The following is a 144179-nucleotide window of genomic DNA, read 5'->3' as shown; positions in this document are numbered from 1 at the left end:
TAATCTTTTTGCTGGTAGAGGGTCTTGCCTCAGTGCTGATGACCACTACCTGGTTACAGTGGTGGGTGTTGAAGGCTGAACTGGTCGTGGCAACTTCTCAAAATAAGAACAACGAAGTTTCCAGATCAACTGACTCTTCGTTTCACGAACATTTTCTCTGTAGCATGTGATGCCGTTCGAAAGCATTTTACCCACAGAACTTATGAAAATTGGCTTCGATCCTCTCTAACCCTGGCGCTACTTCATCAATCAACTAAGTGCATGTGATACTCCAAATCCTTGTTGACATTTCAACAATCTGCACAGCATCTTCACCAGTAGATTCCATCTCAGGAAACTAGTCTTCACTCATCCATAAAAAGCAACTCCTAACCCATTGAAGTTTTGTCATGAGATTGCAGCAATTCAGTCACATCTTCAGGCTCCACTATTAATTCTAGTTCTCTTGCTACTTCCACAGCTGGAGTTACTTCTTCCATTGAAGAATCGAACCCCTCAAAGTCATTCACAAGAGTTGGAATCAACTTCTCCCAAATTCCTGTTATGTGACATTTTGACCTCTTCCCATGAATCTTGTTCTTAATAGCATCTAGAATTGTGACTCCTTTCCAGGTTTATAATGAACTTTGCCCAGACCCAGCAGAGGAATCACTATCTATGGCAGCTATCGCCTCACAAAATGCATTTCTTTCTTTTTTTTGAAATCCTTACACGAGGACATTGTTTTTTAGAGAGTGAGAAAGGGGGAGAGAGAGAGAATCATCAATGTCAGAGAGTGAAACATCCATTTGGTGCCTTCTGGTATACGTCCGACTGGGAATCGAACCCACAACGTAGGCATGAGCCCTGACTGAGAATCAAACCCACCACCTTTCTGTCTATGGTATGATGCTCCAACTGAGCCACTAGCCAGGGCACAAAATGTATTTCTTAAACAATAAGGCTTGAAAGTCAAAATTACTCCTTAAGCTGCAGAATGGATGTTATGTTAACAGGCATAAAAACAGTATCAATCTGTTACATTCTCATCAGAGCTCGAGTGACCAGAGGCATTGTCAGTGACCAGTAATATTCTGATAGGAATCCTTTTTTCTGAGCAGTCGGTCTCAACAGTAGGCTTAAAATATTCAACAAACCACGTTGTAAACAGACATGCTGTCATCCAGGCTTCGTCATTCCACTTACGGAGCACAGGCAGAGTAGACTTAGCAGAATTATTAATGGTCCCAGGGTTTTCTGAATGGTACATGAGCTCTGACTTCAACTTAGGCACCAGCTGCATCAGCCCCTGACGAGAGAGCCAGCCTGTCCTTTGAAGCTTTGAAGCAAGGCATGCATTTTTCCTCTCCAGCCATGAAAGGCTTAGGTGGCATCATCTTCCAATGTGAGGAAGGTTGTTTAGGCTACACTGCAAACCTCTTGTTTACTGCAGCCACCTTCTTTATCCCAGCCAGTCCTTCTGGATAACTTGCTGTAGCTTCTACATCAACACTTGTTGCTTCACCGTGCACTTTCATGTTATGGAGATGGCTTCTTCCCTTAAACATCATAAACCAACATCTACTAGCTTCAAACTTCTTTTAAAGCAACTTCCTCACCTGTCTCAGACTTCAGAGAATTGAAGAGTTAGAAACTTCCCCTGGATTAGGCTTTGGCTTAAGAGACTAAGCCCAAGTCTCTTGACTTTGTTGAGAGTCTCTTGACTCTTGTTGTGGCTAGTTTGTTCTTTAATATACAGACCACTAAAACTTTCTGCACATCAGCAACAGACTGTTTTACTTTCTTATCATTTGTGTTTACCGGAGTAGCACTTTTAATTTCCTTCCAGAACTTTTCCTTTGCATTCACAACTTGATTAACTGTTGGCACAAAAAGCCTAGCTTTTGGCCTGTCTCAGCTTTTGACATGCATTCTTCACTAAGCTTGATCATTTCTAGTTTTTGATTTAAAGTGAGAGGTATGCGACTCTTCCTTTCACTTGAACACTAAGAGGCCATTGCAGGGTTATTAAATAACCTAATTTCCATATTCATGTGTTTCAAGGTCTGGGAGAGATGGGGGAAGAGCCAATTGGTGGAGCAGTCAGAACACACCCAGCAGTTAGTGATTAAGTCAATCATTTTATAAGAATGTGGCTCGTGGTGCCCCAAAACAATGATAATAGCAACATCAAAAATCACAGATCACCATAATAAATATATTGTAGTAATAATGAAAAAGTCTGAAGTAGTTTGAGAATTATTGAAATCTGATACAAAGACACAAAGTGGGCAAATGTTGTTGGAAAATGGCACTGAGAACTTGACTTGACCCAGGGTTGCCAAAAACGTTCATTTTGTAAAAACACACAGTATCTGCAGAGTGCAATAAAGTGAATCACAATAAAACAAAGTATGTCTGTAACTGTCTGTTTGTCTTGGTCTTTGGAATTTTCTGTATCTCCCCCATGACTGTAAGTTCCACAAGAATGGTCAGTTTCACAGTCACAGCTGTGTATTCCTGAACTTGTACGGTGCCTGGCGTTCTGGGTACAAATATACTTATTAAATTAATAAATGTATTAAGAATGTCTTCAAACTTAAAATATTTAACAAAACAAATTATCCTTGGTGTCTCTAGTCCCTGGGTAACCAACTTCCTTTAGTGGTTTCCCATAACATTTCCTGTATTTCTTAGAATAGTCCGTTCATTAAAATCAATTCAAAATCTTGGTTGAATATTTCTGTTTCCTGCCTGGGCCCTGACTGATGGTTTAGGAACACAAATAGAAATAGCAGATTAGTGGTTTCTTAGGATTTTAAGTTAACTGTTGATGTTTTACCCTTTCAAACATTCTATTTTCTATCAATTTTTTAAAAATATAGCACTTAATTTCTTTTCCAATCTGTTTCATCTTTATATTCTTTAAACTTATATCCTTTAAATTCAAGGTTTACAATTAAGTAACTGATTATATTTGTGATTATAACTACATCTTTGGTTGTAAGAAAATGTACTTGAACAAACAAAATTTAACTTAAAAAAAAAAAAGTCCTCCCAGTACAAAAGAAAAGTTTCCAGTGATGAATATATGTCAAAATTGCTCCATGGTTTAAAAAGCTGAAGGCCAGAAAGAAAACCAAGTATATATACATTGAAATGTTTGGTACTCAACTGAATAATTACCTATAATTTTAAAATTATTCTAATACATATTCTAAATTTAATATAGTTTAATTTCATCAGGAGCGAATACAGGTATTGTGGAACCTAAAGCTTATACAATGGGGGGAGGCGAAACCTCTTTGTGAAGAGGGAAAAAAAGAAAACTAAGAACAAGACTATTCACATAATATTAGGTCAGGAAGGACCCTAAGCAAGTACGGGCCCTGAAGCTTAAGTTTCATGAGCTTTATTAAAATCCACTTCTGGTATCAAAACAAAGTCCATTTTTTCTTTCATTAAATTATAGGCAGAATGCTCAATACTGACACTTATTGTTTACATTAATAAAAAAAAATTTTAAACTTAGAAATGAAACTCTGAACTCTTACTTGACGTCAGATCTCAGTGATGTGTCTGCCCCTTTACAGTGACACCCGTACAGCTGTGTGACCGTGTGACCGTGCTAGCGCCGAGTGAAGGGAGGGTGTCATTGGCTGTTAATAACAACAGGATTCTGACAAGACTGATAGCTTTTTAATTTTCTTAAAGAAGTAGCTGTACTCCAGATTAGAATTCAAAGAAAACAACTTTATAACTATATTAGATGAAGAATAAAATGCAATTCCTAGTAAGATATCCCAGAAATGACCAATCACTTCAACAATCAGAATTTAGTTAAAAGTAAAAATCAGTTTTGAACAAACTGATTTACATTCATTACAATTAATTTATTCCAAAACAAAATCTTTGCATTAAAACATTCATTCAGAAACAAAATTGGGAGATCTATTAAATTACAATCACCATGTTAATTATTAAGAAAATAATTATCTTAAAATAAATACCTCTGTCAAATAAAAATAGGTTCTAAAACAAGGAAACTGTAAAAGCCTTTCTTATTTTGGCATTCAATCCCGAGTGGTCTTAGCTAACGTCACTGTTACGGATCGCACTCCTCCCCATGGGAGGGGGTGGGGAAAAGAAGAAAGAGGAAGAAATCGTGGCTTCAACCAAGACATTCAGACTGTGCGGAGATGCACAACAGAAGTGGGTGTCATGATGAGCCATGCTGTGCTGGGGACTGTGCTGCATGCTGCTGGACCTCTGGGAGGGTGTGTGAGACCTGGGCACTCGCTGGGAGCTCACAAAACCCCCTCCGCTCCCCAGGAACTTAGTTAAAATAGGGTAAACACTGGCTGGCCCGTTGTATAGAAGGGCAATAAGCTTATTTGTTACAGTGGCTCTGAAACAACAGCTGAGTATACAACAGGCACAGGCTGTCAGACATCCATGAACTTGACTGAAAGAAATCAAGCTGAGAGGAAGAATGTCCCCTCTGGGATTCTGACACCTTAGAAAACTGGGACAGAATCTTTTCCTTCTTTTCTCATTATGACAATGAATGGGGCAGGAAATGATGGCCCCTTCTCTTCAAAGCAAAGCCTTTACCTCCATGACCTTACAGCAGTTATAAAAATGATTCGTAAATGTATATCAGGGTGGCTGATGATAAAATCTCCCCAGACAGTACTAAACTGTGGCTGAAATCCTCTTTAAAAAACACATTTGTGCCAACCAAGTCTCACCCTCCCTTCCCCAAAGATGTGAGTTAAACCAAAAGAAGGGCAGCCATGCAAAATTTCTCTACATTTTTAATGTAGTGAATTTCTGATGTTAAAATGGAGTAGCATAAAAGTGATAACCAAAAAAGCAGCTCTTGCAGTCTAACGTCTTAAAATCCACACCCTTTCACCTTGCATGTGTGGAAGAAGAAAGAGCAGAAGATAAAATCACTTCCACCTGGACCACTGCTTTTCTTTATCTGTTAAAGGCACGTATATCACTCCCATCAGCGGTTTCATCTTGACACTGCCATCTTGTAGCTTGTCATACTGCTCCAGCATCTGATTTCCACCTGCAGGACCGACGGGCAGTATCAATCTTCCGCCAGGCTTTAACTGGTCTATTAACTAAAAGAAAAAAAAACCACATACACACCAAGTTACAGACTTTACATTAATAGTCATTCTATATCTCCATAAACAGCCTTCAGTGTCCATGGGCAGGAAGTACAAATGTACTGTATTTGGCACACATGTACTTGGATTGTTAAAGATATCACTCAGTGCCCACTCACTTACTTATCTGCCTCTCCTACTAAACTGCAGGTCCTTTGATGACAGGGACGGTGTATTTACACAGCCTGGTACAACTGCAATATTCAATTGTTTGAGCTGAACACACACTATAGAATTATCCTATTGGGAAGGTCAAAGGCAAAGCCGAGAGTTCCGATGCCTACAGGCTTGTTTTGAATCTTTGTGGTTTAGAGGGGAAGTGTAGAAATTCTGCAGGGAATCCATATCATCGTAGAACTTAGGGCATTACTTAACCAAAGCTAAGAGAACCTTGGTTTTACAATGGAATTTAGGATCACTGGCACCATGATGAAGGACGGCAGGGCTGGAACCCAGAGGCATTAGAATGAGGACACCGCTGTCCATGAAGAACCAAAACCTCTCAATGAAAGCCCCGCTGGTCAGTTTTAAAATCTTATGTTACCATCTGCCTGTAGCTTTACAAGTCACCACTAATCAAAAACAATGAGAAAGAAACCTTACTTTGAATAGTATTGCCACCAAAAGGGTGTCTCAATTAAAATTTTGGTTGTCAGCAAGTTGGGGTTTTTTTTTGCCATTTTAATTTTTATAAAGTAATATTGGCAAGGATTGAGTTGTTTTTTTTAAATGTCAGGATCTATAATGAAGAACAGCAGGCTGCTTCCCTCCAATCTTGCTTCTTAAATCCAGTCATTTTATTCCTTTTAGCTGTGTCTTCATTGGTTACTTTTTTATTTGAAAGTGCTTACTTCTAAAGCACATCTTTTATTTTTCTCAATTGAGATATAACTGACATATAATATTGTATTAGTTTTAGGCATACAACATAAGGACTTGATAAGTGTATTATATTGCAAAGTGATTACAACATTTTAAGTTCAATTGACATCCACCACCACACAGTTACAATTTTTTCTTGTGATGAGAATTTTTAAGATCTACTCTTAGCAACTTTCAAATATACAATCTAAAATTACCTATAGTTACCATGCTATACAATATTTAATTTTATTGCAAATTATATACTAAATCAGGACTGAGCTCTCTTACATATATTCTTCTCCTTTCCCCCAGTCCAACCCAATACCTTAGTTTCTTATTGAAATGACTTTCAGTTGTGACTGTGTAAATATAATTTGCACCTGAGCCAACAGGTATTCGACGGTTATTTCCTATCTTATACTGTATAATAGTTGTTTCTCTGCAGTTAAAAACTGAAGCCTTTTCTCTTTTCACTCAATTTCCTTTGTAACTGTTTCTAAACCTTCGTACATTCCAACAACTTCACAAACATACCAAATTGGTGCCCTGTCCTTTTTTGGTAGACTCTCCTGCGGCCTTCTTCTGGCTGCTCCAAATCTGGGCTGAGACTTCTCTTTGCAATAATTCTGGGAACTCTCATCACCTCTCTCCTAAAAAAGATGTCCTACCTTCCTAGATATTGTGGCTTCCTTGTTTGGGTTTTACCTACTGTCTCTCTCCTCCCTCATTTTTGGCTGTAATATTAAAGTAATTCCTCCAGAAGTATCTGTGAAACAGTGCACAAACTACTGTAACAGAGAGCAGCTGAGATTTGTAAGTCTAAAACTATTCTACCTATTTGGCGACATGGGTGGGTACAGAATTCCAGGTTGGCAATCATTGTCAGTTCAGAACTGTGATGGTGTGATTCTAATGTTGCTATTCTACAGTCGGATGCCTTTCTGATTATAAATCCTTAACGAATTACCTCTTTTGCTTTCCTGGAAACTTTTAGGATCTTCTCTGTATATTTAGCATTCTTAAATTTCATGGTAATATTGTGGCTTTTCTTTTTTCTTTTTAAAAAATTCATCATATTGGACACTCAATAGATCTTTTCCTACTACAGAATCATATCCTTCAGTTCTTGGAAATTTTCTTACTTAGAACTTAAGGCTTAATTGTTCCTTATAAAAATTTCAAGCCGCAGCCCCTCTTTTCAGACCCAGGACTCATCTCTGATTTCCCAAGTCCTGATGCCACTAATTTCTCAGCCATTTCAGAGGTCTGCAGCGCAAACTACTTCTGCATTGATAGTGCCTTCTGGGTCTCTCGGGTTTGGTTTCCTCCATCCTCCTGAGTCAATTATCACTCCAGCTGCTTTCTGTCTTCACACACTATGAAGTTCAAGACTGCAAGTATAATCTCCTAGACAGTTGAACACAGTTTGTGTTTCTGTTTCTTATTTTTCCAGTTGTTTGGTCTGACATCCAAGATGGGCATAAATATTTTTACTCATTACCTTAAAACTGGAAAGTCCCTTCAGCATGTATACAAGACCCTTAGAATATACAAGTGCTGCTATGTTTAAAATCATATTGAGTTAAAGCTATAAATGTCCTTCAAAATCATCTTGGGGTCTTGGTGAAAACAATGAGTCCTGCATCCAAGCCCCTTCACTTAAACACTGTTTTATTTCAGATTTTAATTGTTTGTATCAGGCTGCCAATATGTGTTTTAGTCAAAACACAAAGCAAAACAAAAAACCTACTGATCATGTGTTCATATAAGATAACTCTTTGAGCTATATATGATTTGTATGCCTTTCCATACCATCTTAATACTTCAATTAAAATGTGTTAAAAGCAGCCCTGGCTGAGTGGCTCAGTTGGTTGGAGCACATCCTGTACAGCAGAAGGCTGTGGGTTCCATTCCCTGTCAGGACACATACCTAGGTTGCGGGTTCAATCCCTGGTCGTGGCATGTATGGGAGGCACCTGATGGATGCTTCTCTCTCACACTGATGTTTCTCTCTCTTACCACTCCCCTTCCTCTCTCTCTTAAATCTATAAACATGTCCTTGGGTGAGGACTTTTCAAAAAAATGTGTTAAAGCCACTGGTTTAGTAAAACAAAAACAAAACAAAACAAAACAAAACACAGATAATGGAGCCAGACAGAGTGATTTTCCCACAGTCATTTAGCCAGTGAGTAGCAAGTCAATGATCACAACAAATTCCCCAACTTTCACCTTCTCATACCTGATCGAAAGATACAATAAGAACCCCTTCTAGGCTGGGGAGTGGATCAGACGAGGCAGAAAATGCCACTAGTCAACAACTATGTAAAACTTGTATATAATAGAAACCTCCGACGTCAATAAACTCAACCAAGAATTATTAAGAGCTGACATAAGCTTATCAGAGTGTTACACAATGAAAAATCAATTTTGTACTTCAGTAGTTCCTTGACCATAATATTCAATACTGAAATATCCTTTCCTCAAATGGGAAGAATGCAAATTCTCTTATTCTGAAGATCAGTTCGAGTTTCATTCCTGTATGAATTCTCCTTATCACTCTATGAAAAATTCTTTTGTTACCTTGAACTCATACAGGATTTTCATTTCATTCAATATGTATCATATGCTAATAATGTGATGTCACATCACTAATTTCCCTGATAGATATATGACACACCTCCTCTGGCATATGAACTTTGTGAGGGTAAAAAGTACAACAAATACTTCCTGGTCTCTCCCAGGCACCTAATAGTTGTATATATTCCGGTATTAGATAAATCAAGTGATTATCAGATCATGAACTCTAGAGGGATTTTCCCAATTCCACTGGCAGACTAGTTCTTTGCTGGTTCAAATATTTCTTCCAAAGACAGCCAAGAGCTGGGGTTTAGTAATCTAGATGTCACTTATACAACTATTTGCATACGGAAACAATAATTACCTACTAACTATAACTACAATGCACAACATGAGAGTGTAATTATATTTTGAACACCATCTAGAAGTCATTCTCCTGTAAATCTTTGAGAGTTTTAGCTGAAAGCACACACACACGGAACAAACACAACTCACTGCTTGGGGCACAACCGGGGCTGCAGCGCCTACGTGAATAGCGTCGTAAGGGGCTTCTTCGGCATAGCCCATTCTCCCGTCCCCCACTGAAAGAAAATGCACACTTTCAGTACCTGTCCAGATAGAACTACTTAGTGTGAAAATTTTAAAGCAGGAAAAGGATAGTTTTGTTTGCTTATTTGTTTGTTTTAAATAATGATAATGGGACAACTGAATCTGCATATGAAAAAATATACACTTGGGCCCTTGACCTCAGATATACACCAAAGTCAATGTCAGGAAGATCAAAGACCTAAATGTGGAAAGCTAAAGAATAAAGTTTCTGAGAAATAATATAGAGAAATACCTTTATGCCTTCAGAGTAGCCTATAGCAGGACACAGAAAGCACTGGAAAAAACTGGTAAGTCTACCTACATTAAAACTAAGAATTTCTACTTATCAGAAAGGACCTATGTGAGAGTGAAAAGGCATGCCACAGGGTGGGAGGAGAGATCTATAATATTCATAAACAGACAAAGGGCTAGTCTCTAGAGGTCCTACAAATCTAAGAAAAATATAAACACTCTGCATCTGAATAAGCATTTCACATAAGAGGAAACTAAATGGCCACACATACGAAAAAGTGTTCATATGGAACACTTTTCAGTGGTTCATAGGAAAATACAAAATTAAAATCACAAAGAAACACTGTTATACATTCACTAAGTGGGCTAAAAGAAAAATCTAATAATACCAAATACTGGTAGAGATGTAAAGTAACAGGAACCCTGACACATTGCTGCTGGGAATGTACATCGGTTCGATCACTTTAAAGACAGTGTGCAATGTCTACGGTAACCCCGAGAGCCTACAGTAACGCTCCCAGAGAAATGAGTGCTTGCATGATGAGTGAATATGTATGAATCTGTACTTACGGACACATATGTTCATAGCAGCATGAATATCCACAAATTAGAAATAACTCAAAATACCAAGCTACAGTAGAATTAACAATTTTGGTGGTGTTCTTACAATGGAATGCTGTACAACAATAAAAATGTATGCAAAAAGTGGGTGAATCTCACAAACATAAGATGGAGTGAAAGAACTCATTCATCACAGAATGATCACAGAACGTATACTGCATGCTTCCATTTATCTAAAGTTCAAAATTAAATTAAACATTACTTTTGGCAGTGCAATTAGGCATTAAATGTGCAGAAGTAATGACACTGTTACCACTAGGGCAAAGGACGGGAGCTGTGATGAGGGAAAAGGAAGCTGAGAACTTTCCAGGTACCGATAACATCCCATTTCTTGATCAGTGTGGTGATTAAATGGGTATTTTATTAAGCTTCACATTTATATTTTTCGCATTTTTTAATGTTTTCTTATTTTTCACAATACAAAATGTGCTCCTATGGAAACAGTGCCATTGTATATTGCTGAGTGGAAAAAAGCAAACTACAAGACAATATGTATAGTGTGAGTTAACCTCTGTGTGTGTGCAATTTATTCATACACGTACTTGTATTTAGAAAACTTAAAAGGGAAAAGGAGAGGCTGTCTTTTCTACCTTACATACCTGTATTGTTTACATTTTTTATAATGAATACCTGTTACTTTGGTATTATTTATATGTGGAATCTAATGAACAAAATAAACTAACAAACAAAATAGAAACAGACTCATAGATACAGACCAGACCGACAGCTGTCAGAGGAGAGGGGTGTTGGTGGAGTGAGAGAAAAAGTTGAAGGGATTAAGCAAAGAAAAAAAAAACCTACGACACAGACAACAGTGTGGCGGTTACAGGAGGGAATGGGGTGGGGGAGGTAGCAGTGAGTGAAGGAGGGTTAAATGGTGATAGAAGGAAATTTGACTCGGGGTGGTGGACACACAAAACAGTATACAATTGGTGTATTATAAAATTGTACACCTGAATCCTATACAATTTTATTAACTAATTTTACCCCAATAGTTTTTTTTAAAGAGTAATAAAGAAAGAACTCAACATGGGCACTTTCTGAAACAGTTAATAGTTATGTCACCCAAGGTCCCAAAGTCAAAGTAGAACTAGCGTTACATTTTCAAGTAATTAGTTTCTTATTTTGTACTTAAAAGTGAATGTTTGAAAAATGCAGTAATTAATTAGTTCTGAGTATTATTTAGTCGCATGGGGATCTTTTGAAAAAAAAAAATTCTCCGGAGAGGAAAATTTTAAGTTTTCTGATACTTACCAACCAGTTGCACTCTCCCTGAAGACAAAAGCATTGGGTCATCCTTTCTGACATTATTTATTGAGTCATCTACTAGCTCTTTAATGTGGTCAATTCCTACGACTCTTCCACTAGCTCCAACCTGGAAATGAGAATAATTCAATAGCTCACTGGTCTAAATTTGTCTTTCTGAAGTGTCATTTAAGTACCTCCTTATGTAAAGTCATATTCTCAAGTGAGAAATAAAGACAAACAGCGAAAGATTCTAATTAGATTGTTAATGTTTATTAGAAATTATTTACCAAATACAACTTTCTCAACTATAACCCTCAAATGAATAATTATATTTAAGTAATTAAAAAGCTAGAATAAGCCCTGGCTGGGTGGCTCAGTGGGTTGTAACACTGTCCCGTGCACCAAAAGGGTTGGATCCCCAGTTGTGCATACCGGAGGCAAACAATCCAAGTTTCTTTCTCACATCAATGTTTTTCTCTCTCCCCACCTTCCTCTCTAAAAGGAACAAAAACATATCTTTGGGTGAGGATTAAGAAAAACTAGGTTATAAAAACTTGTAATATGAAAAAAAATGCTATCATTCTTTAATTTAGAATTTTTAAATCCAGGACCATTATGGAGAATTTAACTGCCAATATTAAATGGTAGTTAATGCAATCTTTTTTGGGGGGGCACAAATTAAATCTAGAAATGTGACTTTAAATATTAAAACATTACATAACAATAAAGATTTAAATAATTTTATAGGGGTTCCCATACCTGATTCTACTGCCATTTTGTGAAAAGTATAAAATACATAAAAATATAAAATAGCCCCAAATATAAATGTTAAGTGTAAAAAAATTTTATACAATAAAAACTTTGATGTCAGTCTAGCTGGGTTCACATCTAAGTTTCATTACTACTTACAATGGTATAACCTTGGCAAGCTATTCGATGAATCACATTGCTCATCTGTAAAATGAGGACTAAAAGGTATATACCTCATAAATGACATGAAGATTAGATAAGCGAATACATGAAAAGCATTCAGAACACTGACTAGCATGTGCTAAATGTGTGCAAATATTAAATGAAATTACCCTCATTTAAAAAAAAACTCAGAATTTAGTGATTTTTTTAAAAACAAAATTTTCTCTGTAACCATCAAGTATAAAAAAATAACCTCATTAAGTATTATTTCTAAGCTTTGGGAAAAAAAAGCCCTGACATCCCATCAGTGAGGCCTTACCTTCTACAAAATAAGTAAAAAATATTGAACAGAACGATCTCAATGCTTGTCATGTGCCGGACACTGTTCTGGATGCTTAAGAAATGTTGAGAAAAAAATCAGACAAAACTCCCACCTCCCTGGAACTTAACACGCTACTGGTCCGCTGATTATACTTCGATAGCAAGTTAAATGGATTCCAGTCCAAGATAGAAGCATAAATCCCAACTTAACTGAAGAGAACCTTCCAACCTGGCCTCCAGGGACAAGATTTTCCATAACTGACTTGATTTGCTTATCTGAGCACAGACACACCTTTCTTCCAGGTGCCTGAGTAGGCCTCCAGACTTATTCCCTGCTAGTCATTTACCAAACTAGCCTCTGGTGATGATAAGCTGAAGTACTCGCAAGGCATTTTTTTAAGAGCACTTTTCTTAAAGTAAAGGATTCTCTACCCTCATTCCTAATAAGCCTGCAGGAGGATTCAGATATCAGACTGTTATTTTCTGCCAGATGAGAACTTGGAAGCATACAGTCTGGGAGCTACTGTCTCCCATCTTGTGATCAGAAGAGAAGAGCCTGCGTGATAATGAGGCCAACTTGTGGAGGTTAGCAAAGCCAAACCAAAGCCACAGAGAAACCCATCGTCAATAACACCCGATCTTCTGAACCCTGCCACACAAGAAGCCAGCTACACTTTAGATGTTTCCACTGTATAAACCAAATAAATTCCTCTTTAGCTCTGCCAGTTTAGACGAAGTGTTCTGCCACCTACAAGAACAATAAAAAATCCTAGTGATATGTACTCCAACTGCCTCCTTGGTAGAATTAAAAAAAAAAACAAAAAACCTTTGGTAACTTTTAAGGAAAAAAATATACAGCCAAATCGTACATAGGACATGTAGAACTATGCTTCTGTTAGTGCCAGAATGAAAAAACAAAATAAAGGTCTTACCATACGTGCAAAACATGCAGTAAGGATTCCACTTCCAGATCCTACATCAAGAGCTTTAGCTCCTTCATGCAATTGATCAAATAGAAGTTCTAGTGCATATGCATGCTGCCAAAAGAAAACAAAGCATATATTCTTTTTTTTCAATATACAACATGGCATATAAAGAAAGTTGCCAAGTTCATACCAATGTTACTACTATTATCATCTGCCAAGACAACGAAAACATATTACACAGTACTTAGGTCTACACAGGAATTACATAAGAAAATTCTCATTGTTTGATTATATTCACACATTTAATTTAAATGTTTCAGTAATTTTTATCTCCGGTGTGTGAATTTTTTAAATTTAATTAATCTGAAGTCAAAAGTCACAAAGGATTCACGGTGAAAAGGCTCCTTCCCACCCCTGTCCCAACCATCCCATAGGCAACCAGTATTACCAGCTTCTTACGATGCCTTCCAAGTGTACCCATTCTGTGTATACACAAGCAAGTGCATATGTGTCTTTTCATTTATTATATCCTAAAGAAACTTCATCAATATTTAAACAGCCTGGTCCTTTTTTTAATGACTGAGGAGCATATTTTTGTATGAACATATTATAGAACAAATACCTCTAATGAGAGATATTTAAGTTAGCTCCAATCTCCTATAACAAAAGAGATGAAATAATCTTAAAAGGTATATCTGTAGAATAATATAATAATCTTATAAAGTATATCTATAGGATAACTTTCTAAGAGTGGAATTGAGAGGACCAAAGGATGTATTTTTATATTTAAAGTACATATAAATTATAAATTAAATAAAATCATAATGGTTATGCTTTGGATTAAACCAAGAAATAAAGCTTTCACACTTTATTTTCTTTATAAACTTACATTTCAGTGCTTTTCTAAAACATGAGGTTAGAACTAATAAATGTTATCATACGAACTGTCCCAGTATGTTCATTAAAAATCATCAAATCCTATAGCAATAAAACGTTTGCTACCAGAATTTAGTTGATAAAAATACACACCCATGACCTGGCCAGGTGGCTCAGTTGGCTGGAGCATCATCCCATGCACCTTTTGGTGAGTGCATTTCTTAGTCAAGGGCACATACCTAGACTGTGGGTTTGCTCCCCAGTCAGGGTGCATAGGGGTACATATAGTAGGCAACCCATCAAATTTTATCTCTCACATAAATTTTTTTCCTTTTCTTTTCTCTCTCTCTCTCATCAGTAAAACATGTCCTTGGGTGAGGGTTTAAAATTTTTTTAAATTATACATTCATGAATCCATAGTGATAATGTGTAATACATATATATATCTACACATATATAAATAGAGAATAAGGGGAAATTGTTCCCAATTAACAAACATGGGTGAAATGATAAACTTAGAAAATCACCATTTGGCAACCATTTTAAGTAACAAATGAGTCAGGCAAAAATTGTAAGTGAATGCTAAAACCAGTGAATTATAATTTGAGGAATAACAGGATATTTACATAATCTTAAAGTGTTTGCCCAAGACACTTACTACAAAAGGAAAAACTACAATTTTACAGTGGAGTTCAGAAAAAAAATTCTCAGTGAAGAAACCTAGTTGACACTACCTTAATCAGATGATAAAGTTAACATCATCAGTGGAACACAATGAAATCTTCACATGACACTAGCTAAAATATATTATTTCTGGAATATTCCAGGCAAAAATGCATAGCCCTATCTAATCACTAGAACACAGCAGATAAACCTAAATTAAGAGACACTCTTTAAAATAACTGGCTTGCATTCATAAAAATCTTCAAGACCATAAAAGAAAAGACCGAGGGACTGTTCCAGATTCAAGAAGACTGAAGACATGACAATTGACTAGAACTCGGTCTGCATCTTCCTTTTCCAATAAAGGACATTACTACAGCAACTAATGAAATCTAAATAAGGTCTGTGAATTGGCTAACAGTGTTGTAGTAATGTTAATTTCATGATTTTGATAATTTTACTCTGATTATTTAAGAGAATGTCCTACTTCTAACGGTAAAAAGCATTCTGCTTACAAATTACTCTCTAAGTTTATAAAGAAATATATGTTATTTCATATATATATTTGTATATGTGTGCATATACGTGTGTAGAAAGAGGGAGAGGACAGGGAGAAAGAAATAAAGAAAGTGATAAAGCAAATACAGTAAAATGAGAAGATTCAGGGAATATGAGTAAATGGTATAGGAAAATTATTTGTATTCTTACATTTCTGCAAGTCTAAAATTCTGTTAAAATTTTTAAAAAATCATCGGAAAGAGTTAATGTGTTCCAAACAGAGGACAGACTGGAAACTCTGTATTTGGAAAACGAATTTAGGTGACAGAAGCCAGAATACTGGTTACTCTGAGGATAGAAGCTGTAGGAAAGGGCAAGAGGGAACCTTGTAGGGTGCGGGAAACGTTCTCTATCTTGATCTGGGTCGTGTTTACGAATATGTACACATGTAAACATTCATCAAGTTGTATACTTACAATTGATGCACTTTACTGTGTCTGTATTATAACTTAAAAAAAGTTAAATATCACTAGGAAACAACCACGTTCAGAATGTGGGAGATTCTACAGGATAAATGAGTTTTGTCAATAAATAAATGGCATTTTTAAAAGACTACAAAGATGCAATGTATGGACCTTGTTCAGATCCTGAAAAAGCAAATCAACTGTAAAAAAACGTTTTTTGAAACACCTGGAAAAGTTTGAACATGGGTAAGATATAAGATAATATTAAGAAATACTGTTTGGCATGTTAGGGTATTGTAGTTGTGTTTTTGAAGTCTTCAGTTTTACACTAAAGTATTTAGGGGTATAATATTATGTTCAAAATTTGCTTTAAAATGGTTCAACAAAAGGAAATCATATAGATTCTTTTGCAAAGAGACTCTTGTCTAAAGAGTGAAAACCACCAATACTATAAAAAAAAGTTTTGGATTAAAGACCAAAAGTCCTGGCTTCTACCTGTTCTAAATTTATTAGCCCCGTGACATTGGATATTATTTATAGTTCATTGTTCCTCAGTTTTCATGTCATTACTATGGAGAGAAAAACAGTTGTTCCTATCCTGCTTTCTCCTCAGAAGTATTGTTGCGATTAATAGTATTGATGTATTTAAGAAAAAAGTCAATGAGTACAGCACAATGACTTGCTGCTGCTTCTCTTTAAGGTACTTCAAAGTCATTTATAGAGCTAAAATTAATGATTATTGATCTTTTATTTCTAGGTAGTGTGTTTCTGGTAACCTTTCTCTTAGGAAGTCTTGTGTATGATTGTAAATCAGTAGACTCCCTCTTTCGCTTGATTCAAGAATGAAATGACTTGGTTAGTGAACATAATCTGGTTAAGGCCCTCCTTTCCCTTTTTCTCATGCTACCCTGTCCTATCCCTTCCATTTCTGAACAGGTCATTCCTAAAGCCATTAAGATGGGCTGAACAAGGCAGCTGCCCATACCCAGGGGCCAAGAGGGCAGCTTCAATGCCCAGTTACAAGTGTCAGAGCCCAAGCAGGTTCAGGGGGCATCTGTGTCCACACGGGGGGAATGGACTGAACCAAGAGTCAGGCCCCAGCTAGATGAGGGTTTCTGCATACAACAGTGGGTCATGCAGGTGTCGGAGCATAAATGGTGGGTGGGGGGAGACAGGCAGAGCAGTGGGAAATTGGTTACAAACAAGAGGATCAATCAAATAAATACACATATTACGGAAAACTGAACCAGTTTTCTCACTGCTGGAAAAGGAAGTTAAATATGGAAAGGGAGAGAACAGGAAACCACAAAAACATACTGGTATAAATAAATAAGGAACAGACATTTATGATCTCAAAGTAAACCCTCACAAGATAATTATTAATTGCGAAGGCCAGTAAGAGTAACTCTACAGTGGAGAAGACTGGCAGACGCCACCTTAATCGAGTGAGTATCACATCTTCAGAAGTGGGCCGAATCAAAATTGTTCTGTCTGATAGGACTGTGATGAGTACCCAGCATCACTTGTGGCATCCCGCCGAAGTGGCACGGCCCGAATCTGGTCATGAGGAAAGATGAGACAGCCCAAACTGAAGGACATCAGCAAAATAATTGGCCTGAAATCTTGAAATGACTCAGGCGATGAAAGTCACAGAAACCTAAGGAACTGGTCCAGACTGAGGGAGACTGAAAGAGGAGCGATTTTGTGGGATCCTTTATTACATCGAGGACATAGTAGGGACAAGTGGAAAAACTGGAAAGGAGACTGATGAATAAATGGTAGTAACAAACCGATGTTCCTGTCCTAGTTCTGGTGGTTATATAGGTTATGCTGCGCACTCCTTGTTTGAAGGAAATACACACGGAAGTATTCAGGGGCGATGGGGCATCATTTCACCCACTTGCTCTCAAGGAGGAAAGTTTCTTGATGTGGTTCATGTGGTACTTGCAACCTTTCTGTAAGTTTGAGATTGTTTCAAATTTTTTAAAAATTTAACTTTATCATGCTGGTCAGGTAGCTCAGTTGGTTAGAACATCATTCAAATACACTGGTTGTGGGTTCGATGCCCAGTCAGGGCACATATAAGAATCAAGCAATGAATGTATCAGTAAGTGAAACAAATTGATGTTTTCTCTCTCTCTCATCAATAAAAAAAATATATTAATTAAAAAATTTCTTTACCTTTCATTGTTATTTCAAAATGATATTGTGGGATACTATCTCCAAATAATCAACCAGTTGGTTAATTAATGAGATTTCTAAGAGACACATTGGATTAATTAACTGTTACTGAGGAAATTGCTGGAGATATTTTACCGAATTAAAGTGGTTTTTAGATAAGAGGCTTAACGCCAAAGATGGACTTCCTAAGGAAAAAGAGTTTGTGTTTGTTTCCAGGATAAGATCTGTAGTTTGCATTAGACTCTTAAAACAATCATTATTCCCTGAAAGTTAATAATTCCCATTAATAAGGAAACAAATCTCACACCATTAGGAAATAAAATAATTTTAAAAAACACAAAATAACTCCTGTAATACCTGACTTTCTTGAATCCAGAAATCAAAGGACTACAAGGGACTTCTTTAAGGTACCAATCCCCAATCTATAGGCAGTACTGTCTGACTTAATTCCAAAAAAATTCAAAAATTTTTTTCAGTACTATGTTTGTGTAAGATTTGTTTTTTTAAAAAGGGGTATATACTAAGTTATTAAAGTCTCATTCAGATTTAAAATGTTGGGGCTGCCCTGGCTAGTGGCTCAGTGGATTGAGTGCCAACCTGTGAACCAAAGGGTCACAAGGTCGATTCCCAGTCAGGGCACATGCCTGTGTTGTGGGCCCGGTCCCCCAGTGGGGGGTGCTCGGGGAGCAACCACACATTGATGTTTCTCTTTCTCTCCCTTCTTTCTGATCTCTAAAAATAAATAAATAAAATAAAATAAAAATAAAATGCCAAGGCCTTCAATCATAATTACTAGTTTTTTTCATGTTTTTATCACTCTAGGTATTTTCCTCGAAAACCCACGCTCATCTCTAAATCTAAAAATTAACAGTTTTTTAAAGTTTATGTTTATAATTATAAAAATTTTCAAACCCATAAAAACCCTCGAAATACAATGAACACTATATTCTCTTCATACACGAAGCCACCAACTATTTATATAGTGATTAAATAGCTCAAACCATCTAAAAACAGCCTGTGGATGTGATACTTCACTCCTAAAAACTTCAGCATGCATCTGCCAAAAAAAAAAATACAACCCTAGGACATCTTCCTTTGCAACCACATCGCCACTATTATCAAGCTCAAGAAAATCATCAATTTAGTATTATCCAACATGTGCTCCATACTCAAATTTCCCTTTTTGTCGTCAAAATGAGTCCTTCATAGCTGTTTTTTCCCCAATCCATTCAAAGTTCAGGCACTACATTTGCCAATCTGGCACATCTTCCCTACCAACTCTCTTCCATGTACTACTTCTCTCTGTTCTTCAGAATACTGACTCCTTTAAGGAGACCACATAATACCCCATATTCTAGACATATCAGTTTCCTCCTGGTTAGACTCAGGCCAAAGACCTCTAGCAAGAGCACCACTCAGGGCTCAGTGGGTACCTCCCACTGCATCACTCCAGGAAGCACACAACGTTGGGCAATCCCACTACCCACCTGCCAAGCTCAGCCCCTCAGTAAACGTGGTGATCACTAGGTCACCTTCTTTTCAAGGCCTATTTTTCTCTTGTGATTGACAAGTAACATGCACAGTAATAATTTGAGACTACATGGCTATTTTTGTTCCCCAACAACCTTCCTTTTAATAGTTTTAGATTAATTGATGATTATGAAACAGTGATTTTTAATAACTCTATTATTCTTTTCACATTTAGTTTTAATCCTCACCTGAGGATACATTTGATTTTTTTTTTTTTTTGAGAGACAGAGAGAGAGAGGAAGGGAGCGAGAGAGAGAAACATCAATCAGCTGCCTCCTGTAGGTGCCCCTACTGGGATAGAACCCACACCCTCAGCGTGTGCCCTGACCAGATATCATACACGCAACCTTCTGGTGTTCAGGATGACGCGCCAATCAACTGAGCAACCTGGCCAAGGCCCCTTTCACATTTATTAATGGGCATTCTTTTGTCTTTCTTTTTTTTCCCTGTCTTGCTTTTTTTTTTTTTAATCTCTGTGGATTTATGGATTTTGTTTCTTAATTCACTGTGTTAAATCCACTGTCTTCATTACCTATCACTTTTTGATTCTCAAATTGTCTCCAATGTGGCCTCTGGGAGTCTCTTTAAACGTGTTCCTATGTCCTTCAGACACTACTCCATTAGCCTTTGAGTTCTTCCTCACTTTCCAACACTCAGTCACTTCCCCAAGGAGCTCTAACCTCTTTAGAGAGAAATGGTGTTTAGGACTCAATATCTGGGTACTGAGTGTGCTCACAACTACCAGGATGCCACTTTAACAGGCTGTTTTTCATCTCTTGCCCACTGTATATATCACAATTCTAATTAAGACTCTGAAAAATATCCCTGGGCTATAGTTACTTCCAAGCCTGTGATTTTAAGTTCATTAAACATGGATATTACTTCTCTTTGCCTCTCATTTTCTGTTTCTCTTTTAATACTTTTAAGGTCTACACAATAAATGACAGAAGATCACAACCGCTTGTCCATATAATACAATTAATACCATTTTATTATACTAACATCCTTCTTTAGCAAGCACCAAAGGACACAATGTTTGTTGTTTGTATATGCTTACATACATATAGACTACAAACAAACACATTTGCTTTCTTTTTTTATCCTCGCCTAAGGACATTTTTCATTACTTCTAGAGAGAGAGGAAGAGACAGAAGAAGAGAGAGAAACATCCATGAGAGATGCATCAGCAGGTCGCCTCCTGTACACATCTGGACATTTTGTCCAAAGGAGATATTTCATGTTTTCGATAAACACATGAAAAGATTCTCAACATTATTATCATTAGGAAAATGCAAATCAAAACCAAATGAAATACCACTTCACAGCTACAGGGATGGATAAAGTGAAAAAAACATACAACAGCAAGTGTTGACAAGAAGGTGAAGAAATTGGAACCCTCCTACACTGTTGATGGGATTGTAAAATGGTGCAGCAACCTTGGAAAACACTTTGGCAGCTCCTTAAAATGTTGAATGTAGAATTACCATGTTCCATACCATATTCCAAGTACACAGGTATCCCAAAAGAATTGAAAATATAATGTACACACACCAACCTGTACATTAATGTTCACACTTTCTAACTACTACAATTAATTAATGTTGCTTTGAACATCAATGTTTTATACCCATAAAATGTAATAATATTCAGCAATAAAAAATTAAGTATGTTTGCTACAACATAGATAAACCTTGCGAATACTGTGCAAAATATAAAAACCCAGTCACAAAATGCTATATATTGCATAAGTCTATTTATGTGAACTGTCTGGAATAGACAAAGAAACAAAAGGTAGTTGCCAGGACCTGGGCAGAATGAGGGATGAGAACGGACTGCTACTGGGTTCCTTCATGAGGTGATGAAACTGTTCTGATATTAGATAGCAGTGATGTTTGCACAACTCTCGAATAGACTAAAAAGCCATAGAACTGCATACTTTAAATGGGTGGATTTGACAGTATGTGAATTACATATTAATAAAGCCATTATTAATAACTCATGCAGTATTTCCCTTAACATCTAAAAACATACTCCTCTGGTCAATTTCCCAAACGGGCTGCATACTGATTCTTCAAAAACACTTTTAGGATTAAGTGAATGTTTCTATGTAAATTCTTCATTTTACGTAGTAGTTCAAACTACCTGCAGGAATTTTAAGACTATAACATTTTTTTAATCATTAATTTGTTTGAATAGGTAAAAAAGCCATTCCTATTCCATGATTAAAAAAGAGAAAGAGAGAAACTGATAACGTGTACAGGGTATAAGCAGATCTCACGTCCACTCCCAGCACCCCCCTGTAACATGTCATCTAACTCCCTATCTTAGAAGAAATCTTCTCTGGTTTTTATGCCTACAGGAAGACGCACGTGTGTCCCTTTGATTTTTTGTATATTAAAGAATACTCTAAATACACTTCTGCACTCTACTTTTATACTTAATGTTTCCTGAAGATCCTGCTGTATTCACACGCACAGAGCTTCCTCACTGAAAAGTTTCACAGTGTCACTGTATGGATATACTATAATTTATGAACCATCCACTACTAGTGGATGATTACTGATTATTGTTACTTTTTATTATTATAAGTCACGTGCTAATGACTATGTTTAAGTCATTCTGTACTTGCTCAAATATAGTATGGTAGTATGAATATCTTGAAATAAAACTAGAGCACCTAAGGTATATTTCCCGTTTAACAGATATTGCCCAGTTGCTTTCCGGAACTATCAATGTACTCTCCCACCACAAAAAGCATGTGACCATCAGTTCCCCGTTCCAGTATAAGGTATCAAACTTAAAAAAAATTTTTCATTGTTCAATTACAGTTGACATTCAATATTATATTAGTTCCATGTGTAGAGCACAGTGGTTAGATATTTTGTAACTTACTAGGTTATCCCCAGCATTATTACATGGTATCAAACTTCTTAAATCTCTAATGATCTACCTGGTAGTTGGAAAATGGTACTTCACTGTAGCATTTACTTGCAATTTACTAAATATAAGTGGAAATGCCATCTTTTCATTCGTTTAAATGCCAATCTCATTTTCTTGCACTTTACTCATTTGCTTTTGGCCTTACTGGTGTTTTACTTCTTACTTTGCAGGATACGCACATATATGTATACATGACTAAGAACCACAAAATTACATACTTTGAGTGGGTGGATTTTTTGGAATGTATACATGTATACATGGGAATTTGTGTTATGCTGTCGTATGTATTATAAATATTTCCCTCAGTTTTTTTCTTTTGTTTATAACATATTTTCCTGCAGAAATCCCCAATTTTTATGTTGCAAAATCCATCGGGTTTTTTATGTCAATTTTTTAATGGCTTCTTAGTCTTTTTTCATGTTTTAAAGTAATTTCTATTCAATGTTTATAAATAATTTTCCTATATTTTCTTCTAGTATAATTATCAGTTCACTATGAATGTATATGTAGAATTTATTTTAGTATAAAGAGAGCTGTAAGTTTAAATAAGAGTTTCTCCAACCTGAAACACTTGCAGAGAATCAGAAAAGCTATTTTTCTTGTCACCAAAACCCAATAGACTACTCATTCAAATAACTGACAATTAAACCCCAAGAAAACTTCCAGCAAATTGAAAGTACTACATGACTTAAAATAGGTCCTTGTGAAAGTTATATAGCTACAGAATTGCTATACTTGAGTAGCCCCTAATCAATTTTCCAAATAAAATCTGAAATTAATATTCAAACTGAGGTTTCTATATATGTCCATTATTTGAAATATTCTCTGCCTTAATTAAGTCATCACTAAATAACCTTTTATATCCAGTTTTTACATGAATTAGAATACTAATGGCAACCACCCAAAACTTTGCTGACAGTTTCTGTGAAGAACAGTTCCCTTTCCTTTAAACCATTTTTACCAAAGAAAATGATCTTAAAGGACAAATGTGACCCTGTGGCCCACCAGTACCAAAGCGACCCAAGTTCACTTACCATGTGTGGAGCGCTGATTGTCGCTTGGAAACCTGTGAAAGAAGAAGAGAACACTGACACATTCAGCCGTAAAAACACACCAAGCACTCCATGTAATTCCTTCTCTAACACCCATAAGTTACTTTTCATCGTATTTTCCAATTTTATTACTTCAGGAGATAAAACCTGTCATTTGTACTTTAGAGTAATATCATGCAGTAGTTGAAACTGGGAAAGCCAATTGAGCCAAAGCTACTGTGCTCATATACCACAACAGGCCCGCTAGTTTCCAAGATTTCTTCTCCTGCACAGTTGGCTAAGAAAGGAAGAATTTCAATAAGTGGGTAAACTTATGACTTGTTTTCACTTCAGATTTATGAAAAGAAAAGCTTCCATATATAATAGGTATGCAAAATCTTTGCAAAATTAAACTGCTTCACATGTCTCGCACCTAGAGCAACCATCAATCAGAGCAGCTTAACAGACAAACTACTTCAATTTACCCTTTATACTAACACCTGACATACATTCACACTATCTATTCTTAGTTTTTAGCTTTTAATTTTTTTCTTCCAAGGTTGTTGTCTCGAAACTTATTTACCTGCTTCTGCATCTGAAGCAATTTTCACTGAGCGGTGGTAGCAGGTGCCTTCGGGGTTCAGAAGCCCCCAGGATCTTCCCTGCTGGCTGTCACAGTGCTTCACAAGAAGAAAGCATGGCCGCTGGCCGACAGAGTCCTGAGGCACTTCTGAGCCTCAAAGGCGCCCACTGCCAAGGCTCAGCAGTTCAGCAAAAAACCTGCTTCAGGAGAAGGAGTTAAATACGGACTTTCTAAAATCAAGCACAAGTCAACACGTTCAGGGCAAGTGAAGCAGAAAGTCAGTAAAAACTTAAATACATTTATTTCCTTTAGTATTGATCTTTAAAATTGAGGCTAATGAAAAAAACCAACCTTAGTCAACATTAAGACTCCTAAAGAAAACTCAGCACTCAGTTTAAACTATAAATTTTATTAAAAGTATATTTTATTTAAAAAATTTTAAGTTATACATTAGAGAAAATAGAAAATATATTCTAACACATAACATTTTATTAAAAAGACATACAAATTCAAACCAGCAAGGTAATAATAAATATCTGTGTCCCAATTTTTACTTACAAAAAATATAGAGTAAACGAGTAAAAGAAAAGTGACATTTTCACAAATCTAAAGCTTACCTATTGATTGTGGAGAATCCATATAAGGGTTACATTTTGCATAGTGGGAGCGGTCGGTAGCCAGCATTACTTCAAATACTTTATCTGTCTTGATGATTCCATTTTCTGAAATGAATGAAGCAAATATTTTAAGCTAGGAGTAAAATGATCAGATGTATTTTAGAATAATTACTTTGGCTGCACTGTGGAGACTGGCTTGGGAGAGAACAAGATTGGAAGTTGTTGCAATGGCCCAGGTGATCGCAATCGGATCTTCAAAAGTAGGAGGATTTGAGGCATATTTGGTAGGTAATATGGTGGAGCAAAAGTAGGTGTCTAGTTGTTCATGTGGAAAATAATACAATAATTAATAAATAATAATGCAAGAATAAACTCTGAGCCCTGGCTGGTATGGCTCATTGGATTGAGCACTAGCCTGCAAACCAAAAGGCCACAGGCTTGATTCTCAGTCAGAGCACAAGCCTGGATTTCATGCCAGGTCCCCAGAAGGGGGCATGCAAGAAGCAACCATTCAATGTTTCTCTCACACTTCAATGTCTCTCTCCCTCTCTTACTCTCTCCCTTCCCCTCTAAAAAAAGAAAGAAAGAAAGAATAAACTGTTTCCCTTATTCATTAATCCTGCTTTTGCCCCACCCTGTATATACCTGACTGACTAGATTTGGAAAAGAGGGAAGGAATGGTTGGGATGCTGATGTCATATATTAATTTGAGAAATACCGGAGAAGGATCACAGTCAAGGAGGAAAAGGATAACTAGTTTATTCAGTTAGGGGCTATGGACCACACAAACAGAGATATTCAATAGTTAGCTGAATGGGGCTCAGGAAAGAGATCCAGGATAGAGATGCAGAGCTCTAGTTACATGGATGGCAACTGAAGCAATGCAAGTGAACTCAAGTGGCCAGAAGAGATCACACAGAGAAGAAAACCAAACATAAACATTCAAGAAATATGCACAGGAAATAGAGCCTTCAAAGATTATGGCAAGGAACAACCACAGAGTTGGATGAATATCAAGCAGATAAACTGACAGAGTTCAAGAGAAACAAATTTTTCAATAATTAAAGCAAGGTTAATAGTGTATATATTTGGTTCCCCAACTATCAATTCTTTTAGATTGAATATAGTATGTTAAACTTCAATATAACCCTCATGGTACCATGCATATAGCTAATTTTTCAGTAAAGCCTTTATCAATTCAATATATTTTGACCGTCTAATACATATATATCCGACACACTGCTACATGCTCAAGATTATATAAACAAGATAGAATAGTTCCTGTACTCACAGACATAAGATCTGCAAGATTAAATGTATCAACTTGACTTTAACAATGCAGAAATAAATTTTTTAACCAAAACAGACTTTACTAAAAGCCACTGAATTTTACAATATATTCGAATGAATGATATGGTATAGAATTATACCTTAGAAAATCTATTTTTTTAAAAAAATAGTGGGACTAGAGGCAGCAACCAAGAGAAGCACTATTTCTAGGGCACAATCAGATAAATAGGGAAAGGACTTCAACTTTCTGGCTGAAGTGACGATTAAGTGAAAGAAGGAAGAAAATTAAGGATGCTGCAGAAACAAAAAAAGGGCAACGAAATATGCCAACGCCTCTTCTTTTCCCACCACTACCATCATCCATTAAAGTGCAAGTCACCATACTGACAAAAGCTTTTGAACCGTGAAAATAGGGAAAAGGGGAGAAAAATTCAGTTCAAAACTCCTGGAAACAAAAGGCAAATACAAACATTTCAGCTGTTTAAAAAGAATCTAATATTTAAAACAATATTCTAAGAAAACTTAGCAGGAAGTAAATATTAAATAAAAGTATTTCCAGCCCTGGCTGGTGTGGCTCAGTGGGTTGAGTGCTGGCCTGTGAACCAAAAGGTTGCTGGTTCAATTCCTAGTCAGGGCACATGCCTGGGTTGCAGGCCAGGTCCCCAGTTGCAGGCGTGTGAGAGGCAACCAACCAATCAATGTATCTCTCGCACACTGATGTTTCTCTCCCTCTCTTTCTCCCTTCCTTCCCCTCTAAAATAAATAAAAATCTTTTTAAAAAAAGTATTTCTAGTACAATCACCTTTAAGACACCCACTAATAAAACAATCAGACTTTAAGGGCAAAAAACACACCTCTTCAGGGCCTCAAGGCAAAAGATTAAATTACCCAATGGGGGTAAAAAAAATAATTAGGCATTCAGGTTTCTTATGGTTTCAACAATCAACAATCAAAGAAAAGCAAGAATGAAGATGCATTTTCAAGAAATTTGGGGAACGTGCAAGTCATCAATAAAAGAAATAAACTATGGATACACCCGACAACATGGATGAATCTCAAGAGCACTGATCTCAGCAACAGAAGCCAGATAAGAAGACTACACATCATATGATTCTATTTAGATCAAATTTTAGAAAAGTCAAAACTGTAGTGGCAGAAGGCTGATCTGTGGTTGCTAGGGGCAGAGGATGAAAACGGACATTAATTACAAAGGGGTGTGAGGGAACTCCTGGGTGAAAGAAATGTTCCTATCAGATATCAGCAAACATTTGCAAAGGTCCAGATAGTAAACAGCTTAGACTTTGCAGGCCATACAGTCTCCACGGCAACTACTCAACTCTGCCAATGTGCTCCAAGAGCAGCCACAGATGAAGCTGTATGAAAGGATGTGGCTTTGTTAAAATGAATCTTTATTTCCAAAGGAGGCAGCAGGTCAGGTTTGATCCTTGTCCTATTATCATGAGGGCGGTAGTTAAGACTATATTCGTTCATCAAATTTTTCAAATTGTAGCCTTAAAATCTGGTGATTTTCATGTAAATTCTACCTCAATAAAGCTGATTTCTTTAAACTATAAGCCAAGGATTTTATATCTAGCCAAGCTGTCCCTCAAATGTCAAGGTTATAGAAAAAAACAACAACACACTTTGCATGTGCAAGAGCTCAGGGAACGTGGCACACACGAGCCCTTCCTGACGACTCTTCTAGAGGATGCGCTTCGTCTAACCACGAGATAACTGGAGACGCATCAGCAGAGACCACACAGACAACTGTACGGCAAAGACCAAAATAAGGGAGGAGACACAGGTGAAATGATAATACTTAATTACATGTTATATGCTCTGAAGTAGAAAGAATGAAACTAAAAACAGTGGGAGGAGAAAGGGCAAAAGCAGAATCAGAGCACTGTCAAACCGGTCTTAGGAAGAATCAAAGGACACCGTTCTATACTGACTGACTAGATGGTAAACAGTTAAGAAAAAGGTGGGTTAAAGACACCATAAAAGATATAAATACAAACCCTCCAAATAACAGGGTATTTTTAAAAATCAGCAAACAAGGCAGGCACACCAAATAGAGAAACACTGAAAATAGTCATAGACTGGCAAAGATAAACTTCTATCCTGTTTCCATTTTAAAACATTACAAGTTTTAGATAAAGAGACTCAAATAGAAAATACTTTTGGGTTGGTCAAAAAGTATGTGTGGTTTTTACCATAAAATAAAAGACATTTTTTATTGATTTGGATATTCTGAGTATGTTGGCTATCTCTCATATGGTAAGACGTTGACTATTCTCAATTAATATCTCAATTTGATTGACACCAACTCCGACTGGTCTACTGGATCAGGGAGCATCGTCCAGTGAGAAATCTCCAGCACATAATTTTGCAAACCACTTTTGACACATTCGATCAGTCACAACACTTTCTCCTTACACTGCAACAAATATTTTTTGGTGTTTCAGTTGCATTTTTACCTTTCTTGAAATAATAAAGCATAACATGCCAGAAATGTTGCATATTTCCTTCCATCTTCAATATTAAAATGGCTACACAAAAATTCACCAATTTTAATGTTTTAAAATGCACATTGATATGACAGCTGTCACAATACAATCTACCAAAACTGTTTCAAATGAAGTTAAAGACAACTAGGCACTACTAGAGTCATCTTGTGGGGGAAAAAATTAAACAATTTTTGGCCAACCCAATATTTCTGCACAAAACAAGCTTAAGAAACCTACGTGAAAAGGTTATTAAAATAAAACAGCGAAAGCATTTTTTTAAATTTTAAATCAGAGTAGTAATAAATATCATTTATTGAATATTTACCATGTGCCAGACAAAATCCTAAACACATTACATACACTATCTCTTTTAAATTTATATGGACTGTAAACTACGAAATAACCTTACACTGTCTCTAACAATGCTATAAAGTAAGCACTATTATTACTACTACATTTTACAGATGATGAAATTGAGTTTAGGTAAGAGACTTAAGTTATTCAAAGTGACAGAGCAAATAACGGGTAAGGGCCATTTCAAAATGAGAGACTAGATTCCTATTGACTGCTTCACTGCACTGCTGCTGACATAGTCAAAGAGCTGGGTGACTTCTGCTAATTCATTTCCCAAAATAAACCTTGAGTGGTTCATTAGCCCTGAACCCAATTCAAATTCCAGAGAGGTGATTCACAGACTCTCCAGGTCACAGGGGCCTTAGAAGCCACCAAGTCTAACTTCATGAATCAGCGCCAGGATCTCTACTTGCAGTGTTCCGCGGTCATCTGAACACTTCGCTGTACTGAGATGAAATCTCCCTCTTTATTATTTACATGAACCCTCAGTGCTGCTCTCTTTCTGAAGCCACAAAGAACACATGGAATTTTCTATCTAGCCAACTTTTTTTACACATCTAAAGATATATCACGATCGCTTCAAGCTTTATCTTTTTCAGGTTAAGCAGCCTCACTCAGTAATTCCAAATATTCATTTATTCATTCTTGTCTAGAGGGACACTTGAAGTATGATATCTAAAGTCAAACCTATTGATCCAGGCATATTCTAAAATTCAAAGTAAATTATAGAGATCACTTCCCTTAAGCTAGGTAATATTCTTCTATCAAATTCATATGAGTTTCTTCGGCCGCTTTCTTGATCTGTAGAGGTATATGGAATTTACTAAAAACCCTATAGTTTTTTTAAAGCACGTCACTAGTCACAGATCAAAAAGCTTTTATTAAAAAGCTGAACACCTCAAGACTTAGAATAAGCTTTATTAGGCCATTATTGGGTATTTTCCAAGATTTTTACCAAAATGTTGTTATTTATTTTTGCCCATGACTCCATATTTTGAAAGATGCCCAAAGCAAGCTACATTTGCTAAGTTATTAAATAATTCTCCCATTTTTGGTAATCTGACATATACAACTGCCAGTGCCCTGAAATATTTCTGGCAGACAGGAAACTAATTTTATGTTTCACTGTGTGTAGAGTCTTAATTATGAGTAAACGTGCAATTATCATTAGGCTTTCTGAAACAGTGAGCAGCTTTAGTACCACCCATACCCAGTCTTCCTGTGCCCTAGAGACCAAGGACCCTAATTAAATAATTATAATAATGGCTAGTGTTGGCCCAAATATGCAATTGATCCAAATAAGAACTTCGTAGGAGTCAAAGGAGACTGCAATAGCATGCACGCTGTAAGCCACATATAAAACACCTAAAAAAAATTAGAGCGTGTTACGGTATCTGTTTATTTTATCCTGAGGGCAGAGAAAGGATACAGAGGAAAATAAATTCCAAGAAAAAATTACTACACAGGAATCATGAATTAGATATGAAGAAAATGAAAACACGGCACAATTTCAAGCAACTGATGAAGTGTAAAAACAGGAAAAACTCTGACTGCTCCTCTTCAACAACAGATGGGTCACTAATATAGACAATGGCAGGGAATGAGCGTACTACAAGTTTATCGCTCAGCAAAGTGTTGACACAGTCATATAACTGATGGTGGTTACTGATTTTCAACAACGTGCAAGATTTACTTACTGCTCAGAATGAAATGCAAATGTTAACTTTGACAAAGTAAACCTGCTAATTAGTTGGAAAATGAGGGGGAGAGCTTCTTAATATCCTTTCTTACAAAGTGGAGGGGTTAAGAGGTAGTGTCAGCTTACAAAATATGTAACAAGAATTGAGGTTAAAATATATTATTCAAAGTTACAAAGGTAACCACAAAAGAAGAAGCAAAAATTATGATACGAGCACAACTAGCACAACTACACGGGGAGGGTATACTCATCCGTCTTAGCAGGGGGTCAACAGATGATGTCTAAAGTTGATAAAGCAAAAAGTAGCAGTTTAAGTATATGGTTTAGAGACATAAAGATGATCACAAGAACCAAAAACACAGTTAAAAATGGTTCATGCAGTGTCTGGGGGTGGGAAAGAACACAGCTTGTAATCATTATTTTTCATCATAAGCCCTTCTGTACTATTTTATCTTTTAACTGTGTACACACATTACTTAACTAAAAATTAATCTTTTAAATTATCCTAACCTTGTTATCATAGATAGTGTGTAACTATACAGATGCCACAATGTTCCTGCGTGTACATGTGTGATTATCCTCTAATTATTAGCAACATGTACCTCTGGCAGGGACTCCTCTGTCTTTCACTGTGGTAGAATTTTAATTGGTGTATGTAGTTGTATGTGGTCTTACAGCGAAGTTCTGGTCAATCTAACAGATGCAGAAGTTAGGTACACAACGTCCACATCCCACCCTTAAAAGACATGGAGGTTCTTCCTTTTCCCCATTTTTTATCTCTCCCAGCTGGAATATGGAAATGACAGAACTAGACCATCTTCAACCTTGCAGATGAGGGAAGGACTTTAGGAAGTGCAACAAGAGGAGCAGCCCAGGTCCTTGACACCATGGAACCATCATATTGGCCCTGAACTGCTTACACTTGGATTGTTACAGGAGGCAGAAACTGATTTTGTTTAAGCTATTGTTATTTTTTTAATTGATTTGAGAGACAGACAGAGAGAGACTGATTTGTTGTTCCAATTATTTATGGATTCACTGGTGTATGTGCCCTGACAGGATACTGAACCCACAATTTTGGCTTTTGAGACAATGCTCTAACCAACTGAGCTACCTGGCCAGGGCAAGCTTTAGCTTTTTTGGGTTTAGTTCTAGCAGCCAAAGAGGCCCCCTAATGTACAAAGTGCAGGAAGAGAAAAACAAAACCAGTCTGAAGACCAGCACTAGAGTTGCAGCATGGTGATAGGTTGTATAAGTCCCTAAAGAGGCCTGAGAGCTCCAGCCAAGATGGAGGCATAGGTAGATACACTTTGCTTCTTCGCACAACCAAAAGAAGGACATAGCAAATTTAAAAACAAAAAATAATCAGAACTGCCAGAAAATTGAACTGTATGTAAGTCAGACAACGAAGGAGTTAAAGAAGAAACATTCATTTAGACTGGCAGGAGGAGCAGAGACAGGCAGCCGGGGCAGAGAGGATGCACAGTGAGGCAGCAGCTGATGGACCATTTATCCACATTTGCATGTGGAGAAACCAGAAGGAACAATTGAGGAGACACACAGAGGGGAAATAAAGCCCCAAAACCTCTGGCTGTAAATATCTGTGGGGGTTGCAGTGGTGGGAAACTCCCAGCTGCACAGGAGATTTCACTAGAGAGACCCATGGGATCCTAGAAATTACACAAACCCACCCATCCTGGAATTAGCACCAGAAAAGCCCGATCTGCTTGTAGGTAGGTGGGAAATAACTGAAAGACAAGCCAGCAGCATTGTTCCATCTCTGACCCCGCCCACAAACAGCACCACAACACAGCAAGGTGGTTTGCCCTGCCCTGACAAATACTTAAGGATCCACACCTTACCACTAACAGGCATGTGACACAAAAAAATATGGCCCAAATGCAAGAATAGATCAAAGCTCCAAAAATAGAACTAATCAATAAAGAGATAGTCAACCTATCAGATGCAGAGTTCAAAACATTGGTAATCAGGATGCTCACAGAAATGGTTTAGTATGGTCACAAAATAGAGGAAGAAGTGAAGGCTATACAAAGTGAAATAAAGAAAAATATACAGGGGACAGTAAAGGGAAGGAAACTGGGACTCAAACTAATGATTTGGAGCAGGAGGAAGAAATAAACCTTTAATCAGAATAGAATAAAGAAATAAGAATTCAAAAAAAAAAATGAGGAGAGACATAGGAACCTCCAGGACCACTTTAAACATTCCAACAACCAAATCATAAGGGTGCCAGAAGGAGAAAAGGAAGAACAAGAAATTGAAAACTTATTTGAAAAAATAATGAAGGAAAACTTCCCCAATGTGGCAAAGGAAATAGACTTCCAGGAAGTCCAGGAAGCTTAAAGAATCCCAAAAAAGTTAGACTTAAGGAAGCATATATGAAGGCACATAATTACATTACCCAAGATTAAAGATAAGAAGAGAATCTTAAAAGCAGCAAGAGAAAATGAGACAGTTATTTCCAAAGGAGTTCCCATAAGACCATCAGCTGATTTCTCAAAAGAAACCTTACAGGCAAGAAGGGGTTGAAAAGAAATATTGGAAGTCATGAAAGGCAAGGACCTACATCCAAAATTACTCTATCCAGCAAAGCTATCATTTACAATGGAAGGGCAGATAACATGCTTCCCTGATAAGGTCAAGTTAAAGGAGTTCATGGTCACCAAGCCCTTATTATATGAAATGTTAGAGGGACTTATCGAAGAAAAAGAAGATCAAAACTATGAACAGTAAAATGACAACAAACTCACAACTATCAACAACTGAACCTAAAAAAAAACCAAAAACAAACTAAGCAAAGAACTAGAACAGGAACAGAATCACAGAAATGAAGATCACATGGAGGGTTATCAGTGGGGAGGGAGGAGGAGAATGGGGGTAAAGGTATGGGAAATAAGAAGCCTAAATGATAGGTACAAAATAGGGGGAGGTTAAGAATAGTATAGGAAATGGAGAAGCCACAGAACTTATAGGTATGACCCATGGACATGAACCAAGGGGGAAGAATGCTGGTGGGAGAGGGAGTGCAGGGTGGAGGGAAATGAAAGGGAGAAAAAAGTGGGAAAACTTAATAGCATAATCAATAAAACATATATTTTTTAAAAAGGCCTGAAAGCTAAGCAAGAGGTGTTTACAAGTTAATCAATCAGTGACAAGAAACCTGGGCAGAAAAGTGACATGGTAGAAAGTAGTACATTAAGAAAATCGGTATAATGTGTAGAAAGGATCTGAGGGGACGAGGGCTGAAGGTGTGATGACCAGTCAGACACTTGGAGGTATATCACAAAGAAACTAGTCTAGGAGAGTATCAGTGAAAATACAGTGAAAGAGATGGCTATGAAAGGCTATCTATAAGAACTATAACAGTTCCTTGAATAGTGTCATTTCATTAAACATCATTTCACTGTAACACTGATGAGAAGAAAAAAGTCAATTCCCAGCTGAGGCCATTCTGTGTGTGGAATTTGCATGTTCTCCCTATGTCTGCATGGGTTTTCTCTGGGTTTCCACCAACATCCCAAACATGTGCACATCAGGTCCACTGGCACGCCCACATTGTCCCAGTGCTTGTGAGTAGGCACCCTGTGATGGAAGGGTGTCGTGTCCAGAGTGGTGCTCTGCCTGGCTCCCTGAGCTGCCAGGGGAGGCTCTAGCCACCCAGGACCTTGAACTGGAAGTGGGTTATAAAATAATGCTCTTACTTGTTTTTATTAATCTTTCTTAAATACATGTATAGTTTGCATTTACCTCAGTGTTTAATAGAGAAGTGTTTTGCGTCTTTATTTAGAAGTTTGGTGATGTTTTTGTGAGCAGGATTATACCATAGGAACTAATTCACGTTTATATCAATTAGTCTATGGTAAAGTTGGTTTCATTACATATTGTTTTACTTAAAGTTGCAGTTTCCAAGAACCTGTAGATGATGTGAAGTGAGGAGTTACTGTACTTAGTTAATTTGGTGACAGTCTGAAAGAACCAATGAGTGCTCCAGAATTTGTGATCTGGGAAAATAGAAGAGTGGAAGCAACGCTGGCAGAAGTGAAGACAAGGGCCTGCGCTGGTATGAAACACTAAAAACACAGGAGCAGAAACGTCCTCTAAGCTTGATTCGGAGTTACATCCCAATAAAAAAATGTGACCTTACTATATTTATTTATACGACTTGAACAGTTGTTAATCATCTAGTCTATATTTCTTCTCAACTATAAATGTGCAAGAAAAACAGTAAGTGAACAAAAGTTATCTTTACTTCCCATCTAGAACCATTAGGTGGAGCTTGAGACACTTAATACAGGAAGTCTGAAAGGCATTAATCTGAAATTCACAGTATAATCAGAGAAAAATTTTATGTAATGGCAAGTTATGATAAAGCATACCATCTAAGTACCAGAGATTATTTTTTTAAATGCATCTTTCTCTGAATTGTTATAACTCTTAATATAAAATTGAATATAAAGTTAACTATTTTGATATTATTTCCAAAGAATGTCCCTTGGACTCCTCACAAACTAAAATATGTGAAACCCTACAATACAGACCAGACTTCTGGTCAAGATGGCAGTGTAGGCAGTCCTGGACTACCTCTTCCCACAACCTCATCAAAATTACAACTAAAACATAGAACAACCATTTCTCAGAACTATCATAAATCAAGTTGAATGGCAGTCTGACAATTATGAAATTAACAAAACCACATCCACCCAGACTGGCAGGACAGGCACAGACATGGAATGGGCTGGTCCCACACCCACATGTGGCAGATAAAAATTCAGGAGGGACATCTCAGGAGTGAGGAGTCCCAGCCCCACATCAGCACCCTCCAGCCCAGGGTTCCAGTGCCAGGAAGAAAGTCCTCACAACTGGCTGCAAAAACCAGTGGAGACTGAGTAAGTGGAAGAAACCTGTGGAGCCCCAAGCAGTTCCTCTGAAAGAACCCACACACAGACTCACCTGCTCAGACTCACTCCCTATAAGTTCCAGCACCAGGGTAGCGGCTTGAAAGGTACCAGTAGTATATAAAGGAGAAACTGAAGGGTCTGGAATCAAGGGGAGCAGAGGCCATCATCCCTTTTCTGAACCTTCCCCCCACAAAGCCACAGAGCTGACAGGCTGGTGCCATATCTGAGACCCCATCAACCTGGCTAACACTGTTTGACCCACCTTGGAGATCCCCAGAGTCTCCCCCCACCCAACTTACAGGCTCACCCAAACTGCTTTTCCATATGAATGGCTGGTCTTGTCTCATGCTTCACTACTTCCTAAATCCCATCAAATAAGCAACGGCTGGCCTCAGTGAGCCCCAGGCTTGGCACAAGTAGCCATCAGCTTAGATTCACAGCTTGGCTTCGCCTGGGAATCTCCAAGCCCAGCACAGGTAGCAGCCTTCTTAGATTGCTTTACAGCTCAGGAAGGTGGCCTCAGGAAAAAACACAGTTTTGTAGTAAAAAAAGGATACACTAAATAGAATAAACAACAATTTACAGGGAAACAACATTTGAGTGGATAAAGCCAAGATTCAAATCAATGATATGGAAAATAGGGAAGCAAAGAGCAACCCATCAGAACAACAAGAAAAAGAGTCCAAAAAAAATGAGAACAGTATAAGCAGACTCTGGAAGAATTGAAAGAGGTCCAACGTTCACATCATAGAGGTGCCAGAAGGAGAAGAGAAAGCAAGAAATTTGGAAATCTATTTGAAAAAATAATGAAAGAAAACTTCCCTAATTTGGTTAAGGAAAGAGACATGCAAGTCCAGGAAGCACAGAGAGTCCCAAACAAGATGGATGCAAAGAGGCCCATCTAAGACACATCATAATTAAAATGCCAAAGGATAAAGATGGCAAGCAAAAAAAAAATAGTTACCTACAGTGAGTTCCCATAAGACTTGCAGCTGATTTCTCAAAAGAAACTTTGCAGGCTAGAAGGGCTTGGCAAGCAATATTCAAAGTCATGAAAAGCAGGGACCTACAGCCAAGATTGCTCTACCCAGCAAAGATACCACTTAGAATTGAATGGCAAATAAAGAGATTCCCAGGCAAGAAAAAACTAAAGGAGTTCATTATCACCAAACTATTATTATATGAAATGTTAAAGGGACCTATTTATAAAATAGAAGATCAAAATTCTGAACAATAAAATGGCAAAAAATACAAATCAACAATTGAATCTAAAAAACAAACTAAGAAAACAAGAAGAACAGAGAGAATCAGAGATACAGAGAGCATTTTGTAGTTTTCTAGATGAGAAGGGGGTATGGGAGAATGGGGAAGAGGTGAGGGATTAAAAAGTACAAACAGGTAGTTATAGAATAGCCTCAAGGATGTAAAGGAAATGGAGCAGCCAAAGAACTTGTGTACACAAGACCCAAGGTCATGAACAATGGTGGGAGGATTGCCTGAGGGCATGGGGGTTGCTGGGTGGAGGGGGAGGCAAAGGGGGGAAAATCAGGTGAACTGAAATCGCATCGCATAATCAATAAAATAAAATTAAAAAATAAAATAATAACTTAAAAAATAAAATATAGATTAACAAATGTTAACTTCTGTGGCTCTTTCCTAATACACACACACCCTACACAGGTGATTTTATACAGTCTGTGACAGGATTAAAGTCACAGAATCTTGGATTTGGAAGCATCCTTAGATCTGGTGTATAATCAAAGCTGATGACAAATCTCCTCCTCAATATCCCTTACAGTGGAATTGTCAACCCTTCTTCGCTTTAAGATATCCAGTAACAGAAAACACTATTTTTCAAAGCCAGCTCTTTGATTGTGAGGATAGCTTTGTAACTACTTTCAGAGTGAGCCAAAATCTGCCTCCTATTTGTCCTGGTTTGACCCTCTAGTACCTGACATTTCTTCAAATATTTAAACACTAGTGCTCTCTTGAGCTTTCTCGTTGCTAAATGAAACAACACAATCCTATCAAATCATTATATAAAATGTTGATACCCCTGTCATCTTCATCACCCTTGTCTGATAATCTTTGGTATTTAACTGCTAGTCTTAGTGCACACTGGCCAGAGCTAAATGCAATACTAACAAAAACAGGTGAAACGGCACAATGGAACTAACATCACATTAAAGAGACTGTCATACAAGCCAGTACCCAGCTCTAGTGCTGTCCAACAGCACTTCCTATGATGATGGAAGTGTCGACATCTGCACTGTTCAACAGACTAGCCACAAGCCTCATGTGGCTGCTGAGCTCTTGAAATGTGGTTAGTGTGACTCTTTTAAATTTTATTTAATTTTAATTAATTTAAATTTAAGCACACGCTGGTACTAACCCCCCCCAATCATATAAATTAAATTTTTATTCAGTGCACTATGAGTTTACTTGTAGGTATCTGTAAAATGAGGAGGTGTTTTCTGGATTTTAAATGAGGCCCCAATTCCTAAAAACAGCGCCTTAGAATTGTATGAGCTGGTTATATTTGGCCCTTGGATGTACATAATAAAATAGAATATTCTCTTTTCCATAGGTATGCTACTAGTGGCTAGCAAATGACACTCTAAATAAAAATTTAAAAAATTTCAATTTATTTGCAGAAATAAATAAGAACACAAATTATAATAATTCTTATATATATTGAAGTACCTACTAAAGGTATCCACTTAAATGTCTTGGAAGAACCTCAAGCCTAACATTCCCTCAAAACAAACTGCTCTCCCACACTTCCTTGCACACACTCCACTCTCCCCACAGGCACACCAAAAATCCCTGTTGCTCACTTATTTATTATTTCCAATTCAGAAAATGGCTAACCACTCCAAGTTGCCCAGGCCTAAAACACTGGTGTCATATCCTTGACTCCAATCTTTCCCCCACACCCCAAATCCAAACCTAGCATTTGCTACTTTCGCTGCCTGGAATGCTCATCTCCCAGCTCTATCTGCTTGGTTAGAATTTCTTCCTCTCTACCAAATCTTTGCTCAAATGACACCTTAGGGAGGCCTCCCCTACAACTGCAAACTCAATACCCAACACTCCCTATCCTTCCTTTATCACTTATCACGTGACATATATTTTATTTGCTTCCATTAGAAGTAAGCTACGAGAGAGAATGGATGTTTGATTTGCTCACTGCTGCATCCCTAGTGCCTGGCATATAGCAGACAGTTAGATAGCAGTTGATCAGTAGACTGAATGGTCAATTCTATGTACATTATATGCACAAAATGACATAGTCAAGGATGCAAAGAAAGTATGCGTAGAAATAACTGATGTGTTAGGGCAGTGGATTGAATTTTTTAGGTAAAAGAACAATCGTTAGCATTGTTTTAAGTGGCCATTAAAGCATGTGAAGTCTGTTACTCGAAAGTCACTCTTCCACAAATACCTGGTTTGTATACCCGTGCGTTAGGAGACCACCTGTCTCAACCTCATCCACTCCTGCCCCCTCTTTTTCCTCAGTTTTACCACAGCATGAAATTATCCCCATAAAAATAGAAAATAAATCTAACATAAACATTAAATTGTCACATTCCCTAACTTAAGCAGGCTCATAGTTGTTTTACATTATTTTGTTTCATGAGCACATTATTCACCCATAATTATAAAATAACCATATTTTTCATTTCTATAGACTTATACTAATATGGTAACCATTATCTACCTGTGACCGTTTAATTAATTTAAATAGCAAAATCCAGTTATTCAGCTGTACTGACCCCATTTCCAATGCTCAACGCCACATGTAGCTGGCAGCTACCACAGTGGACAGCAGATACAGACATCGCAGAGATTCCTGCTGGGCAGGACTGCTATAAACTTTTTTTCTAAAATGTTATTTTAAGACATAAAATTGAGTCTGCTAAAATACTGGCAGAGTTTAATCTTATAATTTTCAATTCTCTACGCCAGTGATTCTCAAAGTCTGGTCCCTGGGCCAGCAGCAGAATTACTTAGGAACTCGTGAGAAATATAGCTGACCCTTCAACAGTGTGGCAGTTAGGGGTACTAGTATGACCCCCACAGCTGAAAATCTGTGCATAGTTTTTGACTCCCCTAAAACTTAACAACAGCTGCCCCTCAGTATCCATGAGAGATTAATTCCAGAATCCACTTCAGATATAAAAATCCAGGGATACTTTGCTCAAAGGGAGCAGGGATCCTTACATATTTTAAAATAGCATAGAATAATGCATACAATCAGCCTTTGGCATCCTTGGATTCTCAGCTGTGGATGGGAAATACTGCTTTCAATCAGAGATCTGCAGATGCCAAATCAGAGATATGATGGACTGCTTGTATGTTTATTAGAAAAATCCATTTATAAGTTGACACATGAAGTTCAAATCTATGTTGTCCAAGGGTCAACAGTAATCTGTCCTAATCAGTTTTTAAGGAGCTCTCCAGGTGATGCAGGAGACTTTGAAGCAGGCTTCAGTTCTAGATCTCTGTTCTAAGTTACTTAGAAGCAGTTGTCACACAACAGAACTTCTGAGATATCACGGGAAATATCTTTACAACCTAAAATAACCCATGAATGGTATATCATTAGAAACTCATACACAATCATGTTTCTAGTATGCTTTATAAAAGAAAAACTCAGTATTTTCAATGATTATAACATTCGAAACCAGTCATGGCACTGACTGGGTGGCTTAGTTGGTTGGAGTGCCATCCATACACGAAAAGGTTGCAGACAGAGCAGGAAGATGAGCATTCCAGTCAGTGCACGTAACTAGACTGCCCAGTCTCCCCAGTTGGAGTGCATACGGGAGGCAACAGTTAGATGTTTCTCTTGCATATCAACGCCTGCCTGCCTGCCTGCCTTCCTCTCTCTCTCTCCCTTCCCCTCTGACTCCCTTCCTCCTCCCTCCACTCTTCCCCTCTTGCTCTAAAAATATCAATTAAAACATATCCTCAGGTAAGAATTTTTAAAAATCATGAATTTCATTTCTTAAAAAAAACAACACTGTAATTTGCTTCCTCTTCCAGTTGGCAGATCCCTTTTCACTTCCTATTGACACAATCACATTTTAATCTTTTTCTCAAGATTTAATTAGAAGCCTTTAGGTTAGGAAGAATACACAGCAGTGGACTAATTAGGAAAAGGGAGAAATTTTCAAATTTTGTGCCAACTGGAATTTTTACATGAACAAATAGTACTTTTATAATAAGGCAACATATAAAAATGATATCTACTAGCTGGAATTACTGCAGCAAGAAGTTGAAACTAAAGTTGCACAAGTGTTACAAAAAAGCATCAGCTGTTACAGAATTCTAATTTCCTCTTACCATAGATTTAATATAAGCTAAACATTTGCAATTTCAACATGCATGCTAAATACTTATCAAATTCGCTGACAGTAAAACATCCTCAGAAATTTCAGCTAAGAACAGTAATGCAATACATTAAAGTGACTATAAACCCACTGGGAAAAGATCTTTAGTCTTGGCGAACTACAAATTTGGCTCAAAAAGGAGAGACGTTTAAGAGCCTGATTGATTACAAATTTCTGCCACAGCCAAGTGACTACCAGATAACCTACTGGTGGAAAATTACTTAACCACAATCTGTACACAGAATGTTTCAGGTGTGTATATTGCAATAGCAAGCAGATCATTTAAAGAAATTTTACAAAAACATTTACAATACATGAGCTTAGGTGCAATCCACAGGGAACTTAAATCACCCTTAATGCTGCCTCAGCATATAAATACCCACTTCTAACCAGACAGCCTTCCATAAAGGGAATACTGACAATGCTTGATCAAATTTTAAAATCCAAGCATTCTTCACTACTAAACACTAAGGCCACAATTTCCAAGTTTTAAATATTATTTTTTAAAAGTCAAATAACTATTAAATACTTACTGTGTGCCAGATAGTGTTACTTATTTCTCTCATTCATCCTGGTATTTCTAACACACATCAAAGCGCATACTGAACATTTAATTGGAATTTATGAGGAAAAAAAAAGGAATAAGTATTAAGTTTGTTGACTGGATTCAGATGTGTTTTTTTTTAATCCCAGAGGTTACAAATTGAATTAGGAAACATGACAAATACACAAAAAGTAACTTACTACAATTAAAAATACAATGTGTCTAAATTGTAAACTAAGTCCACTTAAGACCAATTGTTTGAGCCGCCTTTATCTAGCCAATTTATCTTTATCTCTTCCCTTCCACCTATATTCCTTGAAGTCCTTCTTTATTAATATGTTGTCTGTTCATTTATCATTTCAGTTGTAGGTATTCTACAAGATACAAAGTAGAATTAAACAGTGATTCTACTTTCAAATTGTCTGTAATCACATAGTAAAGATATAATGCCTGCATTTATAATTAAAATCTGAGAGATTAAGTAGTATGTGGTTAAAGAAACAAAAACTAAAAACTCCTTCAGGATTTAAATAACCTAGAAGGAAAGGCAAAGGCCTACAGTCCCCTTTCCTAATTACTGTACTATTTATTAGATTAGGGCAATAATGGGCAGTGGAAAGTGGGAAGTATGTGGACTTTGGAGCCGGCAGACGTGAATTCATTGCCTAGAGCAGAGCCCAGGTAGAGGAACTTGCCTCAAATTTTGCAACTAACTTCCTTGACTGCATACTGGAAATATCATATCTTCTTTTTAGGCTGTTATGGAGATGAAAAGAAATACTCCTTGAAAAATATCTATCACCATAAATAATGCATGCCCTTTACATTGTGCTGCCTCCCCTGACAGAACTGTGGTCTAAAGTTCAGTGAACTCGTTGCAGTGAACACAACCCATCAATGAAAAATAGTTCACTGAAATGCACCATGAGAGCTATGTATCTTACGTCGTTTGTTACAAATGGAAATTGTATCTTTTTAAAAAGGTATTAAATGTCACTTGAAACTTAAATTAAAGAAAACACCATATGTCAAAATGTGATTATCTGCAAAATCTGTGCCAAAGAAAGTAAAATAAATTCTGACTAGTATGAGCATATTACAGACTGCAGTTCTCCTGGTATCCCAACCAGACAACAACACCGTATTTCAATTAAAAAAAAAAAAGAAAGTGACACAGCACTCATCCCACCCTAAAATTACCATCAGAGGAAGGACTATCATGACTAAAGAGAATGACATAAGGAAACTTCCATACAAGCCTTGTAAAGCATACGACAGTCCTGAAAGAAGTTAGAACATTACACTTACACACACACACACACACACACACGATAGTTCGTGTATCCCAGGATCTCTAAAGGCTCGTGAAAGACCTGAGAAGGAACAGCATCCCCTGCTTATTTCTTCCTCTACCTCCCTCCCCACGAAGCTTTCCACTGGACAGCCGCCCCAGAAATTTCTCCCAGCATCCGCAATGACAGTCCTCTCATCTTCCCCTCCCTCCCCTCGCCGGTATCAGACGGTGGCATCTCCCTCCAGAGGAAAAAACGGAGGGCGGGGGAGGAAAGACAGAAGAGCGCGCTTGCATCGAGGTCGATTGTGGAGGAGGAAGGTGAGAAGTGAGGGGCCAGGGTGCAGTTTCCTCAGGTCCAGCCCAGTGTCTAGGAGGCCTGGCAAACATTTCCCCACCCCGAGTGCACGCCCCTCGCCCTCCCGACCCGACCGAGCGGCCGGCCGACTCCAGTGACAGCCCCACTACCTGTGCCGCACTCCCATTCCCCCGGGCCCCCGGGGAGACGCCTGCCCCTGCCCCACGGGCAGCGAGCTCTTTCTCTCCCCTTCCAGTCCGAGTCGCCGGTGAGTGACAGGTCCCGGGGGACGCGATCTCAAGCGCATGCGGTTCGGGACTGCTGGTGCACCCGGCGCCGAAGCCCTTCAGCAGGCACGGGGGTGTAGACAGAACGTTCCGGTTGGCCCGGGGGGACCCGGTCCAGGCCTGGCCTGCCCTAGTTGCCCCACACCCGGCGGGGGTGGCACTTACTGCGGAGATTGTGGATTAGCTCCGAGTGGCTGGCGCCGCCGGATTTCCAGGCCATCGCTAAGCACACCCGGAGCAGGTACAGAACCACCTTCAGCGCGGCGACGGTGCCTAGCAGCTTCGCCAAGAGTGAGACCACCTCCCACACGGTCACCGCCCCGCTCGCCTCCCCACTGTTGCCGCCGCTGTGACTGCCGTCGCCACCGCTGCCGCCACTGCGCGCTCCCGGCATCCCCCGCGGCACGCATGCGCTTTGTGACACCGCGCGGCCCCGGGTGCGGCTGGGTGGGGCCGGAGGCGGGGGTGGCTTGGAGCCTGGCCGCCCGCGCCGGTTGCTGCGGTGGCTGCTGGGGAGCAGCGGGGAGGCGAGGCACGGTCAGCAGCGGCTCCGCTGCTTGTCCATTTATGAAGACTCGGGCTGCACACCGCCTCCTTGCTGGGTTCGTTCTGCGGCCAGACGGTGTGCGACCCGGCGCGTTCGGTCGTGTGCCTGGCTGCGATTCTGGTCACCCAGCGCGGTGGCGGGAAGGTTCCTCCGCTGCCGGTGGCCCCGCAGTCACCGATGGGTCAGCTGTTGCAAGCGGCGGGTTTGCTCCTATAGCTGTCCAGATTGTTAGATGGTGGGCTTCCTCCGTTCTGCCTCACCCAACCCTGTTGGCTAATACTTAGGTTGGTTAGAGTCAGAACTCCCTGTGGTGGAGCCTGTATAATCTTCATTTAAGCACGGGAGGGCAGAGGCCTTCTCTACCCCGAGTGCTCCAGCCTCTGGTTTTGTGACAAGTACATCAGTGTTTCGTTAGCAGACTGTTGAAACCCTGGTTTGTTCTCAATTCTAAAGCACAAATTCAAGAGAGTGGAAGAATACCATGACATGGGAGGAGGAGGGGCGCGTGGGGAATGTTTTACTTGCTAGAGCAAGGCAAATGGTTAAAAATAACACAGTATCCTACGCCGGATAACTCTTGTGTTATTCTTCCAACACAAGAGTGCGTTTTCAGCAAATTAAACCTCACAAATTCTACCGTTAGACTGGACACCGACTTTATTGCTGTCAGCTGTGCCAGACAGTGATGGAGAAGCAGAGAACATACCCGTCACATCCAATTTACTGCCTGCTAATCAGAATTGAGACAAACAGGATCCAGTCACCCTTTAGTCCAATAAACTTTAAGGTAGAAAACAAAGCTCTGTCAACACATCTATGCTACTGCGTCAGCAGCAATTTTAAAATTGTTCTCATGAGATTTTGTTATGTGTAATATTCAGCCTACTACGTCTAATCCAAAATATAGATTACCTATTTCCTGAGATTCTATGACCATAAATGAAATCACACTCAAAACAGTGTTCTTCAATATTAGGAATAAAATAGTCAGTTTGGGACTAATAGTTTCCCATTTAATCTCTGCAGTTTCCTGATGGCCTTCCATTTAAAACAAAAACAGTCTCAGTCCTCAGCAAGACGTGATTTCTCCCTAAAGCTGACAACCAACACACCATTATAAATATTGATAAAGGAGATTTGTTTTTTACAGACGAGTAAGTCATATCTCTTTTATGCAGTAGGATTTACATTCTAATTGAGGATCTGCATCAAAAGTAGCAACAGAGGGCAAAATTTAAGCTCTATTAGTGTTCTAAATATCAAGTGCTATAGTAATTTAGATTATGGGCTACAGTAATCAGGAAAAGACTGGGAAGGAACTGGTCCTGGAAAGATGGGTAGGATTCTGAGAAGAGAGGAATAAAAGGGTGTTTTAGGTGTAGTCAAAAGCACAGAAAGAACGTACAGCCCGGATTCCTAGGCTGTCAACGTTAAATATCACACTCATTCTTAATTATTTATAAATGAATTGAGGAAAGTTACACAACTCGTCGTCAAAATTAGAGCTGGATCTTCAAAATTCCAACTCCAGGCTCTGGCAGTGTGTTTCAACAACTTTGAAGCAGAGGATTTGTTTGGGAGACAGAGAGAGGTTTAAAATAATATGCTGGAGCGTTAAAGAGCTGTACTTCCGTGAGAATTTAAAGATTTGGACTCTGCGCCGTGAAATGCAAAACTGAAAGCTTAGGAGGCTACCTAGTGGTTTTTCTTGTATTTATTTTGTTTTGATTTTGCTCTTGAGTTTGTCTTACATTAGACAATTATTGCACAAATGCATGTGTCGGTGTTTCTATACTGATTTTGCAGATTAGGAGCAGATTGTACAGTACAAAGACACCGTTGCCTCTGTTCACACACTGCTCAGGGACGAAATGCATTCCGTCTTCCTCCTCTTGGGACTGGCGGAGCCCCCACTGCTGACGGAAGAGAATTGGCTCTCCGCAGCCACTGTCGGCCGGGTACGGTCGGTCCAATCAAGGCTCCGCGGGAAGGGGCGGGACTGAGAGGCGCGCGCTCTGGCTTCTTTCGGTGTGTCTACAGGGAACAATTTCGGCATGGAGGAAATTTATGCTAAGTTCGTGTCTCAGAAAATCAGCAAAACCCGCTGGCGACCGGTACCTTCGGGGAGTCTGCAAACCGCGGAGACCTTCGCTACGGGCTCTTGGGACAATGAGGTACCTGGGCCGGGGAGTTCTTCCCCCCGGGACCCGTGACTCCGGCCCCCGCGCGCTAATTCTCTTGGCTTCTAAATCTGCTCGCCCTCCTGCGTCCCCTTCCCGCCCAAAGCCCCCCCGCCACGAGATTCCGTATCCGTCTCGGTCGACAAGTATCGAGTCATCGATGCTGTGTGCACCCAAGCCTCGAATCTCACCATTTTTCTGAGATGCTTTTAAAGCAAGGTAGCTTGAAGGCAAATACAAGTTTTAATTTTCGGGAGTTTAACGTATGTATCAACTCAAGATAAAACTTTTTGCTTTACAGGAAAATTACGTTTCACTGTGGTCTATCGGAGATTTGGGGAACTTGGACTCTGATGGAGGATTTGAAGGAGACCATCAGTTACTGTGCGGTACCAGGCACTATGGCGATGTTATGGATTTACAAGTACGTCTGTATATCCAGAAGCTAACTGGTTAAAAACGGAGAGTAGCACATTTAGAGCTGCAAAAGACCATAAAGTATGTCTAGTCTCACCCCAGATTTACAGGAAACTGAATTTTCTATAGGTTATGATTTTCGAACTTATTAGCCACTTAATGGCAGAATCAGGATTGGGGCAATGGATTTAATCTTAGTTATAATTTTTAAAGATTTTATTTATTTTTAGAAAGAGGGGAAAGGAGGGAGAAAGATGGGTAGAGAAACATCAATGTGTGGTCATCTCTTGGGCACCCCTCACCAGGGACCTGACCTACAACCGACGCACATGCCCAGACTGGGAATCAGACCAGTGATGCTTTGGTTCCCAGGCCCACACACAATCCACTGAGCTACACAGCCAAGGTTTAATCTTAATTTTTTAATCTTAGGTGGTTTTTTTTAAATTTATTTAATTGTTTTCCAAGTACAGTTTTCTAATCTTAGGTGTTTTTAATTAATTGACTGTCATAATGCCAAGCACTGTTTTGTGAACTTGGCATAAGTTAATTTAATTCTCATTGCAGCTAGTGAACCAAATCTTGTTATCTCGCTTATCAGTGAGAAAATTGATAGTAAGATCTTTTGAGCACGTTCTATGGGAGGAGTAATTGAAAGGGGATTTACATGGGGTTTTTTTGTTTGTTTGTTTTTTTGACTTCTCACAACCTTCTAAGTAGTAATTAGTTTTCTCCTTGTAAAGGTTTACCTAGGCTTGGGCAGTTTAACGTAGCTAAGGTCTCAAAGCCACTAGTAAGTGATGGGAATAAAATTAGGTTTTCAAATCTGGCGTATGACTTAAGTAAGAGTCCTTGCCTTTTCTTTCTCTAGAAAGTTGCCTCACCGTGGGAATGATGCTTTTCTGAAGCTTTATGGTAGCAGTCCCAAATTAATTAAATCAGTTATAGATGTGTGAGTTTAGAGAAAAAATACTGAGTTTTTTCTTCACAAAAATACTTTTATTTGTATAGGAATTTTGACTTTCAGATCTATCATCACATTTCACTTGCTTAGCACTTACAGGCTTTTTTAAAAAAGATTTTATTCATTTATCTTTAGAGGGGAAGGAAGGGAGAGAGGGAGAGAAACATCAATGTATGGTTGCCTCTTGTGCGTCCCCTTGCTGGGAACTGGCCTGCAACCCAGGTATGTGCCCTGACTGGGAATCAAACTGCGATTGTCTGGTTTGAAGGCCCGTGCTCAATCCACTGAGCTACACCAGCCAGGGCGCAGCACTTAGAGGCTTGTAAAAAATTATTACTGCTAATTAAGTTAAACAAATGAGCTTCCTCCATACTGATATTTCTGAATCTATAATAAGCAGGAATTTTCTGTTTAGTTTTTTGATCAGGAAAGAATTGTAGCTGCTTCATCAACAGGATGTGTAACAGTGTTCCTTCACCATCCAAATAACCAGGTAAAGAAATTTTATTGAAAAATTGAATTTGTATTTTATTATTTATAGAAAGGCTTAAAGAAGACTACTTAATGGCACAAGTAATTAAATTTTTTTATAATCTCAAAACATGGAGGGAGAAAATATTGTTATATTACCCATCTTTTAATAGATTAATTCTACAACCATGTTTGTTTGAACTTTTATTGAAATTGGATACATCATAAGTTCTGTTAGTTTAGACCTAACAATATACTCTTCCGGCCAGTAATTTTCCTGTAATTCTCTCTTTTAATTCCTATTCTGGTCTTTGAAGAAAGAGCACCTTCTAGCTCAAGTATCATGAGAAAGAACAGGAATGGCTACTTTGCATCTGTGGCTAGAACCTGGGTTTTAATGAAAAGACAGGATACTCTGTATGAAGATTTGACTTTTTGTTTTCCTTTTTTAAGTTTATTGGGATGACATCACTTAATAAAATGATATAGGTGTCAGGTAGTTTCTGTAATACATTATCTGTACATTGTATCGTGTTCTCCATCCCACATCAGATCTCTGTCCATCACCACTGTCATGTTTACAGTGCCTTTCTTGTGTGCTGCAGCCCGGAGTGCTGACCTGCACGGCATAGTAGTGAGGCAGTCCTTTCCAGTAGCCCCATTCGTAATAGTTTGCAGTTGCTGGAAGAGAGTCCTTACTTAGGTGTTGGGATTAATGAAGGTTACCTTGCTTATAAGCATGCCTAGTAACCATAAGACCAAAATCTTATTGTTTTTAATGGAGTCATTTATAAAGTGGCCTAAAGATTTATTTATTTTTTAACTTTTTTTAAAAGATTTTATTTATTTTTAGAGAGAGGGGAAAGGAGAGAGAAAGAGAAACATCAATGTGTGCAAGAGAGACAGCAAAGATTGCCTCTCACAAACCCCCAACTGGGGACATGGCCCAAGGCATGACTGGGAGTCAGTGAGTGACCTTTTGGTTCACAGGCTAGCACACAATCCACTGAGCCACACCAGCCAGAGTGAGATTTCTTTCTTAGTTGTAGGCTAATTTCCTTAAGAATTTAAAGTTGCTTTTGACCACACAACTGCCTGATATCTAAAAACAATTTCTTTAATTTGAGACATGTTTGGAATAGTTTTGAACAGTGTTCCTTTAGAATCTAATCTAGTGTATACAGAGCTTTCATTGAAGTAGGTTCTAGACTTATATTTGGAAATATACAAAGGAAAAAGGAGAGAGTTGTTCTTTTTTCTAGAAGAGTATGGGACAGAATTTTATTAAAACATTGTTTTTTTTTAAATATTTATTTATTTTTAGAGACAGGGTAAGGGAGGGAGAAAGATCAGTTCGTTGCTTCTTCCATACCCCCCACCGGGGACTTGGCTCGCAACCCAGGCATGTGCCCTGACTGGCAATTGAAACCATGACCTTTCGACTCACAAGCCGGCACTCAATCTATTGAGCCACACCAGCCAGGGCTTAAAACATTCTTTAACTGGAGAAAAGTGCTACATTTTTACAGCTTTGCTTTGATTAATTATATCGTCATTTCTGACACCTAGACGCTGACAGCCAGCCAGCAGTGGGCCACAGCTCACTACCACACGGGGCCGGGCAGCCCTTCCTGGAGCTGTGCGCCGTGCACGGGGCTGGTGTGCAACAACCCAGAGATCGTCACAGTCGGAGAAGATGGTCGCATAAATCTCTTCAGAGTTGATCACAAAGAAGCTGTGAGAACTATAGGTAAGAAAAGCCATGTTTTTTCCATCTGTCACATAGTGATTGAGCATCTGCCATGTGCTGAGTAGATACAATGCAAGGTGTCTGAAGGATATAGAAATATACAAAGTAGAATCCCTTTATCCAGACAGTATGTTGATAAGGCGTCCACTACAGAAGAAACTTTTTTATTCAGCTGGAGTGGGTTATTGGATAAAGAATTGAGGGGCAGGTGGCAATTAATTTAATCCACATTCTAGACCATAAATAACTAAAAAAATGGCACATCAGATGTAAGGAATAGTGTGGAGGCAGGATATGGCCATTTAGAGAGTGATAGAAAGTATAGTTTGAGCTGACTTTGTATATTTATGTAGGGGAGGTGAGAGATGAAGCCAGGTTGTGAAGAGTCTAATGCATAACCATTGAGGTTCCATTTTGTTAGGTAGACAACTAAGTAGCTGGAGAAAGTCTTTTGAGTAAGTGGGTGATATACTTCCTGTCTTGTGTTAGGGGGATTATTCTAGTGTAGTTTCTCTAGACCAGGCTTCACAAGGACTTGCCTGAGCAGATATTTAACAGCCCACCAACCTAGGCCTGAGTCAGAACTTCTCTGATTTGAGCTCATGAATCAGTTTTTGGTGTAGTTTATTGTGATTTTTAGTTCTGATGAACTCTACTTGTTAAAGGACCGTTGTCTGGTGGCAGTTTGGAGTGTGACAAAACAAAAGTCTGAGTATGTGCTACATTAGGTGGTATCAGCTTAGACACTGTGAGAAGGAAAGGGTCCTTGTAACGATTAGGAAGGCCGACATGGAGGAGAGAGCTGATGAGGATAAAGATGAATAAATTGGAGGTGAGCCAGCAGAATAATATAACACAGGGTGAGCGCTGTACAAAGTACTGGGGTTTGGCCCAATAGAATGAATGGAGGTTTTGGGTTAAGCACTAACCAGAAATAAAATTCCATATAGAAAAGCTGGAGCAGCTCTCAGAAATGTAGAAAAACAGTCTTATGTGGAAATAGAGAAATAGGTATGTGAAAACTCAGTCCTGTCTTTGGAAAACAGTTCAGGTGTCCTGTGAGTGATACCATTTTTCTATCAAAGAACAGTTCATTTTAATATGCATATTACTGTATTTTTTTCATAGAAATTAAACTGTGACCTCTGAAATTTCACTTGAAGTATTTCAACGAAAAGGAATGTGATTTAAGATCCTCAAGACACACAGAAACCTATTAACATACACTATTGTTTTCTTAATTTGCAGACAATGATATACTACTTTCTTAATTTGCAGACAATGCAGATAGCAGTACACTCCATGCTGTGACCTTCCTTCGAACTCCTGAGATCCTTACAGTCAATTCAATTGGACAGTTAAAAATATGGGATTTCAGACAACAAGGAAATGAGCCCTCTCAGATATTATCACTGTAAGTTTTGATTTCTCATTTCAGTAGTGTAATGCAAAATTAATTTGTTTGTTTATAACAATAGACCTTAAACCATATTGTATTTTAATTTCATTTTAAGAAAATAACCTTTATTTAAATATGGTAAAGCAAATACAATTTGATGGGTTCGATACTACCATGCTGCACTTAGTATTTGCTGTCTTGATTCAGAGCTTTTATTTCTTTGAAGTTTCTATTATTTAATGAGGAACTTATTTTTGGTCATCGAATGATTCTGTTGTTAGTGGATATAATACACTCTAGCTATAACTGGAAGAAAAATAAAATCCAAGATTTTTTTTTTGAGCAGAAATCCCCTTTTTTATATGTGTGGCCTACTTTTCTGTAACAAGAAAAGAGAATGTGTCAAACTAAAAGGCAGAAACTAAGCATAAAATAAGGTAGGAGTAAAGAATATGCTGTTTAGTTGATACATCATGTTTTTTAAAAGCCAGGAAATGGAAATATGTTTTGCACATCATACCATCAGATTGTCTTGCTCTCTATGCTTCCCAATTTGAAGAGAGAATGAATAACTTTGGCCTTAAATCGCATACCCCCCCATTCTAATATTTAGAAGTAGATTTCATGTAGTCATTTTTTGGACATGATTGCAGTTCAGCCAGCAGCTCTAGCCACAAAGTTATCATTTAGTTACCAGAATGAAACATGTTTCATGGATTTTGCAAAGATAAAGTATATTTTTTAATATTTTTGATGTCATTGTATCCCCCATAAAAGGACCGGTGACCGAGTGCCACTCCACTGTGTTGACAGACATCCCAACCAACAGCATGTTGTCGCTACGGGCGGCCAGGACGGAATGTTGAGTATCTGGGATGTGAGACAAGGCACAATGCCTGTGTCTCTACTGAAGGCTCATGAAGCTGAAAGTAAGTGTTCTGGAGACACATCCGTTTTTGTTGGCTGAACCAACAAAATTATAAGTACCTTTCCACAACTTATAACTGGATTGTGTTGCGTTATAGTCTTTTGGCTGAGTCGTATAAATTTATAATAATTAACTTACCCCTTTTTACTTGACGTTTAAGTTCTTTAACATGTTTCATTATTCTATCCAAAGCCCCAGTGATTAGCCTGCATGTTCATTTTTCCTTTTAACAGAAAAATAGATACTGGTTCTTGTCTTTCTGTTTGCTCGGGTGTCTTCTGAGATTGGTGGGGATTTATTGGCTGGACAGAAATTTTCACTGTATGACCATTATTTTTGATATCATAACAGTGGGTTATGATTTTAAATCCCTCTGACTTAAGAGGAGTTTGTATTAATACTTGAATAAAAGTACCAAAAAGCAAACATTATGTCAGTATTACAACTTCTATTTAATAAGTTTCACATTATTACCTTGGGAAGATAAATGACTTTTAAAATAATATTTAAGATAAAGCAAATGCAAGGATAGAAATTTCTTTGTCTTTTTCATTTATAGCTATGCCCAGGAAAATAAATGAATAGAAAGGAATAGGATCCGCCCTCATAGAGTCTGATGTTGGCTACCCCAGTGGTGGTAGAATTACAAGGTTTCAGATCTCTTCTTACCAGCCCCTTTTTAATAGCCAGCCCGTATTGTCATGCAGTAAACACAAGAATGTAGTGGATTGTGATGCAGTCATTCCATCTCTTGGCTAGAAATGAAATAATGTTGTTTTTAGCAGTTTGTTTTCTAGTTTGAAAATAAATAAATACTGAAGAATCTAGATTTGGGCATTTGCTTGTAGCTGAAAGTTTTGTTTCACCTTGTTTTAATGAAACGGTATGAATGCACCTTATACAGGGACTCACCCAGAACACATTCCTTTTCTCCAAAGGAAGGTGACCTTTCTATGCTTTGTGACATGTTTATTGTAGTAACTGCCCAAATGAAAATGCCAGCTTGCAGATATGTGCCTTGCACTTTTATGTTACACCCCGGCACTTTCTATGCTACCTCGTTAACATCCCCAGACCCAGAATCACAGACCAACTGTTTTATCTGCATGCTGCAAGGAACTTCCTAAGGTGCCCTGGCCAGTCATGGGCTCCCAGATGTCTACTGGCACAAATAATTCCTTCAGGTTTAGAGTTGGAGGAGTCCTCAATCCCAAATTGTCTTCTTGAAAGTCCTCCAACCGAAACTGGGCTCCAGATTCTTTGAGCATTTCCAGGTTTTAGTTTGCTAGAATAGAAGTATTGAGTCCTGGCATGAGCCAAGTTGGACTCTGCCTAATAGAATTTCATTTGTATATTACTTTTATGGTCTTCTCTCAATCTTTCCAATAATATAACCTGCATATGTTCATGACACAGGAACTGAAAATAAGAGAACTTAAGACAATTTTTAAAAATTTTTTCCAGAATTATCCCAAGGTCATACTTTTACATGAAAAAATGTAATAAGTCAGATGATTAGCATTTATTTTCATTCTTTTGCTGGCCCGATACACTTATAGATTTACTTGGCTTCTTTACCCTGTCTACATTTTAAAGCCATTTGGAGAGTTGTGGTGTTTAATTTTGAAGCCTTTGATCTTTATCAAAGACTTTGAAGGGGTTTGAAGGTGAGTAATACAGGTTAATAGGAGATTGTGTATAGAGAAGGGGTTTTAAAGTTTATTCAATTAATCTGCACAGGATTAGCTTCTTGGCTCTTATCTTTTAGTGTGGGAAGTTCACTTTCACCCGTCCAACCCAGATCATTTATTTACCTGTTCTGAGGACGGGTCCCTCTGGCACTGGGATGCATCCACAGATGTGCCTGAAAAATCATCACTCTTCCACCAAGGTATGTTCATAGCAGAATTATTACAATAGCCAAGATCTGGAAACAGCTCAAGTGCCCATCAGTTATGAGTGGATAAGAAAGATAAGGTGCCTTTACACAGTGGAATACTACACAGCTGTTAAGAAATTCTTACCCTTTGTGACAGCATGGATGGACCTGTAAGCTGGTCAGAGAAAGATGAATACCATCTGATGTCACTTGTGTGTGGAATCTAATGAGCAAATTAAACTGACGAACAGAATAGGACCAGAAGCACTGACACATGGAATGGGCTAACAGATCTCCGAGGGAGAGGGGGTGGGGAGGGACTGGACAAGATTAGCGAAAGAATGTACATGCATGTGTGCATAGGCCCCTGGACACAAACAGCAATGTGGGGAAGGTAGGAGGTGGGTGGGAGTGAGTGGAGGGGGCAAATGGGGACATCTGTAATAGTGTCAGCAGTTTTTTAAAAAATCCCCAGGGAAGACCAGAAAAAATAAAAAGATTCTCCCCCCGCCCTTTTCTTTTCTCCCAGGAGGAAGAAATAGTACTTTTTTGTCTCACAGCATCGGTAACCAGGCTAATGTTCACCAGTCTCTTATGAGCTCCTGGCTCAGCACTGACCCTGCGAAAGACCGTATTGAGATCACGAGCTTGCTTCCCAACAGGACTTTGTCTGTGAACAGTTTGGATGTTTTAGGTCCTTGTCTTGTGTGTGGAACCGATGCAGAAGCAATTTATGTTACTAGACAACTTTTTTCATGAAAATATTTTAATTATAAAATTTAAGGTAAAAAAAAAAACAGTTAACATGTTGAATTCCTGAGTCTTTACAAATTTTTATTATTGAAAGATGTGAAATTTTCAGGGGTAGCATTGGTAAACTGTTGTTAATGGCAATGTCCAGTTCTGTGTTTGTTAGTTGGAAGTTCCCCTAACAAGTTGGGGAATCTGAGAGGAGACTGATGACAAGAGAACGGAAATGTGTGAGAGAACAACAGAGGGATCCTTGTGTTGCTGAATACACTGCCTTGAAACAGACTCTGCTGGACAGCTCATGGGAGCTGCTCTTCATTTCTGCTTCTGTGAGACTCAGCTCCCCAGTGGGTTCCCATCCTTTTCATCAACTATGTGGCATTAGCCAGTGTTCATGTTTATTCTTTTCACTGCAAGTATTTTCTTCAAGACTTCGTATCTTATTTCCTTAATTATTTTAATAAACGTTTTCAGAAAGAATTTAGTAGAACAAAAAAAAAGACTTTTTTTAAAGGTGAAAATGTTTTGACAGGTTCCTTTATTAGAATACATTTGAGTGGAACCTTACCAACTGCTCATACCCAGCTTTATTTTACTTGAAAAAAGGAAAATACATTTTTTTCTAATGATTTTTTTCTTTAGTTTTTTAGTGGAGTCAAAAATTGCTGAGCTGGACATGGTGCAATAAAATAATTTTGACATTGATAAATGAGCCTATTCCCAAACTAAAATTCGGTAGTGTAACATGTATGAGGCCAGTATGGTGTGTGGTTAAGAGTAAAGAATTTTGCCTTCTTTATCTGAAATGTTAATAATCTACTGTAGTGTTTGAAGACAATATAATGACATTGTCTTTTCAGAGTTTGGTAGATTAAATGCATTATTGGATTATTAAGACCTTAATGAGTTATATAATTGAAGTCTGTTTTCATTTATTTGTAGTTCCAATAATAGTAATTAAGTAAAGTATTGCTTTTCTCTCCTAATATTTTCAGTTTTTTTGTGCTTCCTTATCTCGGGTTTTTTTCTTTTTTTGTCATTTAAAAATGGAATACATATTATCATCTGCTTTTTTGTATATATCTGGCTAAAAAAATATTTTATTAAAGGTAATTAGTAACTTTGAATTCCAAAGAATCAGAAGGAAAGAAAATGTTGCTGATAGGAATTTTTTATGCTTATATTGGTGGGAATAGCTTTTTTTTAGCATTTAAAAAAATTTTAACTATTGAAATATAACCTATATACAGAAAAGTTCATGATAATTTTATTTTTTACTGAGCTACAAATCACATACATTAAGTTCACTATTTTAAAGTGTGTAGTTCATGTTTTAAAATATTCACAAAGTTATGCACCTATCACCACTATCTATGTCCAGAACATTCTTTTCATCCCTCAAAGTAACCACTCCTCCCCCATTGGCAGTCAGTCCCAATTTTGGCCTTCTCCAATTCCCTAGCAATCAGAAACCTACTTTCTGTCTTTATGGTTTTGCCTGTTCTGGACATTATTTATAAATGAAATCATGTAAGATATGGCCTTTTGTGTCTGGTTTGTTTTAGCATAAAGTTTTCAAGGTTCATTCATGTTGCAGCTCCACTTAGAACACCATTCCTGTATTTATGGCTGAATAATGTTCCATTGTATCGATACACATTCTCTTTCTCCATGCCCATGTTTGCTTTTTAGTGTTTTCAATTTAAAGCTCGGGGCCTTCATTTGTGCCCGCGGAACCCCCTACAGCTTGCACAGAGGTTGTGCTGTCAGCTCAGCCCACATCACTTGGCACTTGGGGTTCCTGTGCTCACGACCTGCCAGGACCCTTGTATTGTGTCATGTTCGGGTTCTCACAGCCAGGGGACAGCTTTGGGTCCTATCCACAGGGCACTGATTTTTAAGACGTTCTCTTATTACTTGTAGAAGTATTCCATTACAGAAAAACAAATATGAAATAAATAATAGTCAAAAGAACATTTTAAGTAATCACAACAGCAGTTTAAGTCTTTCATATGTTTTTATGAGATATATACAGATGCACATTCCTTGCCAGTAAACACATGGGTCCAATAATATAAACACAGCTATGAATTTTCCTGTGGCCTTATATTTACCTTTACATGGCTGTCTTGCTGCAGCCTAAGCTATAGAGTCTCTCTCCACCCAGTGCAAGCACCCTCACATTACGGTTAGCAGGCTGACATCCTTGCTCTAAGTCAAAGGCCTTAGGTCCCTGGTGGCACGTTTTCCATGTGCGTGAATAGTAAGCTTGTGCCTCTGCTTTCTGCTGCTGAAAAGTTATCTTAGCACCCATCTCAGTTTCCAGCAGAAGTGTATATAATTTCCCTTTGATCATTGTAGTCAATAATGGTAGGAGGAAGGAACCGGACATCTAGGCTTAGAATATTAGCTTGAACTAGAAACAGTTTTAAGTTTGAAGGTTTGCTTTTATTTAAGCGTGTTTATCATCATGTATAAAAGACAGTACCTTTGATGTTGCATGCCATACATTTAATAAGACACAAGCTTTATGTGGTGTAAATAAAACTAAAATATGAATTTGCTCATTGTCACTGCCTCTATTCATGGAACTATCAAACAATGTTTTTGAGGGCTGTAGGATCCCAGAGGTGGAAGGTACCCTGGAAGGGCATCTCCAGCCTAATCATGCCTTCCACAGCATTCATTCCCAACAAGTTCTCATCCCTATATTTGAAAATATGCTGTGCTGCCTCCTTCACCTGGACAGCTCTAGTTGATCCAGCATGATGGTGGGATTTCAGTGTGTGAGTGGGACTCAAAAGGGTCCTGTATTTCCTGGAAGTCTATTTCCTTTGCTGGATTCTTTATTATTTGTTCAGATAAGTTTTCCACTTGCTGTTCCTCTTCCCCTTCTGGTATCCCTACAATTCGATGTTGAACATTTAAAGATGTCCTGGAGGTTCCTAAGCCTCTCCTATTTTATTTTTTTTATTATTTTATTTTATTTTATATTTTTTCTATTTTATTTATTCTAAATTCTTGTTTCTTCATTCTTTTCTGTTTGGTCATTTTTATCTTCCTTCCAGTCCACTCCCTTGATTTGAATCCCAGTTTCCTTTCCATCACTATTGGTTTCCTGTACATTTCCCTTAGTCCCAAAGAAGCTGGACCCAAGAAGGAACACACCAAGGCACATAATTACATTAACCAAGATTAAAATGAAGGAGAGAATCCTAGAAGCAGCAAGAGATAAGGGGACAGTCACCTACAAAAGAGTTCCCATCAGACTGTCAGTGGATTTCTCAAAAGAGACCTTACAGGCAAGAAGGGGCTGGAAAGAAGTATTCCAAGTCATGAAATCCAAAGACCTACAATGAAGATTACTCTATCAGGCAGTTTTCATTTAGAATGGAAGGGCATATAAAGTGCTTCTCAGATAAAGTCAAATTCAAGGAGTTCATCATCAAGCTCTTATATGAAATGTTAAAGGGACTTAGATCTAAGAAAAAGAAGATAAAAAATATGAACAGTGAAAGGATAGCAAACTCAAAGTTATTAACCACACCTAAAACAAAAGCAAACTAAAAGGACAGCTAGATCAGGAGCAGAACCATAGAAATGAAGATCACATGGAGGGTTAGCAACAGGGGAGTGGGAGGAGGAAAAGGGGGGAGAAGGTACAGAGGATAAGTAGCATAGATGGTAGGTACAAAATAGGGGGGAAGGCAAGAGTAGTGTGGGAAATAGAATCTAAAGAACGTGTGACACATGGTCATAAACTAAAGGGGTGGTGGGGGAGGGGGTGTGCAGGGTGGAGGGGAATGAAGGGGGGAAACGGGACAACTATAATGGCATAATCAATAAAATATATTAAAAATAAAAAATTTTAAAAATGGGTCCAAAGCCCTGGCCGGCGTAGCTCAGTGGATTGAGCACGGGCCTGCGAACCACACAACTGCGGTTCGATTTCCAGTCAGGGCACATGCCGGGGTTGCAGGCTGGTTCCCTGCAGGCCAGTTCCCAGCAGGGGGCACACGAAAGGCAACCATACATTGGAAAAAAAAAAAAGGGTCTAGTTAAAAAAAAAAGGGTCCTGTTTTTCTGGGTTAAAATGATCATGTGAACCTGTCATGAGACAGAGCCCATTACTAATCCATTTCCTGAATTTGCATTATGTTGGGGTACTTTACCGTGAAGTTTCACTAAATAAATGAGTTTTCATATCCTGAATTGAAATGGGCTTCCATCTGTCGTCTTTCCTCGGGAGACCCCCCACACACACACACACGTTAATTCATGTATTCAAAACCACATAGTGTAGCTTTTGGGGGGTGTAAAACTTCTTAATCTAACCTTTCAGTGGTTTCTTATGGGCAAATTCCCTTCCTAGCTTTCTTGCCCTACTTGGCTAAATCCTTCTGGATGGCCTTTAGGTGTCACCTTCTCAAGAGAGCCTTCTCTGGTCTCTTCCAATCCGGGTTAAATTGTACTCTGCTTCAGAAGCCCATTGTACAGTGCTTACATTGTGCTTAGAGCGGTGTCCTAAGCAGCCTGACTCCCTCTACTGGGTCACCAGCTTAAGAGCAGAGCCCAGATCTTAGCCTTGTACTGACAATATTTAATACAATATCTGCTCCATAGTAAGCACTGACTCAGTGCAAACTGAACTGAAGTCACAATCTTGTTTTCCCTTCAGAAAAATGCTCCCATTTTCCAAGGCCATCTTTAAAATGTGACTTCCAAAATGAGGCAGGTGGTTATCTGCCTCATGAAAATATGAGAAATCTTACTCTGATTTTGGGTGCAGTACTCTACTGTAATGCTGCCTTAGCTTATTTTAATTATTCTGACATTTGTTCAATTAGACTGTTGAGTAGTTGAACTAAAACCCTTACGTTTTCATGCATGATACTCCTAAGTCATACTTTCTGTATTGAGTTAATGCAGATAGTTTTGGTCTTTCCTATTATAGGTCCATCCTTCTTGTTCTGAGAAGACAATTCTTACTTCAGTATAGGAAAGAATGAACAATCTCTTCTGAGAAGCAAATTATTTTCAGAATTGCCCAGTATTTTTTCTCATCCTGTTGGGTTAGAAAATAGGTTAAATGGACTGAAGTACTTAGGCCCCCTCCTAGAGTCAATTATCAGTGACACATGAATCATTGGTATTTGGCTACAGTCACTGAAATATTTATACACCAACCTAATTTGTTGACATTCTGCCCTATTTCTCTTGTTCAGAAGACGATTGTGAGAAAAATGTCTGTGCTACAGCTATCCTATCAAAAATCTGGCATAATGGAAAAATTCCTTGTCCTTTGTGAATAACATTTGTTTCATAGTATTGTGTAAAATTCCTTTTAATAACCCATTCTAGAATCTTGTCCAAGAAGTGCAGTACATTCACTACTGTAGTTTGTATCATTTAAGCTTACAGTATCAGTGTGCTGCCTAGCTCAAACTTTCTAGACAGTCTGAAGCAATAGCAATGCTTCTTCCCCCCCCACCCCGCCCCAGATATGAAACCTGCGGAGATCCAAACTATGACATGCCAATATTACTGACATCATTCTGATCCATGACTAATGTTAAGTGGCATTGTAGAAAAACTACCAGCTATATCCTGGACTGCAGTCATCTTCCCCAAACACTTCCCCAAAACATTTCACTATCTCAGAGATGTACACAGAGGGAAGAAATGGAGGGATGGGCATGATGAGGAGGGAGAAAGACAAAATCTAGCTGATAAGACAGTATTTTTAAACATTTTTAAAAGGTTTTATTTATTTTTATACAGGGAGGGAGATTTTAAAAATAAAAATAAAAATTTTTATTTTTATACAGGGAAACATCAATGTGCGGTTGCCTCTCACATGCCCCCTCCCGAGGACCTGGCCTGCAACCCATGCATGTGCCCTGACTTAGAATAGAACCGGCAACCATTTGGTTAGCAGACTGGTGTTCAATCCACTGGGCCACACCAGCCAGGGAGGATCACACAGAATTTTTTAAAAGCTTTTATTTATTTATTTATAGAGAGAAAAGAAGGGAGGGAGAAAGAGAGGGAAAGAAACATTGATCAGTTCCCTCTCATATATGTCCTGACCAGGGACCAAACCTACAACCCAGGCATAACCTGGAAGTGAACCAGTGACCTTTAACTTTGCAGGAAGATGCCCAACCAACTGAGCCACCCAGTCAGAGCCCATAAATAAACTAATGTTCCGTTCCAAACTGTCTTAACAACTTTGGGGAACAGTAGCTGACAGACCAGCCTAACAAAGCCATCAGAAATGCATTCACTGTTGAAAATCTTTGTGCAGGTCATGGATATATGAAACTAAGCTGTAGTTAATACTGGACTATAAAATAACATCTGCAACAAATCTGAACAATTTCTACCCCTGTGCATAGTATGGAATGCACAAATTTTAAACTCTCTTTGCCAGAGAGGTCATACAAGCAGTGAACCCCAGATTTGGTTGCTAACACCATTCTCCCATAAGAGGAACCAGGGCTCCTTGGAGTGGTGGGAAATATACAAGATAATTTGCAGCATCTTGTAGTGCCAGAAAGGAAGCTCTAAAGAGAAATGAAAGCACATAGTAATGAGAATATGTCAAAGGGACACAGAAGCCAACTGGAAAATCTCCCAATAGCCAAAGTTAGAACAATCTGAAATATCCATGAGTCCACATTGATAGCAATAAATGCTTGAATAAATAAATGGGGGAGGAGACAAATCTGGTCAGAATTCCAAACAATTTATACAGATTCTCTGCCTTCAACGAGGTCTTGTAGAATACAACTACACTCCCTAAGTGTGGGCTGGTCATAGTCTAGAGCCTTCCCTTAAGACTGTATGAATTCTTGAGAGGGCTAATGCTCTCATTATCACAGCTGCTCTCCAGACTTCTTCCATGTATACTGCCCATGTTCCTACATTCGCACATGTATGAAATTTGGCCACCAAAAATCACCATTTCCATGAAGCATTGAAGAGTGGAGTAAACTGAAGCTGGATCAACGGTTTTCCACCACAGCAATACAAATACCTTCAAATGAATGACAGATAATGCCATTCTCAGACTGTCCAACGCTTGTAAACAGTGCCCTGGTCTGCCACCTCCACCCCCACCTGGAGTAGCAGCTGCTTTTAATCTGTTATTGTGGGTCCTCTCTGGATCACTCCTCTCCTTTCCCGGCCCTTCTGTCTCCCTATTGGGCTTCAACCTCCTAGTCTCAGAAAGAGCAATTCTCCTTGAATTATCTAGGAGTTTTCCCAAAGACAGCAGTCTATGGAGTTACTTGCTTTTATGCTTTGAGAAAACTGAGAAACTTACGAAGTTTCATGTGTTGGTGAGAGAGGTGACAAGACTCTGTGGGTAGTATGTTCTTCCAGATTAATCTTTCTGGGAAGGGCAAGCAGGCCAGTGAATGTACGAGATTCATATAATTTTAAGGCTGAAAGGGACCCTAGAGGTTACTTGGTCTCCCAGTTGAAGAAAGTAAAAACTAAGGCTATTAAGTGACCCACCTTGGGTCAAATCCTCTACCTCGTATAAACTGTACTTACGGAACCTAGGTTTCAACCAAGTACTCTTAGCATGTAAACTTTTAACTCAGGTTTTTCACATTTGAACTTTTGGGTACAGGAGCTGGTAACTAATTTACCATCAAGAAAAAAAGTCTTTAATTAAAAATATTTTTAGCCCTGGCTGGTGTAGCTCAGTGGATGGAGCATTGGCCCGCAAATGAACAGGTTACTGGTTCCATTCCCAGTGGGGCACATGCCTGGTTTGCGAGCATGTGAGAAGCAACCACAAATTGATGTTTCCCTCCCTCTCTTTCTCCCTCCCTTCCCCTGTCTAAAAATAAATAAATAAGTAAAATCTTTAAAAAATACTTTTAAGTAGACTCTAGTAGAAAAATGATGAAAGGGGATATTTCAAAAGATCAACTGCATTCATTTTCAAGAGGTAGATTGGCACAGGAGCTCCACTGGCACAGGAGCTATACAAAAGGTGGATGGTACTTGCAAACATCATACACCCAATGATTCCATCCCAAATGGAATCCATGGAATTCCATTGGATTATTTTTCCATTTAACAAAAAATAAAAGCTCTTCTCACAGTCACAATTATTCCATTTATACGACAACAGGAACTTTTTCTTCTATTGATTTGGTTGACAGATAAAACTGTGAATCTTTCTCAGGTCAAGAATATATTAAATGGCTGATTCGGGAAATACTTAAATTCACGGATTCATCGGGGTAAAGAGAACTAAGCAATAATTTTTTTTCCAAAGCTTCTAGAAATCCCGAATCCTGACGTCCACAGAGAGGTTTCAGAGAGCAATTCATTTCTGTTTGCTCCCTCCTGAGAATTAGCATCCTTCAGATGCGTACCTCAATTCTACACCCGTCTACAGAAAGAGCTCAATTGAGAAGGTAAAAAAAGGGGGGGGGGAACCGAAGTCAGTCCGTGGGCTTGGGCCGGAGAGAGCCCGGTAGCCCGCACAGGGGCGAGTCACCTGGGCAGCGCGAGGCCGGGGCGCCGCTGGCAACGCACAGTGCAGCCGGGGACGGGCGGCGGGCGGAAAGCCGCGGGCGGCGCTCTCAGCAAGCGGCGGAGCGGGCAAAAGCCCCCAGTCCACGGCCCCCGCGCAAGCGACGCCGGGAAATGCCCACATCCGGGAAACCTGCGGCGGAGTGCGGCGGCGGCGACACCGAGTGGAAGGCAAAATGGCGGCGACGGCGGCCACCGCCTGGTGCTGAGGGGAGAGCCAGGTCCCCGCGACCCTCGCGACGGGCCGCGCTGGCCCGCGGCAGCCTCCCGGTGTCTCTCCCCGCCCTGTGCCCCCCGGGATACTCAGGCTCCCTGGGAGGGCTTCCGGCCGCCTGCGGGTCCCCTCTCCGGCCCCTGGCCGCTGTCCAGGAGACCCGCAATCCCTTGCAGGTAGGTCTGGGGCCGGCGTAGCGGGTGGGGCTCCGTCTCTCCTTGCAAGCGGGAGTTGGCGGGGCGGTGGCCGCCGGGGCCCACGCCCATCCCCGCTGGCGGAGCTCCCGGGGCTACCGCGGCCGGGTGGACTGGCCCGGCTCGGTGCGGGCCCGACTTGGCTGGCTGCAGGGACCTGAGCGGAGCCCTGCCTTGGGGAAGCGAGGGTTGGCCGCGCCCGGGGCTGGAGGAAGAGCCCCGGGCCTTGCGGCCTTGGAGGTGCAGATTTGGCTGGGAAGGGCCACTTTGCTGCAGGCCTTGCGGCGGCTGTGTCTCACCTCCACACGTACCCACAACACACAGGGGTCTGCGGTGTTCAGGAAGGCAAGTGAAAGGAGATTCTGAAAGAAAGTCATAGTGAAAGAGCTGCAGTCCTTTGCATCCTAGACGGACCGGATCCTGGGTATACCTTGGAGAAATCCTGAAATTCTCTTTACAGCCCAGTGTTATGTTCACAGTTGGAAGACATGGGAGAGATGGAGGGATCTGTATCTAGTAAGAGTGTGTATAAATACAGAAAATGGAAAGAATATTAAGGGAGCCTTGCTTATATAACTATAAGAAGAACTTGTATCTTAAAGAGTGACTCAGGTGACCTGATTTAACCTCCTTCTCTGATTTTTCCAATTGAAAGTTATTCAGGCTTCTCCAACCTTTTGGCGTCTCTGGGCCACTCATTAAATACATCGTGACATATAATCACACACAAAAAAACCCGTCAACGTTTTAAGTAAATTCACGATTTTGTGTTGGGCCCCACTCATAGCCATCCTGAACCACACATGCAGCCAGTGAGCCACAGGTCGGACACCCCTGTAGGGAACAAAGTTTAATGTTTGTCGACTCATAAGTTAATATGATAGAAAAGATGCCATCTTGTACAAGTTATTTATAAACCCAGTGAGAAATAAGTATAGTTGCACACACAAACAATGTTGTTTGGGAAGTGGATTTGAATGCCTGGTATGTGTGAAATTTAAAGTTTTTATCAAATCTCCTCCATCAGGAATTAGGAATATAGTTATTCATTATAATTAGAATGAATGTTCTCTGCTATGATATCTACATTTGTGATTTAACTAAGTTCATTTCTTTCCTTAAATAAGTTGACAGATAGGTGAAATAGACTAGATGATTCCCTAAGGCAGTGGAGGAATTTTATTTAACAGTAAAACTAGTATCACTGTGTTCCTCTGATCACCTGCTACTGCAAGAAACCAGATCATAGTACGTACTGGGAAAGTGCAGTCTTTCCATGCCTGCATATTTATTGAACATGCTTGGCACTCTCTAAAAGTAAATTAAAAAATATTGCTACATTTTTTAGTATGATATTATCAGGATTTTTTCTGTAATTTGAGTTTTTGTTTTTAATGCTATTCCTTGATGTTCTATGTAAACATAGCCTTAGAACTGTTCCAACTCTAGTTACTTCATTCTAAATGTTAGATTTAGATTAGTGGGGTTTTTTGTAGACTACAAAAGTTATTTAGGCATTGAACAACATTTTTATCAAGTAGAAATGTTGCTCATTTTTCAGCATGAAGGTAAATTACGGTGATTGTCTTTACTTTTGATTGTGCCCTGACTGGGAATTGGACCCACAACCTTGACTTAACTGAGACAATGTTCTAACCAACTGAGCTACCTGGCCAGGGCCTGAGGCTCCATCTTTATTTTGAAAACACACATACCATACACACCCCTGAATGAATAAATGTATGCCATTGAAGGTTAATAAAAGCTGTATGTTGCCCTGGCTGTTGTTGCTCAGCGGTTTGAGTGCTGGTCTGCAAACCAAAGGGTTGCCCGTTCAATTCTCATTCAGGGCACATGCCTGGGTTGTAGGCCATGTCCCTAGTAGGGGGCATGCACTTTTACTGTTAAATTCCTCCACTGCCTTAGGGAATCACCTAGTCTATTTCACCTATCTGTCAACTTATTTAAGGAAAGAAATGAACTTAGTTAAATCACAAATGTAGATATCATAGCAGAGAACATTCATTCTAATTATAATGAATAACTATATTCCTAATTCCTGATGGAGGAGATTTGATAAAAATTTTAAATTTCATACATACTCCACAAAGGCCTAACAAGCTTCATGATCCCAGGCATTCAAATCCACTTCCCAAACTGGAGTGGTACAATACTGTTTTCAAATCCACTTCCCAAACTGGAGTGGTACAATACTGTTTGTGTGTGTAACTAAACTTATTTCTCACTGGGTTTATTGGTTAATTGTTAGAAAGCTAATTGAAGAAAATGTCATCAGTCTAAACTAAGACTGTGATGCTAAAGTGGAAACAGTACATATGACTCTGTTCTCATAAGGGGTTTAGTTAGAGCATTGGGATAGGCCATATTTTTTATAAAGCCTCATTCAACCCACAGTAATGCTCTGGAATCTTTTAGGTAATGGTACTTGTTTTTTCCTAGGTTGGACAAGATATCAACAATATTTGTTTGGATTTACTAACATTTGCATATTAGATGAAGATCTGAACTATTAAAGAAATGAAGGTTTTTGTCTGTTAAGTCTAACCAATTAAGTGTCCTTTCAAAGAATGAGTCCTAATCCCTGCTTTTAGGAAACTCAAAATGTGGTTATGATGAGAACAGCACTGGGCTGGTTCAGACTGTGTGAAATCAATTCTTAGCATGACCTTTCATGTCTGGATCCATTAACTCATCTGGGGGGTGGGGGATGGAATATATGTATATATACATATATGTCTCACATCATCTTATGCTCTCTGAATCTGTAATCTAGTGGGAAGAGTAAGACAAGTATAAGTATAGGGCAGAAACATTTTATCTGACTGTGCAAAGTGAGTTTAGATTTCAGAGGAGAGGAATAACAACCAGCGGTTCAAGGGAAGCTTCATGAAGGAAGCATTTGAATGGCAGGAGATCTCCCAAGAAGAACAAACAGGATGAGTAAGGACATGAAAATAGAAAAAGCTCAAAGTATGTTAGCTGAGAGCCTGATTAGAGTATAAGATACATGGGGTGGGGAATTCTAGGTAAGGTAACAGAAAGAAATAGTAACTACCACTTACTGATTTAGTCACTTATTATAAATATTTGATATGTATTAAACTTATTTAATGCTCAAAATAACCCCATATAAATAGGATCATTATTGCCTGCATTTGAAGATAAGGAACTGAGGCACAGCTCCTTGGTGGTACTACTGGGATTCGTACCCTGAAGTTCGACTCCAGAGCTGTTACTTTAACCATTAAGTGAAACAGTCATTGATGGTTCTGAATAGGCAGTGACATGATCAGAACTGTTGGAAAGACTAATTTAAAGAGTTCTTTTTTGTTCTCTACTTATTATTAAATTGAATTTTCAAATGTCATATTAGCAAAGGTTAGTGAGATTTGTTAATGCCATATGTTGTTGGAGTGATTATAAATTTAGTACACCGTTCTGGAAAGCGGTCTGACAGTAAGTATTTGAATTTTACATATATATCATCTTAGACCCAGCAATTTCACTTTTGGGAATAAGGGAAATTCTCAACACTGTATGTGTAAGATTTGTTTATTTATTTATTTAATTTATATCCACACCCAAGGATATGTTTATTGATTTTGGGGGAGAGAGACGTAAGAGAGAAACATCAGTCAGTTGCCTTCTATTCATGCCCCAGCTGGGGATCAAACCCACAACCTAGGTATGTGCTCTGACTGGAAATCGAACCCACAGACTTTTGGACCCACTTGGAGTGTATAGAATGGCACTCCAACTGGGCCACCCAGCCAGGGCAAGAATTTTTAGTGTGGTATTTTTTATTAACTAAAATAAAATACATTAACTTGATATGTACAAAGGATATGTTATATACATTAAGCTATGAAACATAATAAAATGAACACCCATGAATTCACTACCCATCCTCAGCATTAGAATATTACCAATACAACTGAGGTTATCAATGTTTGAAACATTATTTATAATAGCAACAGATTGAAAACAACCTATCAGTGGGGGATAGATATATTATGGCACATCCACATGATGCAATTTAATATACAGGTATTTAAAACGATGAATTGACATTTTCACAATTCAGAGACAACATTATCTAAATCAGGCCATCTGTTTAGTAACAGCTTTTCAGGGGAAAGAAAATAAACATTTTTTAAAAGATTTTATTTACTTATTGTTAGAGAGGGGGGAAGGAAAGGAGAAAGAGAGGGAGAGAAATGTCAGTGTGTGGTTGCCTCTTGCATGCCCCCTACTAGGGATCTGGCCTACAACCCAGGCATGTGCCCTGAATGAGAATTGAATCGGTGACCCTTTGGTTTGCAGACCAGCATTCAAACCGCTGAGCAACAACAGCCAGGGCAACATACGGTTTTTATTAACCCTCAATGGCATACATTTATTCAGGGGTGGTGTGTGTGTGTGTGTGTGTGTGTGTGTGTGTGTGTGTGTGTGTGTGTGTGTGTTTTCAAAATAAAGATGGAGCCTCAGGCCCTGGCCAGGTAGCTCAGTTGGTTAGAGCATCGTCTCAGTAAGCCAAGGTTGTGGGTCCAGTCCCCCATCAGGGCACATACAAGAATCAACCAATGAATGCATAAGTAAATGGAACAACAAAATCTAGGTCTTTCTGTTTCTTAAGTCAATTCTTAAAAAAACATGGAGTCTCAGCCTTGTTCACATTGAGATGTAGGCTTCCTCTGAATTACTTGGGTCTTTGGGTGGTTAACACATAACATCATGATTACATGCTGCTTTTCGTAACCCTGATTATCTTGAACCTGTTTTCTTTACGAGTGACTATATAATTTTGAGACACATTAAAGAATACTGGGTTTTGTATTCCTTTCCCTTTTTGTTTGTTTGTTTTTTCTTAGTGGAGTGAGTTACTACTGGCAATTACACAACTTCTGAAGATAATAAGTTGTCTTTTTTTAAATCCTCACATGAGGACATGCTTACTGATCTTAGAGAAAGAAGAAGGGAGGGAGAGAGGGAGAGAAAGAAACATGTGTGAGGGGAACATTGATGGGTTGTCTCTCATACATACCCTGACAGGGGACCAGATATGTAGCCCAGGCATATGCCCTAACCGGCAGTTGAACCTGTGACCTTTCAGTTTACAGGATGATGCTCCAACCGAGCCACACTTGCCAGGGAGGACAACAGTAAGTTTTGACAGATGTTTCATGATTGAGTGCTTTTGCATCATAAAAGCCTTTCTCACCCTTGAAAATTCTGTAATGTTGCCTTTAATTGCATTGCATGTTTTGGGTGACAGGCAGTTTCTGAGGATGTAATGGTACATCATAGTAGAATCTTTTTGAAGACACCTTGAGCATTAATTAAAGGTTTAGATTCAACCATACATGGTGCTGTTGCTGAAAATAATACAATTGAAATGACAAGGAAATTTCGCATTTTATTTATAGTTAAGTTAGCTATGTGCATTGTGTGCTATATCAGAACTTCTCTGCTTTGTCATGCTGTTGTGGCTGAATGGATTGGGGCCTGGCCTATGAACCAAAGGGTCGCTGGTTCAATTTCCAGTCAGGGCACATGCCTAGGTTGCGGGCTGGGCCCCCTGTTGGGGGTGTGTGAGAGGCCACTGAGCTCTCACACATCGGATGTTTCTCTTCTTCTCTCCTTCCTTTCCCCTTTCTCTAAAAATAAAATATTTTTTTAAAAAGTGGAGCTTCTCTGTTTTGGAGCCAACAAATTTCTTTAAATATTGGTTTTATGATATACTCAATTTTAGAAACATTAGAATGTAGAAAAGGATGCGTCTTAGAATCAAGAAAATATTGTACTTACTGTTGTGGAAAGATATTCATAGTATTGTGTTATTATTTTGCTATTATTGTGTTGGGCCCTAAGCTGCAGTAGCTAGGTTCATTGGTCCTGTGGGCCATATGTCCAGTAGTCTCTCCATCGGGTCCAGGTATGGTTCCTCTTGGTCCTGAGACCCGTGAAGCTATCTTTGTACTTGTTCTCTGTCCCCCCACTCACCACAGTATTCAATGATAGAACAAGGATAAGGAGGGCCACAGTAAGCGTTAGAATTAGAAAAAGACAAGAATGAGAGATAGCCATTTTTGATCTGTAATATTTTCAAGTCTTTATAGGCAGATCTTGTTAAAGCAACCCGATCTGGAGGAAGGAGAGATACCTTGATTGACCTTCATTCATTTATGAAGGGAGGAACTCCTACCCATTGTTCTCTGTGAGCCGTGGCTGTTATTCTGCAGGAACCGCCAGGGCACTCTTTTTCAGTTTTCACCTTTGGCCACAGATCAAGTGTGAGCTTTGGGGGAATATTCCCTTTTCAGAAGGTGACCTAAGTGTTAAACCTAGAGAAATTCATTAGTCAGCTATTAAATTAATATTTTGGGAAGGCTTAGGGAAAAAGTATCATGAGGGATAACCTTCATGAAAGCACAAGATGTGTCAGTCCTAATTTTTTTTGTGAAATAATTATCAGTAGATCAGGTTATGTTATAGACAGAATATGCATAATTTTCAGCAATACAACAACAAAATTTTAATTTTTTTTAACTTGAAAAATTTTTAAAGATTTTATATATTTATCTTTAGAGGGGAAGGGAAGGAGAGAGGGAGAGAAACATCAATGTGTGGTTGCCTTTCGTGTGTCCCCTGCTGGGAACTGCCCTGCAGGGAATTGGTCTGCAACCCAGGCATGTGCCCTGACTGGGAATCGAACCGCGATCCTCTGGTTCTCAGGCCCACCCTCAATTCACTGAGCTACGCCAGCCAGGGCTATTATTTTTGATTTTACAAAATGGGGACATGAGGACTGCTTGTCAAGTAGAATTGATTGATTCATAACCCATTTAACAATTGTACCTTGAAAGTAGTTATTAAGGAGAAGATATCAGGAAACTGCACCTCTAGTGGTTTGCTGCAGGACTTCATCCAGCTTAGGCCTGCTGCAGTATTCATGTAGGTGCATGCATCATGAATATCCATAAATATAACTTAATACCACGAGTATACTCAGTGAAAGTATACAGTTAGGTGGTTTTTAGTATATTTACAGAGCTCTGCAACATCATAATCTAATTTTAGAATAGAAAATGGTGTGGGGGTGACTTTGCCTTCAAGTCCCTCTGTCCGCCATGGACGAAAGTGAACACTACCAAGACTTGATCTGCTTAGGGAGGAGAGGTGGCCAGTTCTCAGAGGAAGAAGGCCCGGGGCCCCTTCCTCCAGGGGCTTTAATTGAGTTGTAATACACAGGAATACAAGGATGGCAAGGATCAAACAGTAAATAACATTTCAAAGAAATCTGAGGGCTTAGTCTGAGTCAGTGTCTGTCAGGAAAGGGGGTTGTAGAAACTTTGGGAGACATACTCATTTCCTGCTCGATGCTTAACATATGAATGAAAACACTCTTAGCAAAGCAGGTTTCACAGGACTTTTAGAAATTCTTTCTTATCCCAGATTTATCCCCAATACCTGCTCTAGCAAGGCAAGGAGGAACTGCCTCCCCATCAGGTTTTCAGGGTTAAGCGGATTAGAGCCAGGATGCGCTTCTCCTAGAGGACATGGGGACCTGGGCTATGTCAGAATAGCTGGGGGCAAGGGGCCATTGCTCCCTCTTTGACCCAGCCCTTCCATGATGGCCTCCCAAGTGATCCTGTCTGGCTTAGGCTGCCCCTGTCTGCAAGGAGTCTTACCCGTCATGGACATTGACCATACTTCGGGGACAGGGGAGTAAGCTGAGGCAGCATTTGCTACCAGAGACAAGCTTTGTCTCCTGTGACTGGCATTCTGGAGGTTGCACACTCATCCTTAGCCATGGGGGGTAGTTACAACTCCTGAAACCAGGCAGAGTGGTTCCCAACAAAATGGCTTTTTTGAAACTTACCTTTTTTGCTTAAAGAGTACAAGTATCCTTGTCAGTACATTTAGCTAGAACTGCATCATTCTTTTTAGCATCTGCTTTACCACATATAGATGTATTATGAACTGTGTGAACAATTACTGACAAGCATTTAGAGTGATGTCATCTTTTGCTGTTATAAATGATGTTGCAGCAAGCAGTCAACATATTTTAACATTTGTGTGTATTTTCCTTTGCTTGTATTACATTGTTCCTCTTAATCTTTGTTCAAGCCATAAGATAAACCTTGTTACTCCAACCATTTTATCCCTAAACAGACAGTTTAAAAAAAATTATTGTTGTTCGATTGCAGTTGTCTATAGGCTAAGCAGACAGTTTTTGACAGAATTAAATGCCCAAGTTCTCATTGCTAATAATTAACAGAACAAGTACTTGAATAATTTTTTTGTTTTTCCATTGCAAGTGCTTTGCTTTCTTTGACAAACTAGAGTATGTCTACAATAAAACAGGGTAATCAGGTGATTAGGGAAAAGGTCTTTGAGGAGGTAACAGGAATGAACCCTAAATGACAAGAAGGAGATGCTTATATCTAGCTGTCTATAGACACCTTTATGTAGCATGAGTAGTGATTATATCTAATGAGAGTAGAAATAGGCTCCCAATAGGTGATAATTAGCAATGTTTCACATCCCAGTGGTTACCACTTATAAACTATTTTACCCAAACTCAAAGTATAGATAGTAAACCTACCTCACAGGGCTGTTTAGGATGGTTAGGTAAGAATGCAGGCAGAGTAGTTTTAGCACTGGTTTTTAACATGCCCTGAGTGAGATTTCACGGCACTCCACATAAAGAAAACATTTCTAACAATTTTCATACTTCACAGAGAGAATGGCTTTCCTGAGTTCGTGATTTTCCCTATTAGTGGAGACATTTCAGTAGACTTTAGGTGACTGTTCTTCCAGGGCACTGTAAAAGACATCCATGCATTAAGTGAGAAGTAAGACAGTTTGTCTTCAGAGGTACTTTCCCCTTCCCATTTTTAATGAGTGTACTGTTTCTAGAGTCCCAGGCCCAGTTGGGGAAATAAACCCAAGCATCTGTTTTAAAGCATAAAGGTATCTTCTGGACTAGTGGTTTAAAAACCTTTTTAAAGCGACAACACTCTTTTTCTAAAGAAATATATTTGGAATCTAATTTGTAACACCTAAAATTGGAACTACTAGGTGAAGTTGATGATAGGTTGCCCATTGAACTGTTCACTTAGTAATTCCTTGCATTTATATACACTTTAATACTTACCAAAGCACTCTTAAAATTATTTTTTATCATTATAATCACTACTTTAGGTAATTTTACAGATTAAGAAATAGGCATGGAGAGGTTAACAGTAATTCATAATAGAGCCAGAACTATAACCTAAGTCTCTTCCCCCTAAATCAGTGTTCCCTCTCACCCTCCCATTCATGGAGTTTATCAGTTAATTACATTATAGCTTTCATTTATCTTTTTCTTTTATAGGGTTAATTATTTAAATTGTAAAGAATTTTAACATTCCTGAGGACTTCTGCAAAGGATCTTTTGCAGTTTTGCTCAAGAGAAGGCTCTGAATTTAAGAGGTGGCTCCTAAAGTCTTTTGTGTGGGTTGTATATACATAGATGTTTTCATGAAGAGAAGTGAAAAGCCAGAAGGATATAGGCAAATGAGGCCTAAGACCTTTCCTGCCAGTAGCTACACTGGCAGCAGCCGACAAATGTTGCAAGAAATTCGGGAATCCCTTAGGAATTTATCCAAACCATCTGATGCTGCAAAAGCTGAGCATAACATGAGTAAAATGTCAATTGAAGATCCTCGACAAGTCAGAAATCCTCCCAAATTTGGGACACATCATAAAGCCTTGCTGGAAATTCGAAACTCTCTACAACCCTTTGCGAATGAAACAAGTCGGAGTGCTTCAGAGGTTAATCCACAAATGTTTCAAGATTTACAAGCTGCTGGGTTTGATGAGGTAAGCTTTTAAAAACAAAAAGGATTTTTCTTACTCTGTACTACATTACACGGTTTCGGTGATCTCCTGCCTCAGTGTTTCCTTTGTGAGAATGTAACATATATATAAATTTGTATATTTTACCAGCGAAGAATGTTGTTCACAATTCCATTAATTATTAAAACAAAGTAATCTTTATTTCTTTAGTTTTCTCTGGTTTCTGGAATTTAAAAGGTCAAGCCATGAAGTCACAGTGGAAGTGCAGTTGAAGAAAGACCCTGTGATAGGGGCTGTCATGAGCTAAGAGGCTGATGTGGAACGACAGCTCTAAGGATATGGAGTTTAAATTTATGCTACAAAGAAAAAATAGAATTAGGGATTTCATTGAACAGTTATATTCACAGCACTGTCAGATCCAAATGCTAATTCAAGAAAGCTAAAACTTTGCCTGTTGATTAATCTCTAAATATCAGATTCATTTTAAGGAAATTTCTGTTCAGGTCTTTAGTATTTACTTTCAGAACTCACTTAAAAAGTTCTTCACAGCACATATATTGAACCGTATTTTGTTCAAGTTACTAATACAATTTATTTTCTATAATCATATACTTTATTTGAACATTTTAGGTGCATAAATCATTTTAGACAAAAATTGGCTATGGAAAAATATAATTAAATGTGAATAACCAAGCATTAACTATATTATCTTTTAAAATTATAGGAACTAGCCCTGGCTGGGGTAGCTCAGTGGATTGAGCATGGGTTTGCGAACCAAAGGATCATCAGTTTGATTCCCAGTCAGGGCACATACCTGGCTTGCAGGCCAGGTCCCCAACTAGGGGCAAGTGAGGGGCAACCACACACTGATGTTTCTCTTCCTCTCTTTCTCCTTCCATCCCCCTCTCTCTAAAAAATTAATAAATAAAATCTTTAAAAATTATAGGAACTTTTCTCCTAATTATAAAAGTAATAGCTGTTCCCTGTTAAAACTTAAAAAGTATGAAAAAGAATTGAGCATTACCTTCAGTTTCATAACACAAAGATAATTACCCTTAAAATTTCTTCACTATTATTAATATTTTGGTGACCACATTTTCAGGTATCTATATATTTAATTAAGAAAATGACAGCCTAAGTTTGCATTATAGTAAAGAATTTGAAAAAGATTTACAATTAAAAAGGAAGAAAAAAGATTATTTTTTCTAGCTCACTTTATTCATCTTTTTGATTAATATTACTTCCCATCTTTTTTATGTGTAAGTGTTTTAAAAATATTGAGTTTGTACCAGAAAGTAGAGAGAGGAGTAGAGGACCTGGGATGTTTTCTCCTTTAGCAGTTGGGAGATTCAGAAAATGGCTTGAATGGAGACTCTCCAGAGTACTGTGCTTTCTTCCTAATCCTTTCTTTAGCCAAAAGGCATAAAGATAGAGCTGAATTATTGCTATTACTTTTTTTATGTATTGCTAGGGAGAGTTAGAAAATCACGTGCCTATATAGGTCCTTAAGCGGTAATGTGTTCTGTCAGGTAAGTTACCTCAGTAATTATGTGTGTATTTATGTGTGAACCCATCAGTCAGGATAGTGACTCATACCAAACATATTTCATACTTATAAAGAACTTAAAAATTCTTTCCAATATAGACAGTTTTAAGATATCAGAAGCATTGGTCAATGCCCTGTTTTCTTTTATGGATTGGCAATAATAATTACTTTGCATTTCAAAGATATGTTAGCTTTATTACAATCACCCGTTTCAAAGTTGTGACCTTATGACATTAGTAACTGCTTCAGCAAAGTCGCTTTACTAAAAGCATTTAGATACTTATTGATCCTCATTGGTCCAAATAATGAAGATATGGTATTATTTATATCCACTGTGATGTAAAGAATATGGCAATTTATGTCTACTATCTCCTTGAATCACTGATTCTGATAGCTTCCTATTATATTGCAAAATTTATTCAAGATCCCAACTTGGTACTTCAAAATTCTTATCCAGTTTTCACTTCATTGTTCTTATTTCATAAGCTCTATTATTTTAGTTATGCCAGGTTCAAGGCAGTTACAGTTTTTTGAGAATATATTTCTGGTGCTGTATAAAATTAAAACCTCTCAAATATTTCAAGATTAATTTCCTCATAGGAATAAATGTTAAATAGAATTGATGTGCTTTGGGAAGAAATAAGTCTACAATCACTAGAGTATATTTTTGCTTCTAAGCATGGAAAACAAAAACATAGTAAAGTGGAAAGTTTTTTTCAATCACATAAGGCTTCTGTTTAAAAGTTATTGATTTGAAGGTGCTCTTTTTCACACTAGTACAGACACTCCCACTTAAGGAACACTTGATTGATACTGTTACTGATGCAAAAATATTTGAACATATACGGGGTGGGGCAAAAGTAGATTTACAGTTGTTTGTATGGAAAATAATACAATAATTAATAAAAAATAATACAAGAATAAACTGTTTCATGTACTCATGAGTATAAACCTACTGTATATTGAAGAATTAAAGCCAGCATAATTATCACTAGCATTACAGGCTGAAATTCTGGTGCATTTTGCAAGAATATGGTTCTCACGATATATTGAAAAAGAATAGTGGGTGCCAATGTTCTTACCAACTGAGATGGTACTGCAGTGGGGCAATAGCCTAAATACAGTCACAGTTCACTTAACCAATTCTAAAGTTAAGCACTCACTGATGAATTTTAATTTGGGGTAATTTTTATTATTTTATATTTGGATATAAAGTGATTAAATTCCTTTGTATTTCACTATAAATTTGCAGAGTCCAATTGGCATAAAATGTGACCAGTACTGTACCTTTGTATCAGTTAACTATTGGGTTTGGTTGCTATAACAAAAATCCAAATAATACTTAATTTTTTAAAAAGATTTTATTTATTCATTTTTAGAGAGAGGGAAAGGGAGGGAGAAAGAGAGGGAGAGAAACATCAATTTGTGGTTTCCTCTTGGGCATCCCTCACCGAGGACCCAGCCTGCAACCCAGGCATGTGCCCTGACCAGGAATCAAACTGGAAACCCTTCAGCTCGCAGGCCAACACTCAATACACCGAGCCTCACCAGCCAGGGCAAAAAAAATCCAAATCCAAGTAATACTTCAAACAGAATGGTAACTCAATTTATATAACTAGCATTGGTTCAGACCTTTAAAAATTTCAGAACCAATGACTTGGAAATTTCTTGAATTTTCCTTCTTGGTGGCAACATGCTCTAGAACAGGTAGCATCTATTGCCTAGGAAATAGGACATAAGAAGGACTAAGCAGTAATAGCAACATTCTTCTAGAAATCTTTTCTTTTGTCTTATTGGTCGAAATTATCATGGGACCAGTGTAGCTATAAGGAAAATTTCTACCTATTCCTTAACATTTTCCAAGAAAGGGAGAATGAATTTTGAGTGGACAACAAGTCTCTGCCACAACTTTTTTTGATTGGTCTCATTCTCATCTTCAGTCATTTCATATAGCAGAATCATATGTTCAACCATTAGTTTTACTAAGCCATTTCTCATTTAAAAATATTGTTTGAAATACTAAATCCTCTAGGATAAGTAGCCTGCCTCTTGAAAAATGCATATCAGTATACTTCTGCATGTTAGTGTATAATTTATGTTTACATAAAACATAAAGGAGAAGGAGCAGAGCAGGAAGACAACCCACATCTGAGCTCCAGGCACTGTGCTTATGTGCTTTTACGTGTTTCTTTATTTAATCCTCACATCAACTCTCTGAGTCTGTTATAGATGAAGAAATTGAGCTCTGCAATGTTAAATACCTTGCCAAAGTTCACACAGTTCTGAAAAGTGAGACACACAAATCTACAATCATGGGAGTGTATTTTTGCTTATGATCAGGAAGAATAAAAGCATAGTAACGTGGGCTGCTGGAACTTAAACTTAGTTATTTTTTTATTTCAAACTCTGGTTTTTCCATCATGCCATCTAGCCTCCTAAAGTCTTCATCACCTAATCATAAGTAGTCAAAGTGTTTTTCTTTTATCATTTGTCCCATATTTATGTCCTTATAAATAAAGTTCTCTGAAAATGTAAGCCCAAGGGCGATAGGAATCAGAACTATATAGCTTTTTTACTAGTAAACACAATGGCAAAGATGCTTAATAAAATGCTTTAACAATACAAAAGCATGGTTTGCAGTATTTTGAATGATACATTTTTAACAATCTGATAGTCTCTGTTCATAGAAGAATGAAATTAAGAATGGGAAGTAATTAGTATCATATTGCTATGATTTTACCTGAAAGAAGTTAATTCCAGAAGAAAAAAGTAGTATGTTACATAGAAGTGAAAATATTAACAATTGAAGGATTTGAGGGTTTGTTTTATTTTCTTTAGTAATTGAGAGTGTATGGATTTTTATAGTAGTTTTACAAATAGAATGTGAATATTATGGTTTGGGATGCTGTTCATAATTATGAATTTTTCTAATGGAACTCACAGTGCTCTTTCCCTCTTGTTAATTACAAGATTTAAATTTTCTTTCTTTTTTTCAAATTTCATATCAGGATATGGTTATACAAGCTCTCCAGAAAACTAATAATAGAAGTATAGAAGCTGCAATTGAATTCATTAGTAAAATGAGTTACCAAGATCCTCGACGGGAACAGATGGTTACAGCAGCTGCCAGACCTATTAATGCCAGTTTGAAACCAGGTGATTAATCAAACCTTTTCCCCGCCTCTCTTATTTTATAGCATTGTTTTAACATGTAGGTATATCAAGTCCTTAGTCTCAGAAGGTGTTAAAGGCATCACTGTAAGTGAAAGTCTCAAATTAGAATAAGGTTCTAGTGTCATGCAATACTAAATAAATAAGAGGATGAGCCCTAAAGTTCTGTAGGTAATCCTGATAGGTACCAGTCTACGGTGAGAACTCCCTAATTGGTTATATTGCAACTGAAATATTTCTTTTAACCACAGGTATTATTCATACTACTTTTATTATAAGAGTAAAACATGTTCATCAAAGAATATTTAGAAGGTAGTAAGCAAAAAGAAAACACTATTAATACCCACAAGATTTTGGTGTGTTTTGTTTTTCAGTCTTTTTTCCTGTGGAAAACCTGAGCAAATTTATACGTGTATATTTTGATTCTTTTTTCTTAATTAAAAAAAATGAAACAAAACAGGTCATACTAAAACCTGCTTCATTCACTTACTATATCATACATAACTTTGTTATTAAGTGGAATGAGATTAATAGTTACATTAAAATAGGTTTATCACATACTTTATTTAATCAGTCTCATTTTTACATTTGTCTTGTTTCCTTTTTTATTTTTTTTGGCTATTACAGACAGTCTTGTTTTAAATGTTCTTGTACCTAAATATTTGTACATTCCTGGTGATTTCTGTTAAATTTTTAAAGACTTGCAAAAATTTAAGTTTTCTCTTAGATTTTGCTCTCAGAAAGATGTTACTACCTTATATTCTCCTAGTCATTTTAATATGAGAAGACCTATATTTGTAAGCCCTAGGTATTATAATTTTTATATATTTAATGGTTGTGGAAATACTATCTCATTTTACATTCACATTTCTTGAATCACAGGTGGGGTCAAACATTTGTTTATAGGTTATTTTTGAATTGGCATTTTAATTCTTTGTTAATCTTGTGGGGTTTTTTAATTAATTTATGAGAGGACTTACTTATTAATTTTTCTTTTCATTCAACATGTTTTTAGTCACCAACCACTGTTTCAGGACCTGTGCTGGGCATTGGGTATAAAGTTCTTGCCCTTTTGTAGAGCTGACATTCTAGTAAAGAAGATCAAATACTTACTCAAATACATGTAAAATTATGACTACATAGCTGTGATGAAGAGGGGATGTGGACTCATAAAATACAGGGATTTTTGACCTAGTCAAAAAGATCAGAGAAAACCTTCCTGCGAAAATAATACTAGAGCTGATATCTGAAGAAAGGCAAGGGGGTAGCTTTAGTGAGGAAGAGTGTCCTTATGCATGGCCTCTTGGGCAGGGTTTGATAGCATGTTTAAAGAAATAACAGTGGCTAGAGCACTGAAAAAAGTATGAGATATGCCTGGAGAAGTACGTAGAGCCCTGACTATGCGAGACTGTTTACTGATTTTACCCTGAGAGCAGCAGGAAGTTATGGAACATTTCAAGTAGGGTGATGACAAAATTTGATTTGTTTTTTTAGAAAGTGGCTGCAGTGGATGAAGAACAGATTAGAGAGAGCAAGGAATGATAACTGGATATACTTGATAAGAGATACAGTAGTTCACAGGAAATGAAAGTGATCTGGACTGGGGTGATGGCAGTGGAGAAAAGTGACTGAAGACATGGGAAGAGCGAAATTGACAAAGACTTGGTAATAGACTATATATGAGCAATGATACTGGAGAGGGATGACTTTTAGGCTTTTGGTGTAGAAAACGGATGGTGATATACCACTTTATGGAAGAGAATACTAAAAGAACAGGCGGTGGAGAAAGGTCATGAGCCTGGTTGTAGACATGAATTTGAGTTAGGCTCACTGGGTTATCCAGCTGAAGGTGTCAAGCAAGAAGCTAGCTAGATACATTTAGTTCTTGTTTAGTTCTTGCTTTGAAGGCAACAACATCACGGTTGCCTTCAAAGGGCCAAATGTAACTTCAACTCTTTAACAGTTAAGGAGTACTTTCATTTATACAGTCCTAAAATTATTTTGGCCCTTTGAAGGCAACTGCCAGGCTGATGTGGCCCCTGGTGAAAGTGAGTTTGAAGCCCCTGGCCTATTGAAGAGAATGTTAAAGAAGGGGAGGGAATAGAGGGAAAGAGAGCTTGACCACGGTGAGAACTAGAAAATACCTTACTGGCTTTAGTGACATGGTACATTAGTTTGCTTGGGCTGCTAAGTGATATAAATAAATAACAAAATACTGCCGAGTGAGTGCTCTAAATAACAGATTTAGTGTCTTTCCATTGTGGAGTCCAGAAGTTCAAGTTCAAGGAGGCAGCAGATTTGGTTTCTCTCCATGGCTTGCAGGTGACCACCTTCATGTGGTCATCCCTCTGCATGCACATGTGTTTGGTACCTTTCTCTCTGTCTGGATTTTCTCTTCCTATAAGGATCCCAGCGTGTTTGATTAAGGCTTACCTTATGACCTTTTTTTTTTTAAGATTTAGAGGGGAAGGGAAGGAGAGAGGGAGAGAAATATCAATGTGTGGTTGCCTCTCATGTGTCCCTTGCTAGAAACTGGCCTGCAACTCAGGCATGTGCCCTGACTGGGAATTGAACTGCAATCCTTTGGTTTGCAGGCCTGCGCTCAATCCACTGAGCTATACCAGCCAGGGCCTTATGACCTTATTTAACTTTACCTCTTTAAAAGCCCCATCTTCAAATATTATCACATTCTGAGGTACTAGGAGTTAGAACTTACTGGATTTTAGGGACACAATTTAGCCCATAACACATGGAGTAATTTTTTTGTTCAGTCATAGGATCATAATTCAGATAAATGGATGTGAAATAAAGAAATCAAGTATAGACAATTCTTCGAGAAGTTTTTCTTTAAGGATACAGTGAGGACATTAGCAAGGCTAGTGTATCCTGTCTGTGATGAAGATCCTTTAATTTTTGTTAATATTCAACTAAGTACAGATTAGTAATTGTATAAAATACAAGTCTGCCCTAGCTGGTGTAGCTCAGTGGATTGAGCACGGGCTGCCAACCAAAGGGTCGCCAGTTCAGTTCCCCATCAGGACACATGTCTGGATTGTGGGCCAGGTCCCCAGCACAGGGTGTGTGAGAGGCAAGCACACATTAATGTTTCTCTCTTTCTCTATAAATGAATAAATAAAATCTTAAGAAAAACAGTACTAATGAATTATTACAAAAATTACAACTTCGACATACCAACTATAAGTCCAAATATTTTATTACCACATTTTAACAGATAAAATTATTTTGTCAAATTTCTGTTAAGTCTAAATTTTTACTCACTCATCTTCCATACTTACCTCCTATGGGCCAATATCAGCTTGTGTACCAGCACCAATACTTTGAGGAAGTGATGTATATGAGAGGGAGGGAGGGAGGGAGGGAGAGTCTTACTATTTTCCTTGAATAGAAAAGACCTTAGGCAAATTTAAAAAATAATTATAACACTCCACTTAAGAGGATGAAATTAAATATTCAGGAGAGAAGGGTCAAGTAAGGTTCTCGAGAAGCTTGGAGAAGAAAGAACTCAAAACATAGGATGAGGAGCTATTAGCTTTGCATAGGAAGAGAAGCACCGTTTTGCTCTAATGGGCAAGTGGGCCTAGCTCATGTAGGAAAGGTAAAGGAATTCCTTTCTGATGCCTTCAGCTTTCTCTAAAGTATAAAATCAAGTCGTCTGCTAAGAGTGATCGGTGAAGAATGGGGCAGGCAATTTGAGGAGACAGGTGAGTCATAGTGGAGACCAAAAGTAACAGTGAGATTTCCTGGCAGTGCTGAGGCCATTTATTTCATGATGCTGATCATGAATTTATGGTGGAATCAATCTGCTCTTTACATCACCTTCTCTAGCAGGAATCATCTGATAACTGGAGTTTTACTAAACAGGTACAAAATAAGAAAAAGAGCAAAAGGAAGTTCAGAATATTGCTGAAAGGGTAATTTAAATCCTTAATCACAGGATATTCTTTCTCTGCCTTTAGTGGCCTCTCATTCCTTCAAACTCCTCTCCATGGCTTTGTTAATCTCAGACTTCATCTAGTATCACTACTTCCCTCACTTACTGCTCTCCAGCCATACTGTTTCTTTTTGTTCTTGGAAAATACCAAGCTCCCATCTCAGGACTTTCTCTCAGACTTAGATCATATGTCATGTCCTTGGTGAAGCCTTTTACCACTGGCTCATCCGTCTCTATTCTCTTGTTACTCTCTATCATTTGACACCATTTATTTTTCTTACATATAGCATTTATCATACCTAGATGTTACCTTCATTTATTTACTTGTTTATTGTCAGTCTCCTCCATCAAGAATATAGGTTCCTTGGGACCAAGGATGTTATCTTGGATTGCTCAGGGCAGTGCCTGGCATAGAGGTGGTCAGTAAATATTTAATGAACTAATAGAAATGAGGACAGGAGAAAGGGAATACGGTGGGAGGAAAGAAGTGATGTCATGGATTTAAATTGGTTACAGTGTGTCATAAGGAAAGAGAGGGACTGATGAAGTAGGGGGTTAATAGGTCCTGGTGAGACTGAAGAACATTTGCAGTAGTAGTAAAATATGAGAAAGAGAAGTTGCCTGAGAATATAAATAATTAGTGATTTTGAAAAAGAAGTAGATATGGATGGCATCAAAATTGTAAATGTGATCTTGGGAGTGATATTTGAGGTGGAATGGAGAAACTGAGAGGTGAGGGTTATGGATGGTTTGCCCACGTGGATGTTAATGTTATAGAATGTTGGCAATTGGCAAGGCTTAGGGTAGACCGAAGTGACTTGTGATTGAGGGTGAGCAAACAAGAGTTCGTTAAGTAAGAGAAATGAATGCAGCTTCCCAGAAAGCGTGAGTTTCTAAAGAGCTGCCTTTTAAAAAAAGTGTAAAGGAAAGCAGTGATCTGGAAACAAGAATGGAGAGCAAAGAGTTGGAATCCCACATTTTAGCCAACTTATAATTACAAAGGGCTGAGAGGAAAGTAATGTCAGCAGAAGATAACCAGCTGTAAGGAGATGGTGGGAAAGAGGTTGGAGCAGGGGTTAATGATATAGGAGCATTTGCTGGTTGTAAAGCAGAACTTGGCTAGAGGGCAACTGTGGCAAGGTTTGGGAGGTGGGAGAACACAGCTTTATGGGAGGTACAGAACCACAAGGATGGCAGTCTGCTTTAGGGTTGCAGTGTCTTACATTTTAACTGGTAAAAGCCGCATGAGTCACATGGCATATTTAGCCTCAGCTGACCATCTGAGGAAGGTGGCCAGAGGACTTGCCTAGCTTGCCTTGCCCTGAAGTGATGACTTGCCCTGAAGTCATAGACCCAAGATCCTGGCCAGCGTAGGTGAACTGTAGTGTTAACTGTACACTCTGAACATAAATTACTTTTTTCTTAAATGTGTTGTTAAATATGTTTTCTCCCAGGATGATGTTGACCTTTCAAATTTGTGGATCTTTCAGTTTGTATTGTTTTGTTTTAATGGTGATAAGTGTTTTATGTGTTTAGATCTGTTAGTATTTTACTGTATGTTCTCTACCTTTGTTATACTTGGGGAAGACCTTCCAAAGAGGCACCCCAATATTACTGAATGATCGATTGTTTTTTCCTAGTACTTGTATGGTTTCACCTTTAACACTTAAATGTTTATCCCTCTAGAATGTATTAATTTATATTATTGTGTTTTACACAAATGTATTTTGTATGTATTATATATAATGTATCACATATATTTTTCCAAGTGGCTAGACTATTTTATGTACTTCTTTTTCTATCATATATTGTCTTGTCTATTACATTTATTTGAAAAGTCCATTAAAGAGAGAGTCTGTAAAATTCACACCTCATTTAATGTTCAGCTAATAAAGCCCTGCTGTTTTTTTGTTTGAAAAAAGACTAGAAACAACCTTAATATCCATCGGTAAAGGAGCTGATTAAATTTAGGTATATCTGTGCAGTGAAAAATTGTGATAATATTTTTAAGAGTTAAAACACTTTATATACTGATACAGAATCTTTAATTTTTTTTTTAAGATTTTATTTGTTTTTAGAGGGGAAGAGAGAGAACAAGAGGGAGAGAAATATCAGTGTGTGGTTGCCTCTCACTGGGGGCCTGGCCTTCAACCTTCACTGGGAATTGAACCAGTGACCCTTTGGTTCACAGCCTGTGCTCAATCCACTGAGTTACACCAGTCAGGGCTATAGTCTTCAATTTTTTAATGAAAAGAGCAAGGCACAATAATATATATAGGAGGTATACTATTTACTTGTATTTTCCTAAAATATTTTACTGATGAAATTGGTTACTTTCAAGGAAGGAAACTGGTTGGCTAAGGTACAGAGGTGGGTATTCTTTTGTACCTTTTGAATTTTGAGTTACGAGACTGTATTACCTAGTCAAAAATAAATAAAATGTTGAGCACAGGGCGGGTTGGGCTGGGATGGGAGAAATAGAAAACTGTACTTGAAAAATAAGTAAATTTTAAAAAAGAAAACAAATAAATAAAATGTTAAAAGGTAAAATATGCCACTTACTGAAATTTGATTTTTATAATTCTTGAGAGAGAATTATTATTTAGTAGTGTCAGAATTTCAAGCTAAATTCTTCAAAACTAAGAGGTTTAAATGTTTTTTTTTCTTTGTTTTCTGATCATAGGGAGTGTACAACAATCAGTTAATCGCAGACAAAGCTGGAAAGGTTCTAAAGAATCTTTAGTTCCTCAGAGACATGGCCCACCCCTAGGAGAAAGTACAGCCTATCGTTCTGAAAGCCCCAACTCCCAGACAGATGTAGGAAGACCTTTGTCAGGATCTGGTGTTACAGCATTTACTCAAGCTCACCCTAGCAACGGACAGAGAGTGAACCCGCCCCCACCTCCTCAAGTAAGGAGCGTCACCCCTCCACCACCCCCGAGAGGCCAGACTCCTCCTCCTAGAGGAACAACTCCTCCTCCCCCGTCCTGGGAACCAAACTCTCAAACGAAGCGCTATTCTGGGAATATGGAATTTGTGATCTCTCGAATATCTCCTGTTCCACCTGGAGCCTGGCAGGAGGGCTATCCTCCGCCACCTCTGAACACGTCCCCAATGAATCCTCCTAATCAGGGACAGAGAGGCATTGGTTCTGTTCCTGTTGGCAGACAACCAATCATCATGCAGAGTTCTAACAAATTTAACTTCCCACCAGGGAGACCTGGAATTCAGAATGGTAGTGGTCAAAGTGATTTTATGATACACCAAAATGTCCCTGCTAATGCAGTGAATCGGCAGCCACCCCCTCCATATCCTCTGACCCCAACTAATGGACAAACGGGGGGGTCTGCTGCTCCTTCATCATATACAAATGGAAATATTCCTCAATCTATGATGGTGCCAAATAGAAATAGTCATAACATGGAACTTTATAACATCAATGTACCTGGACTGCAAACAACTTGGCCTCAGTCATCTTCAGCTCCAGCCCAGTCATCCTCAAGCACCGGACATGAAATCCCTGCATGGCAGCCTAACAGACCAGTGAGGTCAAATTCTTTCAATAACCCATTAGGAAATAGAACAAGTCATTCTGCTAACTCTCAGCCTTCTGCTACAACAGTCACTGCTATTACACCAGCTCCAATTCAACAACCCGTGAAAAGCATACGCGTATTAAAACCAGAGCTACAGACTGCTTTAGCACCTACACACCCTTCTTGGATACCACAGCCAGTTCAGACTGTTCAGCCCAGTCCTTTTTCTGAGGGTACTACTTCAAATATGACTGTTATGCCACCTGTTGCTGAAGCTCCAAACTATCAGGGTCCACCACCACCATATCCCAAACATTTACTACACCAAAACCCATCTGTTCCATACGAACCAGTCAATAAACCCAGCAAGGAGGATCAGTCGAGCTTGCCCAAGGAAGATGAGGGTGAAAAAAGTTATGAAAGTGTTGATAGTGGAGATAAAGAAAAGAAACAGATTACAACTTCACCTATCACTGTTAGAAAAAACAAGAAAGACGAAGAGCGAAGAGAATCTCGTATTCAAAGTTATTCTCCTCAGGCATTTAAATTCTATATGGAGCAACATGTAGAAAATGTTCTCAAATCTCATCAGCAACGTCTACATCGTAAAAAACAATTAGAGAATGAGATGATGCGGGTAAAACCTTTTTAAATGTCCATTTTTATACTTGATCACTGTTTGCTTGGTGCTTATCTAATAATATTGTGGTCCAGTGTTTTGGGGGGTGTTTTTTGTAGCTAAGTATATTATCAATTATTTAAAAGTCAGTAAACATTAAAATACTTTGATTGTAGCATTGTATTTTAGTACTTCAAGAATTACTTAGAATCTCCTGTAATAAAGTTCTTCTAACAAATTAAGAAAAATATAATTTACAGCGAAGGTGTACATAATCCCTTTATGTGGAAATTGGAACAACGGTTATTTTTTAGGTTTTACATGTTACCTTACAACATTTAAGATGAGCTGGAAATATCTGGGTCTCATCTCTTGATACATTTATGAAACATTGATTTTTACTTAGTAGTTTTGAACTTGTAGGTTTATTCATCAGGTTGGTCTTATTTGAAAATGTCAGAGACATGTCCCTTCTGTTATTTACCCATCTAATTTCATTTTTATAATGTACTAGAACTAGAAAAATGTGCTGAAATTACTAAATCAGAATCCATTGAAGAGATCAGAATAAGTTTAATCTCCATCGTGATGCCATATAGACCTCTTCTCTAGATATTACAGTGGTACTGTCATCATTATTTTTACCATGTTTTTACAGTTCAAAGATTTGACTCCTAATATTACATCAATCACTCAAAATCCAAGAGGCTTAAATTTGTGTTGAAATTTCCTCATACAACTTAAAAAAAGCCATTCTTTTCTAATTATTTCTCTAAATCTGATTTCACAGTGTTGTTATTCCTGCTAAAAATTGAATTTGGTTAGATAAATACCATGATAATCTGTATGACTTATTCATATTTTAGCTCTTAGGATTTCTTACTAAAGTCTGTCTATATGTATTTTCTTAGTTTATTTTTCCTTTTTCCTCTTCACTTTCCACTAATAGCTGATTTAAACTTTTATGGTGTTGGAAGCTTTGCTGACTTCTGTAGCCTCCATTACTGTGTAGGCAAGTAAGATTTTAAGACAAACAGTTCTATACTAAGTCTGGCACGCCACCCTTCTTAAAAGATTTTGCATGCAAATATGCATCCTAACAGAAGCATGAGGTTGCTATGTTTAATTAGTCATGCATTTCTAGAATTAGACTTCACTTTTCAAATCAAATTTCTATTCTGTTTTAACCCTTAAGTTAGTTATTAGCTAGTCAAAAGTAAACTGTTCCTTCCTTCTAAATCCAGGTATTTCATGTCCATTTAGAAGTTGATTTGGGTTTTTATCTGTGTTTTGGCTTCTTCATAATTTGCACTGACTATTCTTTGAAATGTTACAGAATATCTAAAAGATACCCTATAATCACACAAGTTGTCCTCTTAAATAAGGTAGGAGAAACCCTTTGCATTTTGTGTTAGTGATGGCTGTGAGTCCTACCTTTACAATAATGTCTTGAGAAAGATAAAAGGAAAGACTGACAGTAATTAGATTAGAGAAGATATTTTTCTGTTCTAAATACATCAGTTTTTTAGAATAAATGAACTTGGAGTGAAAGAATTTCTTTTCATAAAGGATAAAATGGGAAGACTATTTGAGGCATAGGTGTTTTACAAAGAGAAACATAATGAAGGCAGTTTAATCATGTAATTTGGGATGAACAGGCATGGAGGGGTAGATGAGGATGCATGTGAACAGATGTTTGGTTATTGCACATTGGGAACTTTACTGTAGTGCTTTAGAGAGGAGTAGACACCTGATTATTGGTATCACCTTCTCCTTGCTCTGTACAGCAGCATCTGCATATATACTCACCTTGTATATCCTCTTAATATCCCTTATACTGCACTTTTGATAATTTTTTCTGAAATATATTCTAGATTTCTAACATGCTTTATTAAAAATTATTATGCATTTAACCTTTAAATATATGCCTGAGTTTTTTCAAGCTGTTTTCTAATATTTTGTATAGGAAATAATTCCTTATTTAACATTTAGCTTATTTGCCTAGGTGGGATTATCTCAAGATGCCCAAGATCAAATGAGAAAGATGCTTTGCCAAAAAGAGTCTAATTACATCCGTCTTAAGAGGGCTAAAATGGACAAGTCTATGTTTGTGAAGATAAAGACATTAGGAATAGGAGCATTTGGCGAAGTTTGTCTAGCAAGAAAAGTAGATACTAAGGCATTGTATGCAACAAAAACTCTTCGAAAGAAAGATGTCCTGCTTCGAAATCAGGTTGCTCACGTTAAAGCTGAGAGAGATATCCTCGCTGAAGCTGACAACGAATGGGTAGTTCGTCTGTATTATTCATTCCAAGATAAGGACAATTTATACTTTGTCATGGACTACATTCCTGGGGGTGATATGATGAGCCTACTAATTAGAATGGGCATCTTTCCAGAAAATCTGGCACGATTCTACATAGCAGAACTCATCTGTGCAGTTGAAAGTGTTCATAAAATGGGTTTTATTCATAGAGATATTAAACCTGATAACATTTTGATTGATCGTGATGGTCATATTAAATTGACTGACTTCGGCCTCTGCACTGGCTTCAGGTGGACACATGATTCTAAGTACTACCAGAGTGGTGAGTAAAATCATAAAATTTGTGCATATTAATATAATTTATTAATGCATTAAAATAGAAGATGATATCACTGGATAGGACCCAGAAGTCCTGGGTCAGGTCTTGACTCTGTTGGGTAACCATGGGTGAATCCCGCAGACGTTTAGACTTCTAAAATGAAAGAGTATGTTAGAGTCAATTATTTCTAAATATCATTAACATTTTTGAGTTAACCACTCTGTTTTGTTATTTTGAAATATGTCAGACAAATAACATTTAAAAAAATAATATTAAATGAAGCCCCCATACCCACCATTCAGTTTTAAAACTAGCTTGTCAGTATCTTTTCAAATCCCTATCACTTCCCCTCTTTCCTTCACAGGGGTAGGTAACCATTATTTTAGAACTTTGTAATCAGTTATTTACATTTTTACCACATATGTATATATCTCTCTAAACAATGTACTATTTTTTTTATTTTGCCTACTCTGGAATCTTTAGTTAAATGTAATCATTCTATGTGTATTCTATGTTGGCTTTTATGTTTGAGGTTCTTTGTGCTAATTGCCTGTAACATTTATTTTCACTGTTATTTAGGATTCCACCGTATGAGTGTTACACAACTTATTTAACCTTGAATACATTATGTACATGATTCTGTTTAATCCTCACAACGTCATTAGAAGGCAGAAAAAAACAAAAGGCTTAATTAGATGAAGTAACTTAACTTGCCCAAGGTCAGACAGAAAATAAGTGTAAGGGCTAGGCTTTGAACCCAGGTTTGTCTGATTACAGGGCCCATGTTATTTCTACTACACCACAGTGCCTCACCAAGATCCCTTCAAGCGCTAATGGAAGTGTAAGTCCATCTGACATTTGTTGAATACTTACTATGACTAGGTGCTTTACATAAATTCTAATTTAATGCTTACAGCAGTCCTCTGAGGTAAGTCTTGGCCTTCTGTGCTTCTGTGAACAGGAGTAGATTGACACTAAGTGGATAGAACTGAGACACTTGCACCTACTTTAATGTTCAGCTTAATGTGACATAATGTCTCCCAAATTCACCTGAATTGCTTTGCGTTCTTAAAAATAGGAGTTTTAGGCTCTATCATAGTCTACTAACTAAAAATCTTCACTGGAGGGTAGAAATTATATTTTAAGCAAACATTCCAGATTATCACAGCTAGGTTAATTTTAGATATATATATGTTAAGATTTTATTTATTTATCTTTAGAGGGGAAGGGAAGGAGAGAGGGAGAGAAGTATCAAAGTACGGTTGCCTCTCCTGTGCCCCCTGCTGGGAACTGGCCTGCAGCCTAGGCATGTGCCCTGACTGGGAATCGAACCTCCATCCTCTAGTTCTCAGGCCCGCGCTCAATCCACTGAGCTACACCAGCCAGGGCTAATTTAGATATATTTTTGTAGGTGATTTTATCTAGTCATAGCTTTAAATACCATCTCTGTGTCAGTGACTTCCAAATTTCTCTCTAGAAATGGCATTTCCATTTCACATGGATTTCTAACTTACCATTACCAGAAACAACTTTAAATTCTTCCCCTTTGTATTTATGCCCCTCCAGTCTTTCCCAGTTTATATACCACCAGTATACTATACCGCCGCCACTACCCATCTAGTTATCCTTTATTCTTTTTTCATATACCCTGTACATCTAATTTCCACTTGTAAATGTATCCTGAATTTGTTTGCTTTTCTCTATTACCACTGTTACCATCATAGTCCAGGCTTAATTGTAATAGTCTCTTAACTTGGCCTATTTTCACTCTTGTCCTCCATAATATATTTAAACATAAATAAAGTGTTATCATTTTCTTGCTTCAAACTTTCCAGCACCTTCCCAGTATACTGGAGTGAAAGATAAACCATATCTTTTGCTTACAAAATCGATGAGCACTGGCTTCTATTCAGTCTCCTACCATTCTCCCTTTTTCTAATCATTCTTTGTTATTGTCATTTCTGTATAAAATGCCTTGCCCTGTGTGTGTGTCTGTATATTTTATTGAGTATGCCATTATAGCTGTCCCATTTTTTTTCTCTCCTTTCTCCCCCTCTGCCCTGCACCTCCCCTCCTTCCAGCATTCCCCCCTCCCCTTAGTTCATGTCCATGAGTTGTACATGTAAGTTTTTTGGCTCCTCCATTTCCTATACTATTCTTAACCTCCCCCTGTATGTTTTGTACCTACCAGGTATGCTTCTTATTCCCTGTACCTTTCTTCCCCGTTCTCTCCCCAGCCCCTTCCCACTGAAAACGCTCCATGTGGTCTCCATTTTTGTAATTCTGTTTCTGTTCTAGTTCTTTGCTTAGTTTGTTTTTGTTTTTTAGGTTCAGTTGTTGATAGTTGTGAGTTTGTTGTCATTTTACTGTTTATAGTTTTCATCTTTTTTTTTCTTAGGTAAGTCCCTTTAACATTTCATATAACAAGAGCTTGATGATGATGAACTCTTTTAACTTGACCTTATCTGGGAAGCACTTTATCTGCCCTTCCATTGTAAATGATAGCTTTGCTGGATAGAGTAATTTTGGATATAGTTCCTTGCCTTTCATGACTTGAGTACTTCTTTTCAATCCCTTCTTGCCTGTAAGGTTTCTTTGGAGAAATTAGCTGATAGTTTTATGGGAACTCTTTTGTAGGTAACTCTCCTTTTCTCTTGCTGTTTTTAAGATTCTCTTCTTATCTTTGATCTTGGGTAATTTAATTATGATGTATTTTGGTGTGTTCCTCCTTGGGTCCAACTTCTTTGGGACTTTGAGCTTCCTGGACTTGCGTGTATAGTTTTTTTGCCAGATTGGGGAAGTTTTCCTTCATTATTTTTTCAAATAAATCTTCAGTTTCTTGCTCTTCCTCTTCTTCTGGCACCCCTATGATTCAGATGTTGGAATGTTTAAAGGCTCAGGAACCTGAGCCTTTCTTGTTTTTTTTGATTCTTGTTTCTTCATTCTGTTCTGGTTGAATGTGTATTTCTTCCTTTTGTTCCAAATCATTGATCTGAGTCCTGCTTCCCTTCCCTTCACTGTTGGTTCTCTGTATAATTTTTCTTTATTTTACTTTGCACGGACCTCACTTTTTCTTGTATTTAGGCACCATACTCAACCAGTTTGTGAGAGTTCTGATGACAAGTGTTTTGAACTCTGCGTCTGATATGTTGGCTGTCTCCTCGTCACTTAGTTGTTTTTCTGGAGTTTTGATCTGTTCTTTCATTTGGGTTATATTTATTTGTCTCCTTGCACCTGTTAAGTTGTCAGGGGCAGAACCTTAGGTATTCACCAGGGTGGGGCAAACCACATGGCTAGGTTGTGGTGCTGTATGTGTGGGAGGGGTCAGAGAGGGAACAGTGTGGCTTGCTTGGCTCTAGGCTGACTTTCAGTCACTTCCCCCCCTACCCACAAGCAAATTGGGCCCTTCTGGTGCTGATTCTCTGGTGGGTAGGTTTGCATACATTGTAGGGCCCTGTGGATTGCTTCAGTGGACTTTTCCTGCGAGATTGGCAGTTTCTCCTGCTGCCACAAGCCCCATGGGTTTTTACAACAGGGGATTTAGAGGCTTTGTTTCTCTGTGCTGGAACCCTGGGTTGCGTGGTCTGTCTCATGCCCCAGTTGTTCCTCCCAGTTTATCCACATGTGAATGTGGGACCGCCAGCTCCTCAAGTCACCACCTTGCCACACATCCTCTCTGCCCTGGCTGCCCATCTCTGTCCTCCCTACTGGTCTGGATGAATGTTTCTTCTTTAACATCTTGGTTGTCAGATTTCCATACAGTTCAATTTTCTGGACTCTGGTTGGTTTTTTGTTTTTAAATTGATTGCTATCTTTCTTTTGGTTGTGTGAGGAAGCGAAGCATATCTACTTACGTTTCCATGTTGGCCAGGAGTCTTAGACACATATGCCTGGCCCTGGTTTTCAAATGGTTGGTTCCCATTTGTTTTTTCACAAATGTCGCCTCAGTTTGTCACATCATGCCAGTTCATTCTCAACATGGGGTGCATCATAGGGTACATATGTTTCTTATGTATGTATTTGTTTGTTGTGCTTCTTCCCTACAGAGAAGCTGCCTGAGAGAAGAACCCTGCCTTCTTTATCATTGTCACTTGTTGAATGAGTGAGACACTGATCTGGTTGAAGCTTTATCTAGAGTAGTAATGGGGAGCAGTCTGATTCTTAATTCTATCTACTCCTGTCTGTATCATCATTTAACATTAACTACATTACTAAATCTTGGGCTAATTTTTCTTTGTGTAAAACTTGTCCTATTGGTATCTGAGATAACAGGCTCCAGTCATTAATGAACACCATCAGTGATTCCGTGTACACTGTATCTGAACTTGTCATAAGGGGAGAGTGCTGTTAAGTGTAAACCATGGTGTCAAAAAATGAAATAAACTCTAGGTTTACTCTTGTTCTTGTTTTATTTCTTTTTTCTTTATTTTACTTTACAGGTGACCATCCACGGCAAGATAGCATGGATTTTAGTAACGAATGGGGTGACCCCTCAAACTGTCGATGTGGAGATAGACTGAAGCCACTGGAGCGCAGAGCTGCGCGTCAGCACCAGCGGTGTCTGGCACATTCTTTGGTCGGAACTCCCAATTATATTGCCCCTGAAGTGTTGTTGCGCACAGGTAAAAACATTTGTTTTATAAATAATCTCCAGCTTAAACTTAATTAGAATATAGCTTATTCTTCAGTTTTATAATAAAAGTAAGTGTTAATTTTACAGTATAAATTGGTGATTTAATATTAATTTTGATTGTATTCTGGGCACTTTTAAAAAAGTGCTTATAAATAATTTGGTAAGATTATTATTAAGATAAATAATATCTTATTTTAGGCTATACACAGTTATGTGACTGGTGGAGTGTTGGTGTAATTCTTTTTGAAATGTTGGTGGGACAGCCTCCTTTCTTGGCACAAACTCCATTGGAAACACAAATGAAGGTAAAGTATAAAATCTATACCAAAAGAGTTGTCACCAGTTTCTTTACACTGTAGGTGTTTATCAGTCCTTTTATGTAGAGCATCTTATTCTTGAACTAAGGAATGAGTTTGTAAGGATGTAGGAACTAAGATTCCATGCATGAATTCTAATCTCCATCATCCGAATATCACACTCCTGTATTCTCCCACACTCATAAAAACTATTGTCATATTTCATTCTCATAAAAATCTTTAGTATCTTTTGCAGATTTATTTCAGTTTACTCTTTGTCACCTGTTAGCTCCTGGTTTTGTTTCCCTCCATGCACATTTTAGACTCAAAGTACAGTCTATACAGTTGATCCTCCTTATTGCTGTTGTACTTCCTGTGCTTTAAGTTACCTATGCCCAGCTGCAATCTGAATATATTAAATGGAAATTTTCAGAAATGAACAACGGATAAGTATTAAATTGTGCCCCATTCTAAGGAGCATGATGAAGTCCTGTTCCATCCTACCTGGGATATGGATTATCCCTTTGTCTAGTGTATCCATGCTATATATACTGACCACTTGTTAGTCACGTAGCAGCCGTTTCAGTTATCAGACCACCAATGGTATCTTAGTGTTTATGTTCATATATCCCTTATTTTACTTAAGAATGGCCCCCAAGTGCAAGACTAGTGATACTGGCAGTTCAGATCTGCCACAGAGAAACCATAAAGTGCTTCCTTTAAGTGAAAAAGTATGTATGTATAGGAAAAAACAGTATATATAGGGTTCAGTACTGCCCGAGGTTTCAAGCACCCATTGGGGGTCTTGGAACATCTCCCCCACAAATAAGAGGGGACAGACTACTGTACCTACACTTGAAGTTACCTTTGGCACTTAAATGAAAAGCTGCCCACAATTTTTACCATAAAATGTCCTATTAAAAATCCTTTAGTGGTTTCCTTGTTAATGGGTTAAAGTCCAAATATGACCTGTGTGTCTTTGTTCACGCCCTTCCCTTTGAAGGGTCCTTTCTGTCCCATCTTCCACATTTCTCCCCTCTCTCTGAAGCCTCGTTAACTCTTGATCGTGTTTTCTTGTTTTTTTTTTTCTGATTGTTTTTAATCATTCTTTTTTTTTTTTTTTTTTAGTTTTATCTATTTAACTTTTTAGAGAGAGGGAAAGGGAAGGAGAAAGGGAGAGAAATATCAGTGTGTGGTTGCCTCTCATGTGGCCCCCACTATAAACCTGGTCTGCAACCCAGTCATATGTCCTGACTGGGAATTGAACTGGTAACTCTTTGGTTCTCAGGCCTGTGCTCAAACCACTGAGCTACACCAGCCAGGGCTGTTTTTGATCATTCTTTGAAAATGTCTTGAGATATCATCTGTTCTGTAATGATCCCTACCAACTTGTAACTACTTCTGTCTTTGAGGTTAATATATTATCTTAAAAATCCCTTTAAAATTTCTTTAAGTACTGATCTACTGGTAATACATTCTCTCAGGTTTGTGTCACATTTGATTGTCTAAAAGTGTCTTTATTTCACCTTAATTTTAATATGTGTATATATAAGTGTGTGTATATCTGTGGGAAATTTAGGGCTTTCTTTCTAAAATTAAGGAAACAAGGATGTCTGTACTCACCAGTGTTATTCAACACTGTTCTGGAAGTCTTAGCCAGCCAGTGCAATAGAGCAACAAAAAGAAATAAAAGACATATAGATTAGAAGAAAATAAAAACTTCCACATTCAACAGATGACACAATTTTCTATATAGAGAATCCCAAGGACTCAAAGAAAAAACGTGATAGAAGTAATGAGTTTAGCACTATTGTAGGATATAAGAGTAATACATAAAAATCTACTGTTTTTCTATATTAAAGCAGTGAACAACCAGACTATATTAAAGCAGTGAGCAACCAGAACCTGAAATTTTAAAACTACATTTACAGTAGGTTCCCCAAGATGAAATACTTAGGTATATATCTAATAGGCCAGGAACAAAATCTGTGTGCTGAAAGCTGCAAATTGATGAGCAAGACCACAGAAGATCTTAAGAAATGGAGATACAGGACTTCCGCCAAGATGGAGGCATAGGTGGATGTGCCGTGCCTTCTCACACAATCAAGTTTAGAGACAACTAAATATTAGCAACAGAAAACACAGCCAGAACACAGGAAATTGAACTTTTCAGAAGTCTGTTAACAACAAATTCTTCAGCCTGACCGGTGAGGGGCGAAACCAGCGGCTGGTGAAGCGGGATTGCACAGGAGGACTCGGTAGGACAGGACTCAGGCGCGGAATCCAGACGCGGAATCCAGGCGCAGGGTTGGACCTAGTGAGCCACGCGACCGCGGGGGAGACAGCGGGGGAGCGGTGCTGCGTGTTGACTGTGGTCGCGCATTTGTGCTCGGGTGGACAGGCGAGGGAGTGGGCGGTTGGACCGGGCCCGGTGGGTCCCCGCGGCAAGCGGCAGTGGAGGGCGCCACCATTTCTCCGCTCTGACCCCACTTCCACATACAGCGTCATAACCCAGCGACTCTGAGTGGCCCGGCCCAGGTGAGCCACCTAAGACGCTAATCCTCACCCAGCTGTGAGAAACAGCAGAGGGGGTCGCCATTTCCCCGCTCTGACCACGCCCCCACATACAGCGTCACAACCCAGCGACCTGGGAGTCCAAGGCACCGCTTCTCACACTTAAAGGGCCAGAACAGACCAAAATGTCACAAGATCTCAAAGCCCCAGAGCCCATAGATCTAAGCGATGAAGAAATAGCAAAACTCTCAGACGCACAGTTTAAAACACTGGTCATCAGGATCCTCACAGAACTGGTTGATTATAGCCACAAATTAGACAAATATATGAAGGCGAAACTAATTGAAATGAATGGAATTGCACAGGACACCAATAGCAATGAAAAGGAAATTGGGACTCAAATCAATGGAGTGGACCAGAAGAAAGCAAATAATGGCCAAACAGAAAAGAGTCAAGAAGCAAGAATTCAAAGAAATGAGGAGAGGCTTAGGAACCTCCAGGACATCTTTAAACGCTCCAACATCCGAATTATAGGGGTACCAGAATGGGGAAAGGCACAGCCACCAGGGGAAAACTTATTTGAACAAATAATAAAGGAGAATTTCCCCAATCTGGCAAAGGAAATAGACTTCCGGGAAATCCAGGAAGCTCAGAGAGTCCCAAAGAAGTTGGACCCAAGAAGAAACATACCAAGGCACATCATCATTACATTAGCCAAGATTAAAATGAAGGAGAGAATCCTAGAAGCAGCAAGAGCTAAGGGGACAGTCACCTACAAAGGAGTTCCCATCAGACTGTCAGCTCATTTCTCAAAAGAGACCTTACAGGCAAGAAGGGGCTGGAAAGAGGTATTCCAAGTCATGAAAACCAAAGATCTGCAACCAAGATCGCTCTACCCAGCAAAACTTTCATTTAGAATGGAAGGACAGATAAAGTGCTTCTCAGATAAGACCAAATTCAAGGAGTTCATCATCACCAAGCCCTTACTATATGAAATGTTAAAGGGACTTATCTAAGAAAAAGAAGTTAAAGAAACATGAACAGTGAAAGGACAACAAACTCACAGTTATTAACAACCACACCTAAAACAAAAGCAAACTAAAAGGACAGCTAGATCAGGAGTGGAAACATAGAAATGAAGATCTCAAGGAGGGTTAGCAACAGGGGAGTGGGAGGAGGAGATGGGGGGAGAAGGTACAGCAAATAAGTAGCATAGACAGTAGATAGAAAATAGATGGGGGGCAAGAATAGCATGGGAAATATAGAATCTAAAGGAATTGAGACACATGGTCATAAACTAAAGGGGGGGTAATGGTGGGGATGGGGAGGTAGGGTGGAGGGGAATGAAGGGGGGAATAGAACAACTGTAACAGCATAATCAATAAAAAAATTAAAAAAAAAAGAAATGGAGATACATACAGTGTTGATACATACTGGATTGAAAGACTGAACATAGTAAAGCTATCGATTCTTATTGCAAAATTTGTATATTTAACTCAATTCAAGGAAAATTTCCAGCAGGAATTTTTCAAATTAGGTCAAACTATTCTAAAAGTTCTATGGGTAGACAAAGGAATTGGAAGAAAGAACAGTTTTAAAAAGAAGGACAGGCCTGGCTGGTATAGCTCAGTGGATTGAACATGGGCCTGCAAACCAAAGGGTTGCCAGTTCAGTTCCCAGTCAGGGCACATGCCTGGGTTGCAGGCCAGGTCCCCGGTAAGAAGCACATGAGAGGCAACCACACACTGATGTTTCTCTCCCTCTCTTTCTCCCTCCCTACCCCTCTCTCTAAAAATAAATAAGATCTTAAAAAAAAAAAAAAGACAAAGAGGAATCAACTACTTGACTTTAGGGTTTATTATGAAGTTACAATAATACAGACAGTATAATATTGGCAAAAGAGTATCCACATAGATCAGTGGAACATATGTGGTAGAGAACGGAGAAGTAGGACCACACAAATATAGCCACTTTATCTTTGACGGGGTGTAAACGGAGAAAGGACAGTATGTCGACAAATAGTGTTGGAAGAATTGGTTAGCCATATACAAAAAATACTGCACCTTGATGTAAATGTCACACCTTAAACAAAGATTAACTCAGAATAGATCTAGAAATAAAACAAAGCTGTAATACTTAAGAAGAAAGTAGAAGAGAAAACCTTTATGGCCTGAGGTTAGGTGAAGAGCTCTTGAAAATGACACCAAAATCATGATCTGTAAAGGTAAAAGTTGAGAAATTATACTTTATCAAAAGTAAAAATGTTCCATCTGCCAAAGACACAGTTAACACAGTGAAAAGGCATTGGTATGGAATTCTGGGCTTCAGTTGTAGCAGCCCTTTAAAATATCAACTTCCTGCCCTGGCTGGTGTGACCACTGTCCCATGGATGGAGAGGTTGTGGGTTCGATTACCAGTCAAGACAAATGCCCGGGTTGTAGGTTTGATTCCCAGTAGGGGCACCTAGGAGAAGGCAACTGATAGGTGTTTCTTTATCTCCCCCTTCCTCCCTTCCTCTCTCTCCTAAAAGCAATGGAAAAAAATATCCTCAGGTGAGGATTAAAAAAAAATTTAAATATCCACTTCCTTCTGTCCTCCAGAGTTTCTGATGAGAAATCTAGTCATTCAGTTGTTGTTCCCGTAAGTAACACATTATTTTTCACTGGCTTCTTTCAATGTTGTAGTTATGGAGTGTGTCTGGGCATGGATTTCTTAGAGCTTACCCTGTTCGGTGTTCACTGAGCTTGAATGTATAGGTTTATCTGTTAAATTTGGGGAGTTTTCAGCTATCATTTCTTCAGATATTTTTTTCTGTATCACACACTGTATCCCCTTGGAACTCTTAATTAAACACCAATGTTAGACCTTTTGGTATAGCCCCACAGATTACTGAGGACTATATATTTTCTTAAGATTTTACTTATTTTTAGGGAGAAAGAAAGAGAGGGAGAGAAACCAAGATGTGGTTGCCTCCTGCGCACTCCCTACTGGGGACCTGGCCTGCAAACCCAGGCATGTGCCCTGACTGGGAATCCAACCCATGACCCTTTGGTCCACAGGCTAGCACTCAGTCCACTGAGCCACACCAGCCAGGCTGAGGGCTATATTTTTAAACTTTTTCCTCTGTTTTCAGATTGCAGAATTTCTTTCAATCTAGCTTTATCTTCACTTTCCTCTGACATCTCCATAGTATTGAGCCTATCTACTGAGTTTTTTATTTTGGTTATAGCATTTTTCAGTTCTAAAATTTACATTTGGTACCTCTTCATATCTTCAGTTTCTTTGCTGAGACTCTGTCTTCATTTCATTTTAAGAGTATTCATCTTTATTTAGAATATTTTAATAATGTCTACTTTAAAGTTTTTGTTAGATAGTTCTAAAATCTTTGTCATCCCAACACTGACATTTGTTGATTTTCTTTTTCTATGAGTTGAAATTTTCATGGTTCTTGTATGCCAGGTAATTTTGGATTATATCCTGGACATTCTGAATATTATGAAACTCTGAGTCATGTTCACATGCTATGGAGAATGTTGATACTGTTTTGGCAGCCATTAAACCTGATTGGATTCAGTCCACAAGTTCCAACCTTCTGTGGCTTGTGACTCCAATGTCAGTTTCATTTTGAAAGCCTTTACATTGTTAGGCAGATTTCTCTGGCTGTGGTCTTTTCCCTACTTCCATTCTCAAAGTCTTTGATATGCTCTTCAGGATTAGATCCATGTAAGTACAGTTGGGAGGTGAGCCCAGCAGTTTGTAAATAACTGTACCGTCTCCTCTTCCTGCTATGTCCCTGGTACTTTCTAGTTCCTTAAGGCTTCCCTTTTCAGTTCCTTGACTAGAAAGTGAGGTTTTATTTATTCTACTCTACCACACACACATCTCATGATTGTGCCTGCATCCAGGACAAGGTAGCTAGAGCACACCCAGAGAAAAAGCGACATTTGATAGATCAAATGATCTATCCTCTTGGGATCATAGGATTTAATATCCAATTGAAAAGGAAGGGTCCCTCGTCTCATAGTTTCAGGTGGCCTTTTTGTACCTCTGTTGTGGTCAGGAAACCTCTTTCCCAACCCCTGAGACTAAACTAAAAGGACTTTTCCTAGAGCTCACTCTGTATTATAGGTCTTCAGGGTTTGGGCTGCCTTGAGTCTGACTGGGGATTCTAGGTGGAAAAAAATGGTAAACATACCACCATTTCATTGGTGCTTCAAATTCTCCCACAGTCTGCCTCTTACTGTTTACTTTTCAGGGTCCTCAAGTAGCTGCTCTGTGCATTCTGTCCAGCTTGTATAGCTGCATTCAGTAGGAAATACAGGGTGGAGTACACCGATTACATTTTACTCAGAACTGGAACCTCCCTCTCTGTCTGGTTGCTTTTAGGATTTTTTTAACTTTGATTTTTCTGCAGTTCACCATTATGTGCCCATGTGAAGTTTTATCTGTCTTGATTGAGGTTCATAAAGCTTCTTAAGTTGTAGGTTGATGACCTTCATCAAGTTTGGAAAATTTCTTGTCATTAGTGTTCAAAGATTTCTTCTACTTTCATCTCTCCTTCTGGGACTCTAATTAGTTTAGTATATACACATATGGTAGACATTTGATATTGTCTTACATGTCTCATGCTTTATTTTTCCCATTTTTTCTCTCTGCTTCAGTTTACATGAATTTCTATTGACCCATCTTTGAATTAATTGAATCTTTTTTATTTGTTATGCCTAGTCTTTTTTTTTATTTTTACCTAAACTAAAAAATTCTGAATGAAACTTGAAAGAACTTGTCTAGCTGCTTGTATATATTAATTTTCCCTCTTTGAAGTAGATGATAGAACAAGGAATAAATAACTACAACTGTATAATTTTTTTACAAAAAATTCAAAGACATTAGTTGATGAATCTCCTTTTTCTAACCTGGGAGAAAACTTTAAGATGAAAGATAACAGAAGAGGAGGTTTATTTTTCTTCCCTCTACTGTAGCTGATAAGCTCCTATATGAATAAGGAGAAATATGGTTTATTTATTTAACAAATATTTATTGACCATCTATTACTTTTCTTTCCTTCTTCTTGTCTTCCTTCCTCCTTCCTTCTCTCCCTCATTCTGGTTAATTCAAAACCATAATAAATATTTACTGAACATTTATTATATGTCAGGCAGTTTGCCAAGCAGTAGGAAAAATACAAAGACAAAAATTCTATTAACATTAATGGAATTAACAAAAACTAACAAAAGTTAACAAAAAATAACAAAAATTCCATTAACATTAATGGAATTTTTTTAATGTTATTTTTTTACTTTTTTACCTTTTTTTTTATTGTTGTTCAAGGACAGTTTTCTGCCTTTTTCCTCTACTACCCCAGCTCTCCCCACCTCCCGCCCCTGTTTCTACCCCCTCCCCGTTATTGTCCACGTGTCCTTTATAATTGTTCCTGTAAACCCTTCACCCTTTTCCCCCATTATCCCCTCCCCTCTGGTCACTGTCAGTCTGTTCTCAATTTCAGTGTCTTTGGCTACACTGCCTTATGGGATTTTATACTGTAGTAGAAGGGCACAGACATAAATAGGTCCCATAAAACATTAGAGACCTTATAAAAAAGTAAATACATAGAACAGGGGAGGCATAGTAGAAATAGTCATCTCTACAAGCAGTACTAAAACTTACAGTGAGTCTTCTAATATAACTATAAGTTGCCTGAAGAAGAGGGGACAAGCGGAAAGGTTATTTCCCACCAATAATTCATTATTAAAGGCAAGGAAGGCGATATACCATGCAGTTTATTTTTTTAATTTACAAATAGTCCAGTAAGACTTTTTGGTATAAAACTTGGAGAAAATTTTGGTTTTCTTACTTATTCCCTCCTAATTTATAAAAATTTTCTTTAAAGGTTATCAACTGGCAAACATCTCTTCACATTCCACCGCAAGCTAAACTGAGTCCTGAAGCCTCTGATCTTATCATTAAACTTTGCCGAGGACCAGAAGATCGCTTAGGCAAGAATGGTGCTGATGAAATAAAAGCTCATCCATTTTTTAAAACAATTGATTTCTCCAGTGACCTGAGACAACAGCCTGCTTCATACATTCCTAAAATCACACACCCAACAGATACATCAAATTTTGATCCCGTTGATCCTGATAAGTTATGGAGTGATGATAATGAGGAAGAAAATGTAAATGACACTCTCAACGGATGGTATAAAAATGGAAAGCACCCTGAACATGCTTTCTATGAATTTACCTTTAGGAGGTTTTTTGATGACAATGGCTATCCATATAATTATCCAAAGCCTATTGAATATGAATATATTCACTCACAAGTCTCAGAGCACCAGTCAGATGAAGATGATCAGCACACAGGATTAGAGGTCAAAAATCGTGATCTAGTGTATGTTTAATACATTGTGAAATAATTGTAATGAGGATTTTCAAAAAGGCCTGAAATGTAGGGTTTTTTTAGGCTCTGAGGGTAAAATTATGCAAATGTGACAGAGCTCTGTGTGTGTGCTCTGCACAATATTTTATATTCCTAAATTATGAGGAATCCTTTTAAAATGTTAATTTATTCCAGCCTTTATAATCAGTAATTTAGAAAAAATTGTTATAAAGTAAATTATGAACTGAATATCGTAGTCAGTTCTTGGTACTTAAAGTACTGAACATAAAAAATAGTGTGCTTTGTTTAAAAGGAGAAGCCTGGTATCTATTTGTACATATGCTGAGTATTTTAAAAGACAAGAGTTTTGAAATTTTTTGAAAGACAGTTTTAGTTTTATTTTGCTTTAACCAAAAATGAAATATACCCCACATTTACAAAGCTTTCTTCCCCTCCCATAGCTTTGTTTTTGGTACAAAATAAGCTATAGAAATTAAGCCATCATGGTGGTGAGTTTTCTTAGGCTGATATTCTGTATAATTCACGTCTTGAAACTAAGAAATACGGGGTTGACAGGGTTGAAACAGCATGTTCATCAGAGGGGGAAAAATAGATCAACTTTATTTTTTCCCTCTGTGGAATATTGAATCTGACATTTGTTTCTCAAGAATTACTGGCATTAAAAGAAGCAAAGCACTACCATTTTTCTTTCCATGTTGGTATTTTTAATGCTGCTTCCATGTGGGGATTTTTTTTTTTGCATTATATGAAATTTTTATTATTTGGGTCAATGTGTTATACATGATTACAGTCAGAATGGTATTTCACAGAATCCCAGTCCTTGAATTTTTTTTTTAACTTGTTTTGGAGATTCCGTAGATGTTAGATTGCTACTCTGAGAAGACTTCTTAGGCCTCTTTTCTTCTTTATATTTAGAAATTAGTTTTCTGTTGAAATTAAAACCACTAACAGCTTATTCTTCTGCAGTTTATCCATAGTTATCTTGGGAAAGACATTGATACTTTGCCGAAGGAGAATGTCTACATTTGTGGATATATATTTACATCAAGCATAAGGGTTCTTCTTTTCATCTTTATCAACTACATGTCTGTTTGCATCTATTTACTAAAACCTTCCACCATTTGCTGTTTGTGCTGCTTCTAATTTAAAGGGGAACATACCTGCCATGAATCAAAATTTTTTATACTAAAAGCTAAGATTTCCCATATTTTCACTTCAAAATTTACAAAATGGTTTCCATGGTCCTAAGCAGAGATTGTTTTCAGTTTCACCTGATACTGTGATTAGAAATTATTTGTGGGTACTCACTAGAATAGTATTTTTTCTGTATTGTGACAGTTTTGATTTTATCATTAGTAATGTTATAGCTTTCCTCTTTCGGAACAGTGCTGCATACATGGATTGTTTATGGCAAAGGAAAATGGCTATTTGGCAATACTATACCTGTGGGTAGATTGGTGAGAAAATTAATTATTATTTAACTCTTAATTAAGGTGGCCATTAGTAATTAGGGAAAGTTACATAGTGGCCCTACTCGAAATTTAAGTCCTCCTAACTTAAGGTTAAATATGTTTTGCAGGATTCCTTTTATAGGCTTAGGTTTCAGGAAGACTTATAGTCTCATACAAAACACAGTTACCTTTTACTCCAGTTTCTCTTCAGATTGTACAAATCTTTCACCTTTTACCAAAATACATTTACCTTATTTAGCTGTTTACAATATGCTAAACATGTATAATGCACACCCACAATTCTATGCGCATTATACATGGGATTATTATGCCCATGGTATGTAATCATTATACCTGTTTATAATGTGCATCCTTATTTTTTTCTCAAAAATTGGGCAAAAAAGTGTGCATTACCCACGGCAAAATACTGTATCTTATTTTTTTGGATTGGGGGAAATGCTCTATTACATTACTAAAATGTGTATTTTCTTTTTGGTGAGCTCCCCTGATAAGGAATTTTATCAAAACAATAGTTGGGATAACAGGCATAATTTTAGTGATTTTCAGACTTTTAGCTTTCTTTATATGAAAGTTGATGGAAATCATCTATGTGACTAAAATTAAGTCAAAGGTGTTCCAGTTGTATTCAGGGGTGCAAAGAAGATTTACTAGTTCACAGTTCTCACCTTTCCATAGGTGGCCCTCTCGGAGCACAGCATGTAAACCATGGCACTACCCACTGTGTAACGAGGTGGGGGTGTCTGGAGATCATTGGTCCTTTTGGAAATCTGGTGAAAGCTATGGACAGTCTTCCCAGAAAAATGGACATCAACACTTACACATAAAATGTGTACAGTTTTAGGGGTTCTGGATATGTTGAAGTCTATCATAAACCCTCGATTCTGTCCTATAGGTACACTGATAATATTAAACTAAGAACGTTGCTTTAAATTTACTGCTCAGCGTTCATATGAACACATCTTGTATAAACAGTGATCATTTGTTATGGGAAAGGCCTGTACCATGTGATGAGATATCCCTGTGAATGCCTTTCTTGCTGGTACAGCATCAAGACATTTTAAACACACCCTTTGGGGGCACTGACATGTTTGGCTTGATTAAGAAATATTTCTAAAAGGCTTCTAATCAGAACTGTAAGAAAATGCCTTATGAGATGGCAGTCTTCATGGAACATTTGATTAGTTCTATAAAATTCTATGCAAAACAAATTAGTTCAAGAATTTTTAGCTTGGTACTCAAAATTTTCAAGACATCCCTCTTGCTCTTGAGCTTCCTGAGTCATTAAAATTTCCATTTAGTTGTTTATTTCTGCACTTCAGTGAATATAAAACCAACTCTTTACATCTATGTTGTAGGAAAACTAAGGTTATGTCAACTCCCCTTCCCTCTTCACATAATCCGTTGCCCTTATTTCTCAAATGTAACACACTACAAATTTTGTATTCTTTTGAAATTTCCTCTGACAGTATAAGCTTTTTGTTTTTATCTGAAGCTGTGTATAAGCCTTGAGTATCTGTAGTTTTAATAGTTTTTAGCTATCTTATTCCCAAACTATATCCAGTTCTTCCAGTACAGAATCTGGTGCTTCCTGACCAAAAAGATAAGAACAACATCAAAAGTTGATACACTTTCAATTGAAATAGAGTGAAAACATTGGTTATTCATGTTTTCTTTAAAAAGAAATTCGCACTCATCAAAAACTTACTGTCTTTGTAATACTTGCCCCTTTTATGCATATTAATAGTATTTATAAAATGTGTTCTATAATTATGTAATTGTAGATACTGTTATGTATGTTCAGTGACATCCTAAGGCAGGACCTATTGCTGTATCTTTTCTACTTTATTTGTAATAGAAACTAGAATGTATGACTAAGAAGTCACTTTGAAATTGACTTTTTAAAAAAGTGATTACCTTCTGCTGTTGCAAAGTGCAAAACTGTGAGTGGAAATGTTTATTTTGACTTAATAATATCTTAGAAATTAGAAAATACAGTGGGAGGATTTTTAGATATTGCTGCTGCTGTTACCTAAGGTACTTTAGAAATTTTCTTTAATAAACAAAAATAAAAATCCCTTTGGTATTTAAAATGAAACAATAGCCTGTTTGTTTTAATCTAAAACAAAAAGTAATTTGGGTCAACATATTGTTATATTTGTAAAGCGCCTTAATATATCCCTTTGTGGAAGGCACTATACAACAGTTTACTTTTGTATTGTGTAAATAAGTATTTTGTATTAAAATTTAATCAGTACAACACTATAATTTTATAAAGTAATGTTTTGGTAGGAAAAGGAATTACAGCTTTGCAATATAACTAAATTGTTTTGCATATGTTCGAATGTAGTAAATATGAATAATCAGCCTGTATTTTTAATGAATCTATTTGTATTTTCCCAATCATTTTATCTAGTGTAACATTTTCTGGTATAATAAAAAAGCAAAATTCAAATCTTTCAATTATGTGTGGAAAGCTGACTTTTAAGCCACTAAGCATGTTGATATTTTTCAAAAATTTATTTTAATCTTTTTATTTTCAGAAAAATATTAAAAATTTGATGCTTTGGAATTAAAAATATGTTTCTTTTAAAGATTTTATTCATTCATCTTTAGAGGGGAAGGGAGGGAGAGAGGGAGAGAAATATCAATCTGTGGTTGCCTCTTGTGTGTCCCCTACTGGGAACTGGCCTGCAACCCAGGCATGTGCCCTGACTGGGAATGGGACCACAATCCCTTAGTTCGCAGGCCCATGTTCAATCCACTGAGCTACATCAGCCAGGGCTAAAAAAATATGTTTAACAAATAAGAATACCTAGTTAGATTAAGGCGAACTACAGGGTTAGTATAACCCAATAAAGTATTTTCATCTTGTGCAACATAAGTGTAATAAACATTCCATGCTAAAGGCTTCCTTTTGATCCACACAGTAATTTAAGCCTTTTAAATTATTAATCTCTGTATTTAGTATCATTTGAATAGTTTACAGTTTTTAAAATGTGAAGTTGGCTAATCTGTTTTTATAATCCTTTATTATATGAACTGCCTACCAGATGAAATATATATGTTGATGTTATATCTTAAATCAACTTTACACAGAGGAGCAAATATTTAGGGTTTTTTTTCTTTTTCCATCTTCAAACATTACCATCACTCTTATTCTTTTGTTTGCACTCCCTTGTAAAATTATATTTGGTCTACATGTGAGCATTGTATAGCTGATGCAAATTGCATTATTTTTATGACTCATTTTACTATAGTGGGGACCCAAGTTTAGCGTGCTTAAAAGTTGTAGCTATGCTTGTTATGCCCAAGCAAAACAATGTCTCTGCTTATGTGTATGACTAGTGTTTGAAACAAGCAGTTACAGTCTTCCCTAGTATCCAGTCTTTCCTCCTGCCTTCCTTACAGTCACCTAAAGATCTGGAACATTACTGGATTCAGAACCTGGTTAGGACTTTGATTTGTTTCCCCTGGAGAGGGGTTAAATTTGGTGGAAGAGGGGGTTCCCATGAGTATTTAACTCCCAGGGTGGGGGTTGACTGATGACAATGGTGCTCTTGTTCCCTAGCATCCATCCTTTCATTCTTCCCTTCAGTAATAGGGCCCTCACCCCGTCCCAAGTTTTGACTGCCCTGCTAGAGCCCATGTTTCTCACAGTCCCTTGTACTAAGGTGTGGCCACGTGACAAGATTTTGACTATTGGCTTATGAGCATCAGACATGGTATGTGCAAATTTCACTTCATACACTTAACATCGCTTGCTCTCCCCTTTCCTACAGGATGGAATAAGAACAGAGTGGTGACTTGATGCTGACCATTAAAAACTAGGAAAACAATCTAGTGGAGGTAGATAAACAAAAGGAATAGAACCTAAATACCTGAAAGGTTGTATGAAGCGGAGCTGTCTGTCCAGCCTGGACTGATCAAGCAAATACGATATGTCCATTTATTAGTCCCACTGAACCTATACCCTAACTAATACAGTGTAGAATTTGTATCAACGATTAATCGAATTTGCAAAACAATTTAAGGAGGTTATTTTTTACTTTGACTATCTCCCATGCAATCAATCATGAAATTCAGTTATTTTACCTTATATATTTTTCTCTAGTTCATCATTTTCGTTCCCACTGTTACTTATCTGTACCTACCTGAATTGCTTTTTTATTTCAAAAAGATACACTAATTTTAATGTACTGTGCTCTATTACAATAGAGATCGTATCCGCCAGAGCAAAACTATTATTTTTCTACTTAGCTGAGAATTTTACGAGACTAAGCTCCACAGAATACTGTATTTTGTTGACCACTATAGTATACGCAGTGCCTGCAACAATATCAGTTGCTCAATATATATTTGGAGACTGAATTGCCTTTAAATCTTTTAAATCACTGGGATGTTTTAAAATTAAAATTTTAATTACCATGCATTCCTAAAGGAAAACATGTCTGAAATGCCTTTATTCCTTCTATAGGTGAAGGTACAGGGTGGAGACTGACTGGAGGAAGCACAGGTCTGTCGAGTATGTAGTAAACCGTGAAACATCATAATTTCATCAATATTTGTTGTCTGGTTGTATAAAAATGTTGACAAAGTCAAGACAATAAAATTCCATCAGCAGCTTGTCTGAATATCTTGGTTTACCGACTCCCTATTTTATCCATGTTATGTCGTGACAAGCACCTCAAATTCTGAGTATTTGGTTCTAAAACAGAATTTGTCATAAATGGTTTGACCCTTGACACCCGTAAAACGGAAAACACTGACTTCCTTACTTCTGAGGAATGTGGTGAAAAGCAAATGGGACGAAGAGTGAGCACTTTGAAAATGATCGTAAAGTACATGAGATGGTGCCATTCAACACCTGCATAAACCATCACACCCAAACTAGGCACCCGCCCCGATTAGAGGGCACAACGCGGACTGCGCAGGCGTACACCTGCCCCGCTCGCCCCTCCGTAGGCCCCGCCCATTCCTCGCCCGGCACGCGCACGCCGCCTGGCGTCCTCGCTCCCGGGGCGTCGCCCCGCGTGCGCCCGAGTTGCGGGGGCCGTCCAGGCGCCGGAAGTGACTCTGGCGAGTTTGCCTTCAAATTCTTGCTTAGCCTGAGTTTCTCAGGGGGCTGGTGACGGTTGGCTTCAGCACTGCAAGGCTGGTGAGCATAGAACAGGGTGGTTGGGGCTCTGCAGGACCCTCCTTCCTCGCCCGGATTTCTGCTCCACCCTGCTCCTCCACCTGGCGGTGGGCGGTTTCCGAGGAGCCACGGCCTCCACAGGTGAGTGTTCGCTCGCCTGGTGCTGTGGGGATCCCTGACCCCCTTGGCGGGGTCGGGGTGGGTCTCCGGGGCCCGCGGGTTGAGACCGCTGCGCATCCTGCCGTGCGCAGCCAGTGCCAGCGCGGAGGTTGTAGGTCCTTGTTTTGTCGTTGACTTTCGTGCCTTAGGTGACGGTCCCCTTACCTGAGGAGTCCTGTCTAGCCGAGGACTTTGGGGGTTGGGGGGCTCCTGCGGATCCCATCATTAGGCCTGTGTCATTAGAGAAGTTTCCGGCCAAGGGAACATGTTTTTTATCCCTTCTCTTTTTCGGATCCTCACCCGAAGCGATCCACGCTGCCGCTCCCGAAACTCTCACCTCGGAAAAACTCCGAATAGCTATGATATTGTTGAGCATGCTGTCTCTTAATTAGTTTATTCCGGAGCCGGAGAAACTCATGGCCGTTTTTGTTTAGAGTTGGTATCCTTTATAAAATTTGTCCCTCGAAACATTTGTTCCATATAGTATGTAGTGACGAAGTTGGAGATAAACGTGGATCTGTAAACGCCTTCCCGTGGATATCCTCAAGCCTTCACTTAATCTAGAGTAGTTTCTTCTTTTAACTGCCAAGAGCCGCTTTTACATCAGTTACTAATATACAGCGGCACAGTGTTGCACCCTGCTCTCGTGAACGCACGCATTTATGATCAGTCCTGGGGTCGCTGCTGAAAACATTCCTAAATGTTTTAGAACGTGCAATAGCTCTCTGCCACACAGCCGCTGAGGTAAAGCGCTAAGATGGCAAGGAAGATTCGTGGAATGTTCGTTCTGGCTTAAATGTGCCAGTGTGCGGCCCTGTTTTCTTTGTCATCAGAAAGCTCTGACACAGAAATGGCAAAAATCTTTTTCTTGTGTTAGTATTAATAATTGTAGCCTGTATTATGCCTTTTAAAAAAGGCAGTGCCCATCAACTTTCCAACCTTCCTAGATTATGAAAAGCCATATAAAGTTCCTTTATGGCATTGGTTATTCAAGAAATGTTTACTTTTTAGAGATTCTGTGCTAGATATACTGTGTAGTCTCCAAAAGCTTCTGCATCTTGTTTGGAAACTGGGATCATGACTCTGACTCAGGAATTGTGGAATTGACTGGGTTAACATTGTTGGATTTCTGTTTACAGCAATGTTATTTTTTCACCCTTAGCTAGTTGACTGGTGAAAAAGTGTGCGTCAGTCCTGGCTGGTGTAGCGCAGTGGTTGAGCATGGGCCTGCAAGCCAAGGGGTCGCCGGTTCGATTCCTAGTCCGGGCACAGGCCTGGATTGCAGGCCAGGTCCCTAGTACGGGGTGTGCCAGAGGCAACCACACATTGATGTTTCTCTCCCTCTTTAGAGAGAGGGGAGGGGAATGCCCCACCCCTCTCTCTAAAGATAAATAAATAAAATCTTTAAAAAATGAATATATTTTTAAAAGTAATAAAAAAATAAAAAGTGTGCATCAGATCAAAATAGTCAATGTTGATAATATGCCAAGTAGATTTTGTTTGTGGTGTCTATTAATATGGCTTTTAAGTTACATTTCGATTGTTCTGTTCACTAATTTATCTTTGTGTTCAGGTTAAACGTCAAGAAAGTTTATTAAATACATGTCTAATATATGTACTTTTTTTCTGTGCAGGTTTTTGGTGCTCTTTTCATAAAAAAGAACTTTCTTCTGCTTCTTGAGTATCATATGATGATTATAAGGGTAAGAAAAATGCATGCCATGCTATAATTGGTCATGGTTCATTATTGGTCATGGTCATTATTGCTTATCCATAATCACCAGTAAATGACTGTAAATTAGCATTATGGTTGCTCTCATATCCTAGACATGAACATTCTGAAAATTGCTTAACATTGTATTGTCACTTTTAAAGTTACACACATTTATAAAACATTTGTTTTGTAAATAAAGTTATAAAACATTTGTTTTACTGAAGTGCTTTAAGAAAATTCATGATTGAGATTCATCTGTTTTTATTTTCGGACGTCCATTTGCAGATATTTTTAACACTGTTGCTGATATTTTAACCTGTGCTTAATAATCTATGCTTATTTCCTGTTACTAAGCAAAGAAAAATACACTTAAATAAAAGGATATGCCTTTCACTAAACTACAAGGGTTTCAAGGACTCAATCTATCTGATTTTTGTCTTTAGTGCAATTCCTTGTAACTCAGGAGGTGCTCTGTAAATATGTCTTAAATGAATGATCTATACACATTATGGTGAAAACTGTAATATAAGGGGAACCCTGTCTACGATTCCTTTAAAAATTGAGTAAGGTATTTTTTCAGATGTGAAATAGGGAAGGCCCTGGATTTTTTGTTTTGTAAGAGAAGAATCTTAGAATTCAAGTACTTCGATCTGTTGCCTGTTCTTTTTCAGTGTTTTTAATCTCTTCCCTAATCTTAAAGGAGAAAAAGACACTTTAAGTCTCTTTGTAGAAATACCACATTAAATATTGTTTGCTAGAAATTAGTAATATTGAGTTTTTAGTGTATAATTTTTAAAGATTTGACTCATTTACTTGTATTTAAACTTCACGGGCCTTTTACGGGTAGAGTGGCGAACGCCTAGAGAACGCTTTGAAGGCCTCGGGCACTCTGGGAGAGCACAGGTGGTAGGGCACTGGCTGTCTACTCCCAGTGTCGCACACTGCCCCTTGCCACCTGCGCATCTTTGCACCTAACCATGTGGTCAAGTTCTGCTTATGGTACTCTGTGTCTCAATTGAAGAAGATGAAGAAAGCTGCAGAAGAAATTGTCTATTGTGGACAGATCTTTAAAAAATCTCTCCTTTGGGGGAAGAATTTTGACCTCTGGCTCTGATGTGACTCCTGCAGTGACACCCACATACACCAGGAGTACTGAGACCTGACCACTGCGGGTGCCCTCACCCTGTGCTGCTGAGACATGGAGCCCAGCACTGTGCCCACGTCCACTCCACCCAGCTCATGGAGGTGGAAAAGATCGCAGCCGGCAAGTGCTGCTCACTGGCAGTCAAGCAGTTCCACAACTCCAAGATCAAGTTCTCGCTGCCCCATTTGGCCCTTTGTCGCCAGCAAAAGCCAAGCTTCACCAAGAGCCCCAACATGGGCTTCCCTGTCCCCTGGTCTGACCAGATAAATTCCTTGGGCCACCATTCCTTGGTGGAGGGGTGGGGGTGTGGTTCATGGTACATCTTACTTAGTTTAAAAATAAATGAATGTAGTCATTAGCTAAGTCAAATACTCAAGCCATGTAAACAAAAGGGTGGTTTTGATAGAGTCATGTAAAGGAAAAATTGGCTGTTGGATAAAGCAGTCATCACCTCTTAAGGCAGGGGTGTCAAACTCATTTTCAACAGGGGCCGCATGAGCCTCACGGTTGTCTTCAAAGGGCCAAAATAATTGTAGGACTGTATAAATATAACTACTTCTTAACTGTTAAGGAGTTGAAATTACATTTGGCCCTTTGAAGGCAACCGTGATGTTGATGTGGCCCCTGATTTACCATTATTTTTCTCTGTAATTAACCTCTATAAAACAACAGTCTGAAGTTTTGGATAATCTCATTTTTATAAATGTTTTACTGATTGAACCAGTAGGTTGTGATTACAGTTCATGGTGGTTCAAATTTGGTCTATAGGCTTTTCTTGAAATACATCAACTTTTTAAACTATTGCCAGATATTGTACTGGGTAGACCAGTTTCTGTTCTGCAGTGTAATTTTAGCAACGATAAGACTATATTTTTCATCAAAGTTGGAGAATCTTACAAATTTCCAGTGTTGACATTGAAGAAGAATGATGTCTTTGCCTTAAAGACTACTAAAAGAATAGGAAAAATTATTTTTGTCTGACATTTAGTCAACTAAGGGTATTTTGATACTGCTTTCAGTAAACACATTTCTTTGATAACCAAGAATTTCTCAGGTCATTTGTTAATGCGACCTTGGATTGACTTTACACTTTTGTTTGTTAGAAGTCAGTTATTCATTGGCTCCTAAGGAATTTTATCTGACTAGAAAGAAGTATTCATAACATGGAGAACCTTCAAAGAAGGCCTGCAGTTGACTTCTCTGAGTTTTAGGCCATTGAATAAGAACTTAATTTAGACCTTTTTTTTTTTTGAAGAGGGGAAAGGTAAGAAAGATCAGGAGAAAGTCTACTAAGGAAAAGAGGGAGAGAGAGAAAAGACACAAGAGGCCTGCCGTCCGAGCTGATCCAGGACTCCTGTGTACTGTGCAGCCGGCTGTGGCGATCCTCTTCTAACTCTGCTGCCCAGGCTGGTGCCACCACAGGGCATGTGTACTTTCAGGGTCGAGGCAGTCACACAGCTCTGGTAGGATGATTGGGGATCAAGGAACGTGAGTGCTGAGGGTTAGGAGCTGGACAAAGGTACAAAGCCTTAGTGGTTAAGACAAAAATTTGGCGGTATATGTTCCTTGAGTGTCTGAGTATCCTCAGTTTAAAGATTGAGTATGTGCCCTGGCTGGTGTGGCTCAGTGGATTCAGTGCCAGCTGGCGAAACAAAGGGTTGCTGGTCCAATTCCCAGTCAGGGCAGTGGCCTGCGTTGCGGGCCAGGCCCCCAGTAGGGGGCGCTCAGGAGGCAACCACACATTGATGTTTTCCTCTTTTTTTCCCCTCCCTTCCCCTCTCCCTAAAAGTAAATGATTAAAATCTAAAAGAAAAGAAGAAAGACTGAATATCTGCTGTGCGCCAGGCATGGTTCTGGGTGCTAAAGATTTATCAGTAAGTAACAGAGAGCCATAATTCTTAGTCATGGAGCTTTTATTACGATAGAATATTATCAAACTGACTCCAGAGAGTTATGATTTAGGTTGAGTGATTTTTTTCTTTTGATTTGAGATACCCAGTCGTGAGTTACTTGTATACCTCATTTTATAGCTGTATTGCTTTATAGCAAATTACACTAAAACTTAGTGATTTAAAGCAACAAACATTTATACCTTGGTTTCTTTGGTTGCGCTCTGGGCCTGGCTTAGCTGGGTACTTGTGAGATAGAGTCTTTCACAGCCTGTCATCAGGGAATCAGGGCTGCAGTCATCTCAGGGCTCACCCGAGGGAAGATCTGCTTCCAGGCTCTGAGGCCCCATTTCCATGTCTCTGGTTCTGTTTTGTTCATTAGTTTATTTTGTCCAATGGGTTCCTCTTATAAGTGATATCATATGGTATTTGACATGGTATTTCACCGACTGGCTTATTTCACTCAGCGTAATAGTCTCTGGTTCCATCCACGCTGTTGCAAAGGAGTTCCTTCTTTCTTTCTGCCGCATAGTATTCCACTGTGTAAATGTACCACAGTTTTTCAATCTGTTCATCTACTGATGGGCACTTAGGCTGTTTCCAACACTTGGCTATTATAAATAGCACTGCCATAAACATCGGAGTGCATAAGTTTTTTTGATTTGGTGTTTCAGGATTCTTAGGGTATGTTCTCAGCAGTGGAATTGCTGGGTCATAAGGCAGTTCAATTTTTAATTTTTTTGAGGAAATTCCATACTGTTTTCCACAGTGGCTGCACCAGTCTGCATTCCCACCAACAGTGCACTAGGGTTCCCTTTTCTCCACATCCTCACCAGCACTTGTTGTTTGCTGATTTATTAATGCTAGCCATTCTGACAAGTGTGAGTCGATATCTCAATGTGTTTTTATTTTATTTTTTAATTTTTAATTAATTAATTTATTTTTTAAATTATTTTTTAACTGCAGTATTCATTCTTTTATTCCCTTCCCAGCCCACCCCCCCGTGCCCCCCACCTCCCTCCCCTTTCCGCCCTCAATGTGTTTTTAATTTTCATCTCTCTGATGGCTAGTGATGTTGAGCATTTTTTCTTATGTCTATGGACCATCTGTATGACCTCCTTGGAGAGGTGTCTGTTCAGGTCCTCTGCCCATTTTTTGGTTAGATTGTTTGTCTACCTGGTGTTGAGTCATGTATGTTATTTATATATTTTGGAGATTAAACTCTTGTCCCATGTGTCATTGGCAAATATATACTCCCATATAGTCATTTCCTTTTTCATTTTGATGATGGTTTCTTTGGCCATGCAGAAGCTTTTTAATTTGATGTAGTCCCATTTGTTTATTTTTTCCTTTATTTCCCTTGCCCTAGGAGATATAATATTGTAAGATATATTGCTACATGGGATATCTGAAATTTTACTGCCTATGTTTTCCTCTAGGACTTTTATGGTATCTTAACTTATATTCAAGTCTTTTATCCATTTTGAGTTTATTCTGATGTATGGTATAAGTTGGTGGTCTAGTTTCATTTTTTTCACATGTACTAGTTCTCCCAACACCATTTATTGAAGAAGCTGTTTTCACTCCATTGTATGTTCATACCCCCTTTGTCAAATATAAATCGGCCCTAGACACATGGGTTTATTGATCCATCTCACTTTATTCTCCGTCCTAAGGAGCATAGCAACCACCTTCTTCTGCTCTAGTATAGCATTGCTGATTTTTAGCCCTTCCAGCAACCAAGATTTCCTATTCATTTTGCTTCCTATACTCCTCTGATTCTGGGCTGTATGGATATGATTATTTTCTCCTGTCTCTTTGACAGAACATCTCTTTGGTCCTATACCTAACATGTAGTGAATCTGATTGATATTCCTGGTTGGTCTGCTGTCGTCCTCTTTGACCTGTCCATCAGCTAAACCTTCTACAATAAGTTAAACCCAGGAAATTTGCTTGGCATCTTTTTTTACAGAAAACCGCATCCCAGAGTAAAGAATTTAAAAATTTTTTTATTTAATTCTTGTTCAAGTACAGTTTTCTGTCTTTTACTCCCATCCCAGCCCACCCCCTCCCAGTGCTCCCCACCTCCCTCCCATTTCCACCCCCCTTAGTTTATGTCCATGTGTCCTTTATACTAGTTCCTGTAAATCCTTCCCCTTTTCCCCTGAAATTCCCTCCCCTCTCCCCTCTGGTCACTGTCCACCTGTTCTTTATTTCAGTGTCTTTGGTTATATTTTGCTTGTTTGATTGTTTTGTTGTTTAGGTTCCCGTTAAAGTGAGATCATATTGTATTTGTCTTTCACCACCTGGTTTATTTCACTCAGCATAATGCTTTCTAGTTCCATCAATGTTGTTGCAAAGGGTAGGAGCTCCTTCTTTCTTTCTGCTGCATAGAATTCCACTGTGTGTATGTACCATAGTTTTTTGGTTCATTCATTTACGGATGGGCACCTAGGTTGCTTCCAACTCTTGGCTATTGTAAATTGTGCTGCTATAAATATTGGGGTGCATAGGTTCTTTTGGATTGGTGTTTCAGGGTTCTTAGGATATAATCATAAAGAATTTAAATGTACAACTTGTAAGAGCCATCGTGATCTCTCTTAGACTTAAGTTCTGTTGCATCATCTTCCCTTAACTGTAGGTGGTGTTGGGGAGGAAGCACAATTTTAGGAAATGCCTCTGGCAAGATCTATTAAGCTAGGTAGAGAGGTCCCCATTTAGAAATCACCTCTGTTCAGCCATGAGACACATCTATTTAGATATCCCGCAGACACACAAAAGGAGTAAAAAAATAATGATTTTCTTCATCTATCTGCTCAGTTTCCTATTATCTTTTGTGAGTCTTTCATTTTTTAGTTCCCTTACTTGAAACTTCATTCATTTTTAAGATCACACAAATTCATAAGTATTCTCAGCAGTTCTTTCACCATGTTTCAATTTTCTTTTTATTTCCGAAGCCACAGCCCTTATCTAAATCATTGTCCTCTCAAAAGCACTCAGAGCTTCCTGACTTTGAAGTATACAGTGTTGTGCACAGTTAATAGATAATAATCATCAACATCAACAAAACTGACAGTTATCAAATGCCTATTTCTGATTATTTATATCCACATCCTACTAAGTATAAAGACTGCTTGGTTCTCTTTTATAGAAAGTATCAAGAAGATAAATTTAGTACTTATTGAAGACCTGTTCTTTGCCAAATAGTATGTTAGGTACTTGAAATAGTCATTCTTTATATTGCAACTCTTAAAAGTAGTTACTATTTCAGTTTTTCAAATTTAAAAACCAAATCTTAGAAAATTAATGGACTTGACCAAAGTGACAGAATTATACCCCAAACCAAGATTTTTCTACCTTCAAAATGCAAATGCTTCCTGCTATTCACATTGCCTTCCAAAACTGTATCTAACATTCTACATTTGTTCTGCAGATATTCAGTAAGACTTATGACCATACACTGAGCATATAATTTCACACCTTTAAAAATTTTTTAAAGATTTTATTTACTTTTAGAGAGAGGAGAAGGGAGGGAGAAAGAAGGAGAGAAATATCAATGGGTTGTCTCTTGCATGTCCACAACTGGGGATCTAGCCCACAATCCAGGCATGTTCCCGGACTGGGAATCAACTGGCTAGCAGGCTGTTGCTCCATCACTGACACCTTACACCAGCTAGACCAGTCTCACACCTTTTAGACGCAAATCCTACTCTCAGATAATTTAGTAAAGATAAAACCTGTATCAGTAACTAAGTGCCTTGAGATAGAAGGTCCCAGTAAAGTTCCAGGGGACTCTCGAATTTATTTTGACTAAAAGTTCAGAGGTAGATACACTGGGATAACTGCCACCTGAGCTGAGCTTTGACACATTGGTAGGGTTTGGCTTTGGGAACTAAGAAATGTGTTTGAAGGAATGGAAATAGCACAAGCAAATATGTAGAGATGGAAAGTGCAATGTGTGTGTGCTTGTGGGCTTATGTATGGAGGGAGCCCTAGAAAGTATAATTAAAAAAAACTCTGTAGTACTTATTTTTAAGAGACATGCCATATGAAATGTTTCTTTCTTTTTCTTTTTTTTAGCTTACAGTTTAGCATGAGTCTTCTTATGATTAATGAGAATGTAAAATTGGCTCGTGAATATGCGTTGCTGGGAAACTACGACTCCGCGATGGTCTATTATCAGGGAGTCCTTGACCAAATGAACAAGTATCTGTACTCCGTGAAAGATACGTACCTCCAGCAGAAATGGCAACAGGTAAGAAGCATGAGCTATGTACTTTTTAAGTGGTTTAAGTACTCAGAAGATTTCAGTAGATTATCACTGTTTTTTTTCTGTTATATATTGAGTGTTGTCACTTTTTGAATGGATTTGTATATAATGTTACTTGAAACTTGATTAATTGTATTAGTAATAGTCTATTCACCATCATCAGTACTCTAAATTCTGTTCAGTTATTCTAACTGTTGGAATCTAATAGATTTTTTTAAAGTAATTGTTTTCAATTTTTTTTTCTAGATCACATTTTTTATCTGGTGGAATTAGAGTTGACTTTATTAAGCCATTTTTGAAAGTACAGATAACATCTGAATTTCATGGGAACCATATTTTCTATAGAACATTGTAAGTCAGACCATATTTGAATCCCATCTGAGGAACGTGAGTCACTGAGGACCAGTAGAAATTACAGGTGGAAACTGTAGTAGAACTTAGAGGTCCAGTTTAAGGTGGCATTTATAACAAGGTTCAACTATGTCACAGAGGAAAGAAACATTACAGAAATGAAGTCTTTTTGAGCTGATTTTCCAGGTAGAATATTATCCCTCAGATCCTACTGAACTGTTTTTTTGATAATATTCCATATTTGTCCTTAATTTCTTAGAGAGAAAATATCCTACCTCTTTAAATTTAACCTCTTTCCCTAAATTTGCCTCTGCATATCTTTGATATTACTGAAAGGGGAAAATATTTCATTTCATAAGGAGTCTTATTTGTCATTGAAAGACTTTTAAGACCTTTTATTCTTAGGCTAGTAACTCTTCAAAAGTCTAAGCTCTTTGGTAAAGATAGTTAAGTCATTTAGTCTTTTTCTTTTTAAAGTTTTACTTATTGATTTTAGAGAACAAGGAAAGGAGAGAGAGAAAGAGAAACACCTGTTTGTTGTTCCGCCTATTTATGCATTCATTGGTGGATTGTCGTATGTGCCCCGACCAAGTGTTGAACCTTGGCTTATCAGGACGACTCTCTAACCAACTGAGCTACCCAGCCAGGGTCTTAAGTCATTTAGTTTTAAGACAAAACATTACCAATGGCATTTCGGTATTTCATGTGTGCATATGTGTGTGTGTGTGTGTCTGTATGTGTGTGTGTAGTTTTCTAATTGAATCAAGATTGCATTTTTAAAATATCTTGGTTATATGTGAATCAAGCCATTTGTCTTCTGAAGCATATTTTCAAATTGCAATCCACTAATGGGTTATGAAAGTCATGGATTCTGATTTGCATTTTAAAAGTCAGTAGGAAAATAGCATTAAAAAACCATCAAAGGGCAACTTGCAAAAGTATTATTTTTATCAAACTTTGAGGTTGCAGCTACCTTTTCAATTGGTTATGCAATTTGAATAAGAATCATAAGTAAGTAACATGGTTTAATTAGCTAGAATATTTAATTAATTTTATCAGAATTAATTGTATAATTGAAAGCAAAGAAATAATGAACCATTATTAAAATTTCAACACAGCCCTGGCTGGTGTAGCTCAGTGGATTGAGTGTGGGCCTGTGACCCTGAGGATTGCGGTTCGATTCCCAGTCAGGGCACATGCCTGGGTTGCAGGCTGGTTCCCAGCAGGGGACACACAAGAAGCAACCACACAATGATATTTCTCTTCCTCTCTTCTTCCCTTCCCCTCTGAAGACAAATAAATAAAATCTTTAAAAAAAAATTTTCAACACAGTATCTTGGTGTGATTTACTAGATATCTGATACCAAAATGGAGGTTTCTAACATCTAAAAAATGGCCGTAGTTTAATCTTGGTAGTTGTTTATTAGTTATAAAAACTTAAAGAGTTATATTCCCCTTTGAAACCAGGTTTGGCAGGAAATAAATGTGGAAGCAAAACATGTTAAAGATATCATGAAAACACTAGAGAGCTTTAAATTAGACAGCACTCCACTGAAAGCTGCACAGCATGAGCTTCCAGCTTCTGAGGGAGAAGTCTGGTCCTTGCCTGTACCTGTCGAACGAAGGTAAGTGGAGAGCCTTTGAGAGACAGGCCAGCGCAGGAGCTGGTCGCGTTGGTTCCATCTAGGAGAGGAGCTGGGTGCCTGAGAGACGGGAATGGGAGAGGGTTTGTTACTGAATGGCTTTTATAACTGTTAAATTGTGTATTATGTAACTGTGAACCATTTCAACAAATTAAATTTTGGTGGAAATAAGCCAAAATATGCTTTTGTGAGGTGAGTTTAAGTAGCAGAGATAACCATTATTTTGGGAAAATCATGTAACCTTTCTAGGCCTCAGATTTTTCTAATGTAAAGTGGGGGAGTAAGATCAAAACTGGTTCTCAAACAAGTTATTACAGAATACTGCTATTCATCATGCTGTACTGCTGCTAAGTTTTAAAAAATGGGCTTTTTAATTCACAGAAATCAGGAAAAGATAAAATGTTCTCAATTTTAGGTTTTTCTTGTATTTTTTTCCCATCTTCCTATTACATGGTGCCAGAAAATAAACAGTGAAAGTGATATTTATTAAAATGCTGTGAAGAGTCTATTGTGCTTGGTTTCACTGCATATTTTTTAAATGACAAGTGTGCTGGTGGACGTCACTTATCCAGTTCACTCACACAATAGATTTCCTATTTTGTATTATGGGTTTAAATATATGAATGTGTCACAGCATTCTACAAAGAACATTTATGACTTGTAGGTTTTTTTGTCCCCTTACCAGTTTGAGAACCTTCTGTTAAGACCTTGCTGTTAAGAGTTTTTCAGTTTAACATTCTATCATTGTGAGTACTCCGAGTGCCCTTAGCACAGTCGCAGACTGTACATGTTATTTATTTCTTACACTTACTTTGGAAGTAAGCCTTCCAAATAAGTTATATTTTCCCTGTATTTCAGATATGATAGGTGAGGTACAGTGAGGTTATCTAAGTTTTCTCCATTATCACAAAACCGATAACTGGTGGAGCTTGGATATTTGACTACAAAGCTGGCATTCTCTGTCATACCAGTCATTCTCAGGCTCTAGCACACATAGAGATCTCTTGGGGACACTCATTAAAACTGTGGATTCTGGGGTTTCACTCTCAGAGAGTCTGATACAATAGGTACGAGGTAGAGCCTGGAGAATTGGCAGGTGATTCTGATACAGGTGGTCTGCGCATCACACTTCAAGGAATTACCTTACCAAAGTGTTCCCTCTCCAGCCTAAGACCAGCTAGTGGCATTATTGTTTTTTAGTCATCTTTCTTTCTTCAGCCCCAGATAAAAGTAGTAGTATTTTGTTACTATCTTTCTAATATTTACTGAATTTCCCCTTCCCCACTCATAAGCACTTTTATATAATACTTTGTTGTATTTAAAATTCATGAAAAACAAATAAGTACAGATATAAGCTCATTAAAGAAAAGTAGGAAAATTCATAAAAATAGAAAGGAAATCATAGTCATTCTAGTGCATCTGCTGTTCTTCTGTGCATTGTTTATTTTCGTGGTTGTCAACTCTTGTGTTTCCAGGCCCAGTGTGTTTTGTCTTCATGAGGCCATCACCATAGCACCACGGCTGTTTTATGCCTTCTAGTACACTTGCCCTCTTCTTTCTTAACTGTGCTTGAGGTGTTTGAGGATAGGACTCCTATTCCTTTTTTACTGCTCATTTTTATGGCCCCAGCGAAGTCTAGGAGCACAGTGAGAACCTAAAAGGTATTTGAGAGGTCTGAGTCCTGCCACAAAAATAAAAATGAAATGAGGTGATATATGTAAATGTACAGCACCATGTCCATAGCTAGTGCTTATATCAGTTTTATAGTGGGAAAATGATTACATTTTGTGAATTAAAACATGAGAACTGGTACCAAATTGCATATATACTAGTGGGTAAGTGGGACTTCTTCATCTGCACTATATTCTGCTAAATACTCTCTTGTCTGGTAATTGCTCTGTTTTAAGTTACCAAGAATCAGACTGATTTCTCAATTCCTTCTTGGTGTACCACTGCTGATTTCCTTTCAAAGGAAAAGTGATAATCAGTTGCCTTTCATTATCTCTACCATATAACCATACTGCATTTCATTCCTTTCTTAAGTCATCACACACAGCTATGTCAAATTAAATGTTAGATCTTAGGTTTCAGTGACCTTAAGTTTATTTATTTCTTTCTTGGGTTATTGCCTTGGCTTCTTTAGTTCATAGTCTCTTAGACACTACTTGTGTTCATCTATATTTGGACCAACTCCAGGGGTTAGTTATGATTTTAATGATGTTGTGTTTGATTAGACCCTCACCAGGTCCTAGAAAACGCCAGTCTTCTCAAAACAGCGACCCTAAGCCACACAGTAACCGTCCCAGTACAGCCGTCAGAGTTCACCGGCCATCGGCACACAACCTTCACAATGACAGAGGGAAAGCTGTTCGATGTCGGGAAAAGAAAGAGCAGAATAAAGGAAGAGAGGAAAAGGTAAATGCTACTGACTTTCACAAGTGAAAACGTTATTTATTAACTTTGAAAATGAAGGCTGTAGATTTTAATAATTTTTAATCATTAGACTGCCATACTATAATGAAGCCTTAGTCATCCTCCCGTAGGCTGGGATTTTTCCCACTCACTATTTGCCCAGTATTTTTGGTTGGTTTTTGTAACTTTATATTTTGATATAATTTTAGACTTGCAGTAAGTTGCAGGAATGACATAAAGGACTTCCATATATTCTTTACTCATTTTTACTAATTATTAATATTGTACCCCTTTTGCTTTATCATTTACTCCCTGTATACCTTGTTTATTTCCTGAAGCATTGAGAGTGAGTTGTAGATATTATGGCTTTTTAACCTTAAATACTTTAAAGAGTATGTCCTAAGCACTAGGACATTCTTTTACTTAAACTCAGTATCGTTATCGAAAGCTGTGAATTTTACATTGCTACAGTGCTGTTATCTAACCCACATAAAATTTAGGCAGTTATATAATGTCATTCATAGCTTTTTCTGCCTCATGCCAGGATCCAATATAGAATCATACACTGCATTTAGTTCTCGTGTTTCTTTAATCTGTTTTAATGGGAACGTTTTCTCAGCCTTTGTCTTTTTTGGCCTGACATTTTTAAAGAGTACTGGCCAGTTATTTTGTAGAATGTCTCTCAATTTGGGTTTGTTTGAGGTTTCCTTGTGATTAGCTCAAGGTTATGCAATTTTGGCAGGAATACCCAAGAAGTGAAGTTTTAATCTTCTCAGTGTATCATATAAAGAGGCCCAGGATGTTTATTTGTCCTATTACTCGTTGTAAATTGGATCACTTGTTAGGTGGTATCTGCCAGATCTCTCCATTTCAAAGTTCCTTTTGTCTCCTTATAATAATTTGTGGAGAAATACTTTGAGATTATGCAAATATTCTATTTCTTATTAAAATTTCATCTACTTGTTCTAGTATCCAGTGATTCTTGCCTGAATCAATTATTCCTGTGATGATTACAAAATCATGGTTTTCTAATGCCATTATTTCTTCTACATTAATTAACTGGTACTTCACTGTGAGGAACAGCTTTGTTCTTCTTACCCTTTATTTAATTATATCATATGGACTCATGTATTCTTAGTTTATTCAGTGAATTATAATGTTACTGTCATTATTCAATGCTTAAATTGTCTAATATTTGAGGAGTGGGAGATCCTCGAAGCTGGGTCTTATGTGTTTTGGGCACGTATTCATTGTTCTCTGAGCACTTCCTCATTTTCTGACACAATAGAATGCTCCAGGCTCATCTTCTATGTCCTCCACGGTTTCTGTTGGTAAAGAACGGGATTCAGAAACCCAGATTTAAGTGCCAATTAATATTTTTGAGGACTTATACTGTCTTGTATTAAGAAGCATATGGGAATCTCAGAGCTTAGTTTCTGTTCTCTCTAATTCCACCTTCCTTGTCCAAGGTATGTATCCGGTAACTGTGATACAATAAAGTACAGGGTAACTTTTTGGTCAGGTGGGCCCAAAGGACTCTTCCACACCGCTTGGGCAAAGTGAAAACGTGTGTATAGCAACGTTTTAGTTCGGCCCTTCTACTCCTTTCAAAACCTCACATCAGCTTCGACTTCATTCTTTCTCCTAGATGTACAATCTAACTTTGTAATTCTACATGAGAACCTCATCCAATACCCAGCAAAGCCATACCTTTAAACACAGCCTTCCTTGTTGATAAAGGTACAGATGTTCATTTAGCTCCTGATTTTGTGCCCTCTGCCTTATTCCCCCTCCTCCCCATTTCTGGAGGTCAGATGTTCTTGTACATCTGGGCAGTTTCCTTATGTTCCTTTTGCCAGATAGTTCTGCAGTCCTGCATCCCTGCATCCCTGCACTTTCAGCAGAAGCAGTCCCGTTTTAGTTCCTGAAACAAGGAAGGATGTGAGGAAGGTAGCTGATGAATCAGGCCTTATGGAATATTATCAGTACTCGAGTTTCCCTGGCCTTTCCTCTAGGGGTTGGATTATAAGCCTTAGAACCATGTGGTTTGTAGGGCTCAGCTCCATGTCTTATACCTTTTTCATTTTGTCAGGTTGACCCAAAAATCTGGTTATTTTTTTCCATAAAATAAAAGACACATTTTTCATTTTCACCAGTAACTCTATTGATTTGGGTATTTTGAGTATGTTGGCTATCTCCCCCATGGTATAATGTTCATTGTTCTCAGTTAATGTCTTTTTTTTTTTTTAATTATTGATCAAATACAGTTGTCTGCATTTTCCCCCCACTATATCCCCACCTCTGCTGATCTCACCTTCCATTGGCTTTGTCATGTGTCCTTTATAGTTTTCCTTAGTTAATTTCTTGATTTGATTGCTGTTAACTTCAGTTGGTCCACCCAACCATGGAGCATTGTCCAGTGAGAAATCTCCAGTGCAAAACTTTGCAAACTACTTTCGACATGTTCCATCAGTCACAGCACTTTCTCCAGATACTGCACAAATCTTTTTTTGGCATTTCAGTTGTGTTTTTACCTTTTATGAAATAGTAAAGCATAATATGCTGAAAATATTCATATTTTCCTCTATTTCAACATTAAAATGGGTATACAAAAATTCACCAATTTTGATAAGTGTTTTTTAAATGCATGCTGATGTGACAGCCGTCACAATACAATCTAACAAAATTGTTTCTAATGAAGTAAAAGACAACTAAATGCTACTAGAGCCATCTTATGGAAAAAAAACAAACAAACTTTTTGGCCAACCCAATATATCTATGCTCTTATACCCTGAGAAATGCCGTATAGATCCTGAAGTAGTATAATCAAGAAATCAGTTGTCCAAGAGAAATTAATACCTGCATAATAAGACAGGAAAATATAATCTCACAAATACAGCATGGTGATTATGTGTATGAGCAGTGGATTCAGGTGACCCATGTTTAAGCACCAGCTCTGCTATTTCTTTTTGATGTTCAGTTCTTAACTCTCTGCCTATTCCTACATCCTCCAAATTTTCTATTTTTTTCTAAAAGTTTACATTTTACATGAGAGTCCATGATAAATTTTGAGCTAATATTTGTTTATGATGTAAGACTTAGGCCAAGGTTCATTTTTTAAAAATATTTATTTATTTTTAGAAAGATGGGAAGGGAGAGAGAAAGAGGGGGAGAGAGACCTCAATATGTGGTTACCTCTTGCACACTCCCAACTGGAGACCTGGCCCACAACCCAGGCATGTACCCTGATTGGGAATCAAACCAGCAACCTTTGGATTCACAGATCGGCACTCAGGGTTCATTTTTTGCATATACATATTCAATTGTTTTTGCATCATTTGTTGAAAAGGCAGTTTTTTCCTCCATTGAATTGCTCTTGTCCCTTTGTCTAAAATAGTTGGACATATTTGTGTAGGTCTATTTCTGGGTTCTCTATTTTGTTTCATTGATATATGTGTCTGTTTTTTCTACCAATACCACACAGGTTTGTTTACCATTCTTACATAATAAGTCTTAAAAATTGGATAGACCAGTCCTGGCCAGTGTGGCTCCTTTGGTTGGGTATCTTCCTGCAAAGCGAGGGGTCGCTGGTTTGACTCCTGGTCAGGACATATTCCTAGGTTGCAGATTTGGTCCTTGGTGGGAGCACATATGGGCAGTGGCTCATCAACGTTTACCTCTTACATCAGTATTTCTCTCCCTCTCTTTCTCCTTCCCTCCCCCTCTCTCTAGAAATAAATAAAATCTTTTAAAAAACTGGGTAGACTGGAGTCTGGGGATCAGCATTTTAAAATATATTTTTTTCTTTTTATTTTTTTGTTGACTTTATTGGGGTGACATTGGTTGACTAAATTGTGTAGGTTTCAGGTGGACAGTTCTGTAATATATCATCTGTATATTGTATTGTATGTTTTCTAGCCCAAGTCATGTTTCTTTCCATCACTGTTTATCCCCTCTATGTCACTTCTACCTCTTTCAACCCTGGTCTCCAGTCCAAACCAATTAAATCAGGATTCTTAAGAATGAGATATTTTACCAAGTTTCCCAGATGGTATTATTATGCAGCTTGGAGTGAGAATCACTAAATAGATTAAAGAGACATACAACTAGAGTCAGAAATACCACTTAGAAAAGTGTTATATTAGATGACGTGAAAAATGATGTATTCAACATGCATGATGTGCACGTTGAATATTTGTTGTTATATGTCAAGACACTATGGTCTTGGGGATAAAGGAGTGAATAAGTCTCAAAAATCTATGCTGTTTTCAGTTTAAATTCTATCATCAAAAGAAATAACAACTTGTCCAAAGAAGGGACCTTTCTTGCTTAGGAAAGCTTTTGAATGAGCCATCAATCAACAATTCTGGTTGATAAACAAAGCCACAATACTCAAAGTGGGCTACCTGCCAGAAGGTCATACCAGAGTTTCTATTTATAATTTAGTTTTACAGAGATCTACTATTAGTATTTTGTGTGTGTGTTGTAATATACATGTATATAATTTACAAATTATTATCTGTATATTGAGAATACAGACTTAAGTTTTATTAATGCCAGTATTTCATCAAAAAAGTTTGAGGACCACTACTCGAGTCCTTTGACCTCCTCAAAAGAAAAATAATTTGAGTTTAACTGTTTTTAAAGCCACATAACACTCATGTCTAAAACACTGGCAGTACAGGAATGTTACATAACAGGGAGTGGATGGTGAAATTTTTTAATTTTTAATTTAATTTAATTTATTTATCTTGCATCTTAGAGAGAGGGGAAGAAAGGGAGAGAGAGGGAGAGAAGCATCAGTGTGAGAAGAACATCTACCTGTTGCTTCTTGTACATTTGGGACTGAACCTGTAACCCGGGCATGTGCCCTGATTGAGAATCAAACCCATGACCTTTTGGTTTACGGGATGATGCTTCAACCAACTGAGACACACTGGCCAGGATGGAAATTACTTTTCTTAAGGGCCTTACTTGGAAACAATCCCAGAGGAGCTACCTATATAGGTATTAATAAAAATTGAAAAAATGTTCTTAGATATTATTTGCTGGTTTGGGCTATAGAACAACCCTGGTTTTAGTGTCTCTACATTCAGATACCAACCACAGTCCTGCTAGTTGTGTGCTTGGTGCATAATTTGCAGGATCTGCCAGGTACAGTGTCTGAGTGGAGCAGAACAACTTTGCACCTACGAACTCGGCCCTGGGATAACAGTGCTGTTTTTGGCTGGTCAGAGCTCAGCAAGAAGGACTTCGCTAAAGCTATAAAAAGGTGGGGGGCGGGGGTAGAATGATTCATTCCATTTTACTTTTCCTTTTCAAAATTGTTTTAGCTATTCTTGTTTCTTTCTTTTTTTCCTTATAAATTTTAGAATCAGTTTTTCTACATCTAAAAAGAATCTTGATAGAAATTTCATTAAACCTTTATGCTAGTTTATGGAAAATCAGCATCTTTATTGTGTTGAGTCTCCATTTATTTATCTCCATTTTTTTCTCCGTTTATTTAGGTCTTTGAATTCTTTCATCAGTATTACGTAGTTTTCAGAATACAGGTCTCACATATGTTTTGTTAGATTTTATACCTATTTTATTTTGTAAGTGATTGTGAATGGTATTGTATTTTTAACTTCACTGTCCACATACTTATTGCCAGTGTATAAAAATACAATGAACTGTTTAAAAGTTATTTTTAAAATTACCATTAAAATATATGTAACATACAACTTACCACTTGAGTCATGTAAGGGTGCAGTTCCGTGCGGTTGAGCACGTGCACACTGCTGTGGGACTGGCCCCGCCACCCACCCGTGGACACATTGCATTTCCCCGCATTGGAACTCTGCGCCCGTCACACAGTTACTCCTTGTAAAGGAGAGCTCTCTTTTCCGTCTACTCACTAGCACTCCAAGTGTGCAGGAGTTTTTCCCACACCAGGCAACTTCTGTGGCAACAGCTGGGTGTCCCACAATTTACCTCAATTTTGACACTTACCTACCTGGAGTTAGCATCAGATTCCACAGGTTAAGGCCCCAGTCCCATAAGACTGCCCCCATGGCAGATGCCAGTTGGGAGTCTAATTTTCACCTGTGCTTCCGACCAACTGGCGTAAAGTGGAGATTATCATGACTCTGTTTGGGCCTGATAATTCACTAGAACAGGTCACAGAACTCAGGACAACAGTTTACTTACTGGATTACTGGTTTACTACAAAGGCTATAGCTCAGGAACAGCCGGATGGAAGAGATGCAGAGGGCAAGGTACATGGGAAGGGGCACTGAGCTTCCAGGCCCTCACCTGATTAAGTAACTCTTTCCATCGGATTTTGTGTTTGTAATGGTGCCAGCTTTTAAAATAATTGGTTATAAATCTGGGGACTTACCTCTTGGTTAATCAGTCCATCTTCAACTTCATTTTGTGCATCTACAAGGAGTCTACATTCTTCTTGACCTCTCTGCTGCTTTCTTTCACGCTATCAATATTTTCATGTAGAGCAAATTATTCCATCCATGTGTACTTAACAGGAAATTGTACTAGTTCAGCTAATTCAGTGAACTCCTGTTAAAAATGTCAGCCTTTGAAATTCCATAACTTCTCTTTCCTGGCCTGTTATAGAATTGTTTCTTCTCTCTGCCTAGCTTAAATATGTTTTGCTTTGTCTGCAGATATTCGCTCAACACTGTATTCTGTGGGATCAAAGAAGGCGAGAACTAGAAAGTTCCTTCTATTTGTGTCTTCCTAGGCTTACAGTGTACATTTCCAGTAGTGAGAAACAGGGTCTTCTTTCTACCCTCATAGCTGCTAGCACAGAATAGATCCTTGGTAACTATCTGTGAATGAATAACAGCTTCATAAATAATTGGAAGAAAAGATAACCTTCTCTTCTTTTAAATGTTAAACAGTACCTTCCTTGTACCTTTGATGTTGGTGTTGGATACTGAATAGTCTGTAAATTGTGGGACAGATACTTATTTGGTCATCTAGTGTAAGACTTTGAATATCATAAATACTGGTTAACTCTAGACATTACTACTGATTTTAGGCAGCACCATGATAAATCATAAGTTATGGACAAGAAATATGGAGATGGGGTAACAATCCTGGCACAAGATCAAGTAAATGATTATTTATACTAATGCAGAGCTTCATAAATTTTTTTGGCTCATAAAATGCATGCGTATCTCAGTAATTTTTTCACAGCACCTCTAGGACAAAAAGAACACCTATCTATTTATGAAGAAGTTAGGTTTAAAGAACTTTGTTCATGTTCTAACAACACCTGTCAGGCACTACAGAGTTTCTCAGACCTTAGAGTCAGACATTCTGCTCTTCTCTTCTGCATTGACTTTTCCCACCATGTCTCTTATCACAGCAACTACCAAAGTCTAACTTCCCAAAATATGGCATTTCTGAAAGGAATAAAGTGGTCTCCATGTATCATAGAGACTGAACTGCTTTGAGGCTGCAGTTCATCCAGTATTCAACAGGTAGTGCCATGCTTTCCTAAACATTTAAAATATGCATCAGTTTTCTGTGAGTTTGCTGTTGTGCCCTGGAATATGTTAGTGTGTAGTTTGGGACCTGTGGCTCTAATGACTGTCACCAGAGAGGGTAGGAGAGGGTCTCACCTAAGGACTGAGATGAGTCCCTCTTTTGGAGGGAGGGCGGGAATAGTGAAAAGGAATGTTTTAGGAGCTTTGATGTGGACTCATTAGCTTAAGTAACCCACCTGTCCTTAATCTCATCTTCTCTAAAACTTTGAGGTAAGTGCCATGCATATCTGGTGGTCACTAAGGACCACAGTTCAGTATTAATTTTTTGATTCTCATCAGGCCATATGCATATTTCTATTTTTAACACCTTTGCCACACTTTTTATGTAAAAGTAAAAATTGAGTATGAAATTCTGATGTATATGTAAAAGGATGATTTGCAGTCTTTGATTCTGTCATTGTTACTTGTTCTATTATATTAGCTTTTTAAAAAATATGACTTGAGTCCAGTCTTTGTTTCTGATTCACAGAAACAAAATCTAAGTTTTGAGTCAATCAAAAGCTCTTGTTTCTTTCTCCTGATGTAGAACAAATCACCTGCCGCAGTTACAGAACCAGAGACAAATAAATTTGATAGTACTGGATATGATAAGGACTTAGTAGAAGCTTTGGAAAGAGATATAATTTCTCAGAATCCTAATGTTCGATGGTAAGTTATAATACTTAGGTGCTGTAGATGCTTTTTGAACTTGAGAGTGGAGCAAATGTGGGCATGTGCTGAAAATCAGCCCTTGGGGTACATGCAATGAGAGTATGACATACAGTGAGAAAGTTCACTTCTGTTCAGGCTGTACTAATTTTTTGTCAGACTTTTTTTTTTTAAAGATATTTATTTTTAGAGAGAGAGGAAAAGAGGCAGAAAGGGAGAGAAACATCAATGTATGGTTGTCTCTCACATGCCCCCCAGCTGGGGACCTGGCCCACAACCCAGGCATGTGCCCTGACTGGGAATTGAGCCAGCAACCTTTCGATCTGCAGGACAGTGCCCAACCCTCTGAGCCACACCAGCCACGGCTGTTTGAGACTCCTTAATTTAATAAAATAAATAATAATAACTTTTATAAAAAATTGATACAGAGTGGGAATGAGAGTCATAGAAATTTTATCTTCTTTGTGAGACATCCTCTAATGGTGCAGGGGCAGTGATTCCTATGCATGTGTGTTGCTTGTTACCTATACCTTCATCCAGTGCATGCTGCTTTATGTCCTGTCATTTAGAGCAATGATTCTTGACTTCATTAGCATTATATCTAATTAAAGAACTGTAATTTATCACAATGAGTTATAAAAGTTCCTTTTCCCATGAAGTTAAGCATTTTGTTAAAACCTTGTATTATTTTTAGGTATGGTTTTGGGAATGATTTAAATATATTTTTTGCTGTTTGATATCTATACAGTGTGTATTTTCATTTAAAATATCACATGTACAGTAGTGATGGTAGTGGTAGTGGTAATCTTGTGTTGGAGAAGGCTTTGTAGCAATCTCTAGGATACTCTTTAACCTTGGCATCTACTTCTTACTGGGGTTGGGGACAAAGCAGCGGTATTGCAGTCTGTCTCTGCTTTATACGCTTTTTATTCTGTATGTATGGTTGTTTTTTTAAAGGGCTCATCATTTTTAAATCATGGAGTTTATGGAATGAGCATTATTAATACAAGTGGGAATTTGTTTTAAATTGAGATGGCATAATAATACTTGAGTGGGCCTGTAGATCTGTGTTTTCATTTGCCAAGCTGAGGATCATCACTGACACACACCGACAGTACTGAGTGTGCTGTCTATGTACTGGTTGGCATGGCCTCATCGCAGTGTCTCAGTTCATTAGTGCTTGGGAGGCGGAACCTTAGCACTCAGCAACATCAGATCGTGGGTCCCCAGTGGCTCTCAAGAATGACTACGTAGAGTTAAAAATACAGTCTAGGAGGTTACTGATACAATATCTTCTGTTTCAGGGATGATATTGCTGATTTGGTAGAAGCTAAAAAGTTGCTTAAGGAAGCAGTGGTGTTACCAATGTGGATGCCAGAATTCTTTAAGGGCATTAGGAGACCGTGGAAAGTAAGTTTATTGCTATTATGGGATTGTCGAAGTGAATGGCAAGTACATGGCTGTAGAAAGCCAATATTTATCTGTGTTAGAGGGGAGAAAGTAGTAGAGTAGGTACAGAAAATTGAAACTAAAAAATGTATGTTGTGTTAATAAGAATTTTGTTTAGACCAAAAGCTTTTTAAAGGTTCCCAGAATACGAAATAAGCACACTATGATCTTGGAAAGTTGGACATATAGCAGATCTAGAATGAGCTTGTATTTACAAATGTGAACAAGTTGCCTAATGCAAAACACTCCATTTTCTGTCATTTTGCCAACTGGTATCTGGTTCTTTTTCTTAAGAAATGAGACATACCTGTACCTAATGAGGACTTTTTAAGGTTGGGCTAATGGGAAAAGACTGTCAAAAAACTCTTTGTTGGATTTGGAAAATATGCTAATGGCTGCCTGCACTTTTTAATTGTAAAAGTCTATAAATATTCAGTGATAAGCAAGATACAAAATTATAGAAATTCTATAAATATTAAATATAGAAATATATTTTCTATAAATATAGAAAAGTCTATAAATATTAAGTGATAAGCAAGATACAAAATTATAGAAATTCTTTGAGTATAACTATGTAAAAAAAATAACTAATTTATTTAAGCAAAAAGACTCAAATAAATATAAGTGGGAATATATCCAGATACTAATGATACTCGTATTAGGGTATGATATTGTAATATCAGTATTAGAATATTGATTGTATTTTTTCTCATCTGTGTTTTAAATTTTTAGTGATGTTGTTATTATACTTTTGTAATGGATAAGTTTGTGATAAAGTATGCTTCTGTGTACCTTTCTATTTATTTGTCTTAATATTATGCGTAAGGTGGTTGAAAATTGATCCTTAGTAGTGGAGTTCTTGTGAATTAGAACAATGGCTGATAAATCCCTCACTTACGCTGCTGTATTCCTAACAGGGAGTGTTGATGGTTGGCCCACCTGGCACGGGCAAGACTCTCCTTGCTAAAGCAGTAGCTACAGAATGCAAGACGACATTCTTCAACGTCTCTTCATCAACGCTGACTTCTAAGTACAGAGGAGAGTCCGAGAAGCTTGTTCGTCTTCTGTTCGAAATGGTGAATGTTTGAGACAACTCTCATGATTCTTTATCTCTGACAGGGGTGAAAGTGAGTTGTAACTATCTCCAGTGCGTGGAACGGCTGTAGGCAGAATGACACTGTTCCCAGAGTATGATTCCAGTGCCCTTGAAGGCAGAGTCTGTTACTCAGATCAGTAACTTGAGTTGCTCTTTGTCCCCTTTCCTCTGTAGAAAAGGCCATCTCTGTTACTTTATGGGTGTGCTTACGTTGTGAGATCTACCTTATTAATCTGCTGTAGGCATTTGAAATTATGTTTTTAAAATCAGTAGGCTTAGTTATAATATGGTAAATGCAGTATGTTTAACAATAATGCAGAAAATCATAAGTAGTTGTGGAACTTAGAGCACCTCCAATCTGTGTGCTGTACCGAGTACCCAAGTTCAGTGATCCAGTCTCTGGCTTACATTGTTTGCTCCTTCCTTTTGTATCCTTTCACTCCCACTAATCTGAGTATCAGTAGCAAAAACATAATCTAACAGGTTCTGGTAGAATATTTGGATTGAATCCAATAGACTTTGCTAAGCTTTACTGATTATTTCAGTCTCGTCTCATTTAAGAAATCATGTATTTATAAGTGTTAGGACATACGTTTATTTGTAGACAGTGACAGAGACTTGGACTCTTAGTGGACAGAACCGTACACCATACTAATATACCAGGTCTTCCTTCCTAGGTTCAGAATACAACAGAACAAGCAAAGAAACAGCCTCACAATTTCAGGTTATTTATTTTCTTATAAAGGTTTCTCCCAGTTTCAATTTCCATTTTATTTCTCCTTTAACTTTGAAAATTCATTAGGCAGGATGCGGATTCTGACATGTCCTATTAATGGCTTATTAGTAGTCCATACCACAGTAGGACTCTAATGAGCCTCTGAGATCATTTTGAGAATTAGTTTTTCCTTTGCTTCAGGGGAAAAAAGTTACGTTGTCAGTGTTTCAGAACAACCAGGCCATATAAAAATGTACTCTAAAAATAGGGAGCAGCTAAGTGTGGTGTTGTTGAGAGTCTGGCAGCCTGAGTCAGATCCCACCGCTGTCACTTACCTAGGTGGCAGATTGCTTTCCTGATCCTCCTCGCTTTATCTGTGCAAAGAGGCCAGTCATACAGGACCTACCTCTGTCATGCTGAGTGCGTGAAAGGAGCTAGTGCACTGATTGCTTACTACGGAGCCTGGAGTGTGAAGGCTCACGGATACTAGTTAGCTGTTAGTTTTCATGAATTATTTGAGATATTTTCTAATGTAGGGTTTTTTTTACATTTTTTATTTTCATTTTTTAGTTTTTTAAAGATTTTATTTATTATTAGAGAGGGATGGGAGGGAGAAAGAGAGGGAGAGGAACATCGGTGTGTGGTTTCCTCTTGAGTGTCCCCCACCAGGAAACTGGCCTGCAACCCAGTCATGTGCCCTGACTGGGAATTGAACTGGCAACGCTTTGGTTCACAGTCTGGCGCTCAATCCACTGAGCCACACCAGCCAAAGCTTTTTATTTTTATTTTTTAAATATATAATCTTTATTATATTTTTTCCATTACCATTTAGTCCCCTTGTACCCCTCTTCTCCCAGTAATTGCCACCTAATGTAGGGTTTTATATTCAAGAAAACTGACCATTTTCTCCTATGTGGGAAGCCTCTTACAAAGTGCTGATTTGCATTACTTTTTATAGTGAGGTTTATCAAGGCCTATCCAACAGCTAATTTGCACTGGCCTTCCTGGTATTGCCATTGTTAAAATCAACCCTGCTTATCCGAGTATGCTGCTTTGAGTTGTCCACTTGTCGAGTGCTTCAATCACAAACCAGTGTCTGCAGTTTGGAGCTTCCGCCTTTGTGACTTTTGATTAGCACTCATGTTTGAAACCAGCTTGATATTCTGTCCATCCCAGACTTTCTCAAGGAGTCAGATTGTACTGCCTTTCATGTCTTCGGTTTGACTGCTTTACAGATGACTTCACCTGCCTCTTGAGTGCTCACTCTGCACTGCCCAGAACCTCTCAGTGACAAAACTCAAGGGGCCTGTATTTTTTATTTTTTGTTTTTTTACTTTTATTTTAATTGCTGTTCAAGTACAGTTTCCTGTCTTTTATTCCCAGCCCACCCACCCACCCATCTCTCCCCACTTCCCTCCCATTTTCACCTCCCCTAGTTTTTGACCATGTGTCCTTTATATTTGTTTCTGTAAATCCTTCCCTTTTCCCCTGAAATTTCCTCCCCTCTCCCCTCTGGTCACTGTCAGCTTGTTCTCTATTTCAGTGTCTTTGGTTATATTTTGCTTGTTTGTTTGTTTTGTTGTTTAGGTTCCTGTTAAAGGTGAGATCATATGGTATTGGTCTTTCACCACCTGGCTTATTTCACTCAGCATAATGCTTTCTAGTTCCATCCATGTACTTTAAATAAGGCCACTTACATATTATTTTAAAACATCCAGGATTTTTTATATGACATGGTAACAAATACATACAAAAACTTGATTTAACGGTATAATTTTTGTTGTATTTTCAAGAATTCTCAAGTGTCAGAAGCCTAATCAAATGAATTTAAACCAAAATAATACATTGAGTCAGTTAACTTGGATTTTTCAGAAGTTAACCTTTTAGATATCTAGGCCTAGCAGGATCCTGTAATTCAGATGTATTCAGAAATGTTTCTTGATTTTTGCCCATTTACCTCTGTTACAGGCAGGTCCCCATGTGGCGAAGATAGCCATCAGAGGCTTAGCCTTGTCTTTCTCTTCTGTCTTTTTTTTTTTAATTGATTATGCTGTTACAGTTGTTCTATTCCCCCCTTCATTCCCCTCCACCCTACCTCCCCATCCCTATTGCCCCCCCTTTAGTTTATGACCATGTGTCTCAAGTCCTTTAGATTCTATATTTCCCCTACTATTCTTGCCCCCCCATCTATTTTCTATCTACTGTCTATGCTACTTATTTTCTGTACCTTCTCCCCCCTTCTCCTCCTCCCACTCCCCTGTTGCTAACCCTCCATGTGATCATTTCTATGGTTCTGCTCCTGATCTAGCTGTCCTCTTAGTTTGCTTTTGTTTTAGGTGTGGTTGTTAATAACTGTGAGTTTGCTGTCCTTTCACTGTTCATCTTTTTTATGTTCTTTTTCTTAGGTAAGTCCCTTTAACATTTCATATAATAAGGGCTTGGTGATGATGAACTCCTTGAATTTGATCTTATCTGAGAAGCACTTTATCTGCCCTTCCATTCTAAATGAAAGTTTTGCTGGATAGAGCAATCTTGGTTGTAGGTCTTTGGTTTTCATGACTTGGAATACCTCTTTCCAGCCAAGATGGAGGCATAGGTGGATATCCGTGCCTTCTCACACAACCAAGTTTAGAGACAACTAAATATTAGCAACAGAAAACACAGCCAGAACACAGAAAATTGAACTTTTCGGAAGTCTGTTAATAACAAATTTTTCAGTCTGACCGGTAAGGGACGAAACAAGCAGCTGGTGGAGCGGGGTTGCACAGGAGTGCTCGGTCAGACGGACTCAGGCGCACGGAATCCAGGTGCAGGGTTGGACCTAGTGAGCAACCGAGGCAATGAGGACGGAGGGCTGCGGGTTGACTCTTGTCTTTATGGTGATCCCAGACTACCCCTCACCTCCCAGTTGCTCCACCAGCATTCCGGGGATTAATGTTTGTCCTGCTTTGGGGCCTGTGCCTGATGGAACCCATCACTGGAGTCACAGACTTTGAGTGATCTGAGTGGCCAATGAATCATAGCCTGAGTCTCGAAAAGAGTCAGCCTCTTCTTAAGTAGTGGAATAAGAATGAAAAAGGAATGATTTGTGAGTGAAAAAGAGTTTCTTCTACCAGAAGGCAAACAATGGGTGTCCACTAAGGTCTCTCTACGGTACTTTCCCAGGTCATCCAGGCCGATGTGCCACATAGCCTTTGCTTTAAATCAGGTTATTACAAAAGCAAACTAAAAGGACAGCTAGATCAGGAGTGGAAACATAGAAATGAAGATCTCAAGGAGGGTTAGCAACAGGGGAGTGGGAGGAGGAGAAGGGGGGAGAAGGTACAGAAAATAAGTAGCATAGACAGTAGATAGAAAATAGATGGGGGGGCAAGAATAGCATGGGAAATATAGAATCTAAAGGACTTGAGACACATGGTCATAAACTAAAGGGGGTAATGGTGGGGACGGGGGGGTGCAGGGTAGAGGGGAATGAAGGGGGGGAATAGAACAACTGTAACAGCATAATCAATAAAAAATTTTTTTAAAAATCAGGTTATTCTGCACACCCTCAGAATTTGGGAACAGTCAGTCTACTTTTTATGTGGTGTGGTGCAGACTAAAATTTAATTTTTTCCATGTAGGTAGATGGTTTCTGTTGGTAGATGATTTCTAGCTAGAATCTCAAGTGAAATTTTTCTTCCTTTTTTTTTCTTTCCCTCTGTCCAATCCTTGGGGGGGGTGGTACAAAAATGTTTGTATATAGCACCCAAAACCCAAGTAAGGGTGATTTATTAAAAATGACATTACCCCTTTGGAGAGAATAGATGACTCAGGATTCAAATTTTCAATTAGAAAGGAAAGATTTAAATATTAGGATTTTTCAAGTGAACAGACTAAAACTAAATCCATATTTCAGAGGCATAGTACTTTCAACAGCTAAATGCCTCTTGACAGCTATTGTGTTATATCCTATGGTCCAAACGAATTGACAGACTCAGTACAGTTGCATGTTCAAGGTTGTAATAATCACCTGCCATTGTAGACATTTATTTTTAGAAAAACCTTTAAATTGCTGTTTGTTCATGCAGGCTGTTTTGAGAAATCTTTGTGAGCATTTAGGTTCTTTCTTGGGCGGTGATTCTGTAAGTTTGGATATTTCATTTAAAAATGATTAACAATAAACTTCTGTAGTTACTGTAATAAATTGTTCCTTCAGACTCCTTAAGAGAAGGATGATACTATTGAGTCTTATAGAGCTACTTACTAGATTAATACCTGACTAGATCTGTTATTTAATGAATCAGTCTTTCCTGTTCTTTGGTTTGAAGAAGAAATACATTAAAGGTACAAAAATAAACTTGGGAGATACTACTGAAACATAAAAAGGAAGTACTATACACGCTACAGTACTGATGAACATTGAAAGCACTGTGTTCAGTGAAAGAAGCCAGACACAAAGGCGACATATTGTATGATCCCATTTATTTGAAACATCCAAATAGGCAAATCCATAGCATAGAGACAGAAAGTAAATTAGTGATTGCCAGGGGTTAGAGGAAGAGAAATAGGAGTTATCTTTTCGGGGCAATGAAGATAGTCTGGAATTTGATGGCTGCACAACATTGTGAATAGACTAAATGCTGAATTGTACGATTAACCTGGTTGAAACTGAGAATTACTTTGTGAGTTTATCTAAAAAAGAAAAACTTGGGCCATATAAATTCACTCTTCTAGTTGACTACTTAAGAGGATAAAAAAAAAAGTACTTGTATTTGTCAAATGAAAAATGGCATTTTAATTAGAATTTCTTAAGAGGGAATCTATGTACTTCTATTTAAAATTTTAACCAAATTTTTTTCTGGAAATTTAGAACATTTAACCAGTATTTGTAAATGTTTTCCCATTAGTTTATATTTTTTGTAGTACACAGGATAATCCTGTATTTCTATCACTCATATGTAAATACATATTCAGTTGTTGTATTGAATAGCAAAAAAATTGCTACATAATATTTAAGTGCATAAGTCTGTATTAGAAACTGTATTTTACTTGTTCCAGTTCTACCCTCTCCCCCCAGTATTAGGACAAGAGGGAGAGAAGCACAGTGTGGCAGGTTCCTCAGCAATTTTCTGGTTGATAAACTATAGATTATTTATATATATATATATATTTTTTTAAACTTTTTTATTGATTATGCCATTACATTTGTTCTATTCCCCCCCTCCATTCCCCTCCACCCTGCATACCCCTCCCCCACCATTTCCCCCTTTAGTTCATGAACACGTGTCTCAAATTCTTTAGATTCTGTATTTCCCCCTACTATTCTTACCCTCCCCCCTATCTATTTTCTATCTACTGTCTATGCTACTTATTTTCTGTACCTTCTCCCCCCTTCTCCTCCTCCCACTCCCCTGTTGCTAACCCTCCATGTGATCTTCATTTCTATGGTTCTGCTCCTGATCTAGCTGTCCTCTTAGTTTGCTTTTGTTTTAGGTGTGGTTGTTACTAACTGTGAGTTTGCTGTCCTTTCACTGTTCATCTTTTTTATGTTCTTTTTCTTAGGTAAGTCCCTTTAACATTTCATATAATAAGGGCTTGGTGATGATGAACTCCTTGAATTTGGTCTTATCTGAGAAGCACTTTATCTGTCCTTCCATTCTAAATGAAAACTTTGCTGGGTAGAGCAATCTTGGTTGTAGGTCTTTGGTTTTCATGACTTGGAATACCTCTTTCCAGCCCCTTCTTGCCTGTAAGGTCTCTTTTGAGAAATCAGCTGACAGTCTGATGGGAAGTCCTTGGTAGGTGACTGTCCCCTTAGCTCTTGCTGCTTCTAGGATTCTCTCCTTCATTTTAATCTTGGCTAATGTAATGATGATGTGCCTTGGTGTGTACCTTCTTGGGTCCAACTTCTTTGGGACTCTCTGAGCTTCCTGGATTTCCTGGAAGTCTATTTCCTTTGCCAGATTGGGGAAGTTCTCCTTTATTATTTGTTCAAATAAGTTTTCCACTGGTGGCTGTGCCTTTCCCCCTTCTGGTACCCCTATAATTCGGATGTTGGAACGTTTAAAGATGTCCTGGAGGTTCCTAAGCTTCTCCTCATTTTTCTGAATTCTTATTTCTTCATTCTTTTCTGTTTGATCATTTTTTTCTTCCTTCTGGTCTACTTCCTCGATTTGAGTCCCAATTTCCTTTCCATTACTATTGGTTTCCTTTGTATTACCATTCATTTCAATTAGTTTAGCCTCCATATGTTTCTCTAATTTGTGACTAAAATCAACCAGTTCTGTAAGGATCCTGATAACCAGTGTTTTGAACTGTGCGTCTGAAAGACTGGCTATTTCTTCATCGCTTAGATCTATCGGTTCTGGGGCTCTGAGTTGTCCTAGAGCCATTTTTGGTCTATTCATGCCGTTAAGTAAGCGGAGCGAAGCCTTAGTTGTTTTTATAGATTATTTTTAAATGAAATAAAAACCTGGTGTTTCATGGTTTCTTCCTTTAGGCTCGATTTTATTCTCCAGCCACCATCTTTATCGATGAGATTGATTCCATCTGTAGCCGCAGAGGGACTTCTGAAGAGCATGAGGCAAGCAGGAGGGTGAAAGCTGAGCTGCTGGTGCAGATGGATGGTAGGCATGTGTGTGCACACCAACCCACACGGCCCCCGATGACCCGAGTGGGCTGGCGAGTAGGTCCCAGAGCTGGGCAGCATTACACTGGGCACGCTCACAGTGGTGTCGGGCGAGAAATGGTGGCTCTTCCCAGGGCAGATATGCTGATCTCTTGTTTTTGGCCATGAAATTGAAATAATGCAGATAAATTGGCCTTCAAGGGGGATATGTATGCTTTTGAAAATTTAAAATAATTTATATATATTTGAGCTGACCTGGTCTTTTGATTAATCTATTTGAGTTATAGTTTTTGTACACTACAACAACTCATTTTTCTTAGACTAAAGATCACATATATACTAGTTAGTTTTAGAAGGCTTGATGGTTTTGCTATCTTGTAATGTTGTGCTAAATATTATTTGATGATCTTTAAGTAGTTGAGCTTTATTTTGTATATCTTACTATCTTTTTACTCTTTCCTTACCCTTCTTTCAGGCGTTGGAGGTGCTTCTGAAAATGATGACCCTTCCAAAATGGTTATGGTTCTGGCAGCTACTAATTTTCCCTGGGATATTGATGAGGCTTTAAGACGACGTCTTGAAAAAAGAATCTATATTCCATTACCATCAGGTATCTTCATGTGAATCTTGTCAGAAAGCTCATAACTCTTAAGTAGTTTTGCTTGGAAATTTTTAAATTTGGTATAAACTTTCAAGAGACAAATGCAGGATGTTTTTTCCTTATATTACTGGGTTGGCTATATCTAGCCTCAAAGCCTTGATAGTAGGAAATTTAAAATTCAGTGAAGGATGGCTCCTAATTTTTAAGCAAATGAGGTCTAAGAATTGTAAACAACTTCTCAAAGTAGACTTTAAAAAAACAACACACTGTGTTTATGTTGAAAGCTTACATTGCTGAATTTATTTCTACATTAGCAAAAGGCAGGGAGGAGCTATTACGAATAAGTCTACGTGAGCTGGAATTGGCGGATGATGTTGACCTTGCGAGTATAGCAGAAAACATGGAAGGTTATTCAGGTGCAGACATTACCAACGTGTGCAGGTATGAATTATTTTGGAAGCAAGGGTGGGTCTAAACTTATATCATGAGGTTTTTAATGTAAATTAAGATAGGTAAAGAATAAAGGCCCAGATTATAGTTAACAGTCAAAGACACAAGTTCTGGTATTTAGTGTTAGCAGGTGCTGGTAAGATACTGGTATATCTGACATGTCGGTGGAAAGTCTGTTCATTTGAAAACAAGTTCAAGAAGCTAATTTTAGAGTAAAATAGGAAATCAGTAATTGTCCTGGGTTAGAACTATTAATGTTGGTGCATAGGTTCAATGTACCATTATGTAGGAAGTATCATTTTGAAATTGATTTGGCATACCCAAGTAGAGTACAGTCTCTACTCCTAAATGTGATAGGAATAGCAGTAAAAAGAAAGACTGCTTCTATTCCAGCTGCCTCATAAATTTTGTCCTAATCTCAGTATTACTTGAGACGCCTTAGCAAGGTGCTTGACTGTTAGTTTCCTCGTTTCAAAAGCAAGCGTATCATGCAGGACTAGTGTGGGAATTGGTGATGATGTGGGCACATACTCAAACGGCCGTATGTTGCCATCTTTGTTTAAATGGTGGCTTCTAAATAGGCTGAAACTTGGTGAAGGAACAGAGCTACTTGAGTCTCAAGATTCCCCTTTTAAAAAATAGAAAGGTACTAAATACAGGGGGGAGGGGAAATCACCTAAATGGATCAGTTAGCTTTTCCTACACTGTAGGAAATAATTTTCTAGCTAAGGTTTTCATTCAATCAGAGTATCACTTTGTGGTGCTTTTTAATTTAAAACCCAGGGATGCATCTTTGATGGCAATGAGAAGGCGTATCGAAGGTTTGACCCCAGAAGAAATCCGAAATCTTTCAAGAGAAGAAATGCACATGCCTACTACTATGGAGGATTTTGAAATGGCTCTAAAAAAGGTTTCTAAGTCTGTGTCTGCTGCAGACATTGAAAGATATGAAAAGTGGATATTAGAGTTTGGATCATGCTAATTCTCACAACTGTGAGATGCCTGCCTTAAGTATTTGAATAATAATTAAATGTAGCATTTCATTGCACTGAGTGCTATATTTTTTTAAACTTTCATAATGGTAAGATTTTAAAAAGTATGATTCTTATTAAAGGCATTTTTTAAAGCTGCAGGCAATTCACTTTGTTTTACTTCAGCATTACCTGATTTCTTTTCACTTACCACAGACGTTGCAACACAAAAGCTGTTGGTTTAGAAAACAGTCTTTGTATTTATATGCATTTGTGTAGTTATAGCATCTTCCACTGTCTGTGGCTGTCTTTCCTTCTAGGGAATAAGACTGGGTGCCAGTGGAAACCTGAAAACTCCTGAACATTTTTACACAAGTAGCTAATTGAAACATGAATCGTGCAATGTGCCCACCTACTTGCCTCCATTCCCTGGAAATGGCTTCAAAGACCCTTCCTTTACTGTGCCTTTAGAAAAGGAAAAAAATGTGTATCTGTATACAACCTTGCCCAACTTTTTTCTGCCTACAGGAAAGTGGCTGCACCATAGGCAAGTGGGTATTTTAAGCCTGTGCCGCTCACTGTAGTCTAATGAAACTCACTCCCTCATGGATACGAGGCATAATTAACAGCTGCTGGTGTAAGTAAAAGTTAGTAAATACTCCCAAAGTCTCACTGGTATGGAGCAAAGGCAGGGTCGGAATGTGCTGACTGCAAAGCCTGTACACTCCAATCAGCCATGCAGCCTCCTGCACTGCTCTCCTTGCCAGAATCTGTAAGCTTATGCTTGATGAAAAAGACCCCGTCATCATTTGGAGTTAGAACTGGTGATTTCTAGTAACTTAATGAGTGAGCAAGAGCATGAAGTAAAAGGGTGACTAGGTGGGTGACTTAGGATCTAAATTGTAAATTGTGCTTTTAAGCTATACTGTGGAGATAGTACATTTCACAGGACTGTTATTCCTTATTAAAAACAGCTACCCAAAATGAAACATTACCCCTTCACTCTACTCCCCACCATCCTTCCCCCTATGTCCGTATCTACTTAGCCTTAATATAAAGTGGTCTTAAAGACCAGCCGTAACTTTCTTGGACAATGTTTAA

General features: G+C 38.2%; 5 protein-coding genes across 9 annotated transcripts in view; 4 read left to right on the top strand and 1 right to left on the bottom strand.

Annotated features, from left to right (window-relative positions):
* LRP11 (LDL receptor related protein 11) overlaps positions 1–2660 on the top strand; it is a 49463-nt gene extending 46803 nt beyond the window's left edge. The window contains exon 7 of the mRNA XM_053663459.1: positions 461–2660. Coding sequence (XP_053519434.1) covers positions 461–549 — 89 coding nt within the window. The 3' untranslated portion in view covers positions 550–2660. The remainder of the gene's footprint in view (positions 1–460) is intronic.
* Positions 1–43846, bottom strand: part of PCMT1 (protein-L-isoaspartate (D-aspartate) O-methyltransferase) — a 49715-nt gene extending 5869 nt beyond the window's left edge. For 2 of the 3 annotated variants that reach the window (XM_053663460.1, XM_037156805.2), the window contains exons 1-7: positions 43605–43846; positions 24855–24959; positions 23658–23689; positions 13478–13582; positions 11319–11439; positions 9099–9184; positions 4945–5114 (exon numbers count right to left, since the gene is read on the bottom strand). In XM_053663460.1, the coding sequence (XP_053519435.1) occupies positions 4945–5114; positions 9099–9184; positions 11319–11439; positions 13478–13582; positions 23658–23689; positions 24855–24959; positions 43605–43833 (848 nt within the window). In that variant the 5' untranslated portion in view covers positions 43834–43846. Of the gene's footprint in view, positions 1–4897; positions 5115–9098; positions 9185–11318; positions 11440–13477; positions 13583–23657; positions 23690–24854; positions 24960–43604 lie in introns of all 3 variants that reach the window. The other variant, XM_037156806.2, reaches the window with a different exon arrangement.
* A 124-nt stretch (positions 43847–43970) lies between these two features.
* On the top strand, positions 43971–56258 carry NUP43 (nucleoporin 43). The gene is made up of 10 exons (XM_037156804.2): positions 43971–44041; positions 45013–45140; positions 45793–46160; positions 46468–46590; positions 47963–48040; positions 49588–49768; positions 51047–51182; positions 51945–52096; positions 53864–53986; positions 54504–56258. The coding sequence occupies exons 3-10, from the start codon at positions 46041–46043 to the stop codon at positions 54731–54733; spliced, it is 1143 nt and encodes a 380-aa protein (XP_037012699.1). The 5' UTR covers positions 43971–44041; positions 45013–45140; positions 45793–46040; the 3' UTR covers positions 54734–56258.
* Positions 56259–63440: 7182 nt separating this feature from the next.
* On the top strand, positions 63441–106723 carry LATS1 (large tumor suppressor kinase 1). Of its 2 annotated transcripts, XM_037156821.2 has the most exons (8): positions 63443–63670; positions 73089–73576; positions 78107–78254; positions 84905–86394; positions 88382–88964; positions 93401–93583; positions 93793–93899; positions 102292–106723. In XM_037156821.2, the coding sequence occupies exons 2-8, from the start codon at positions 73235–73237 to the stop codon at positions 102799–102801; spliced, it is 3363 nt and encodes a 1120-aa protein (XP_037012716.2). In that variant the 5' UTR covers positions 63443–63670; positions 73089–73234; the 3' UTR covers positions 102802–106723. The 2 variants fall into 2 exon arrangements, with proteins under 2 accessions (XP_037012717.2, XP_037012716.2); XM_037156822.2 differs by lacking the exons at positions 93793–93899; positions 102292–106723 and adding an exon at positions 89739–89802 and having other exon boundaries at positions 63441–63670; positions 93401–93483.
* Positions 106724–109281: 2558 nt separating this feature from the next.
* KATNA1 (katanin catalytic subunit A1) lies at positions 109282–143237 on the top strand. 2 transcript variants are annotated; one of them, XM_053663430.1, is made up of 13 exons: positions 109282–109547; positions 111200–111268; positions 114213–114297; positions 118393–118567; positions 120401–120558; positions 122811–122991; positions 131065–131186; positions 132491–132596; positions 133553–133711; positions 140928–141054; positions 141532–141666; positions 141972–142098; positions 142891–143237. In XM_053663430.1, exons 4-13 carry the CDS (start codon positions 118406–118408, stop codon positions 143087–143089), a joined length of 1476 nt encoding a protein of 491 aa, XP_053519405.1. In that variant the 5' UTR covers positions 109282–109547; positions 111200–111268; positions 114213–114297; positions 118393–118405; the 3' UTR covers positions 143090–143237. The 2 variants fall into 2 exon arrangements, with proteins under 2 accessions (XP_053519405.1, XP_037012710.2); XM_037156815.2 differs by lacking the exon at positions 114213–114297.
* The last annotated feature ends 942 nt before the right edge of the window (positions 143238–144179 follow it).

This window comes from Artibeus jamaicensis, unplaced genomic scaffold (assembly GCF_021234435.1).
Source record: "Artibeus jamaicensis isolate MK-2021 breed Jamaican fruit bat unplaced genomic scaffold, CSHL_Jam_final contig_3176, whole genome shotgun sequence".
Taxonomy (NCBI): domain Eukaryota; kingdom Metazoa; phylum Chordata; class Mammalia; order Chiroptera; family Phyllostomidae; genus Artibeus; species Artibeus jamaicensis.
This window is presented reverse-complemented; position numbering and strand designations above follow the sequence as displayed.

What these genes read in the sequence shown, in the direction of transcription:
- NUP43 (XM_037156804.2), top strand. Translation starts at nt 46,041, where the DNA reads ATGGAGGAAATTTATGCTAAGTTCGTGTCTCAGAAAATCAGCAAAACC. An exon ending in AGAAGCTGTGAGAACTATAG is followed by an intron (nt 49,769 to 51,046) that starts GTAAGAAAAGCC and finishes CTTAATTTGCAG; the next exon opens with ACAATGCAGATAGCAGTACA. An exon ending in ATCATCACTCTTCCACCAAG is followed by an intron (nt 53,987 to 54,503) that starts GTATGTTCATAG and finishes CTTTTCTCCCAG; the next exon opens with GAGGAAGAAATAGTACTTTT.
- LATS1 (XM_037156821.2), top strand. Translation starts at nt 73,235, where the DNA reads ATGAAGAGAAGTGAAAAGCCAGAAGGATATAGGCAAATGAGGCCTAAG. An exon ending in TGAAGTGTTGTTGCGCACAG is followed by an intron (nt 93,584 to 93,792) that starts GTAAAAACATTT and finishes ATCTTATTTTAG; the next exon opens with GCTATACACAGTTATGTGAC. An exon ending in CATTGGAAACACAAATGAAG is followed by an intron (nt 93,900 to 102,291) that starts GTAAAGTATAAA and finishes TTTTCTTTAAAG; the next exon opens with GTTATCAACTGGCAAACATC.
- KATNA1 (XM_037156815.2), top strand. Translation starts at nt 118,406, where the DNA reads ATGAGTCTTCTTATGATTAATGAGAATGTAAAATTGGCTCGTGAATAT. An exon ending in CCTGTACCTGTCGAACGAAG is followed by an intron (nt 120,559 to 122,810) that starts GTAAGTGGAGAG and finishes GTGTTTGATTAG; the next exon opens with ACCCTCACCAGGTCCTAGAA. An exon ending in CTATATTCCATTACCATCAG is followed by an intron (nt 141,667 to 141,971) that starts GTATCTTCATGT and finishes TTTCTACATTAG; the next exon opens with CAAAAGGCAGGGAGGAGCTA.